Genomic DNA, 129,589 nt, shown 5'->3' on the forward strand with positions numbered 1-129,589 from the left:
AGCTAACGGTTCGCACAGATGGCTCGATCACTGCTTAGTTACACAATCGGCCTCCTTATCTATTAATCATGTTTCTGTAAAATACGATGTGTTTTGGTCGGATCACTATCCTTTGATTGTGGAGTGTAAATTAGATGTAATAGTTCCTAAAGCGTGTAATAATAATAATATTTTAAACTTTGACTGTAAGAATAAAGTAATTTGGGGAAATAGATCACAAGAGCAAATTGAAAAATACAATTTATTATGTAATGATAGGCTAAAGCAAATTGACTTTCCTTCTGAATTTATGTGTTGTGCTTCTCGTTTTTGTAATTGTTTAGAACACAGGTTGGCTATTGATAAATTATATAATGATATCATTGAAATTTTGCTGGATGCCGCGCGTCAGAGCTATATTAATAATAATAGAAACGGCAATAAGAAAAGATATGTGACAGGCTGGAACAGACACGTCGGTGACGCACACAGGACGGCTAGGCTTTTGTTTAGGGAGTGGCTATGGTGCGGTAAACCTACTTCCGGTACTGTATATGAAAACATGTGTAACAGTAGGAGGGTTTTTAAGTCACGTTTGAGGTGGTGCCAGCAACATGAAGAGCAGATACGGATGGATATCATCGCTACTCAGCATGCTCGTGGAGATTTTCGCAGTTTCTGGAAATCAACCAACAGGATGACGGCGAGGCCGGGGCCACCTGCTTGTGTAGACGGGGTCAGTGGTCACTGACCCCGTCCACACAAGCAGGTACCAGGGTATTGCTGAGCTGTTTAAAAAACAATTCACGGTGGTGTCGCCGCTGGGCCCGTCGCAGCCCTCCTCTGATGCTGAAGGCCGGTGTGACTCGGAATTAGATATTATTTTTCGTGCAAAAGACATTAGAGATGTCATAAAGGGCATGAAAAGAGGGAAATCCCCGGGTCACGACGGGCTCAGTATTGAGCACTTCCTATACGCGGGTTCCCACCTGCCCAGGGTGCTGGCCATGTTGTACACGCTCTGCCTTGGCCACTCTTATCTGCCAGTGGACCTTATGAAAACGGTGGTAGTCCCTATCGTTAAAAATAAAACTGGTCTTGTGTCCGACACGAATAACTACCGCCCGATATCGTTGGCTACAATAACAGCTAAAGTGTTTGACAGTCTGCTAAATACACAACTTAACAAGTACGTGAAAATCCATGATAATCAATTTGGTTTCAGGCCGGGATTATCCACGGAAAGTGCTATATTGTGTTTGAAGCAGACTGTTAGCTACTACACTGAAAGAAAGACTGGTGCTTCCTGGATTTATCAAAAGCGTTTGATTTAGTCAGTTATGATATCCTATGGGAAAAGCTGCGTAAAGAGAAAGTACCTACCGCACTAATTTCTGTCTTCCAATATTGGTACGGAAAGCAGTCAAATGTGGTGAAGTGGATGAACACTTTTTCGAGACCGTACAGGATGGAGTGCGGGGTGAGGCAAGGGGGGCTCAGTTCGCCCTCCTTGTTTAACCTTTACATAAACGCCCTTATTGAGGAGCTCAGTGGGTGTCGTGTCGGTTGTCACATCGACGGGGTTTGCGTCAACAATATTAGTTACGCGAACGACATGGCTCTGCTGAGTGCCTCGCCGGGCGGCCTCGCACATCTCCTGGGTATCTGCGAGAAATACGCAGCTTCCCATGGGCTGTTATATAATACGACGAAGAGCGAATGCATGGTCTTCGGGGCTGGTTGTGGCTATGCGAATAATATACCACCTTTTAAACTGAATGGTTCCGTCTTGAAACGAGTCCATCAGTTTAAATACCTCGGTCACATAATCACATCTGGCCTGGGGGACGATGCCGATATTGAAAGGGAGCGGCGTGCGCTGGCAGTCCGAGCCAACATGATCGCGCGGCGGTTCGCGCGCTGCACCCGCCAGGTGAAGATCACGCTGTTCAGGGCGTACTGCACGTCCCTGTACACGTGCGCGCTGTGGGCGAGCTACACGCAGCGCCGGTACAGCGCGCTGCGGGTGCAGTACAACGACGCGCTGCGAGCGCTGCTGGGGCGGCCCCGCTGGTGCAGCGCGTCCGGCATGTTCGCGGAGGCGCGGGTAGACTGTTTCCACGCCACCATGCGCAAGAGAGCCTCCTCGTTGTTGTGCCGAGTGCGCGGCAGCACCAACACCGTCCTGAGCATGATCGCGAGTAGGCTGGACTTCCTGTACGTGCGACACTGTTCCAGCCTGCACGCTCCAATGTTAAGAATTGAATGATGCTCTGACGTGATTGTGATATTTAACTTAATTTATTTTTAATTTTATAATGTATGATTTTGGTATTTTATATTTTTGTATTTTTAATTATGATATTTTTAATGAAATTTTATTTTAATTTTAATTTAATGTAAATGTAATGTTATTATTTATGATTTTATTGCATGTGTTTTAATGATTTTTTGTAATTAATTATGGACCTTGTTGTTTGAAATAAAATGATTATTATTATTATTATTATTATTACCAAACGTCTTAAATCTAATCTAATTCTAGTACCTTATTATACCTATTCTAACTTATAATAAATCAAATCAAAATATATTGTGACTTTTGTGACACATGGGTTTAGGAAGTTATTAACAAAGTCCTCTTAATTTTATTGCTACTATGGCCTGCCCTTGGGCATACAAAGTTATATAATTATAAAATACCTAAATCATGAAATCTAATTAATAATGTTTATGTCCTAAAATAAACTATAGTGCCACAATCTTATCTGTTCCGGTGGTCAAAATGTGTACTAACGAGACGTCATTGTCAAACGTCCTTTCATACTCTGTGCGTTATTTGAGTTGTCAATTTCTGCGAAGAGGCTGACGCTACGTTATTTAATTTGTTTTGTGATTTTCTGGGTGTAATAATGCCAAAAGCGGTGAAAAGTGATGCAAGAAAAGTAATACTAGATATATTGGCTTTTATGCAGGAAGAATAACGTATTCAGGCGCCTTTAATTCCGTTAGAAAAATTGGAAGAACGAGTTGCAGCGGCTACAGGTTAGTGTTGCCAAATATGACGAATAATTTTACCCATATACTTACATGTAATTTTATTAATATTTTCCCGAGAGACCCGTACCCCAGCAGTGGGGACGGGATGGGTCGTGATGAAAGTATATATAATCTTTATTTTTCTTTGATTACAGGTGTGAGTGAAGCTGCGTACCTATACCTTAGGCAGTATACCAAGAAGAATTTCTCGCACCTGCAGCGATTTTAGACGAAATAATGATGATTAATGACATCTTCTTCTTCCACTACGAGTATCAAGAGTTGGCTGGAAGAAATGGATTTTTGGCAATAAGCTTTTGTACATTGTCTGAATTTGTTTGAATTTTATGCTCTTGTTTCTTGTTACTTAAGAAAATGAAAAAAATAAAGTGTTCATAAATAAATAAATAATAATTAAGTACAATAGTTTTCTATCTCGTTATTCCCACGACCCACAGATATTACATACCTATATCATTGTAAAATCTAGATTTAATGTCTTATATCAGAACATGATCAGAACTAATTTTGTTTCTGTTTGCCGTGGACAATTTTTTTATACAACAAATGTCGTTTGATATTTTTTATATCCTCTTTCATTTACTATCGACCCTATATTTTGATTTATCTATACTTATGAATGTACCTAATTATAAAAATAGGTAATAGCAGAAATGAGTTGTCGTTTAAACCAGAAATAGGCAAAATTTAATCGATGGCATCACTGGATTCAATGACAGCGACGTCGCCACCTGAACAGATAAGATTGTGGCACTATATATGTCCAGAAACAATTACAAAATACCTACACTTAAAATCTAATTTGGCAACTCGGTTGAGACACAGACAATCTAAATTAACAGTTATAATTCTAAGTTACATTTATTTTTGTTTATGTCCATGAAAAATTCGTGTACCGAATAATAATTATGTCCTCGAGACAAGGAATCACTTCAAGGTTTTTTAAAATATATATATATCTATCCAGACCGTTTTCGGTCACAGCGACTGTAGGTTCTGACTAGCGAGAGCTTCGTTCATGGGCTCTCATGTGACTGACGTAGCCAATTTTTGCAGTGCATGTACGACCACATACTCTGCACGTCAGCACCCCTCCGACGTAATTATAATTAATGGCCGCAGCTGGTCGGGCCTTGAGCTCGTCTCGCTTAGCGTCGAGCTCCTCCCGCCGCCTCCTCTCGAACTCAAATACCTTAGTGCGCACTGTATGCCTCCACGCGGGCCGATCTGCAGCCATCGACTCCCACCGAGACGAGTCTAGGTGACAACGCTTCATGTGGCGCTTAAGCACATCTTTATATCGCAGAATTTGGCCACCTTGTTTCCGCTTACCTTCCTGCAATTCTGAGTAGAAGATGCGCTTAGCCACTCTGTTGTCAGACATTCGGGAGATATGGCCAGCCCACCGCAGCTGCCGTCGCATTAGATAGGCCTCTATTCCACCGACATTGGCACGTCGCAGAACTTCCGTGTTTCGAACACGATCCGACCAATGAATGTTCATAATGTCGCGTAGGCATTTCAGATGGAATCTATCTAATGTCCGGATGTGCTTGCGGTACAGGGTCCATGTTTCAGAGGCATACAGGAGATTGGGCAGAACGATCGCCATGTACACTGATATTTTCGTAGGGAGCTTAACGTCATGTGACCGAAACACCTTGGTACGAAGTTTGCCGAAGGCTGCAGCAGCTGCTCCGATTCTGCTGTTGACTTCGCTGTCAAGTTGGCACCTAGATGTAATGGTGCTGCCCAGATATTTGAATTGGTCTACGATCTTAAGCGAGTCGTCACCGAGTTTTATGTCGACCGGGACACTATTCAGCGTATCAGATACCATCACTTCTGTCTTCTTTACGCTGATTTTAAGCCCAAATCTTCGACACGACTCATCAAGACTCGACATAAGTCTTTGTAGACCATCTGGGGATTCTGCCACAAAACATAAATCATCCGCATACATAATCTCAGTTATATTCATATGAGACACTTTGGTGTGAGCTCTAAGTCTAGCCAGGTTGAAGACACCACCGCCATCTGCACGAAAACGAATACGGATACCATCAGGCAAGGTTTGTAAGGTTTCCCGAACTACAACTGCAAAGTACAGAGCAAACAGAGTTGGAGCGAGAACGCAGCCTTGCTTTACGCCGCAACTCACTGAGAAGAACTCTGAATCATCGCCCTGCACACTGACACAGCAACGCATGTCATCGTGCAAGAGACGGAGCAGTCTCACAAACTTATCCGTGCAGCCTAGTTTCGTCAGTACCACCCACAGGGCTTCTCGAGGCACGCTATCGAAAGCTTTCTCGAGGTCAACAAAACACAGGTACAACGGTTGACCCTGCTCTCGACTTTTCTCTTGTAGCTGGCGAACAGAGAAAATTGCCTCGCATGTGCCTCGATTCGGTCGGAAACCAAATTGGGTTTCAGGCAGTATGTCCTCAGACAAGGGTAGCAAGCGGTTTAATAAAATCCAAGCAAAGACTTTTCCCGGAGAAGTCAGCAGAGAGATGCCCCTATAGGAATTGCAGTCAGATCTGTTTCCTTTGTTTTTATACAAGGGGCAAACACGCGAGACTCGAAAGTTATCAGGTACTCGCTCCTCGTCCCACATTCGAACGAACAACTTCCAAATCACTTCGTGCAATTCACCACCCCCATACTTTATTAGTTCTCCGGGTATGTTGCCAATACCGACCGCTTTCTTGTTCTGCTGTTGTTGAACGGCAATAACGACCTCTCGCAGAGACAATGGCTCGTCTAGCTTGTCCATCGTGGGGAATGATGTCATCGAGCTGATGTGCGACATGTCCGCAGCACGGTCAATATTGAGCAGAGTGTTAAAATGCTCGCCCCATCTATTGAGCACGTCTTTCCTATTGGTAAGCAATTTTGTGCCATCGAGCGTCCTCAGGGGCACTCTAGTACGAATGACATTACCAACAAGTTTACGAACTTCTTCATAAAATGCACCCAGCTGTTTAGTATCAGCGAGCCACTGCATGCGCTTAGCCTTGTCCTGCCACCACTTGTCTTTTATTTCCCGTACATATCTCCGCAGCTCGGAACCACTACGCTTAACTTGTTCCACCTGTTGATCGTCACGGTGCCGACGTAAGAGGGACCGATGTTTCTGAATAGCCCTGGTCAAAATTTCGTCATTATCATCGAACCAGTCCTCGTGCCTACTTGTTTGTATACCTAATGTTTGCGAGGCCGCGACGACTAAATTGGTCGAAAGCGTTTGCCAGTTAGCCACAGTATCACCGGTTTCTATGTCTAATGTCGAAATCGCACCACTTACTGTGTGAGCGTAGGCCTGGCGTCCATCTAGACGTTTTAATTTGTCTATATCGAGGCGCCTAGGCTTCACTCCTTCCGATCTGCGAGGAGGATGCAATCGCAGTCTTAGTTTAGTGACGACAAGCCGGTGATCCGTAGAACAGATCGCGTTAGCGTCACGCATCACGCGGGTGACATGTACTTGGGAAATATCTCTTTGACGTACAATTACATAGTCAATCAGGTGCCAGTGTTTTGACTTCGGAATAAACTTCGGATGCATCCATGTGGTCTTATATTTTGCCGGGAGCCTAAACATGGTGTTGGTAACTGCCAGATCAAATTGAGCACACAGGGATAGTAGGAGTTCTCCGTTACTATTCATATTCCCAACACCATGTCTTCCCAAGACCTTAGGCCAAGCTTCAAAGTCACGCCCACGCCCAACTCTCGCATTAAAGTCACCCATCAACAGCACCTGCTCTCTGGGGAGAATCCTAGAGAGGGCTTGCGTGACTTCTTCGTAAAACTTGGCCTTGAGGTGATCATCCTTATCCATGGTTGGCGCATATACACTGACGACATTCAAATAATTGTCATTGGCCAGGTGTAAACGCAGCGTAGTTACGCGATCCGAGATGTGAACAGGAAGCTCCTCCAATTTAGAAGCTATATGGTTTTTGATCGCAAAACCTACACCAGATCTCCTAGGCTCTGAAGACGGGGTTCCTTTCCAAAAGAAAGTGTATCCGCCCAGGCGCTCCACCCTCTCCCCCTCCTCAGCCAGATGTGTCTCACTGATAGCAGCAACATCCACATCATAACGTCGGAGTTCTCGGGAAACGAGGGCAGTTCTGCGAGGAGGACCCAAATTGCTCTCGCGATCAAGGAGGGTACGCACGTTCCACGCCGCGAAGGTCATATTATTTGTTTTGACGGTTTTTATATATTTTTTATGACTCTTTCGACCACGTCTTGACTGATGCAGAGATAGCCGTGGTTACTACCTCCTGTAATTTAGGGTTAAACCTTTTTTGGGACACCTTTTCTAGCCCCCTCCCCAGATTGGGGAAAGCAGGGCCCCTCTAAATAGAGCTGCTTTGTCACTCAGGTAGCTGCCGAGTCACACTGTTAACCCAGTGCAGTGCAAAGCGACCATCTTACCTGAGCCGCCTACGTGCAGACATCAGACGAAGCCCAGTTAGCATCACAACCAGACCTCTCTACCTCTGTCCATCGCCGCAGGACTTTCGGAGTCCGTTGTCAGAAACCAAGTCATTTGCGCAGGAAATATTAAAGTGCACAGAACATTTTTGAAAATGACAGTGTGCGCGCGAACACAGGTGCACTCTTATCCCTACCTCTCTTAATCCAATGGAACGGGGAGCCGCTACGATCGGCAAGAGGTAGAAACGTCCCTATGCGTCAGCGAGGCCCCTGACGAAGACCGATATTGATAACTATATGGTCAGCCTCTGTCATTAGTCGCCTTTTACGACACCCCGAGTGTGGAGGGGTGGTGCTATTCTACTCCACCGGCACCACACGGCGAATTTTTTAAATATATTTATTTCGTCAATTGTTCGAATCTGTTCTGGAAGGCTATTATAGATTTTTGGTGCCATTCCTAATATACTTTTATTGTAAAGAGCCGACTTTCTATGCTCTGCTGCCACACGGTTCTGACATCGGCGACTCTTAAACGACTGGGTGAATTCGTCCAAACATCACGTTACACGAGAATAACTATACCGGAATTAAAATTATACGCGAGTAAATATCTAGGATAAGTACATTTGCATTCTACCAAGTTATACCATGATTAAATTGAATGAACGAGGAACGAAACTGTAATGCAACTAAAATAAAAATAGCTGCGTTTCAAAGCATGCAATAGAAATGACATGCCAACTTAGTTTGAATGGATTATAAAAGTATGAAATGGGAGGTAACGCGTGTGAATTTGCCGCTAGGGGCGCTGGTGTCGACTGAGGTCAAGTGACATTTACTTTTCACTAGTTTTCAGTGGTATAATTTGGCGGGCTTCGTAACAAATTATATTTTTGTTCATTTCCCTGATGAAAAGTGATCTTATTTCGCGAAATTAATCGCAAATATGGATTATTTGTCGATGAATGTGCACACTTTTAAAGCTGAATTAAGGAAAAGAGGCCCGAAAATATGTGTCCTCCCTTTCTTTCCGAATATAGTCACCCGCTTTTTGCTGTACATTTGTACTCACGTGATAGGTCGCGAGCAGTATCGCCGTTTTTGAATGAGTAAAATGCACTGAAGTTGTCGGGGTGGGCAACCCAACTGTCAGATGTTTTCAAGCTGCCCGAGGCCTCAGAGCCTGAAGACAAAAGACTTCAACCAGTGCGTCCTGCCAGTGATGACGTATGGTGCAGAGACGTGGACACTGACGGTAGGACTGGTCCACCTTTTTAAAGTCGCTCAGCGTGCTATGAAGAGAGCTATGCTTGGGGTTTCTCTGATGGATCGTATTAGAAATCAGGTTATTCGTCAGAGGACTAAGGTTACCGACATAGCTATCAAAATATGCAAGCTGAAGTGGCAGTGGGCTGGTCATATCTGCCGAAGAACCGATAACCGTTGGGGTAGACGGGTTCTCGAGTGGAGACCACGAACAGGCAAACGCCCTCCTGCCCGCTGGACTGACGACCTTAGGCGGGTAGCCGGTAGTGGTTGGATGAGGAAGGCCGAGGACCGAGTGTTGTGGCGCTCCTTATTGGGAGAGGCCTATGTCCAGCAGTGGATGATTATTGGCTGATGATGATGATGATGAAGGCCTCTGACTAGGCTTAACGACAACTGCCGAAGCAGCAATCGGGACCCACGGCTTAACGTGCCGCCCGAAGCACGGAAGCGTCCAGAAAAGAGCCACTTGAAATCGGTCACCCATCCAACGGCATACCGTACCAGTTGTTGCTTAACCACAGTGATCAGCTACGATCACTGAAGCCAGCTCGAGGACGCTTCTAAGCTTATGAGATTCAAGATTTTATAATATAAAAAGTATAAGTAATAGATAAAGTCGCCTTTGATAAGTTTGACAGCTAGACCTCTTGACCTCAGTCGACAGTGGCGCCAACTGGTGAGCAAAAAAACGGTAGTCCCCATTGTTTATGTTTTAATATTTTATTCGCTGTTGTTATTCTGAGACTTTGCCTTTTAACGTACTTTTGTTTATGTTTTGACAGATGTGTTTATATGTCATTATGACGGTTTTCTAATCAGCTGATGTGCTGCCGCCATTACAAAATTACTCTCGGATAAGCTCGTTACACGGTCAATTTTGGCGGTATAACTATGATAAGCTAGTTATCTTGGTTTCAGGTTTGGTAGAATGCAAAATCTGCTTACTCGCGAGTAACTGGTACTTTACTCGTGCGTAAAAAGTTACTCGACGTTGGTCGAATCCGCCCTTAAACTGTTGTCTATTAAGTTTAACATACAACGCTACCTCATAGATATAAAGACACGGTAATGTTAGAATTTTTAACTCTGCAAAGTGTTTTTTACAACTGTCTCTTGATTGAAGACGCTTCATAGCCCGTATACATTTTTTTGTGATTTAAATGCCAGTTCATTATCAGTTGAGTTTCCCCAAAATATAACACCGTACCTTAAAGTGGATTCAACATAACCATAATAGGCATTCACTACAGTGTCTTCATTTGAAACTTTCCTTTACAAGTATAGAGCATATGAATATATTTTTTTTTACATAAAATGTCGATTTGAAATTTAATTTATTGTCTATATGTAGTCCTAAAAATTTTATTATGTCAGTTTCTGCTATTTTATTATTATTATATTGTATATTAAGAGAATCAGGTACAGTTCTTTGCCTGAAATTCATTATGTATGTTTTTTCAAGATTAATAATAAGATTATTTGATGTCAGCCAATTAATTATATTTGATAGTGATTGATTTATTTCATATTCTTTCGTTCCTATATTATCTTCCATGAATACCGCCGTACTGTCAACAGCGAAAAGTACAATGGAGTGGTTAATTGATTTTGGAATGTCATTTATATACGCTAAGAATAAAAGGGGTCCCAAAACACTACCTTGTGGGACACCGAATACAATTTGGCGTTCTTCTGACTCGTAAATTATTTCCGTATTCGTATCTAAACATATTCTACTGACTCGCGTCACCTGCGATCGGTCACTGAGGTATGATTTTATTAGGTAAGATACATTCCCTCGAACTCCATATCCCTCTAATTTATCAATAAGTATGTCATGATCTACGAAGTCGAAGGCTTTCTTCATATCCATGAATAGTGCAGTTATCGGCTTGGTTTGGTCCATACGTGTTATAACTTTGTTGATGAAGTCAAAAATTGCCATATTTATGGTTTTACCTACTCTAAACCCATTTTTCTCATCTGGTAGGATGTTATTAGATAGATAGAAAGAAAGCATATACATATTTATAAATAATCTTTTCAAATATTGTATAATATTATCCTTTTTGAACATGGGTTTTATGATTGTAGTTTTGAGCCCCATTGGAAATTTTCCCTCTACAATACATAAATTTATAATGTGACATAGCAAGTGGCATATTAGGTCTACTACATACTATACTACTTTAGTATTGATATTGTCATAACCCGTACTCGATGTGTTTTTTAGAGACTTAATTATGTTATATTATATTTCCAACGGACTTGTTGGTTTCATATACATTGAATTAATATTTTTATTGGAGAGTGTTACTTTGTTTTTACTAGTATTTTCGTGTCGATTGATCGTACCAACATAGTGATTATTAAATGATTGTGCAATGTCTCTGGGTTGATTGATTACTTTATTATGTGTTTATTTATCTTGACTTTTGAGGTCGGTGTTTTTAAACTAAATACTCCCGCTCTGAAACCTTATTATTATGTTGTGTCTTTACCATCACGGGACCATGAGGTCCCGGGCATTTGGAAGGCGTGCATGGGGCCGAAGCCAACATGTAGAGGCCCGTGTGACAACATTAATCTATATGAAATGTGACACCAACCGACGATTTTCCCTGTGTAAACTATAGAGTAAACCCAAGGAAAATCCCCAGTTAGTGCAGAACTATTGTAGGATATGGACAAAACTAATACAGGGTTATGGAAAGGGGTGCTAAATGGACTGGGTAACTGGGACTATGGAAGGACTATGGCCCCTGCCTGACCTATATGTTTCACACACGGATAAAAAGGCAGGGGGTGACTCGCACACACAGTAAATGGGCCCCCCAAAACAGTTGCTAGCACATAACAGTGACGTAGCAACAAGGGAGCAACATGGCATGAGGTGCTAAGGATGGAGAGGTATTCCACGGCTCTCAGGACAATCGCGTTATCGGTCAAGATCCCTACAAGCACCTTAAAGGGTAATACATCCTTCCTCGAGCATTGCTGCTCTAGCGGTACACCACTCAAGCCAGCCAATGAAGGCAAGCAAGAGGTGGGAGATCCTGTTCCTCGTCAGTGTTCACTCTGGACAACCAATAAAGGCAAGCCAGAGATGAGGAACAGGGGTTCTCCCCGGCATCGGGTGGGTGGGGTCGCTAATGCCCAACAGCTCGCCACAAGCTGCCCTGCCGCCTTATTATTATTATTATTACTATTATTATTTTGTTTTTCTTTATTATTTACCACTATTTGTTTAATTGATTCTTTCGAAAATATTGGTTTAGCGTTTTTTATTACTTTCCAGGTTGCTTTTGATTTATTTTTTGATGATTGTATAAAATTAAAATTAAAAATTAAAATTAACCATTATACCTATCTAATTTTCAGTATTTGTATGTATGTAGTGTGTGTGTGTGTGTGAGTGTGAGTGTGAGTGTGAGTGTGAGTGTGTGTGTGAGTGTGAGTGTGAGTGTGAGTGTGAGTGTGAGTGTGAGTGTGAGTGTGAGTGTGAGTGTGAGTGTGAGTGTGAGTGTGAGTGTGAGTGTGAGTGTGAGTGATGTTTTGCACAATGTTTCGAGGGTTAAGTATTGTATTCCAATATTTTTTCTGTTTCGTTATAATTTATTGTTTTTATCCAGATAGTTAACGTTTTTTTAATTTCGTACAAAGTCTTTGGGTATAAGAATAGAATTTTGTTAATCTGATTATATAGATGAGCTGACTGGTTATTTAGTTGCTTTTGAGCAAATAGTGTGTTGCAAGAGCGTGTGCCTGCGACTGCATGATGTCTTCTTCTGGTTAGGATAGTGGGATCATATGTTAAGCTTTTATGTAATCTCAAAATAGTATATAGGACATATAGTTTTCTTACTGTTATTAAATTGCTTATTTCATATAGTTTCTCAGTGGGGAACCTGTATGGTTTGAAAAACATTACTTTAATGAGATGACGCTGTGCTCTTTCTAATTCTATAAATTTTGTCTTATATGCCCCACCCCATATTGGAATGCAATATGTAATTACAGCCTGAGCCAGGGCAACATATACTCTAGTCAAGAGGTTAACAGAAGCCACATGTCTTAGGTTTTTAAATATCCAAGTAAGTTTCCTAATCCTATTACCTACCAAGTCGATGTGAGCGTACCATGACAGGCGCTGGTCAATCATGACTCCAAGATATTTTGTACTAGTTACCTTGTCAATGCTAATACAAGTGCAGTCATCATTCATATGATTTCCACAAGTGTGTACTTTAATGTCGAAATCTGTGACCGGCTGTGAATTGTTATATAGGTATCGAGAAACATATGTATTTTGTCTTTGAGATGCTTAACGATAGAAGATTTCTCTGAAGCCAGTTTGCCACCCTGACTAGCCCTTTTTCAGTTGCTAATTGAACATCCTTCCAGGATGGGCCAGAGAATACTAGGGCAGTGTCATCAGCATATGAAAAGACTCGTCCACTTTCAACTTTTAAATTGCAAAGATCGTTAATATAGACCAGATACAAAGTGGGCCCCAGGACACTGCCTTGTGGTACGCCATATAGAACATTTGCAGTATCACTGATGCTTTGTCCTATTTTAACCTTTTGCTTTCTATCTGTAAGGTAATCTTTAAGAAGAGCGAGAGGAGTACCTCGGATGCCAATGCATTCAAGCTTTTGTACAAGAATGGGGACAGAGACGGTGTCGAACGCCTTTTTTAGGTCAATAAATACTGCCAAGCATTTATGTTTACTGTCTAATTGACCAACGATGTGTGAGCTCAGTGCTGCTACAGCATCCTCTGTTGAGCGGCCATGTCTAAATCCAAATTGTGAATCCGAAATAATTTTAAATTTTTCTAGATATTTATGTAGTCTGTAATTTATAAGTTTTTCTAAAATCTTGGATATTACTGGCAGCACTGATATCGGTCTATAATTATTGACATCGTCTCTGTCACCACTCTTGTGTACTAGTGTGATAATAGCTTGCTTTAAGGCAGCCGGAAAAACACCCTTGGAAAAGCAGACATTGGCTAAGTGACATATGATAGGGACTACTTCTTTTCTGGCGTATTTCAGAAATCCAGTGGAGATATTGTCCCATCCTGGAGCACTGTCAGATTTTAGGCTCATGAGGACATAATTAACCTCACCTGGAGTCGTATCTAGCAGGACAAAAGACGAGTCCAGAGCGGGAGGCAAGTTTGATTTACTGAATACTTGTGGTGAATCCTTCATAGCAATAACTTCTTCAGCCAGATTCTTCCTTATATTTGCAAAGTAACCATTAACAAAATTGACGGATTCGTCCGCAGAATGCTTTATTTTGAGTAGTTTAGTATTGTCGGTCTTATTTGAAGTTAGATTTGTTACAGCTTTAATTTTCTTCCAAAGGCTTTTTGTGTTATTCGTAGACTTAGATAATTGATCTCTATCATATTTACGTTTAAGTTTTTGTATTAGATTATTGCAGAAATTACGATATCTTTTATATGTGACTTCTTTAATTATATCATGTGGATCTGCTTTTAATTTTTTTTGCATTTTGTTTCTGTTTGAGATGCATCTAAGAATGCCTGGTATAATCCAAGGCTTGATATTACGTCTATTTTTTGGGATTTTTATAATTTTAGTGTTATCTGCAATTGTTTCTGTTATTTTTATGTTTATTCTGTTCATGTTAAAATTTCATTACATTATCAACTCAAGAATGTTTTCTAATAATACCCTACTATGTTTTTGGAACTAATTTATAAGTAACACCAATGTAATCTGATGTGCAGATAAACTTTTACTAGGTTTAAGTCACATTATTTAATAGAACAATAATGTAAACTATTAAATAAATAAATAAATAAAATAAAAAAAAAAGGTATTAAATTTATATTAATATCTCCAGTAATAATTATATTTTTATAACTTTTTATTGTGATTAAATGACTACGAAGTGAATCAATAAATAAGTCTGCGTTCCTGTTCGAGGGTGACCGATAAATACCTAAAACTATATTGATTTCTATTTCAATCTGTATACATGACGCCTGTGTTAAATTGATTTCTTCAATGTTAGCTGAGATAGAGGGTTTAATGTAAGTTACTACACTATCATTTTTATTTAAATGGTTGGTGGTTTGAAATGATGTGTAGTAGTCCAGGCAAGGAATGGGTTTGTTTGAAGATAACCAACACTCGGTGAGTATCAACAAATCTGGGGTAAAATTTAGATAAGTAAGATTTAACTGTAAGTCTTCTATATTGCTATATATACTGCAGATATTTTGTGATATTATAGTAAGGTCCTGTTCTTTAATTTGAATATGGTGCGCTAAGTCCACTATATCGCATTGAATAGAAAAAGCTGTATTTGATTTGTCTATTTCTTGTATACTCGTTAAGAGGCTGTCCATTATATTAGTGAATATAAACAGACTGGCAGTAACAATGCAAAGGTATTATTACTTTGATTACTTAATCGATTTACCCTAGTCAAAACATGTACTAAATAGTGTATGATTGGTGACTGTGTGTGCTGTATGTACTTTGTATTTGAGAGTGAGGTGGTGGTGTGTGATGTATGTGTGTGTGTGTATGTGATTTAAACAACTTAATACTAAACATGTAGTTACAATATAATACAATTTTTAATCCTAATAGAAACACAAGATGCAAGAGTATACCGACATACGTGATAGTTTGACCAGTACAACTAGGAAACTTGATATATATTATGTATGTTTCCAAAATAAACAAGCATAAGCATAATAAGTTGATTGTATGTAGTAATTGTTTTGTGATCTTTGTGTAAGTTTAATTATATTTCTTAGTCGTTTTGAGTATGTTTTCAGTTCATGTCTATTTTTATTGTTAGGTGATTTTCTGTATTTTCATAATAATTGTCTCTTTCGTTGGCAGCACTTTTTTATACCTCGTGATAGCCACTTTACCTTTGGGGTGCTTGAAATTTTAATTCTAATAACCGGGAAACACAGTTCGTAAATAAATCTAAACCACTCTATGAAATTATTATACGATTACTGTTATATACATCAGCGAAGGGTAATTGGCTAATATCTTTTCTAAATATCTTTAAGTTATCCTCGCTTATGTCCCTTCTATTTATGAACCTAAAAATTCTTTCTAAAAAGAAAAACCTAAAACCTTATTTTAATAAACCTAATAAATGAACATACTTTAATTAAGTGATCTAGTTCTATTAAGATAAGTGATATTAAGTCTCCATATGTAAAGTATTCGGACCCATTTACTAATATAGTGTCACATAACCATAAATGTCTGCATTCATTAAATAACAACAGATGCAACTGTCCCTTTATCGAAATAGTAAACGCTCAAAAATACCTTGGTATCATTATAGATAGCAAATTTAACTGGAGAAATCATATCGAGCATGTGTGTAATAAGTTAAGACACTTTTTAGCAACAATAATAATTTTAAAAAACAGAATTCCCTACAAAATTAAACTAATGCTGTATCATTCCTTGGCAGATTCGTACATTGAATACGGAATCAGCAGCTACGGGCGCACATATAATACATATCTTAATCAAATTTACAATTTACAAATCAAAATACTAAAAAACATAGTAACAAATAACATACAACACCAATTTTATAATAACGACAAGGGTCTTTTTAGTCACTGTAAAATATTGCCAGTCCACACAAAAGCACAACTAGCAATACTTAAGGAACACTTCTTCAACGATGAATTAAAACGCAAAATTGATCACCCTGTAAATACACGTGCAATGGCCAGAAACAGGTTACAAACAACAAGCGCAAAAAATACGTACGGCGAGCGGACCGCTGAGTACATTGTGCCCCGACTGATAAATAAATTGCCAATCGAGTTGATAAACAAGATCACGCCTATGAACTATAAAACTAAACTAAAATCATACTTCATTGAGAACATGCATGCTTAGCGGTGCCTTTCCCGTATTCATATGCCTACTAGGTATATTATACCTACATAGATACTCGTATTGGATTTTTTTTTTTTTTTTTTTAAATTAAGATTAAAACTAGTATAAATAAAATTGTAATACTTACTTATGTATCTACGAGTATTTACCAAAAGTCATACCTATACCTAAAAATATTATTATTACGTTTGTACCTATATGTAGTAATACTAGTACCTATAACGCATTAACCTCTCTGTGTATTTTTCTAAATTGTTAACGACTGTGTAGCATTAATACTAACCTTAGTGGTTAAAATATGCTAGTTAAATGTATTATAAAACTAAGATTTGTTATGATAAATAAAAAAAAAAAAAAAAAAAAAAGATATTTAATGTTTATGTTTAACATGATATTAGGTAGGTACTTACCATAACAAAATAAGAGCCACTTCATTGTTATAAAAATGAATCCTTTTTCACTTGTTAGTTTCCTAGTGCTAGTGCGGAATGACATGGTCCGTGACCTTCGCGATAGTTTGATTCATGCATGGAAGTAATAAGTACTTAGTTTTCATCATCATCATCATCAGCCAATAATCATCCACTGCTGGACATCTCCCAAGGAGCGCCACAGCACTCGGTCCTCGGCCTTCCTCATCTAACCACTACCGGCTACCCGCCTAAGGTCGTCAGTCCAGCGGGCAGAAGGGCGTCCCACGCTGCGTTTACCTGTTCGTGGTCTCCACTCGAGAACTCGTCTACTGTCATGACCGTTTCTTGTATTCTCTGTGAGGGTGTCAGTACCTGCACCTGGCTCTCTCGAATGGAACCTTTGTGCATATCCCCAAGGTCTAAACTGCCTTCCTAAGCTTGAACCATTTCCCACCACGCTGGTCCACTGCGGGGTGGGTTCACTTATCTAGATGTGCTAAATCTAGATATGCAGGATTCCTCACGATGTTTTCCTTCACCGTAAGAGCGATGGTATATATCAAACTCATTGGTACATGTCAGCGCCGAGAGTTTCGAGATCGGGACACACGAATTCCGACTTTTTGACTCACGCAAACAGTCTATAATCGTGTGTTTATCTCCGATTTATAAACCTACAATAAATCCTTTGTATGCTCTATGTAGGTAATGTAGGTACAGTGAAACTATTAATTCATGACATTAATGTTTGAGGAACTAAAATTTTCTGGAGCCTGGCACCATTAGAAAAGAAACATAAAAGTCATAACAATTGTTTATGTCAATAGGCGGTTGGCTGTTTTTTTGAATTTTCTTATTAATTATAAGGATAATCTAGATAAAAGCAACAATTTACGCTTGGTTGCAATTAGGAAGATGAAGAAAAATATTCGTAGTCAAGCTAGGGAAGTTATTTATCGAGTTTTTATACAATGTTTAGCGGAACATCAAGCTGGATACATTTTGACGAATTTGGAGGATGTTTACGCTCGTACAGCGTCTACGACGGGTATGTAGCATTGTACAAATTGTAATAATTCATTTTTTATTAGTACCAACGCTACATTTATCGATAAACCTAGGTTTAGAGCCCAAGTCGATCATTGTTTACATATCACTGATTCTATGTTTCATCTGGTTTCAGTTGAGTCAAACTTTAACATTTTGATACTTAAAGATATATTTTTTGTTTACTTACTAAATTCACATTGTGTGAATTTGGGGGCATTGTGTAACTCAAAAAGATTTTTTTATTTTATTTTATAGTTGTATCGGACCAGCGTGCCATAGAGGGCAAAATATGGAATATTTCTAACTCCTGGAAGAAACAGAATTGGCTGTCCAAAAAGAGAAATTGATGTCTTTGCTATGTGTGCCCTTCGTCAACAGATCCAGTTTTTTTATACATTTGTAATAACGTTATCTAAATAAATATTTATTGGTTTCACTATTAGCCTTCATAGCCTTCACACCTTCTAGCTGTATAAGAGCTTTTTTGTGGATGGTAAGTTGTTTTTAAAATACATAAATAGGTAGAAAGTTCACAGGCAATATTTCAAGTATCAAAGTCAGTTATGTTTCGCTATATAGGGTTGCTACATGAAAGATAGCAGTGCCCTCATTTAATTTCAGGACTTTATAGTTTCACTGTATATGGGGGTAGTTCTTTTGTCTGTACCTAACAATATACGAACAAGATGGAGTGTCAGTTCCCACTTCCACCACTAAGCTCTTATTTTGAATTTGTTCGATTAGAGGATTTGTGTATTTATTCATTGGTACAATGATTGTAATTGGGTTGAACTTAAAAAAATCGTTTTACATAAAGAAAATGCGGTCACTTTTTGCTTTGATTTTGTAAACACACCATCTCTTGTTCGTATATAATAATTGTATGTAAAATGAAAATGAAATGAAAAAAAATATGAAATGAAATATTTATATTAACTAAAACTTATGAAATGAAATATCCAAAAAAATATTGTTTGCAGTGTTTGGTATTGTTAATCTAAGTTCTGTACAATTAAATATTGGTAAAGTAATTTTGTTTCATTTTTATAATAATATTAAGAATGCCTATATATATTTATTTATTTAACTCTTTATTGTACAAATATTACAATATATTGTGTGGACTTAATATAAATAACAATGTTTTAACAAAACCTCCTTGGAAATTTAAGGTAAACGCAGCTATTAACGGCCCTCTCAACCCCTACCTTTGCAAGTGAACTCTAGGGCACAACAAATATAATTATATAAAACGTTTTTAAAATTTTGAGAGTGATCAAAAAAGATCGGCGCGTACTTTAAAATAAAAATTAATCAGTTTTTGGAATATATTATCCATATTGAGGCGAGTAGCATCAGACTGGAGTTGGCGTCGGCCGCCGCGGCGGAGTTGTGGACCTGGTTTTGGCGTACCTGGAAATTTTAAAATTATATTAACATAGCCCGCGACCCACGTCCACTTTACCTATAAAAATGTTGTCTATTTAATATGTAAATCCAGGTTATCAGGTTCCTACTTAACAGCCTAATTTTATAAAATTTGCTTACAGCATGGTAGTGTAACAAACATCACGTTTTAATATTAGGTACATAATAATATTTATGATAACAAAAATATTTTTTTCTTTGTCTCATTGAAGAATTAATAGAACTCTTTACGGGGTACCGGCCCAAGACTGTATCTTTCTATATTTAATTATTTTACTCACAGTGTTGTTGATCCAGACGGTGTAGCTAGAGACGCGTGTAAACACGTGAGGATAGAAGGAATCGCCGCATGTCACCCCAAATGAGGTCACCCCCACCACCACCCCGTTGTACACCAGGGGACCACCGGAGTCACCCATGCAAGTACCGGCTCCTGTAGGGGACAAACTCTTATTGTTAGCCAAGATAGGTATGACGACTTGAATAGTCTGGAAAATACCCAACGTGTGTGTACGGACACAGACTTTCTCACAAACACTCATGAATCCTGTGATTTCGAAGCGGGTCGCTTTTTCATCAAAACTCAAACGCACTCAATAGAACTCGTCAAACGTCTCCATAAGTCGGTCCAACCTGTCGACTTCATAAGTCACATAAGCGAGCTTACCTCCAACACCAAGCAGCCCCGCGCAGAGCATGTTGTTGTATGAGAATAATCTCTGAAAACGCGCGGCGCAGGTGTCTCGGTCCACCTTGCGCAGCCCCACGTGCCGCAGGCCGAGGGGGCTTGAGTTGTTGCAGTTCATCTACGGGGTATTACAGTAGTGGTATCGGAAGCCGTCAGAAATGACTCAGGGGCTCATTGGGGTATCATGCCAAAGATGGGGTTTATATCCATTTAATATCAAATAAGATCCGCAAGGTGAAGTGTTAGATACTCACATCAGTCTGTCCCCACCCGACAGCTACCACAGACGCGTTGTCCGGGACCACATACCCCCCCGGAGGGATGACGGCTGGCTGCACCGAGCTGCTCCGGTAGTTGCTCATACTGGTCGGCAGCACCAACACTGCCACGTCGTTGTCGAAACTCATCGAATGTTTGTAGTCCTCGTGGACCACGGTCTTGGACGTCACATGCTCTGAGCCTCCGCGGTCATTGTAGGTGGATCCGACGCGAATGACAACTTCAGATGCCCTCAAGATAGTAGTGCCAGTAACAGCTGTAGTGTCATTGATTTTTCTGGAAAGATTTTTTAGGTATGGTGTACCTAGATCATTCACTGTATGACTTTGATGCGTGTTTTGAAACTATACAAGGCCAGAACGCAGAGGTTGGGACTGCTCGCGTATATTTTTTAATTAAAATGGAGCCATGATTTACTTCAAAGTATACAAGGCCATTACGCACTAATCGCGTATATTTTCAAGTAAGTTGGGCCAAAATTGCGCCAAGCGGCAATGCGAGCACTTGAAACTATACGTGATTAGTTACCAGGTAGCCATTTTGAATTGTTGTTTCTCTTTCTTTCATGCGAAATATTAATAAGTATTTTTGTTTCTAAACATTGCATCATCATTCCGCACTTGGCATTGTTTTCGTAACGTGTTTTTTGTTTACATCGTACAGTTAAAAAGTTAATTTTAAAGTGTAGAACTGTTGTAAATAGTAAAAATGATCTCAGAAGAGGGTGTAGAACAATTCATAAAAGACAATTACGGTATTTAATAGATCTATACTACCTGCTACACTCACGAGTAATGAATAAGTCCAAGTAGCAACAAGTCAACACCAAATGACCCCAATATTTAAAAAAAATAATTTAGAATTTGATCAAAGTTTACGTTTCTAGTTAGTTTTATGTACCTACTTTAATATTGCCGACGGCGTCATTAAGCTTGTCTTTTCCGTTCAGGAGCTACCGTCACTGGAGCTTTTTCATTGCTCGTGAGTGTAGTAGGTATATATTACTCATAATTCATTTAAAAATAATAAGATATTAATATTCTTACTTGCAAGTATGATTGCTATAAATATCAATCAAATAAGAGCTTGTTCATCTTTATTAACATTCTATAGGTATGACATGACAGGCAGAACAAGTAAATTGTAGTCATGTACATTTAACCGAAATATTTAAGTAAATCAGAATCAGCATGTAGGTATAAATTATACGCGACAAGTACGCCAATCAAGCAATGTGCGTAATAGCAATGTATATTTTCAAGAACGATTCAGCAAATTCCAACTTGAAAGTATACGCGATTAGTACGCACAAATCGTGTATATTTTCAAGTAAAATATATATATTTTTCACTTGAAACTATACAGTGCTAGTACACTATGGGTGCGTTCTAGCCTTGTACAGTTTCAAAACATGCGACTTTGATACTGCAGTGGCAAAGGGTTCACACCCATAACACAATTCACATTGCTTCTCTTTTAATATATATGCGCTACACGGTGGCTTAGGCTGCTTGTCCACCACAGCCGTCACCATCCTTGACGCTCCGTCAGCGAGAACGACATGAAGAATGACGGTGCTCGGACACTTCATGGCCATGTTAAATGATATCACAAAATTGGCGACGTCATCACCTTCCGGTTACGGCGGTGGTGGAGGAATAGCCTTAGAGCCGGGACAACTTCCTTAAGACCGCTTCCACGACGCCAGCGAGCGGAGAATTACGTACAGTAAGTAAGCCTCCACCATGAAATAAATAATACTAACTATTATAGCTCCATCTTCGTCGCCAATTTTAGTACCTACCTCCTAATCCCTTGTACTTGGAAACTAGAAGTTAATCTAACAATCGCTAACGACGGCCGTTTATTTATTCTACCATCCAGGCATCAGGGATTAGGAGGTATGTACATAGGTTCTAAAAATTGGAATAAGCATGACGGGGGGGATGGCCTTGGCAGTTTTTGGAATAACGCTTTCAAACGGAAGTTACGATTTTTATCCACTGGCGGTGCTAGTTCTGCGTATAATAGCGCCTTGAAGGCGCAGCGAAGCGTGTTTTGAAACTATACAAGGCCAGAACGCACCCATAGTGTACTAGCACTGTATGTATAGTTTCAAGTGAAAATAAATAATATTTTACTTGAAAATATACACGATTTGTGCGTACTAATCGCGTATACTTTCAAGTTGGGATTTACTGAATCGTTCTTGAAAATATACATTGCTATTACGCACATTGCTTGATTGGCGTACTTGTCGCATATAATTTATACCTACATGCTGATTCTGATTTACTTAACTATTTCAGTAAATGTACATGACTACAATTTACTTGTTCTGCCTGTCATACCTATAGAATGTTAATAAATAAAGATGAACAAGCTCTAATTTGATTGAGAAAATGATATTTATAGCAATCATACTTGCAAGTAAGAATACTAATATCATATTATAATATCATATCATATTTATGAATTAAAAGTAATACCTACTACACTCACGAGCAATGAAAAAGTTCCAGTGACGATAGCTCCGGAACGGAAAAGACTAGCTTAATAACGCCGTCGGCAATATTAAAGTAACAGCGCATCAAAATATTATTTTAACCAACTTTGATGTTAAGGACCATTTTGTACATAATTTTAAGATCAGTGTAAAACTTACATAGTTGGAATAAACATATTACATATTACATCAAATTCTAAATTAAATGTTTTAAAAAATTGGGGTCATTTGGTTTGGTGTTGACTTTTTGCTACTTGGACTTATTCATTGCTCGTGAGTGTAGTAGGTATTATCCTATAGACCTATAACAGACATAGTTTTCATCAAGTTTTGAATTCACCGTAATTGTCTTTTTTATGAATTGATCTGCACCCTCTTCTGAGATCATTTTTACTATTTACAACAGTTCTACAGTTTCATTTAAATCAATTAACTTTTTAACTGTACGATGTAAACAAAAAACACGTTACGAAAACAATGCTAAGTGCGGAATGATGATGCAATGTTTAGAAAGCAATAGACTTATTACTATTTCGCATGAAAGAAAGAGAGAGCAACAATTCAAAATAACTACCTGGTAACTAATCACGTATAGTTTCAAGTGCTCGCATTGCCGCTTGGCACTTGAAAATATACACGATTAGTACGCAGTGGTAACTGCTGCAATATATTTTCAAGCCATAATTTTGGCCCAACTTACTTAAAAATATACGCGATTAGTGCGTAATGGCCTTGTATACATTGAAGTAAATCATGGCTTCATTTTAATTTGAAAATATACGCGAGCAGTCCCAACCTCTGCGTTCTGGCCTTGTATAGTTTCAAAACACGCCGCAACGAAGCTATTGGGGGCAGCTTGTAAATTAATGAAAGGGAAATATAGTGAGAGTAGTGAGACGTTCATGATAATTTGGAGAATGGCCTACCGCTAAATCGTAACTAAGTTCTTACAACATTTAGGAATTTATTACTGAAATAAGCAGTGCGCAGCGGTGAGCACGTGGTGCTGTGTGAGTATCACGCCCCCACAGAAACCCCCCAGCAGCTTCTGACCACGCACCTGCAAATACAGTGATAAAGTACGTTACAATGAGGGCTATATAATAACTCACCGCAAATTTAAAATAACCTTAAAATAAAATAAGGCTACCTACGTCAAACAGAAAGCATTACTAGCACTATGACGCCAAGATGTGTTGTACTACTATGGTAAACAGAGCGCCAGCCAGTTGCGTATGACGCGCGCTAGTAACGCGTCCTGGTTTGACAAAAAGAAAGGTAACTTCATAATTTTAATTTTTAGGACCTATGTACCTCTTAATTTAACCAGAGATTTAGGGCCTTACAATCGAAACAGAAATACATGGTAAAAGTTGGCTGTCAAATAAATTATTAATGATTATTTTTTAATTTAAAACTTATAAAAATGTACAATGTAGTGTTTTGTAATAATTTTACAAAGAAATAAAATAAAACATGTTTTTTATTATTATTCCGTGGAAGTTTAAATCCCTGAAAACTGACGTAAGTAGGGTGTAATTGGGGATTCTAAATCACAGACGGCTCGCTGCGCTCGCCGTCCGTGATTTAGACCTCCCCAATCACACCCCGAGTTGCGATCCGGTGGAAACCTGCGTCGTGCAACTGATAATCGGTACTTGTCGATCAGGATATCTATCTTGTACAAATTACGTATTACGATCAGAACATAACTTCATACTCTAACATATGCATTTTTAAATCGTAGTGTATCTAACTGCCATGTGCCAAATATATCCACCTCATCTCGAGCAGGCACAAAGTAATACTTGATATTATCGCTGACTGTAACATATTTTTCTGTATGCTTTCATTTTATTTTTAATGTTAATTAGGTTATTCTTTGATTACTTATGTCAGTTGTTTCTGAATAAAAATACCTACATATTTTTTATAAAACTTTATTATCCAAACACCATTTTCTTAAACAAGTTACATTCCTAAGAGCACATATAGTTGGATGATAAATACAACTTGATACATCGGTCGAATGTTTATATTTTTCGTACAAACTTAGTAACTTAGGGCATTGCATATCTTCTAAGTTGTAAACTTCAGCACGTTGTAACATATTTTTAATCCAGACCATTTTTTCCGTACCCTTGCAGAAAATTATTTTATCGATCAATATTTCATTAATATACATCGAATAATTTGAATAGGGTATAAAACCATCATTCCAATATATTTTTCTATTTTTTTCTATCCATTTAACTTGTTTCTTTTCAGTCACTGACAATTTATGAAATGGAAAGGGGGGCTGGATTAACAATAGATGTATCTGATCGTTGTGTAAGATACAAATTTCTTTCAAAATGAACTGATTATGATCGATTTTAAATCCTTGTACATCTACTATCACTTTCATGTTATTTTTCTAACTATATTACTCAGAGGTTTATACTCAAAAAGTCGATCGTTGATTATCAAACAGTAAGCACTTGTATTTTCAGGAATATCTTGAGATGTTTCAATTTCTAAGCGTACATCAACCGGTCCAGTCTTTAGATTATCGTTTTGCCTTGAGCAGTCAATAACAAATAGAGGTACCTTTTTCTTAAAGGTTTCCAGATCAAGCAGGGGATCAATTGGAAGGTTGTAAAATGACTGTTGAAATTTAATATACATTTCGTATAATATACTATATTTGTTTTCATCAAATTTCAAATTAAGTGAATCATAAGGAAAATACTGAGAATTTAGAAATAGCGTAACATTGGTTATATTACAGTGATCAAAATTGGAACTGTCTTTAATTTTGTTGTTTTTCCTTTCTGTCTGTAAACCAATTATAACAAATCGCGGTTTTTCCAACTGCGATGCTGTTTTAACAGACCAAGAATGCTTTGTAGTTTTTGGTAATAATGGATACTCATACAAATCCCAGTTTCTGAATGCTATTTGTATAGGATTATCTTTTTCTAAATATTTCAATAATGTTAATCTTTGACGATCTGCAACTTTTATATGTGGCATACGCCATTGAATTCTGTGTATATTTATAGATACAATATCATCTTTCTCAGCTATAATACTGTTTAAACAAGAGCTTCTTCTGTTAAGTATAAGTTCATGTTTACAATTAATAATGATTTTTTTATAATCCTCAGCAAAGCCCATTAGTTTATTCAATGGAATAAGAACATTAAACGCGCCATTTTGTTTTTTTAGCCCGTCTACATCCCAACCCCAAACTGCAGCGGCTTTATTCTCACCACTATTTAATGACACATAAGATTTAATTGTTGATGTGATGCCAGTATTTTTCACACGATCGATTTCTACACCATTTATTTCATACCTGATATCTTGAAAAAGAAATGATATAGCGTTATTAGTGAAGTCAACATTTTTTTTTTGTAACTTTCCCGTCAGGTCTTTACTGCTGACAACTGCATTTCCTTCAATGTAAATAGAACTAGCTGATGGTAATACATATATATCTTGCTGATGGATTGGTATACGTATTTCATCATTTTCATTAAAACTGTTGTTATATGGATTATAGGTATGCACTTCATAGCTCTCAATTGAGTTATCGAATTTCGGTAAGTCGTTAATACTTAGTATACTCATACTTTAAACCCTAGAGCACGAAGGAAATCTTTATTATTTGGACTAACGTTTTTCAAATATTTAACACGTCTAGAACCCTTGATACATCGTTTAACAGTGGATTGTTTTATATGGTTTGTAGGAATTTTATAGTTAACACTGTTATTGAATATAATCATTTTGATTCCCGTAGATGGAGACACAACTGAATGTTTTCGTTCTGAAAATTAATTAGATTTCCTTCCGAATCAACAATTTTAATAGAAACTGATGTTATTATTTTCTTCCTCAGAGGGAAATATATAACGTTTCTTGGTACTTCAATAAATTGGTAACCAGGAGCAACGTTTGGTACAAATTCATAGATTATATGTGAAGGCGATCCGTTTATGTATGATCCTTGCACCAAATCACATTCAATTCGTATCACAGTCAGGGGAAGAATGCTTACAGGGTTCATCGACTCATGCCATTTATTTGCTTCTAGTTTTACTAGGGGAAATCCTAATAAAGGTGCTATGCTGTTTTTTACTTCAAAATTAATACACTGAGAACAAAATATAGAACACTTTAAAGTGTTATTATTTGCTTTTATTTGGATGTCGCAATCCTGGACTCTAGTTTTGACATAGTCATTTATATCTTGCAAATCGTATAAGCCGCAGGGTATTATAATTTGTTTTCCTTCATTTCCATACATGAAAACATTATTTTCGTTATTTATATTTGGCACGGAATTTAGTGCAGAAAAATACAATAAACCACACTCATATTTTTTGTTTAATGTTAAAGGAGGAAAGTAATTTGTGTTCAGCTCAGACTTATTTCCGTTGATACTAAGCGTGAAAGACATAATGACCGACGGAACCTCATTTTAAATACTGAAACTACCTATTTATCTGAAATTATTACTTCGCCAAAAATTTTTTAAAAAATTTATACAAAGATGACCACAGTTAAAAGGATGATTCCCTTGATAATTGATATAATTATAATTAATATCTAAATTTGAACCCATATATTTAAGAAATTCTTTTGGCGGTTTTAAATTACCGTAACTGTCAAAGTATTCTACAAAATTATCTAACTTCACGTAGGCTACCCAATGAGTACCATGGTTTTGAGAACTGTCTAAATTAATAACACCACTCTCATTTTTAAATGGATGTGGTGGTAATTCATCCCTCATAAATACTCCTCTGAAATAGGGAATCTTTTTTCATAGTACATAATATCAATGTTAGTAAGAGCTCGATTAGGTAGCCTCTGATTTAGTTTTTTGACTTTATTGGATATATTCCTAATCCATTTTTATATGGTTTGAGTTGTAGCCCTCTTCCGATACAAAGCGCCTCCATTTCATGGTTATGCCTTTTAAGTTCTTGCAAACGTTCTTTAGCAGACTTTATTGCTTTGATTGCTTTAGCTATACCCGCAGCTCCTCCTGCTAAACTGCCAGCAGCGGACAATCCAGCAAATATGGGTATTAATGGTAAAATACCACCAGTTTTTGGAACTGGTATTACACGCGGTATATTTATAGGTAGGTCTGATGTGAACTCCTTAGCTGCTGCAAAAGCTAGGTCGATAGCAGCCTTTTTACACTTTGGTTTTAATTTATGCATATGTTTCTTCGTTTGAGAGATGATATTCCTAAAAGTCTTTCGAATTCCATTACCTGAGTTCTTAGATTTAATTTTACTAGGAACAATATTTTTCTGGAGTTCATTTAGATCTTTGTTTTGCTGCGATCGTTTTTTTGTCATTTGGATGAATCAGTTTTTAGTAGGTTATTATAACAAAACACTGTTACCAATCATGCACGGAGTAAGACTGATGACTTTCTTGTGTGTAATTTGTTTATAAAATGTTTGTTTTATCAATCCAACAATTTTCTCTTGAAGACAATCCTAGCCACTTAACAAAGAGCTTGTTTTTTTTTCTTTTTATAACTTTTTCAACAAGATAATTATTAGGATATTTGGTTTTTTGTAGTTCTTGAGAATAGAACGATCCTAAGATAGGTTGATGGTTAGCATCTTCTAAAAGGTAAGTTACAGGATTGGTTTCCTGCACTTTAACTATCTTAAATATTTCAGTTGACCAATTCGGAGTATATCCTTTTTCAAATGTTCCTTTGTATTTACTTATCCGAACAAATTCACCAAGTTTAAACATCCTGCATTTTTTTAAACGTAAAGTTTGTATTTTTTTGTATCTTTCCTGTAGTAATTTCTTATTATTTTTATTGACTTCAGCGGGTGCTAAGCCAATCGTTCTATGAGTTTTGGTATTATACGATTTTATTGAATTATCCAGTAGACCAACAAGCCAGTTATAACTTCCTTGCAAATGAAATTGTTTATAAATTTTACTTTTTAAAGTTCTTATGAATCTTTCCACTATAGATGCTTTTTTTGTGGAATATGTGGAATAATGGTTAATTCCATACTTATTAACCAGCGATTTAAATGACTTATTATAAAACTCAGTGCCAAAATCAGTTTGCAGATTTTTAGGAATGCGTCCTGCTTCGAGTAATTTCTTAAACGCTTGAATTATATTTTCTTTTTTCTTTAGTTTTAAGGGATATGCCCAAGCATACTTTGAAAAAGTATCAATCACTGCTAAAATATACTTATAGTTTTTATTATCTTTGTAAACAGATTGCATATCAATTAAGTCAGCTTGCCATAAATCATCTATATCTTTCATAACAACATGCCTCCGTGGAAAATTTTTTCTCGCGTTTCTATGTATTTCATTTACAATGTTTTCTTTACTCATTTTTTTTTAATTTTGTGACTCAATAATTCAACATTTTTACTAAGACTTGTGATATCAGTATTCATTTGCTGTACTGTTTGATTTAGTGTGTTTATTTTTTTTGTATTTATTTCAATTTGTTTATCAATATATCCTTTTGTAGCGCAATCAGTTTGATCAATGGGTGTTGCTATATGTTTAATGACTTTATATTGAGCATTGAAATTGTTATTGTCATCAACTGATGTCCTCTTCGTCGTATCCGACAACAGCGACTCTTGCTACACTCTGTTATGTGCTCTTATGTGGCTGGCAAGTCCGAACTTCGTCTTGAACACCCTTGTCATCAACTAATAAGTTAGCAGTAGTTGATCTTGTTGATATGTTTTCCATTATTTGTATCTTATTTATATGGTGACCAAACTTATCAACATTCATGTTGAGTAGCTATGAGAATACTGATAAATGTATTGATCTTCATCCAGTTTTATTCCTTTATGATGCCGCCTTCTTTTAATTCCTCAATAATAGATATTATCTCATTGTCATGATTGGTATTTCCAGCATCTTTTGAAGCTATTAAAATTTTTAACCTATCGATCAATTCATTAGGATCATCCCAATAAATGAAATCAATATTTGAATTATACTTTTTTAAGGTCGGTAACTTACAGCCTTCTCCTTCTTTAACATTATTTAATTCATGTTTTGAAAATAATGGTTTTACAATATTTTTGTATTTATTGCTTTTATCACCTTTAATTTGACCCAAAGGTTCATAATCTCTTCTGTGCGCGTTTGTTTGGCATAAAATGTCTTTATAGTTTAGTTTATCTTCCATAGATATGACCTTGTTGTCCGGTTTACTATGAAACAATAATTCCATCAGACCTTGAGTGGCTTCGTAAGATTTATTACCTATTATAGCCATTGATTTGTTGCCTACTGAATCGAAGGTTATAGGAGTGTTACCTATCATAAGTTTATTATTTTTATTACGAACTCCAAATGGTACCTGCAGGTTTTTATAATCATCTTTTAATATCGTTTGGATCGGTGTACTAAAAGGTGAACTTATAGGTTTTAAATTGGTCGGTGTAGAAGATTCGGATTCTGTATTAGATTCAAAATCTGCACTTTCAATGTTATCATCACATGGTTCACTAGTAGTAATAAAAGAATTTTTATCTGAAGAGTTTTCAACTTGCGGCACAAGAGCACAACTCTTCGTAGATGCTAATTCTTCCAAGGGATTGATTATTGATTTGAATATTTTTCGTGATTTTAATTCCAAATCCTCATCTATTTCTTGCATTCTTTTCACTTTATTTTTTATACATTTTACAGAATTTATTATTTGTTCTTTTACATGGGGATCCATTATTATTACTGGATGATTTTATTGAATCTATGAAACGAGCAGATAGATAACTAGCAAAAAGTTATGTGACTAGTTTTACTCTCACGCCTGCATATATATATTCATATCTACTGAATTCAATCAAATTTCACAAACACATCGAATGATTTTCTATACCGTCCATTATTTAAGGCACAATCTTTGTTAATGATCAAACAAGTGAAAGGGTCTTTCCATATATCTGAACACATTTTTTTAAATATTACCCAACTTATATCAGAATTTACATGTTCATCATAAATATGTTTTAAATTTATATCGTCTTGTTTGAAAATTATTAAAAAGTTAACATTATCTCTTATTAACTGCTTAGGTATTTTAGAATAAGTTTGGGATAAATAAAAACAATCTATTTGCTTATGTCTCCCCATAGAAAAGTAATTTCTTATATTTACTTGATTTTCACAAGTAACATCATCAAAAATAAAGATCGATTTATTTAAGGCATTATCAGGTGGAATTACATCATTATTATTCTTAAACATGAATAAATTAATACTGGGAATTCTACTCAAAACTTCTTTTAGAAAACGGTATTTCGGTTGAAATATAGTCTTCGAATAAAGGTATATATTTTCAAATTTAAGACCATTTTCATGCAGTAATTTATGTAACTAACTTTTTATGGACTTACAGTCTGCAATAAATGATTTAATAATAATAATAATAAACTTATCATTGTATTTGTTTTACCGCAATTTGAGGGCCCGCATATTATACAACGGATTGAATTAGGCAATAATTTGCTATGCCTGATGACATTGGAAGAATGATCAACCTTTATATTTTTAATTTCTAATGAGAGAAGTTGCTTCACTAACTTCATTTTGTCTTCTAACAAAATTGGAGTAAATTATTACTTTTATAGATGCCTCGTCGTTGGCATTGTGAAAAGAAACAACTTAGCCTTTTTTGGTGTTATTAGCATTATAGTGCATACACGCGTGATGTGATTCATACTTATTAAATACCTGCCTGAAATAAGATCCTCTTGTTTTCATTACATCATCAACTTTCAAGTTGACTAGACACGTAAATTTCTGTTGTAAGTAATCAAAATATTTACTAATGATTTTATAACAAGTTTTTATTTTTTTAGATTGTAATACTGTATACTGTATTCTATGTATTTATTATATTTGTTGCAGATAATGGCGAAGATTAACCCTCTGTTTTCGCAAGATACATGTCTAGAAATGAGCCCGCCTATTGGTAATATCAGACAAGATAGCCCATTTCCCGCTTATGTTCAAGGATGGGATGAATGTGGATGGCTAGATAAAGTTGAAAAAAAGCAACCAGAAAAAGAAAAGAAGTTATCAAAATGCGGAAAAACAAAAAATGCAAATGTATTAATCAATCTTCTACGTTCATATTAAAACACGATCAGCGCAAGGGACGATTTTTGATAAAAATTGATATTGAAGCTTTCGATAACAGTGACAATGAACATGCAGTGAGTGCCCAATATATTATGACTGATCAGTATGATGAAGTGATGGACGCTGCTCAATGTGTGGTACGCAAAATTTTTAAAAAAATGTATGAGCAATAAAATGTATTTTAATGGAAATAGATTATCATCGTCTTCAGCCTATAATAGTCCGCTGCTGGATTAATGCAAACGATAGGTATATCCTTAATAAAAAAAAAGATAATAAATTTATATTCAATAAAAAATATGTTTTTTATTTTACTCATACTTACAGGCACATTTTGGAAGATAGGTCAGCGGTAAATAAAAAAAAAAAAATATTTTAATGCATGAACTGTTTTATTCATAGTAACTGGGTATACATTTATCACTAAGAATTTACAAATACAATTTAACATGCGAGCATGACCTGTTTTATGCATAGTAGGTACAATTATCACTAAAGGTACTAATCCATGCATCGCGGCTTACGACTATGGCGCGCGGCCAATGCCAGTATTTTTCATCGACATCAGCGTGACAGTTAAAAAGCCGCGATGCGCGGAATAGTACCTTACATATCTTAAAAATTATTACCTTCTTACAAAACACAATGACACATACTTATGCGAGCATAACTTGTTTTATTCATAGTAGATAATACATTTATCACTGTGTATCTAAAAAGAATTACATAATACAATTTAAGAAGTAGCATTAAAGAGAAGTATTACAATGACCCCAAGGTAGAGTTGTTATTTTATCTTCTAAAATTTGTCTTTTATTGTCAGATCTACATAGTATTAATTTATTAACTCTTTGTGTAAATATTTGATGATTTTTTGAACGAATTAAAAACATATCATCCCTAAAGCTTTCGTTTTTAAATAGTGACTTTTTGTATTGATTTAATTAAAGTTTTTTTGTTACAGATTTTTTAATTCCTTTTGCTTTTTTAATACTGTTTTTACATGTGTCTATAAAATATAACTTAGCTCTTAAGCCAACGAATTCCGAAATTATTTCTCCACCCAATTCATCCTTAAAATACCCAGGTATTTTCATATTTTTGGGAGGTATTTTGTAAATATTATTTTGCTCGAAGTTACTGGTATCAAAGTATTGTATATTATCTTTCATATCTTCATAAAAGTCATTCGTATATATCAAGTAAAGAAAGCTATCTGTGTCTGTATAGCATAATTGTATACGTTTGTCATAAAAAGGTTTCATAAAGGAATAGTGAAATCTATACAAATGAGTTTTGGCTAATTCGAGAACAGAAAAACCGATGTATATTGGTCTGTCTAAAATAACATGTGTTCGCTGTAAATGAATGGCCACCAGGTTCTCAGATATAATCGCTAAATTTTTAAAATTCGGAGCGCTTATATATTTTTCTGCACCGCAAAGTTTATTTGTATTGTTGCAAACATCTTTCCACACTGTAACTAATTTAACATCGACTTGTTTCCGTTTATTTTCTATTGTTTTTCCGAATATTGAATTGTTTTGTTTTTTAAAGAAGTCTTTTTCAAAATCCGAGGTGGCCTTTTGACGAAGGGATGTATTTAGCGAAATATAGGGTTCTAAAAATACTTTCTGATCAAACGCTAGTATTTTATGTATCTTTAATAATTTTAATCCATGTTTCAGGCATTCTTTTAGGTGAACATAATGAATAATATAATGATGTTTATCATATAAATTAGCAATAAGTTTGCTAGTTGTACCGCCGGCGGGAACTAACTTTTCAGGCGCAAATGGCAAATCAGAGTGCTCTTTATGGATATTAGCTGGGTAGCTGAGATCCACCTCTAGTATAAATCCTTGATTATCATCAGCACTATGATTTAAAATATTAAATTTCTGTATTTCAAAATCATTTAAAAAATGAAAATTACTTGTTGGAAGCTTTTTCATCATCGCAAATCCGTATAAATTTACGCAATCCAAGTAAATTAGAAATGAGTTTGGTTCATTTTTATCATAATGTGGTAAGTATTTGTTATTAGCCTTTGCATATCTTAGGGAACACTGCGCCAAGCCACCTCGTATTCCATTTTCAATCATTTGATACATTTCTAAATCCGATATTAAATCTAATTCAACTTTTGTGAATTTTAACATCGCATCCCAACTTAATGATGGAGATGAGATATAGTAGCATGGATCCAATTGATAATATTTTAAACTCATACTACGAAATTTTTCAAAAATATCGCATAACAATAGCACATCACATTTTAAATAAAGATCCGTATACTCTCCAATATTTTTAATATTAAAGGATTGCCACACATTCAACGCATGCTTATAATCTTCTTCGGACACATCTTCAGAATTAAGTTTACTAAAGAAGTGTTTTCGCTCGGGAAGCTGGTTCTCACTATAACGGTCCCATGAATTGACATAATCATAGCAATAAATTCCTTTGCGACGAACCAAATCGAACAAATATTGATCTTTGAAATATTTACGTAGGTTTATAAAGTCACTAGAACTTAGTGTTTTGGCTAGTTTATCTAAACCAGAGCTCAAAAAATTAAAAGAATCTATGAATTTTAGCTGAGCCACATTTTTTGCGTCAATAGGTATAAACTTAGTAAAGGAAATGAATTTTTCTTTATTTTTAGGAATGAGATTAACACGTCCTATTATACTTGACAGTTCATTAATGAATAAATGGCAATCATAACCCGATAAATTATGAAATATTATGGGAATGAAAGGACAAACTTTAGCTTTTAAGTTACACGACTTGTGGCTAGGACCTCGATATTTACCAGTGAAATGATCATGGTCTGCTACTTTAATTTCATCGCGCGAAAAGTTTTTTTCACAGAAATAGCACGTATTTGCGTTATCAAAGGATGTTTTTTCCTCTTGGCTTAAAGGCAACATAGGTTGCGCGACTGACAATATCTGATACAATCTTTTAACATCATTTGAAATAGTTTCCACAAATTTTTTAGCACAGCGGGCCCCGCGATATGAAACATACTCATTTAATGCCGGGTTAGATTTACAGCAGATGTAATATGCAAAACAAGTAGCTTCATGTTTTTGAATGTTTTCTACATGTTCAGATTTGTTCTTGTCATTGTACTCATGAAGTAAACTTTCAAAGTCCCCGTAAATAACTATTGGAATTCGTTGCGTCTTATCTACGTTTGAAAATGATATCTTACTGCCTTCCGGGGGCAATGTAGTTTTTACTCTTGCACAGTTATGATCACAAAGCTTTTTTTCTGAATTAAAATAAATAAAACATTCATCGCATAAAAATATTTTACATTTATGCTGCGTAAGTTGGTTACGAACAAGTCTATCAAAGTTTTTGATCAGACAATAATGTCCTTTTCCACCGTTATCAATATATAGCAAATTTACGTGAGTAAGTTTACGTGATGAAGTTTTAAATAGTGGTCCAACGACATCACTGTTCGTTTCTAGGCCGTAAACATTAATACTTATGTCAGGATTTAATTTCTCAAATAATTTAATGTCCTCAAAACTTGGTGGGAAAGTCATTCCCGCAGTGTTTAACACTTTGGAATAATGGGGATACATTCTTACTCTAACTGGGTTATTTTTCGCGGGATATAAATGAGCCATTATACTCCACAAGAAACAATGTTCGTCCTTATTTTGAATATTTAAACAAGCTTTAGTTCTGCTTATTTTCGCCGGTAGTTTAACGAAAGATCCAGCTCTCAAGGGATTGTATTTATTTATGTTTACCTCTAAATGGCTTATAGAATCAATCGTCCAACCAGACTCTGAAAGTTCAAACTCGGAACATTTGGTAACAAGTTTTTCTGCTGAGTTGCAATAAACAGATGAAATATCTGAATTTTCAAAAAGAGCCTCATAACTTGTGTTGAAAGATTTTATTGACGTTTCCTCGTTTTTCGGCAAAGTATAAGAGACATAAAGCTCAAAGTTAATTTTTATTGCTCTATGTGCTACCAAAGATTTTTTGATAAGATTACAGACAGTATCTTTTATATTTAACAAAAATAGTTCTGGCGATAAGCACGATGTTGATGGATTGACTCTATAGCTCAAAATTCGATTTTTAAAAGCCGTGGCTATTATTAACACATTATCGAATTCGGATCTGATTAAACTGTTGGATTTATGAATGTTAGATTTTTTATGCGCTGCATAACTTGGTACGACCACATTACAAGTTGTGCAAAACATTTTATTTATTAATATTAAATGAAGAAACCTTATTTATTTTTACTGGATTGTCATAAATTTTTAACTAGTAGGTATATTAAAGTATAACGTACCTACCTTGTATATTTACCGAGTTTCTCAATTATTACAAGTATTAAGTCACTACTACAACATCAATAATCGAAAGCGAATAGACAGATATGTGTTTAAATCCAAAAAAGTTATTTTACGAATCATTAGCTAATAAGTAATTCAAAGGTTAGAGTAAAATGTAAATAATTCTATAATTGTTTGATTATATATTTAAAATAACAAAAGTACATATTAATTTTTATATATGCCAATAGGTTGGGTACCTAGGTATAACCGTAACCATACAGTTGAAAAACGTAGGCCTCTAATATGAATAGCAGTTGGGGTAAATGATGGGCTGAATATGAGCAAAATCTTCCCGAGTCGCTTGAACTAGACGACTCGTCGCGCGCCACACGCTACTGTTAGTATCCGCGCCTACTTTTATAGCAAGGATTGGATGACGCCACTTCTCATCCTGGAGTTTCTCCGCTTCCGCTGTGTTATAAACGCGCAGCTCAATAAAATATTCGCCTCGCTTGAGGGGATCTCGCTGAGTGCTGTACCCAGAAGCAGTCCTCTGCGTAAAGAAGCTGCGTAGTTGTGTTGCAGGCACCGCCGCGCGACTGCATTTGCCTGGAACAACGTTTGTTGCTTCGTCCTGAAAGTAAATAAAAAGTAGGGGAGACCGGGGACAAAAGTAACAGCGGGTAGAAAGTAACAAAGACTCTGTGGACTTCCCCAATAGCCTAAACGTCCCAAGCGACAGCTGGTAGTCAGCATGCGATGCCCCCCGCGCATGATATAATTTTCCGCGCCCGTGGCGCGGTGCAAGGTTGTTTTAGTGAGCATTTCGTGAATTTACACACCAAAAGTAAGTTTTTTGGTGTTTATTCATTTAGTGTTTACGTAGAATTAAGATGCCAGGAACCATATGACTATTGTGAATATATTATTTATTGAGTCCACACAGTTTATATTAAGAAGTTTTTTTAGTTTTGTCAATAAGTCATAAGTTTTTTTTAGTTTTGATAGTTTTTTAAAAAGTTTTCTTAACTAAATAATTTGACTGTTTTTTTTGTTCTTTCTTTTGAATCGTATTTATAACATTGGGCTGAATTTATGGGTTGTTACATTCGACCCATGCCTTGTTACTTTCGTCCTGACCATGGGGTCGAAAGTAACGATTTCCCTTTTTTTTTTGAGGCTCTAGAAATGCTAAAATTCGTGATGTATTAAGTAAAGTAATAATGGATATTTGTAGACTATATACGAAAGTTTTATGTGACTATATTTATTTTATCGTAAATGTTATTAATAACGAGAAATCAGACAGAAACTACAAACTGTTACTTTTGTCCCCGGTCTCCCCTAATTAGAAATCAGCCCTTACTCATACACAATCGCCTGAAAATCGAATGAATTAAAAAAATAACGAACGGGTTGAGGATTGCACTCCCTGGTTTCAAAAACTTTACTGTATGCTGAATTTAAAGGGGAATTGATAATGCACACGCATACACACGCACACACATGTGCACACTTAACAGTCCACTGCTAGACATGGGCTTCTTTCGAATACGATCTGAATTTATTTTCTTTACACCAAATGCCTGTCCAATAAACATTAATTCGTCGAACTGCAGTTAAAGAGCCCCAGTACTTATAAATGGCTGAACCGATTTTGATGAAACTTAGCCAAAGTTTTATAAAAAGCTTCATACCAAATAAAAAATATGAATGTTTTATTAATTACCTCGGAATCAGGAAAAACAGCACGCTTGCGTTTAACGGCCGAGGGCTGCGTTGCCGGGATGGGCTCCTCGGGCTCGGTGTCGGAGCCGCAGGCGAACAGGTCTCGCGGGGCGACGCTCGCAGCGGGCGGCGGCGCTGAGCTCTTGGAACTAGCTTTACCGCGTTTTGCTGGTTCTTTCTTCTTTTCTTTTTTCTGGTTCGAGGCAGGATTGGTAGAGCTGGATGCGAAGATATCCTCGTCTGCCCAAAACGGATTTTGCGACCAGTGAGCCCTAAAAGTAAACATACATAAACTTCGTAAAAAAACTGTTGAATAGAAACGCAGTTACGTTAAATTTCTTTCAAATTTATGAAAAGTATAATAGATGATAAATTTGGGCATAGGTAGGAACTATTTGCTCTTACATCGTCACATTATATACCTAACTCTTCTATCCTTTTTTTTAAGTGCTCTTACTGGGAAGGGAATATATGTATAGTTAAAAAAACTAAGTTTCTAAGGGTGCTGAAATATATCTTAAAAGTTTCAGTCAAATGGAATAAATCAGAGTGCGATAAAGTAATAAAATAGACACGTACATACTTATGAAGATCTGCTGAGGAGCTACAGGAACACCAGCACTTATAATCACAACACTGAACCACTGAACGATGCAGTATAATGTCACTCTCGCAGTCTCGCGTATGAAAAAGGTCCTCTGAGGCGGAGCGAATAGTTTTGTTCAGCAAATTATAAGGCGCTATTCATAATGCAAAACCAACATAAATATATATTTTTGTTAATACATGTTTAAAGTATAATAAACCTTATGTCCCGAATCCTTAAGAACTAATTACTCAACTTAATAAGTCATAGTGATTCTTTAGTATAAACTCATCCTTACATACCTTAAGCGGATCATACATTTGATTATGTTTACCGAATTCAGAAATAAGATACTATAATTTTATAAGGCAATGGCTTCCAATAAGGCATTACATGAAATAGTTGCTAGAGATCTTTAATAACATACTAGGACGTTACTATTTAGTAGCATATCCAAGTTATATTAAGCTACGGAGACATTTTCCGTGTTTTCAAAGCTTTTCACCTCAAATCAAACCTACCTACATCTTCCGCTTTCTGTTTCCAAAAGGCCAATAAAAGTTAATCATCGATTGAATCATGTATTGGAAACTAGCTGTAAGTATGTTTTAACTGCACTAGCTCGCATTGTAAATAAATCTTAAGTGGATAAGTGATCAGAAGAAGGTCTTTCAAATGGAAAGTCAGATTCATTTCCTTAAAAAATTCTATGATATATATAATATAATTTTATTCTTTAATTGCCAACTTAGCCAATGGCTCTCGACCAAGAGGTCGCGGGTTCGAATCCGCGGGGCAACACGCGCTGTGAAGATAGGTATTTTGAGTTGTACTCATATTTGTTAGGCCGTTAAGACATTGCATTGCAGGCTGAATCACCTGATTATCAGAAAAGCAAGATAAATCTGTACTTCGAAACGCAAGTTACGCCCATGGTGCTCATGCGCATTACCATATAAAATCTGGCGAAACACGCGCTGAGGGTTCCGTAACATCATGTATAAACAGGGTGTTGCAAAATTGGTATACTAAGCCGAAACCTACATGTGCAGCATGGTATATCTAAGCCTGAAACTGAAATCAGAATTTGGAAATTTGTGAAAAAAATACCTTTTAACCACGATCACGATATACATCAAGTACCAATAAATATAATAATGGATATTAAAATATATATATTTATATTTCAATGTGATTAAATGAAAAAATATATTGAAAACAAAAATTGCATTCCAAGTACGTACCTAGCAGGTGAAATAACTAACATTCACTTGTCATGCATGTAAATCAGTACCTACTTGTTGAAGTATTTATAAACAATTTCTTCATTGAGGCAGATATCATGTGGCATAAAACGAGACGTGACGTATTAGAACCATGTATTAGTTTACATTTAACATGCATCAAATTAGTACATAGTAGACTGAAATAAAGGCTACATTGAATGAAACATAAGTTTGTATTCCTACATCGCGCTGTCAAAGTTTTTACGATCCTTCGCTATATATACAAAAAACAAATTTATTAACTTGACTGGTCTTGTATGATATGCATTGCATGAGTAGGATACGCCCAATCCGAAATTGCAAGTATCCTTGTACCTAGTCACCCATGCTACACCATAAACGTTAGTAAGATGTGGGCAGTCTGAACACGTTAATGGTAGACGCATGAAATGAAATACTATTGAATGGGAAATTATTGAATGAGAAATTATTGAATGGGAAAATGACCCGAGCAAGCGGTGTACCGTAAAAACATTACTGACTGAACATTATTGATTACCAGACGGTACACCGCATGCGAAGGTTTTGCTGTTTTTTACAATAATTTGGTAAACACTTGCAATTAAACCTTTAGATAAATAATAGTTGTTAGACATGACGCTCTAAAACATTTGCTATTTTTCTACATTGCTGTATTAAAAATGATACTGAGACCGCCCGCATATTTAATGGTAGACTGTGAGTAAAAGCTCGATCAGGATTATGTATCTGGTACTGATTTGTACAAGATAAATATCCTGATGGACCAGTACCGATTATCAGTTGCGCGACGCAGGTTTCCACCGGATCGCAACTCGGGGTGTGATTGGGGAGGTCTAAATCACGGACGGCGAGCGCAGCGAGCCGTCTGTGATTTAGAATCCCCAATTACACCCTACTATGGTGGTAAAAACCCGAACTATAATAAGAAGCTTCCTCTACTCGACAATAGATGGCGTTGTAAGCAACTTGGGGTCGTGAGTCTGCGTTTAAAGGAGCGTAAGATCAGTGACAGTTCGAAACTCGCTGCTATTGGCTGATGAGATGACAGTCGCTGTCACTTTCACATCTGACTTTGACGTTTGATGTTGATGTCTCGCTCTTTTCACAGCCGTTATAAAGTCTCTTTCGCACACTGTATTCGACACTCACTTTAAACTGGTTATTTTCCACTTTTACAGATTGTTTGTTTTTGTTCTTCTCTTTACAGATAGGAATAGACAAGCTCGAGAGGTCGAGTCCAGGTCGTAAAAAACTAGAAGATGACGCCGCCGCCGTGTCAAAATTATCTGCCGGGAAACCTATTAAGAAATCAGAGCAACCTGGCCCGGATAAAACTCAGCCATCCGCTACTTCAACAACAGAATCACCAGCACAATCACAAGTAGCAATAGATAAACCGACCCAACAATCTAGCGTTCATCAATCTTTTTCACAAGCGTTGGCCAAGCCTACGAGCCACAGCAAAGTACCCCGACAATCTAGACATAGACATAGACATAGACACATCGTTTATTCACTCACAAAATACACAATCTGTACTTTCAAATGAAAAAGATGAAGTATCGTATGATAATACTGACGATTCGGGATGGACAATAGTACAGAAAAAGAAACAGCCAGCTAAACCGCGCACGGATCGTACTATAGTGAGAGGCACAGGAACCAGCGATACTCAGATAAAAGCGGTGGAACGCACAATCCATATACAGGCGTGGCGCTTTGCACCTGATACCACTGAGGAAGCTCTGAAAAACTACTTAGGAAAAATTCACCCTTCAGATAAGTACTTCGTCTCAAGACGAGTCATAAAGACTGACCGGCATGCATCATTCATCATTGGTATACCGGAATCAATATATCCCGTGTTCAACTCACCTTCAGCGTGGCCGAACGGAGTGATGTTTGCTGAGTGGTTTCTCCGACGCCCCCGCGCCGTCCAACAACCGCGGGGGAGCGACTCAGGCAGGCAGGACTCAGGGGTCAGAACATCGACAGGTGAGAAGCAAATATAATAAACACTATGAGGAAAACGAGATCACTGTATACTACCAAAACGTGCGCGGTCTCCGAACAAAATTAGACGTTTTTCAGCAAGGTCTTGCAGCATCAGAAAGTGATATCTTTGCCATAACAGAAACGGGCTGCAACGAGACTATCAACGATTCTGAATTGTTTATCAAGGGATTTACAGTGTACAGGTGTGATAGGACAGATGGGCGCAAGCAGGGGGGGGTTATGATTGCAGCGTGTCCTAATTACGAACTTAAACAAATACCTATTACTGTTGACTTGAATAACTCATTATTCGAAATTGTATGTGCCTCTGTATACCTGAAACATAGGCATTTATTTGTTTGTTGTGTTTTGTATATCCCGCCAGCTGCACCAGATATTGAATATTTAAAAATGTTTAATTTATGCAAAAACTGCTTATATGACCATAAAGGCAACACATGTTTTTCGTCGTCGCGATGTCGCAACTGCAACGGAAACCACAACACACTTTTGCATTTACAGGAATTTAAAGCAAAGTCAATGACATCAAATGCAATCCAGACTGAACAAAATTATGAAAACACGTCATCATTGAAGAGCAATTTATCAATCAAGGAAAATAATGAAATCCTTTTAGCAACAGCCTTGGTTAAGGTTAAGTCAGTAGATGGATCAGATCATACCTTGAGGGCTCTGGTGGATCAGGGCTCCCAAATATCACTTATAACTGAAAGAGCAGCTCAGCAACTGGGCATAAAGAGGCAGAAATGTCAAGGAATCATTGTCGGTGTGGGAGATAAACATAATAGTTCTAAGGGTACCATCGGCATCAAATGTACGTCCTTGAACAGTGAGTTCTCCTTCACTACCGGTGTATATATCATGAATCATCTAATCAATCATTTACCAAGCAAGTCGTTCCCGAAGCCATCATGGTCGCATATCAATCACATAAAATTAGCGGACCCTGAATTTTATCAAAGTCGAGAGGTGGACTTATTGCTGGGAGCAGACATATATTCGATGATAATGTTGGATGGAATAATTAAGGGTGAGGTCCAGTCGCAGCCCATAGCACAGCAAACACACCTGGGTTGGATCTTATTTGGGACTGTTAGTAAGTTTCATTGCAACGTCGTAATTAACAACCTTGACGACATCAAGCGGTTCTGGGAGATGGAAGACATCACCGAACAGAGCACATTATCAAAAGATGATCAATTCTGCGTTGAATTATATCAGGAAACAACGACAAGGCAGTCGGATGGCCGTTACGTAGTGAAGTTGCCACTAGTACCAGATTTTCAAGAAAAACTTGGTACATCTAAGCCGCAAGCAGCTTGAGATTCGAATTACTCGTTCGCAATTCCTGTATGACCTTTTCTTTAGTTTTAACAGAATTATTCAACTTATTTATAGTATCCGACATAGTATTAATGGTCAGGTTCATAGTTGGAATCATATTAAGTATTGTTCCGAACTGTGTATTTTGTTGATGTAGTTTTTGAATTTGTTCACTCATTTCTTTCATAGATCTGAGTATATCCTTCAATGAACACGTATCGCCATTCGGGGGAGCTGGTATGCTGCTTTCATCGAGTGTCCCACTTCCACGATACATATTTATATAGTTATAGTCAGTGGGATAGTTGTCAGTGCCCAGAGTAATGCTGTCGTTTGCACTCAAATTATTATTTGAATAGGTAGAGTTGAGCATAACGCTTCGTACTGGCGTGTTGATATTACCACCTTTGCGTTGTGTAGATATACATTCTGGGCAGATCCATTTCGTTATATATTCTTGCGAAAATTTGTTAAAGTCGCTATGTTGTATTGCCAAGCAGTCTATATCGTACATCCCCTTACATTTTATGCACTCCATATAGTCAAGTGACATGATTTTTTTGTTACATGCCTTGCAAGTTGTGTTGGTAGACATGTTAATCAATCATATAGACCTACTCTCTTCCATCCAAAGGTTGTCTGGTAGAGATTGCTATAAGCAATAAGGCCGCCTTTTTGTACTGTTTTATTTTTAAGTTTTGTTTTTTGTAATTTTTATTCTTGGTGCAAATAAAGTGTTTTGTATTGTATTGTATTGTATTGTTAATCTTGTGTCACTAGAGGCTCCGTTATCTTTGGTGGTGAAAAGTTGAACTAAAGGCAGCGCTATTCAGTTATGGTGGTAAAAACCCGAACTATAATAAGAAGCTTCCTCTACTCGACAATAGATGGCGTTGTAAGCAACTTGGGGTCGTGAGTCTGCGTTTAAAGGAGCGTAAGATCAGTGACAGTTCGAAACTCGCTGCTATTGGCTGATGAGATGACAGTCGCTGTCACTTTCACATCTGACTTTGACGTTTGATGTTGATGTCTCGCTCTTTTCACAGCCGTTATAAAGTCTCTTTCGCACACTGTATTCGACACTCACTTTAAACTGGTTATTTTCCACTTTTACAGATTGTTTGTTTTTGTTCTTCTCTTTACAGATAGGAATAGCTGTAACAATACACAAGCTGTTTTGACGATTTGTAAACGCTTCACACGACGATTTCCGGTTGAAAATGATTTAAAACACGGTTAGATTTTCGTTGTAATGTTTACACTTCGGTGTTGCGTTCCGTTCCCCGTATTATTCCAATTAGAGCAATACTGGAGCGAATTCCAGAATAATCACTTTCAGTTATGTCAGTATGATAGGGATCACTCTTATTTTACTACTTCGCAATTTGATAAAACAAAGCAAGTTTATGAGAATATCAAAGCAACCATAAAAAATCAGTACGAGGCACTTTTATCGCGTCCGATAAGTCCAAACCCAGCTGCTCGTGAGCAGCAGGTGGAGCAGGCGCCCGCCGCCGCCCTGGCCGGCGCTCAGCAGCCGGACAAACGTAGTCCTGGCGTCCGGGACTATGCGTCATCTAGCAAGTCGGAGGACATGCTTCGCAGGCAAGCAGCCAATTTCAAGGCATTTTTGAGAACCGTCGGAAACATCGACTTAGAAGAAATTACGGAGAAATGGGAATTAGAGAGCACTATTAAAACCTTGCAAATGAGATGGATGGCAATTGACTCTCTTCATTGGGAGATTGAATCAGAGCTGAATGGAGAAAATGAGGCCTATGATAATACATTTAGCAAGCACGAAGCAACGTTTAATCAGTTAAACAAGCAAATAAACAAGAAATTATGGTCTGTTTCGCATAGAAGTTCCCGAGTTTCATGGCAGCTACAGCGAGTGGGTGTCATTTAAAGATCTGTTTACGGAAGCTATCCACAATAATTAGAATAGAATAGAATAGAATACTACTTTATTGACTTAAAAATAATTTACATAAATAACAATTTACAATATAACGCAATAGGCGGCCTTATCGCTAAAAGCGATCTCTTCCAGGCAACCTTTGGGTGGAGGAGAGACTTAAACTATAAATGAGGAAGGTGTACAAAGTGTAGTAAACATTCATGTTTAATAATAAATACTTAAATACATACATACATAATGTAATCAAAGTTATATAGATTTATATAATATAGGTAGGTACTATTGCAAGATGGAGGAAAGATAATGTTCTTTTACCTGTTTTTTGAAACCTATAGCTGTCTTCGCAAAACGGATATTTACAGGTAATGCATTCCACAGACTTATAGCTGTCACAGTAAATGAGTTACTGTAAAACTCAGTAGTATGCGATGGGAAATCTAATAAACGCATTAAATAATTCATCTATATCAAGTGCGCAGAAAATGCAATTTTTGAAGAACAAGGTCAAAGGAGAAGCTGAACGATTGATACAACATCTACCTATCAGTTCGGATAATTACGCTGTTTGTTGGGACATTCTCAACCATCGGTTTAACAACAAAAACGCCATATTTAATTCGCAAATCAGCACTCTCCTAACAAGAGTCGAGGTCGTCTCGAGTCTCTCGAATTGGAAATTGATATCATCGGGATCTTCTGATAATTGACACAACGGTCTTGAATTGAGGCATGCTTCTATTTGTGCTAGTAGTGTTGATAGCTCCTCGTATGTTAACTTCTGATTTCCGATGACCCGCTTGAAGTGATACTTGAAGCTCTTCACGGCTGATTCCCAGAGGCCTCCAGCGTTCGGCCACGATGGGGCGATGAAATGCCATTCTATTTCCATCTGATTTATTTCGTCGAAGAATTCCTCATTGAATACTTCTTTCAGTTCTGATAGCTCCTGCTTGATTACCCTGCTGCTCCCTACAAAATTTGTCCCATTATCGCTGTAGATGTGGGAGGGGGCACCTCTTTTGGCAGCTAGACGACGCATTGCTGCTATCATGGAGGATGTTGATAGGTCCGACACGAGTTCAAGGTGGACCGCCTTAGTCACCATGCATATAAAGACGGCCACATAACCTTTGCTTGATTTGATCCCACGACCTTTGTTTGATTTAACATCAATGAATCCAGTAAAGTCTACTCCCGTATGCTCAAATGGTCTTGATGGTGTGATCCGTTCTTCAGGAAGTTCTCCCATTATTTGAATCTGTTTGCTTGGCGTGTTTCTTCTGCAGATTACGCACCTTCTTAAACACTTTTTGACGGCTCTGTTGCCACCGATTATCCAATAATGTCGCCTGTTTTTACCTGTGTTTAACCTTGGCTACCCTAGCCAAGGTTAAACGGGGCCCTCCGTGAAGTGACAAGGTATGCGCATTGTCGATTAACAGCTCGGTCAGTTTACCATTATGAGGTATGATGATGGGATGCTTCTGGTCTTCAGTGATATTTGCATGCTTTAACCTGCCTCCTACTCTTAAAAGCCCATCTTTGTCTAAGAATGGCGTTAACTGTAACAGTTTGCTATCGGCACTAATTTTTTTACCTTTTCTTAGTCTGGTGATCTCTTCCGAAAATTCTACTTCCTGTACATACTTGATGATGATGATTCTTGCTTGTTTTATTTCTGATAAAGTGATATAAGGTTCTTTTTTGACTGATTTTGTCTTTGTGAAACGGAGCAGCCAAGCTATGACTCGTATTACTCGCACCAATTTGCTGTGCTTGCTAAACAGAGTGCCTATTATGTTATCGTCGGTGGTAATGACGTTTGTTTGTTTACACCGTCTCGTTTCTAAATCTGTGATAAATACCGTTTGTTGTGACGGTTCATCTGATTTATATGATTTTAGCCATTCCGGCCCGTCCCACCACAACCTGTTTTCACCAAGCTGTGAGGCTGATTGGCCGCGACTGGCGCAATCTGCTGAATTTTCACTGGATTTTACGTAATTCCAGTTTTCGGGGGGCATGATCTCTCTTATTTGTTGCACTCTATTCGCAACATAAGGCGTCCACCTGCCAATGTCCCCTTGAATCCATCCAAGCACGGCTGTTGAGTCCGTCCAACCTATTGTTTTGATAAGATGATTTGATAGACAAGAACGTATTTTACTCATTAGCTTTGTCAGTAACACTGCGCCGTTGAGTTCCAGTCTGGGCAGCGATATATTCTTATTCACGGGCACCAGTCTAGCCTTTCCTGCTATGAGTGTTACGGTTGATTCACCGTCCTTGCTGACGCGGCAATATACAACACATGCATATGCCTTTATAGACGAGTTGCAGAAACCGTGTAACTCGACATTGTCTTGATTTTTCGTATTTAGCCATCTAGGCACTTTGATTTGATTGATACTTTGCAGATCGTTTCTGAATGATAACCATTCCTTGATTAGGTTTTCTGGTAGTTTGTCATCCCAGTCTAAAGATGTCAGCCACACCTTTTGGAAGAGTAATTTTAATTTAGTAGTTAACGGTGAGGGCGGTGAGCGGTCAGGGCGTGCTCTGGACGCGCCTCACGCAATACAAACATATTTGGAAGAGAATGGGGGAGGCCTTTGCCCAACAATGGGATCACCTGTAGATTTTAGTTAATAATAATAAGTAATGAAATAATAATAATAATAATGAAGATTAATGTTAATACTTACCAATTATTAGTAGTTAGGAATATTTAAATTTATTTTAATATTTAATTATGATTGAAATACTATTTAATCGAAAATGAAATTAAATAATGAATAGCACAATTAATTAATTATATAATGATTTAATCGCATGTCTATTTAAGTAATGTAGCTAATGTTATTTATCTTTTTATTATTGTAATTTGCATGTTATACCTACCTAAACTACCTATATTGTTTTATAAGTTACTACAGGCAGGCTTAAATAAATAATAAATAAATAAATAGTTAACGGTGACAGCCATCCCAGCGGGTCAAATAACTTTGAAATGTCTGATAATAAGGCCCTTTTCGTTAACTTTGATAATTCTTCAACTTTCAGTTGGAACACAAATATGTCTGACTCGGGTTTCCACCTCAGGCCGAGCATTTTTGTTGTTTCAGCCTGTTTAAAATCAAATGAAAATTGAGTCGCTTCACCTTGGACTTGTTCTAATATTTGCTTTTCGTTAGAAGCCCATTTTCTGAGGTTAAAGCCGGCTGATTTTAACAATTTAATAAGCTGTTCCTGCAGCTCTAATGCTGATTCGATTGAGTGGCTCCCGTGGACCAAATCGTCCATGTAAAAGCTCTCTTCGAGAACTCTTGCTACTTCGCTTTCACTCTGATTGACTTCTTTTCCAAGCTGTCTGAGCGTCATCATGGCTAAAAAGCTAGCCGGTTTCATCCCATAAGTAAGGGTTGATAACTGATATTCTTGTAATGGCTGTTGATTAGAATCTCTCCAAATGATCTTCTGCAGTTGCCTTTCTTCTGGATGTACGAGAATCTGCCGATACATCTTCTCGATGTCTGCTGTGTAAGCATATTGATACTGTCTCCATTTGATTATTAATGATTGCAGGTCCTGCTGTAGGTTTGGTCCCCTGTGCATAAGGTCGTTCAAGCTGAAGCCGGTACTAGTACGGCAGCTGGCATTAAATACCACACGGAGAGCCGAAGTCGCTGACTCATCGCGCAATATACAATGGTGCGGTAGATAGCACTGCGGGGCGGCGCTGCTTGAACTAGCGGGTTCCATGTGACCTAGGAAGCGGTATTCGTTGATAAATTCCTTGTAGGCTGTTGCTATTTTTTCATTTTGATAAAACTTCTTTTCCAGGTTCCTGAACTGCGCTATTGCTTGCGGCTTAGATGTACCAAGTTTTTCTTGAAAATCTGGTACTAGTGGCAACTTCACTACGTAACGGCCATCCGACTGCCTTGTCGTTGTTTCCTGATATAATTCAACGCAGAATTGATCATCTTTTGATAATGTGCTCTGTTCGGTGATGTCTTCCATCTCCCAGAACCGCTTGATGTCGTCAAGGTTGTTAATTACGACGTTGCAATGAAACTTACTAACAGTCCCAAATAAGATCCAACCCAGGTGTGTTTGCTGTGCTATGGGCTGCGACTGGACCTCACCCTTAATTATTCCATCCAACATTATCATCGAATATAATTATGTCTGCTCCCAGCAATAAGTCCACCTCTCGACTTTGATAAAATTCAGGGTCCGCTAATTTTATGTGATTGATATGCGACCATGATGGCTTCGGGAACGACTTGCTTGGTAAATGATTGATTAGATGATTCATGATATATACACCGGTAGTGAAGGAGAACTCACTGTTCAAGGACGTACATTTGATGCCGATGGTACCCTTAGAACTATTATGTTTATCTCCCACACCGACAATGATTCCTTGACATTTCTGCCTCTTTATGCCCAGTTGCTGAGCTGCTCTTTCAGTTATAAGTGATATTTGGGAGCCCTGATCCACCAGAGCCCTCAAGGTATGATCTGATCCATCTACTGACTTAACCTTAACCAAGGCTGTTGCTAAAAGGATTTCATTATTTTCCTTGATTGATAAATTGCTCTTCAATGATGACGTGTTTTCATAATTTTGTTCAGTCTGGATTGCATTTGATGTCATTGACTTTGCTTTAAATTCCTGTAAATGCAAAAGTGTGTTGTGGTTTCCGTTGCAGTTGCGACATCGCGACGACGAAAAACATGTGTTGCCTTTATGGTCATATAAGCAGTTTTTGCATAAATTAAATTTCTGTGCTGTTTTTATTCTTGCCTCCGTTGGCATGTTCAGGAATGTGTTGCAACGAAAAATCATGTGTTGTTTGTTGCAAAGCTGGCAGTTTGCTGAGTTCGCACTTGAAACGTGTAAAGTTTTATGGCCATAATTATTTGATGAATGATATTTGTTTGATTCGTAACGAGCTTGATATTTAGGTTGAGATTTGCTTGATGAAATTTGCGGTTGCGTCGCTTGTGACTTTTTGATGCCCTCTTTCCTCTGCGATGATTCGAGAATGTTAAATTTTATTTCTAAAAATTTTAAGAAGTCCTCCAACACGGGAAGCTCTCGGGAATTATTTCTTGATTCAATGTAGTCATTGTATGATTGATTATCTAATTTGTTTGATAACAGGTAGACCAACAGTGGATCCCAAGACGAGATATCCACTCCGAGATTCTTGATTGCATTAAGACATTCATTTGATAAGTCATGAAGCTTCTTAATTTGCCCCAGCGACTGCTGCTGCATAGTTTGAAAGATTAGGAGAGTGCTGATGTGCGAATTAAATATGGCGTTTTTGTTGTTAAACCGATGGTTGAGAATGTCCCAACAAACAGCGTAATTATCCGAACTGATAGGTAGATGTTGTATCAATCGTTCAGCTTCTCCTTTGACGTTGTTCTTCAAAAATTGCATTTTCTGCGCACTTGATATAGATGAATTATTGTGGATAGCTTCCGTAAACAGATCTTTAAATGACACCCACTCGCTGTAGCTGCCATGAAACTCGGGAACTTCTATGCGAAACAGACCATAATTTCTTGTTTATTTGCTTGTTTAACTGATTAAACGTTGCTTCGTGCTTGCTAAATGTATTATCATAGGCCTCATTTTCTCCATTCAGCTCTGATTCAATCTCCCAATGAAGAGAGTCAATTGCCATCCATCTCATTTGCAAGGTTTTAATAGTGCTCTCTAATTCCCATTTCTCCGTAATTTCTTCTAAGTCGATGTTTCCGACGGTTCTCAAAAATGCCTTGAAATTGGCTGCTTGCCTGCGAAGCATGTCCTCCGACTTGCTAGATGACGCATAGTCCCGGACGCCAGGACTACGTTTGTCCGGCTGCTGAGCGCCGGCCAGGGCGGCGGCGGGCGCCTGCTCCACCTGCTGCTCACGAGCAGCTGGGTTTGGACTTATCGGACGCGATAAAAGTGCCTCGTACTGATTTTTTATGGTTGCTTTGATATTCTCATAAACTTGCTTTGTTTTATCAAATTGCGAAGTAGTAAAATAAGAGTGATCCCTATCATACTGACATAACTGAAAGTGATTATTCTGGAATTCGCTCCAGTATTGCTCTAATTGGAATAATACGGGGAACGGAACGCAACACCGAAGTGTAAACATTACAACGAAAATCTAACCGTGTTTTAAATCATTTTCAACCGGAAATCGTCGTGTGAAGCGTTTACAAATCGTCAAAACAGCTTGTGTATTGTTAGGAATTCCTCGACAAGCTTGAGATTCGAAATTGTATGTGCCTCTGTATACCTGAAACATAGGCATTTATTTGTTTGTTGTGTTTTGTATATCCCGCCAGCTGCACCAGATATTGAATATTTAAAAATGTTTAATTTATGCAAAAACTGCTTATATGACCATAAAGGCAACACATGTTTTTCGTCGTCGCGATGTCGCAACTGCAACGGAAACCATAACACACTTTTGCATTTACAGGAATTTAAAGCAAAGTCAATGACATCAAATGCAATCCAGACTGAACAAAATTATGAAAACACGTCATCATTGAAGAGCAATTTATCAATCAAGGAAAATAATGAAATCCTTTTAGCAACAGCCTTGGTTAAGGTTAAGTCAGTAGATGGATCAGATCATACCTTGAGGGCTCTGGTGGATCAGGGCTCCCAAATATCACTTATAACTGAAAGAGCAGCTCAGCAACTGGGCATAAAGAGGCAGAAATGTCAAGGAATCATTGTCGGTGTGGGAGATAAACATAATAGTTCTAAGGGTACCATCGGCATCAAATGTACGTCCTTGAACAGTGAGTTCTCCTTCACTACCGGTGTATATATCATGAATCATCTAATCAATCATTTACCAAGCAAGTCGTTCCCGAAGCCATCATGGTCGCATATCAATCACATAAAATTAGCGGACCCTGAATTTTATCAAAGTCGAGAGGTGGACTTATTGCTGGGAGCAGACATAATTATATTCGATGATAATGTTGGATGGAATAATTAAGGGTGAGGTCCAGTCGCAGCCCATAGCACAGCAAACACACCTGGGTTGGATCTTATTTGGGACTGTTAGTAAGTTTCATTGCAACGTCGTAATTAACAACCTTGACGACATCAAGCGGTTCTGGGAGATGGAAGACATCACCGAACAGAGCACATTATCAAAAGATGATCAATTCTGCGTTGAATTATATCAGGAAACAACGACAAGGCAGTCGGATGGCCGTTACGTAGTGAAGTTGCCACTAGTACCAGATTTTCAAGAAAAACTTGGTACATCTAAGCCGCAAGCAATAGCGCAGTTCAGGAACCTGGAAAAGAAGTTTTATCAAAATGAAAAAATAGCAACAGCCTACAAGGAATTTATCAACGAATACCGCTTCCTAGGTCACATGGAACCCGCTAGTTCAAGCAGCGCCGCCCCGCAGTGCTATCTACCGCACCATTGTATATTGCGCGATGAGTCAGCGACTTCGGCTCTCCGTGTGGTATTTAATGCCAGCTGCCGTACTAGTACCGGCTTCAGCTTGAACGACCTTATGCACAGGGGACCAAACCTACAGCAGGACCTGCAATCATTAATAATCAAATGGAGACAGTATCAATATGCTTACACAGCAGACATCGAGAAGATGTATCGGCAGATTCTCGTACATCCAGAAGAAAGGCAACTGCAGAAGATCATTTGGAGAGATTCTAATCAACAGCCATTACAAGAATATCAGTTATCAACCCTTACTTATGGGATGAAACCGGCTAGCTTTTTAGCCATGATGACGCTCAGACAGCTTGGAAAAGAAGTCAATCAGAGTGAAAGCGAAGTAGCAAGAGTTCTCGAAGAGAGCTTTTACATGGACGATTTGGTCCACGGGAGCCACTCAATCGAATCAGCATTAGAGCTGCAGGAACAGCTTATTAAATTGTTAAAATCAGCCGGCTTTAACCTCAGAAAATGGGCTTCTAACGAAAAGCAAATATTAGAACAAGTCCAAGGTGAAGCGACTCAATTTTCATTTGATTTTAAACAGGCTGAAACAACAAAAATGCTCGGCCTGAGGTGGAAACCCGAGTCAGACATATTTGTGTTCCAACTGAAAGTTGAAGAATTATCAAAGTTAACGAAAAGGGCCTTATTATCAGACATTTCAAAGTTATTTGACCCGCTGGGATGGCTGTCACCGTTAACTACTAAATTAAAATTACTCTTCCAAAAGGTGTGGCTGACATCTTTAGACTGGGATGACAAACTACCAGAAAACCTAATCAAGGAATGGTTATCATTCAGAAACGATCTGCAAAGTATCAATCAAATCAAAGTGCCTAGATGGCTAAATACGAAAAATCAAGACAATGTCGAGTTACACGGTTTCTGCAACTCGTCTATAAAGGCATATGCATGTGTTGTATATTGCCGCGTCAGCAAGGACGGTGAATCAACCGTAACACTCATAGCAGGAAAGGCTAGACTGGTGCCCGTGAATAAGAATATATCGCTGCCCAGACTGGAACTCAACGGCGCAGTGTTACTGACAAAGCTAATGAGTAAAATACGTTCTTGTCTATCAAATCATCTTATCAAAACAATAGGTTGGACGGACTCAACAGCCGTGCTTGGATGGATTCAAGGGGACATTGGCAGGTGGACGCCTTATGTTGCGAATAGAGTGCAACAAATAAGAGAGATCATGCCCCCCGAAAACTGGAATTACGTAAAATCCAGTGAAAATTCAGCAGATTGCGCCAGTCGCGGCCAATCAGCCTCACAGCTTGGTGAAAACAGGTTGTGGTGGGACGGGCCGGAATGGCTAAAATCATATAAATCAGATGAACCGTCACAACAAACGGTATTTATCACAGATTTAGAAACGAGACGGTGTAAACAAACAAACGTCATTACCACCGACGATAACATAATAGGCACTCTGTTAAGCAAGCACAGCAAATTGGTGCGAGTAATACGAGTCATAGCTTGGCTGCTCCGTTTCACAAAGACAAAATCAGTCAAAAAAGAACCTTATATCACTTTATCAGAAATAAAACAAGCAAGAATCATCATCATCAAGTATGTACAGGAAGTAGAATTTTCGGAAGAGATCACCAGACTAAGAAAAGGTCAAAAAATCAGTGCCGATAGCAAACTGTTACAGTTAACGCCATTCTTAGACAAAGATGGGCTTTTAAGAGTAGGAGGCAGGTTAAAGCATGCAAATATCACTGAAGACCAGAAGCATCCCATCATCATACCTCATAATGGTAAACTGACCGAGCTGTTAATCGACAATGCGCATACCTTGTCACTTCACGGAGGGCCCCGTTTAACCTTGGCTAGGGTAGCCAAGGTTAAACACAGGTAAAAACAGGCGACATTATTGGATAATCGGTGGCAACAGAGCCGTCAAAAAGTGTTTAAGAAGGTGCGTAATCTGTAGAAGAAACACTCCAAGCAAACAGATTCAAATAATGGGAGAACTTCCTGAAGAACGGATCACACCATCAAGACCATTTGAGCATACGGGAGTAGACTTTACTGGATTCATTGATGTTAAATCAAACAAAGGTCGTGGGATCAAATCAAGCAAAGGTTATGTGGCCGTCTTTATATGCATGGTGACTAAGGCGGTCCACCTTGAACTCGTGTCGGACCTATCAACATCCTCCATGATAGCAGCAATGCGTCGTCTAGCTGCCAAAAGAGGTGCCCCCTCCCACATCTACAGCGATAATGGGACAAATTTTGTAGGGAGCAGCAGGGTAATCAAGCAGGAGCTATCAGAACTGAAAGAAGTATTCAATGAGGAATTCTTCGACGAAATAAATCAGATGGAAATAGAATGGCATTTCATCGCCCCATCGTGGCCGAACGCTGGAGGCCTCTGGGAATCAGCCGTGAAGAGCTTCAAGTATCACTTCAAGCGGGTCATCGGAAATCAGAAGTTAACATACGAGGAGCTATCAACACTACTAGCACAAATAGAAGCATGCCTCAATTCAAGACCGTTGTGTCAATTATCAGAAGATCCCGATGATATCAATTTCCTGACGCCGGCACACTTCTTATCAGGTGGTCCAAATCTTACACTTGTCGAAACAGAGAGAGATGAGCGTACGCGATGGTGCTTATCACAGAAGCTATTCCAAGATAATTATCTGGAAGCGGTGGAGAGACGAGTACTTAGTACAATTATCAAGCAGAAGCAAGTGGAGGCAATCAAAGGAAAATGTCAGAATAGATGACGTTGTAATCATCAGTGATGCAAACCTACCACCTGGCAAGTGGGCAATGGGAAAAGTTGTAGAAGTACATCCGGGTAGCGACGGATACGTCAGAGTCGTGACGTTAAAAACCAAGAACGGATACTTGAAAAGACCCGTAAACAGATTATCACTGTTACCCGTTCGTAACTACGACGAGATTTTCAATCAACCACCATCAGAAAAGCAACATCAGCCCTCGGAAAAACCAGCAAGAAAACGTTCTCTAAGAACAAACGCAATCAGCTTTATATCATTGGCCCTATCATTCCTATTTTCTACTAACTACTAACTAACTGTCGGCCAATGCAACACAAATATCAGCTATAAGTCGTCGAATAAAGGAATTTATTTTGACAGACTATCAGGTATGCAGCTAGTGATGGACGAGTGGAAACTCGTGGTTTTCTACGATATGAACCCCTACTGGCAAGCAACAAAAACACTTAACAAATATAATAAATTACTACAAAGAAGTTGCAACTCAACAGAAGGTACAGCATTGTGTGACATAATTCTGCTACAATTACAGCACGGGTTCGCAGAAATAGAGTACAATGACCGAATACTACTGAATCAGCAAGGCTCCGAACCCGGTAGACAGCGTCGTGGCCTTATCAATGGTGTCGGTTACGTCGCGAATAGCCTCTTCGGATTGCTTGACGACAACTTTGCGCAACTATATCAAAAGGACATCAGTGAGATAAAATATAATGAGAAGCATATACTAACATTAATGAAAAATCAAACTTCAGTGGTAGAGGCGGAGTATAACTTTTTAAGAAGAATGGCCGAATCTATCGACAAACAGCATAAACACATCAATCAGCAATTATTAACAATGAATCATGCCATAAACACTATCAATTCCGATATACAGATCCTTCATAATGAAAATGAATTTGCCCTTTTATCAATTTTAAGCAGTAATCTACTCTCCAGTTTAAAAAGTGTTCAGGAAACCTTGTTGGATATGATTACACATATTTATCATGGTAAATTCAACCTAAACTTAATATCACCAAGTCAACTGAAAACAGAGTTAAACAAGATATCCGGACATCTCTCGGCAGACCTAAGCTTACCAATCAGTAGCGTGCAAACAGACCTCAAGTACATCTATCAGCTTCTTGTTGTGAAGGCAGCCGTCACAAAATCATCCGTGATATTCGAGATCAAGGTCCCATTAGTCAGCAGAGACCACTTTGATACGTATAGGACTTTACCAATACCTAAAATACGAGGCGACATGATGTTATCAGTGCAACCCATATCAGAATATATAGCGATGAACCTAAAAAGAGATACTTACATACCTATCACGAATGAAGAGTTAGGAAAATGTATACATAATTATGAATCAGTCTTGATTTGCAAGCTAGACAAACCCATTTATCAATTAAACTCGGACCAGAATCTCTGCAAAAAGGATCATAGAACAAATCAATGCAAAGTAGAAGAACAAAAATGTTACAGTAAATGGATGAAATTGAATAAAATCAACACATATATTTTTATTTGCTGCACCGAACAATGCACTTTGAAAATCATATGTGAGAATCAAATTACAATGAAGCAAGTAACGAGTGGGGGACTTATTTCTATTGAAAATGGTTGTGTCATCAAAACAGAGGACTTCACAGTTTATTCGCATAAGGAGAGATCATCTGACATTAGAATAACACCTAACGTTAATATACCAGAAATTGCTCAAATTAATCATATAATAAATATATCAATATCAGATAATTATACAATACAAGGGGATGAGTCATCTATGGATCTACGAAACTTAAAGGAATCCATCGAAAAGTTGAAGTCGAGTGACAATGTTGAGTTATCATATCACGACATTCATCACTACACGTTATCATATGTGCTGGTGACCATGATGACGTCAGCAGCAGTAGCAGGAGTGGTGTGGCGCTACCGCCGCCGCCGACGCGCGGCCGCAGCCGCCGCCGCCGCCGCCCGGGCCAGGAGGCCTAGGTTACCCAGGCCACCAGTGGCACCCGCCGCTGGGGTCAGTGAAGATCCGTGTAGTAGTGGACATAATGTGTTTGTGTCTAAATTCGTGAGTGAATCTATGGGCAATTTGAGTGAAAACGCGAGTGGCTCTATGAGCAATTTTCGTTTAAATGAAAAAGTGAATAGGGCATCATCACCTATCATTTCTAAAATAGTTTTCACGGAAGATACGAATCTTTAGAAGCTTAATTATCATACTAACATAGGTTAACTATTGTAATTATCATCCTTGTTATTAGCATAGCTCATCATCATTTTAGTTTAGTCAGATACTAACAGTAGGTAAATAGTTAGGTAATAACTAAATTTTTTTTATCAATCAATTGTTGTAGTTTCTATCTTTATTCAGCTGTATCTGTAATGTTAATTAATACAATCAGTCTTTTTTTTCTGTCCCCCGGGAATATGTACGGCACTGCCCTACATTTTATTGCTGCGTTAGCAGTTTACGCGCGCCCGGCCGCGCGTGCATCAGTTCACAATCAATCGCCGCCGTGTACTCATTATCATTTACTTTAAGCATTAATATCAGTACAGTATAGATCTTTAAACGTATTCAACTCTCGTCATTTCGCTCCTATTTTAGAGTACGATCCCTAGACCGTACATCTTAATGGTCAACTGGTAAACTGTTTTCTTGAAATTTGATATAAATTGATTAAATACTCCAACAAGTTCTGCTTGATTTGCCAAGAGGGTTTCCATTGTTGCTGACATGATGATGATGATATAATTGCTTGATTGATTGATGTGATATAAAACGGAAAGATCTTACTTGATGGTTGCCGCACTGCTTGATGGCTGCTAGAATCGACTCCTGTCGATCCAAACTCACGCGCTCACTCCTTGATATGATAACAGTTCTCAACGAGACCTGTTGTTGCTGCTGATGATGGGTAAGATACACTCACTCACTGATAAGTTTTTATGATAGTATGATTGATTGATTGCTCTGAATCCACAGTTCCAGTTCACGAACTCACACAACGATTGATATACCGACGCGCGAGGTCCGTTTTGCTCGAAGGACCATTAAGATGTACGGTCTAGGGATCGTACTCTAAAATAGGAGCGAATTCCAGAATAATCACGTTCCGTTTATGTATAACAAGTTAAGATAATTTGGACAATTATACGAAATTTGCATATTATTTTATCAGATTTAATTAAACAGATAAGAATAAATAAAATTTAATTATAATAGCTCATGTTTTATTACATAAAGTACTTTTTTCTAATTGACGGTGACCCTAGTAAAATTTAAGTATTGAGTGGATTGAAACGTTGTTTCTTTTGGTCTGTGAATTTAAGTTAGTCTTGACTTGGTCCTGGCTTATCTCTGGTACTAACTGGTCTTGGGTTTGTTCATGTTTTATAATAGGAATCCAATTTAAGCCTGTACTAACTTTAGACCAGGTTTAAACCAAGACTTTCTGGTCCTGGTTTAAACCTGGTTTAAGTTAAGTTTTTATAATAAGACTGAAAGAGTTGTAGATTTTCACCTTTTCTATAATTATTTACCACTATTGCAACACCTTGTACTTTTATATGTCCGTCCTCATTGCTTCGCCGTAGACAAGTAAAAAAGCTACAATAAATAAAATTGCGATGGCCATGGCTTGGCCATCGCAATTTTTACTTACTTTTTGACAGGTAATAAACAGGAAAGTGATGGTTTTCAGTATGAAGTTACTAATTATGACTGTGCTATTTTTCTATGGTAAGCTTTATTATTTACGGTAGTTAAGTATGGTAGAGTACAATTGGGTAAATATCTACATAATATCTATGTGTATATGTGGTACTTTATACGAAGCATCTTCAATTTTCTAAGGCAAAAGAATGTTACTTTATCAATGTCTATTTAAAAAGTAGAAGAATTGCTTTTTCTTTGTAGTCAACCCCCAGTAAAAGAGTGAGATTTTTTTTCAACATTATAAGTATGTATTGTCTATCTTACCTGCCTTAAGAATATCAATTTTATCCTTATGCGATCCATACATTTTATGCGATCAGGAATTTCTCATAAAAATATGGACTACGTGTAGGTAGGTATATAATTATGTTTTCAGGGAGCTGTGAGGTCAAGGTGACTGTGAGGGAGCCCCCCGCGCTCCCCGCGACCCCCGCCAACAGGATCGTCGGGGGACAACCCACCACCGTCAGGAGATACCCTTACATGGCGTATTTACGATCATTTTATATGGTACTGCTGCTTTGCCAGACCCACCGACATAGTTATGGAAGCTGTCAACGCGAGCAATGAAAAGTTTAAATTTTCATAATACCGACACCAAACAGGGACGTAGGTAGGTAGGGTCAGTGCGCCTCAGTATGTCCGAGAAATACTTCTCAAATGTTCTAGAAATTCAAATCATGAAGGTATTCAATATCCATAATGAAAGTTATTTGTTGGGAGTTCTGATGTAAGTTATCAGATCATTTCAAAATTATGTGACATTACTTACTAATGATTTGATTAAGTATAACTAATTAAGTAGATACGTCAGCAGTTTTCAGGGATTTAAACTTCCACGGAATAATAATAAAAAACATGTTTTATTTTATTAAGTTGTACAAATATTACAAAACACTACATTGTACATTTTTATAAGTTTTAAATTAACAAATTATCATTAATAATTTTTTTGACAGACAACTTTTACCATGTATTTCTGTTTCGATAAGGCCCCAAAACTCTGGTTAAATTAGGAGGTACATAGGTCCTAAAAATTAAAATTATGAAGTTATACCTTTCTTTTTGTCAAACCAGGACGCGTTACTAGCGCGCGTCATACGCAACTGGCTGGCGCTCTGTTTACCATAGTAGTACAACACATCTTGGCGTCATAGTGCTAGTAATGCTTTCTGTTTGACGTAGGTAGCCTTATTTTATTTTAAGGTTATTTTAAATTTGCGGTGATTTATTATATAGCCCTCATTGTAACGTACTTTATCACTGTATTTGCAGGTGCGTGGTCAGAAGCTGCTGGGGGGTACCTGTGGGGGCGTGATACTCACACAGCACCACGTGCTCACCGCTGCGCACTGCTTATTTCAGTAATAAATTCCTAAATGTTTTAAGAACTTAGTTACGATTTAAAGGTAGGCCATTCTCCAAATTATCATGAACGTCTCACTATATTTCCCTTTCGTTAATTTACGAGCTGCCCCCAAGAGCTTCGCTGCGCCTTCAAGGCGCTATTATACGCAGAACTAGCACCGCCAGTGGATAAAAATCGTAACTTCCGTTTGAAAACGTTATTCCAAAAACTGCCAAGGCCATCCCCCCCGTCATGCTTATTTCAATTTTTAGAACCTATGTACATACCTCCTAATCCCTGATGCCTGGATGGTAGAATAAATAAACGGCCGTCGTTAGCGATTGTTAGATTAACTTCTAGTTTCCAAGTACAAGGGATTAGGAGGTAGGTACTAAAATTGGCGACGAAGATGGAGCTATAATAGTAAGTATTATTTATTTCATGGTGGAGGCTTACTTACTGTACGTAATTCCCCGCTCGCTGGCGTCGTGGAAGCGGTCTTTTTTTTTTTCCCGAATTTCCTAATTCTGATTTCAGTTTCGGGCTTAGATATACCATGCTGCACATGTAGGTTTCGGCTTAGTATACCAATTTTGCAACATCCTGTATAATATATATTTTACTTGAAAATATACACGATTTGTGCGGTTCTACCTTTTTTGGCCTAAGATTTATTTGCCTAATCTCGTATTGCATAGTAACGTTTGGTCAAAGTCTCGTTTCGTCGAAAATCGTATGGCATAAATCTCGTTTAGTAAAAACTTATTTCGCATAAATTTGTTTAGCCTAATAATGGTATGGCCAAATCTCAAATAGCCTAACAATACTATGGCCAGGCCTGTGTCACTCCGCGCATGGGCGGCGGGCGCAGGCGCCAGCCTGGCGCCTGCCCCATCGATGGGGCAAATCTAGTCGGCTGCCGCAAGCGGAAGACGATACACGCGCGCGCTATTTGTTCCTATTTTGTACTAGTTTATAAATGTCGTATTTAGGTATTTATTAAAAATTATGAATAGAAAAATGGACATAAAAAGAAAAAAAGCAGCAAAAAAATACTGTGCCGTATTTAATTGCTTAAATACGGATCGTGATCCAAATTTAATTTTTTTTAGATTACCAAAAGATGCTGACAGGTAAAACTAATCTAAGGGCGTCTTGCACAACAAAGTTAAATAAAATTAAATAGTTTGTCTCTTGCTCTGACAGTATAATGTCAGAGCAAGAGGTCATAGATTTAATTTTATTTAACTTTGTTGTGCAAGACGTCCTAAGTATTTTATTGATTTCTTCTACGTTCCTTATTTGAAATGAAATTAATCCGAACTACAAACACTTTTTTTTCTCCACGTTGAACAAAGTCTATTCCAATTTTGTTTTCGTTAAAGTATTAAATTTACAGACACAACTACCTTCAAAATGCATTAATGAATCGATTATAAAATGTGCGCTGAGTGGGATTAGTGCTTAACGAAACTAACACGTTCTGTATCATAATATAAATTATATCCATAATATAAATTATAACGAAAAAAAACATGTTTTCACAAAATTAAATGTTTTAGGTATTCATACACATTTTATGTACTTACTTCAAAATATCTTAACTATGAAATTGTTATTGTTTTTACTGGTTATTTCCAATAGAAAAAAAGTTTGGAATAGCTTTGTATTCTAAATTCAAATTAATTTTGTTTTAAAACATGACATTCTTTTTACAAAGTCAGTCCGTTGCTTAGTAAACGTTGTAGTCTGTGGTGCTGAGGCAACCCTAAGGTGGCTTCTTTTTCAATGCGTATAACCACGTATAACTTATTATGCACCGTAGTCCAGTGAAATAAGGCGCATATTCCCTCAAAAATTAATTGGTAGGTAAGTAAATATGTGCGGCCGGAACGCGATCTAAATTAGATCTTATTGCTTATGGGATGGAGTCATATTTCTTTGCAGGCCATTGCGAAGATGGGCTTCTGTACCTGGTACTAGTTATTATTCTGTGCTATGGCATAGCTATATGGATAACGCTCTGCTCCGCTTCGCTGCGCTCCGCTTTGCTTTCGACGAACATGTGCACCTAACATGCTCCTCCTCGCTTTGCTCGTCGTCGCACCTATCTTTAGGTTTCGATCCCATGGGGTTTAATGGCGTTTGTAATCATTATAATGGCCATTTACTTTTGATATTTTGATCATTCAATATCGTATTTTCGGGATGTAGGAGAAAAATACCACAATTTGTACATTTAAACCATACTTAATATAGTATTTATTAAGATAATATTAGGAGAAACAAGATTATATACCAATACGAACAATTTGAGCAAACGAGACTTAGGTGTTTCAAGTTTGTGCCAAAAGTGTTTTAGACGAAACGAGTCTTATGCCACATAAGTCTTGGCGAAGTGATGATTCTACCAAAAAAGTTTAGACCTTACGAGTTATGCGAAACGAGTTTAGGGCAATAAAGATTAGGCGAGATGAGGGGAACCCGATTTGTGCGTACTAATCGCGTATACTTTCAAGTTGGGATTTGCTGAATCGTTCTTGAAAATATACATTGCTATTACGCACATTGCTTGATTGGCGTACTTGTCGCATATAATTTATACCTACATGCTGATTCTGATTTACTTAAATATTTCGGTTAAATGTACATGACTACAATTTACTTGTTCTGCCTGACATACCTATAGAATGTTAATAAAGATGAACAAGCTCTAATTTGATTGATATTTATAGCAATCATACTTGCAAGTAATTATATTAATATCTTATTATTTTTAAATGAATTAAGAGTAATACCTATATACCTACTACACTCACGAGCAATGAAAAAGCTCCAGTGACGGTAGCTCCTGAACGGAAAAGACAAGCTTAATGACGCCGTCGGCAATATTAAAGTAGGTACATTTAATAGCCCATCAAAATATTATTATAACTAACTAAAAACGAAAACTTTGATCAAATTCTAAATTAAATGTTTTAAAATATTGGGGTCATTTGGTGTTGACTTGTTGCTACTTGGACTTATTCATTACTCGAGAGTGTAGAAGGTAGTACCCTATAGATCTATAAAATCCCGTAATTGTCTTTTATGAATTGTTCTACACCCTCTTCTGAGATCATTTTTACTATTTACAACAGTTCTACAGTTTAAAATTAACTTTTTAACTGTACGATGTAAACAAAAACACGTTACGAAAACAATGCCAAGTGCGGAATGATGATGCAATGTTTAGAAACAAAAAGACTTATTAATATTTCGCATGAAAGAAAGAGAAAGCAACAATTCAAAAGGGCTACCTGATAACTAATCACGTATAGTTTCAAGTGCTCGCATTGCCGCTTGGCACTTGAAAATATACACGATTAGTACGCAGTGGTAACTGCTGCAATATATTTTCAAGCCATCATTTTGGCCCAACTTACTTAAAAATATACGCGATTAGTGCGTAATGGCCTTGTATACTTTGAAGTAAATCATGGCTTCATTTTCCTTCAGTCCCAACCTCTGCGTTCTGGCCTTGTATAGTTTCAAAACACGCATCAAAGTCATACAGTGAATGATCTAGGTACACCATACCTAAAAAATCTTTCCAGAAAAATCAATGACACTACAGCTGTTACTGGCACTACTATCTTGAGGGCATCTGAAGTTGTCATTCGCGTCGGATCCACCTACAATGACCGCGGAGGCTCAGAGCATGCGACGTCCAAGACCGTGGTCCACGAGGACTACAAATATTATTCGAAGAGTAAAGACAACGACGTGGCAGTGTTGGTGCTGCCGACCAGTGTGAGCAACTACCGGAGCAGCTCGGTGCAGCCAGCCGCCATCCCCCCGGGGGGGTATGTGGTCCCGGACAACGCGTCTGTGGTAGCTGTCGGGTGGGGACTGACTGATGTGAGTATCAAACACTTCACCTTGTTGATTTTATCGGCATTTATATGTAGGTAAGTAATGACCTAATTTCTTATTTAATAATAAACGGATATATACCTACCCCATGTTTGGCATGATGCCGCAATGAGCCCTTGAATCATTTCTGTCGGCTTCCTATACCACAACTGTAATACTCCGTAGGAGAACTGCAACAACTCAAGCCCCCTCGGCCTGCGGCGCGTGGGGCTGCGCACGGTGGACCGAGACACCTGCGCCGCGCGGTGGAGGCAGGAGGTCCCAGAACTCCCCGACTCCATGCTCTGCGCGGGGCTGCTTGGTGTTGGAGGTAAGCTCGTATATCCGACTCGTCGACAGGCTGAACCGACTTATGCAGATGATTGACGAGTATTATCGAGTGCGTTTGATGAAAAACCGACCCGCTTCGAAGTCATAGGATTCATGAGTGTTTGTGAGAAAGTATGACTGTATATATATATATATATATATATATATATATATATATATCATATCTAGCTCGGCTAACAATTGTTTATTATAAAACATAAGTAAATGAGAAGTCTTGGGTTCTTCTTGTATAATAGCGTAGTTTAATTAACTTTACACATTTTAGTATCGTTTTACATTTTAGTTGCAAACAATCATTAACAATCGAACAATAGTATTAAGCATAGAGAAGAAAAGATATAGTTTTTTATGGACACAGATTACACTAGTTTCACAGATTAACAGTTTGCACTTATGGCGCGTTTACACGCGTGAACATAGTCCCCCCGGTTGAAGGGATCTTCAATCACTATGCACATCGATTGCACGTCGGCCATTCGTGACTTTGCGTCGGCTCCAGGCATTGCTATCGGAGGTGCTCGCTTGCTGCGTAGCACGGAGGCATTCTTGATTCTTCTTTCTTCGGAGACGGCAGCGACATTAACGGCCGGCCAATTAGAAAATGTCCAAGAGAAAGAAACTTATGGTCTTAAGGACAAAACGATAGGACGATAGGGGACATAGACGGCGACTAATAAAAATATTAGTGAAAAAATAAGTATCCTCAAACGTGAGGTTTGTGTAGCCCATGACCCTTTTAAAGTGGTACTTTGCGGATTAAATTCCAGCGTCTCACAAGTCAACGAAATAAGGAGCGTGAGATAGATAGATAGTATAAAATTGAAGTTGATGGAATCAATTGCCGCAACATTAGATGCTTAGATAATGCTTAAAAAATTTAAAATTTACCTTGTAGAACCAATAATTTGACAGCTCAATCACTGCCTCGAGATGTACACATTTGTATCTTTGACATACAAAATAGTTTAGTTTAAGTTAAGCATAAACAATTGGTCTTTGAAATTTGAATTATTAAAACCTACTTAGAATGGAGAAAGGACCAGCCATATGCATATTTATTTTAGATGGGAGTTCACATAAACAGTGAAGCTCTATGCATGTTGGGTCGTCACAAAAGGCTCGCCTGGGAACATAAAATGTTTAGAATATGGGCTAAATAAGCTTATAAAAATTCCCAGTGTTTTAATAATAATATCATTAATAATTAGGTACAGTTACGTCCCAATAAAGCTTATGTAACTATAGGTAGTTGATAGCATTTTGAATTGGACTGCACTAGAAGTTATAAAAAATATAAGTACATTAGAAAATATAGAAATATAGAAAGTATTATCTTTTTAGTGATTTCACTGGGCTGACTTTATTTGAAATTAAATAGAAATACCTTAGCTTGTCAGTGGTTGCATCTCAACCTAAACCCAAAGTATTGGTGGAATCACTGAAAGTCTCGTTTACATTTAAATTATGATTAGAATTTTTGAAAAACGATGGCAAGTTAGGCCTGAAATTTCTTAAATGTAAGCATGCTGAACTCAAAGTATCTGTAAGACACTCTAATATGTTTAGGAGCTCAGCTTCGGTGTCATCACACCCAAAATAGTTGACAGGTTCAGGGTTAAGAACAGCTGATTCAGAACAATGTTCCTGAATAAATGTAGAATAGGCTGTCTTAAGTTCAAGCTGCTTCCTGAAAAGATTATCTAGAGCGAGTAATCGCTTTTTAGCATTAATATAGGATTCACCAAGACACTCGGGTGAATCAGGCAGTTTATCACTAAACTGACCATTATCTAGGCGAGTAGTGTTTGTAAGTAAATATTTCTCACAAGCTATCTCGCTGTCACTCAGTAAAGGCTTAGACTGGGGAAGCACTTCGGGCCCCCAGCAGCGGGCAAACTGGTTGTTCAGAGTGACATCCTCCTGCATGTTATGGAGAGAGAGGGAAAAGTTACTTCGCGAATTATAGATAGGTTCACAATTATCAATACACATAGGGCCGGACACGATCCAACCTAATTGTGAACTGCGCAAGTATGGCTTGCCTTTTCCTAATGATTGCTGTTTGTCGCCGACAACATCCCAAAATATATCGGCACCGATGAGAACATCTATTGGCGCTGGGGTGTTAAAACTTGGGTCAGCTAACATTATTTTAGGTGGAAATTTAAATTCTTTTAAATCCACATGGACCTTGGGAAGGTCACCTGTTATTTCCCTTAGGACAGAACATGATAGGGTGACCTTAAAATCCGAATTTGTTGACTGAAATTGGACAATACTGCGTTCACTAACGGAACTGCTGTTGGTATTGCCTATGCCGATTACCTTAATGTTTGTAGGTAAGGCATCCAAACCTAGTGTTTGTTTTAGGGACTCGGTTATAAAACTAGACTGGCTACCTGAGTCCAATAGTGCTCTCACAACGCATTCTTTATTAGTTTTTGGATTTATGACCCGTAGCAGTGCTGTTGACAGAAAAACTAGATTAGTCGGCTGGACGCTGATGTTGACCGCCGTGTCCGCTTGTGCAACAGAAGAGGCGCTCGTTGCTGGCTGTGGAGAAGGTAAAACCTTATGCAGCAGGCTGTTGTGGCGTTTTCTGCATTCCCGGCATGGACCCATGGGGCAGCGGGAGCTATGGTGACCCAAGCGGAGGCAATTAAAACATAATCCCAATTTAGCAGCTTCAGCAATTCGTTGTTCAACAGGCAACGCTAAAAAATTAGGGCAATCATAAATTCTATGAGTTGCCTTGCAAAACACACATGCAAATGTCGGGTTAGTGTTGTGTGAGAGTTGTGCCGTGCAAGTATAAGTTTTCGCTTGTGATTTGTGAGGCGTTTGTGGCTTAGATTGGTCAAACTTGTTGTTGCTACATGATTCTAGTACATCGGCTCTATCCTTCAGGAACTTGTTAAAAATTGCAAGTGTGGGAGAGTCACTTAAAGTGTTACGATGCTCTTCCCATTTTAGATTGGTTGGAGAATCCAGTTTTGATGTTATCATATGGATAATCAAAGTGTCCCAACTGTCTGTCGGTTCACCGAGGCTGGCAAGTGCACGCAGGTTCTTGTTAACATTGTCAATCAGCGTACGCAGTGATCTGTCTGACTCACGGTTTAATTTTTCAGTGTTGAAGAGTGAATTTAAATGGTAACTTATCAATTGCCTCTTGTTGTTAAACCGATCACATAGTAAAGACCATGCTTTGTCATAGTTAGACACTGACATCTCTAAGTTTGATGTGACACGGGCAGCCTCTCCTTCTAGGTAGGAATTAAGGTAGTGGAACTTATGAACGGGCTGTATACTCGGATTCTCATGTATCAGTGATACAAACATGTCCCTAAACTCGAGCCAGTGGTGAAGTGAGCCATCAAACTTTGATATTTGAATTTGTGGAAGTTTAAACGATGGACCTCCAGAAGGCATGCTATTGGATGCATTAGATTTAGGCTTCTCATTGCTTAGGATAAGCTGGGCTTTGGATATAAATTTATAGAAATCTTGCTCAATAAGTTCCCGCTCATCAAGCTCTGAATCTAATGCATCAGAGTTTAAAATCTCGATCTGACATTGTAAATCATCAAATGTTTTGGCCAATGACTCAATCTTTGCCAATCTTAGCGCAAGCTCATTAAGCTGCTCTGCACTTGGTTCAGTTTTTGATAGTATAGTGTCAAGATAGTTATGAAACTTTGTTAAGCGGCCCTTTACGGAGCTACGCTTGGCAAAAAGTGCCTTTAGCTCTGTCATGCTTGTTTGTTACGATAGCAATAGATTTAAAATAGCAGTGCAGTGCAACTGAATGTACAAAAATAGATAGGTGGTGTCTCACGCTCCTCCTCGGTGACTTGTTACCGCTGACCGCGAAGACTTGACCACAGGATCTGGGGCACTGCTCAACGTAGGCTGACTCTGGGCGGAGGACACTCGTTGTGACGTGCACGAACCTCGCAGGATAGCGGCCCAGCTGAAATTGGTCGGCAGAGCAATGCTGATCACTTGTTGCAAACAAAGAATGCAAAAAAACTTGGGGGAAAATTGAAAACTAGTGAGACTTATAAAAACTAGGTAAGTTTCTGAAGTAGGAATAGTTACCTACTTTCTTGAAAATAGCAGAAACTTACAGCCTCTAGATAATTCTAAAAGAATTTAGGTATAGCAAACTAGAGAGACTTTAAAACAATAGGTAAGTTTTCTGAAGTATGAATACTTGAAATTAATAGCAGAAAACTTACAAAGTCTCCAGCTAGCTCTGTAAGAACTAGACTGAATATTGAAAACTAGGGAGACTTTAAAACACTAGGTAAGTCGCTGAAATAGGAATTGGTACCTACTTACTTGGAAATAGCAGCCACACTTACAAAGTCTCCAGCTAGCTCTATGAGAACTAGACTGAAATGAAAACTAGTGAGACTTAAGAAAAATAGGTAAGCATCTGAAGTAGGAATCCTACTTGAAAGTAATAGCAGAATACTTACAAGTCTCTAGCTAGTTTTATAAAAAATAGACTACATTATCATCTTATTAGGAAGATGACATTGTTTGCAGTAGTAGAAAATAGCAGAGAAAGTTGTTAGGAACTAGAAAGAAGCATTTGTTAACTTGAAGATAGATAGAATGCTTGAAATTAGAGATTTGGACACTTAACTAATAGGCCAAGCCGATCTGGTGGAGATAGCCACTGCCGCTGCCGTTTGTAGAACTCGAAGATGGTGTGGAGGTCTGCCGCGTAGAATATTCCGGAGTCTCAGACGGCTGCTGCACAGGTGACGCTGCAGTTTTGATGTGTCGGATCGACGTCCTCAATAATCTTGTAGATACCCTGACGTGAAATCTGGACGATACCCTGATGATTGCTCGTTCGTCGGTCGTCGTGATAGCAGGCTGGGTCTTGATCATGATCATTTATAGCGGGAACAATTTGTTTGGCTTCCTTCGAGTTGGGCAAAATGGCGGGATCTTGAGCTTGGCTGCGAATGCGCCGCGTTGTTAATCGGTCATTGCAGAAGTTCTCGTCTTACGGTCGCCAAATTATGTTTATTATAAAACATAAGTAAATGAGAAGTCTTGGGTTCTTCTTGTATAATAGCGTAGTTTAATTAACTTTACACATTTTAGTATCGTTTTACATTTTAGTTGCAAACAATCATTAACAATCGAACAATAGTATTAAGCATAGAGAAGAAAAGATATAGTTTTTTATGGACACAGATTACACTAGTTTCACAGATTAACAGTTTGCACTTATGGCGCGTTTACACGCGTGAACAACAATAAGAGTTTTTCCCTAGGAGCCGGTGCTTGCAGGGGTGACTCCGGTGGTCCCTGGTGTACAACGGGGTGGTGGTGGGGGTGACCTCATTTGCGATGAGATGCGACGATTCCTTCTACCCTCATGTGTTCATGCGCGTCTCTAGCTACACCGACTGGATCAACAACACTGTAAGTAGTATAATGAAATATAAAATAATATATTGTTGGATCCTACTACCCTACGTAGGAGCAAGGGCCGGGCGTTCCCTATAAAAGCGCAGCGAACGGTGGCGCAGGCCTCTTTTCTCGGCTGGACTCGGTGGCGTGCGGAAGCTCTGCTCGTGGTGTAATCTGCTGTTCGGTATTTGTGTCTTTCTTTGATTTCTATTGTTGATTTGTATAATTGGTAATAATTCTGTTCCTCTGTTAGTTTGTTAAGTTTGGTTATAATTTTTGTAAATACATGTGATTAGTTTTTAGGTTAATAAATAATTCTTTTTTTTTAATTGCAATTTCACTTCTGTCCTTACATCAGAAGTGGGATTCCAATCCAACACCCACATTTGCGTTTCTTGAGCAATTTTTGATTCAAAAACAGAGGAACTTTATCATTGCCCACTTGTGTGTTTTTCACTATTTTTTCTGTACAAAACAATCATGCCTAACACGCATAGTTCGCGGAGTAGATCGCGCAGCAGGTCGCATCGACGAGAACGAAGGCGCGATCGGTCGCGAAAACATTCACGTAGATCACGTCATCGTTATGAACGTACACCCCCCAGGGTTCGATCTCCTGTGACGTCGCCACCTGCGTCATACGTTAGTGCGACACCTAATCCTGTTCCCGTAGAATCGCGAACACTCGATACGATTTTGTCTCGGCTCGAAATGATAGAAAGTAAATTCACTTCTACCCCCATCTCACAACCAGACCCATCGGCCTCGTCGGTTACTCAAGCGATTGTTGACGCGTTTCAATTTGTAAACCCGGGACGTTCACATTACTATGTGTCAAACTTTGACCCGTCAATTCATGACGTGGACTCTTGGTGTGATGAAGTGGACCGCGCGCAACTAGCTAATCGCTGGGATGACAAAGAATGCTTATCACGTGTAGCAGGGTGTTTAAAAGGTGACGCTAGAACTTGGCTAAACGAATGGGTATCGACCGATAGATCGTGGAGCAGCTTCAAGCGGGAATTTAAGCCGCTTTGTTCTCGCAAACTTGACTACGCGACGATACTATTCGAGACAATGTGCACGACTTCTAGTAAGTTTAGTTCATACGCGGAATACGCGCGTCGTACTTTGTTACGCCTACATATAATTAAAGGACTTCCCGACGAGTTAGTAACACAGATTGTTATCCGTGGAATAGAAGATGCACAGGTGCGAGCAGCGGCAGCGAACGCCGAACTTTCTTCGGAAAAACTTGTGTCTTTTCTGTCTATTTATGTAAAACCAGAGCAAAACAAGGCTATTTTCATTAAAACAAAGACGGACCATCCATCACGAAAACGTGGTACAGAACATGCGGATCAGAGCCAACGTAAAATCTGTTTTAACTGCAAGGGGCATGGCCACCTCTCTCATAACTGTCCCAAGAGGTTTAAGCCGTCAGAATCGACCTTCAAAGCACGGCCTGGTGCTCCGACCTGCACGTTTTGTAAAAAGATAGGGCACACGGAGAGTGTTTGTTTTGCGAAAGAAAGATCGACTGGCCCTCAAGGTCAGCATAACAATCGAAATGTAAATTTTTGTCAGGATTCCACGGAAAAACAAACGACATAACTACCGCTGTAATTCAAGGCGTACCGGTCGACGTATTAATAGACAGTGGGGCACTTAATGTTTCTCTCGTATCATCTGACGTAATAAAACATCTGAACCCTACATTAAAGCCTACTAGGTGCGTGTTAAGGGGCATTAGTAACCATGAAATTGTAGCCACGTCATGCACAACTCTTACGGTCCAATTCGCCAACATTGCGATAGAAGCTGATTTTATAGTGGTGCCAGCCACGTTTATGAAAACACCCTTAATCATCGGAACCGACATTTTAAATAGGGATGGTATTACCTACGTTAGAACTAAAGACTGCCAATATCTAACTCGTACGCCTGTCAGTGATAAAAATGCCCACGTTTTCACCGTGACAAAAGAAACGGAAGCACTTATAACTACCCCGCTAAAAGGTACCGAGCGTGATTCTCTCATGAGGGTAATTGATGATTTTGCGGATTTCTTTATAACAGGCACAGCAACCACTACTGTGACCACGGGCGAAATGCATATCAATGTAACTAGTGATGTACCCGTCACCTATCGGCCTTACAAATTATCGATCGCTGAAAAACTCAAAGTTCGCGAAATCATCAATGACCTTCTACAAAAGAATATTATCAGGGAATCGCAGTCAGAATACTCTAGTCCTATAATCCTAGTGAAGAAGAAGGACGGGTCGGACCGTCTCTGCGTCGACTTCCGCGCTTTAAATAGGGTGACTGTCAAAGAGCGATATCCGTTACCGTTGATCGACGATCACATCGACCGCCTAGGTGATAAAAATATAACGCCATACTCCTCACTTGATATGGCTTCGGGTTTTCACCAAAAAAGGATCAGTGATGAATCAATACATCGGACAGCATTCGTCACACCCGAGGGGCACTACGAATATTTAAAAATGCCCTATGGACTCTCAAATTCGCCAATCGTGTACCAAAGGATTATTAATAAAACATTGCGCAAATTTATAGACGCGGGACAAGTCCTGGTTTACATCGATGACGTGCTGCTGATGAGTACCACAATAGACGAGGGGATAGAGTTGCTGAGGAAAGTACTCGCCACCTTAACCGAGGCAGGGTTTTCGATAAATTTACGAAAATGTGTCTTTCTAACCACTGAAGTCGAATATCTTGGGCGAATAATAAGTCAAGGTCAGGTTAGGCCGAGTCCTCATAAGATTCAAGCACTGGTAAATTCACCCGCTCCGGAGAACGTAAAACAGGTCAGGCAGTTTTTAGGGCTAGCTGGTTATTTCCGGAAGTATATCGAGGGATATGCGACTAAAACGTTTCCCATCTCCCAACTAACCAAAAAGGGCGCACAGTTTAAGTGGGGTACCGAACAGGAGAAAGTGCGACAGGAAATTATTACAATTTTAACTAACGAGCCTGTCTTAGCTATCTTTGATCCAAAATTACCTACGGAGGTGCATACTGATGCGAGTAGCGTTGGGTACGGCGCGGTTCTCTTGCAAACCCACCCGGACGGTAACAAAAGAGTTGTAGCCTACTTCAGCCGGACCACTCAAGGCGCAGAGAGTAGGTATCACTCATATGAATTAGAGACGTTGGCTGTTGTGAAAGCATTGCAGAACTTTCGACACTATTTGATTGGGCTTCAATTTAAACTTATTACAGACTGCAATGCTCTCAAATCAACCGAACGTAAAAAGGACCTGCTTCCGAGAGTGGCCCGCTGGTGGATCTATCTCCAGGACTTTACTTTTGATATGGAATACCGAAAGGGAACGATGATGTCACATGCCGATTACCTGAGTAGGAACCCCGTTCGCGAAGTACTGAATGTGACTCAACATCGCAATTGGGCCCAAATAGCACAAGCTGCAGATAATGAAACGCGAGACCTCCTCGAGAAACTTAGAGAGGGTGGCCTGGACCCCAATCGCTATGTTGAGAAAAATGATCTTCTGTATTACAAGTACTCGCCAGTAGGCGAACAGTCGCGACTCCTTTGTTATATTCCTCGCGGTCATAGACTTAGCTTACTTCGCGTGTTTCACGATGAGCACAATCACATTGGCTACGACAAAACCCTGGATTTAGTATTAAGACACTTTTGGTTCCCAGGCCTAAGACAGTTTGTTAAAAAATACATTGAGCACTGTTTGATTTGTATTTCGAAGAAACGTGTACCTAGGTCTCAACAGCAAAATATAACTTCATGGGAAAAACCTGATCAGCCCTTTTCAGTGCTGCATTCAGATGTACTGGGTCCCCTTCCCGAATCGAATGGTTTTAAGTTCGTACTACTTATTGTGGATGCATTTACTAAGTACACGTTGCTTTACCCAATTTATAGGCAGGATGTTGAGGAACTTTTACGTGTGTTTACAAATGCAGTTTCATTGTTTGGTGCACCAAAACTCATTGTAACAGATAGAGGTAGAATGTATCAGTCTGCTAGGTTTCTAGACTTTGTAAAAGAGATAGGGTCAGAGATACACCTGATAACGGCAGAGATGCACCAATCAAATGGGCAAGTTGAGAGGTATGCCCGCACAGTTCTCAACCTACTCCGCATCGAGACCAACCACAAAGGGGCGGCCTGGTCTGAGACGCTGTGGAGGCTGCAGCTGACCATAAACGTGACCAAGCAGAAGACGACCCAGGCCTCGCCACTAAACCTATTGGTGGGTGCAGACGCAGCGACCCCTGTCATCAGGTCACTAGTCCGTGACATTTCATTCGAAGGCGAACAACCAAATCGGGAAGCTCAAAGGGAGTTACGCCGAGCCCGAGCGAGTGATCTGTTGAGACAAAACCAATCTCGACAGGACCAGTATGTGAACCGTAACAGATGCCCTCCAAGGGTGTTTAATGTGAACGATTTGGTCTTTGTTATTAAGTTTTCGCAGGCTACTGGGAAGATGGATCACGGCATGCGCGGCCCGTACAGAGTCACACGCGCTCTGCCAAGTGGGCGGTATGAGCTGCGGTTGTTGGCAAGTTCCTATGGGAAGATGACGCAAGCTGCTGCTCAATATATGGTGCCATGGAAAGGGGAGTGGTGCCCTGAGACTTGCGCTGCATTCTTTGAGCGTGAGTACATATGTTTGTGCACTTTAAGGGGTCTGCATTGCTATAGAGAGCCGTGTAGATCTCCATGTGATGAGGCGGTAGGCGGACTGCGAGACGCCTACGTCAGGTAAACTGCGAGGTACCTGACAAGTCTCTCACGGGTACAAGTACATGTAGAGGACGGACTGCGAGACGATCCTTTTGGCGATTTGGTAATTGCCCTACATGATGGGTCATATGGAGGACGGACTGCGAGACGATCCTTTTGGCTATAAAATGCCCCATATGACAGCGTATGAACATGGATCCATGTGTGTGTATTGTGCGATGTACGGCTGATGATGACATGAGTTGTAATGTTAATGTGTGATGAATGGAACTTTATGAAGTACTAAGATACAGTCCTAGTACTGCATAAACTTATGTAGCTAGTTGGTACGTGTGTTTGATGACTGAAAAGGGCCTTGTATGATGAAACGAATGGCTGTGAAGAGTAGGCCAGACGCCAGTGTGCTATGCTAGCACTGGTTATAATGTTTTGTTCGTTTCGCAGAAGGCGACCTGTCCGAGGACACCACCACCCCCGCTCACCAGGACCCAGAGCCAGTCGCTGGTCCTTCCCGTCCTGCCAGCGAGACCCGCGAGGCACCCGCGCAGCACTTGCCGGACATATCAGATGCTGTCGAGGACGACGCATGATCAGGATGGCCGTGTTGGATCCTACTACCCTACGTAGGAGCAAGGGCCGGGCGTTCCCTATAAAAGCGCAGCGAACGGTGGCGCAGGCCTCTTTTCTCGGCTGGACTCGGTGGCGTGCGGAAGCTCTGCTCGTGGTGTAATCTGCTGTTCGGTATTTGTGTCTTTCTTTGATTTCTATTGTTGATTTGTATAATTGGTAATAATTCTGTTCCTCTGTTAGTTTGTTAAGTTTGGTTATAATTTTTGTAAATACATGTGATTAGTTTTTAGGTTAATAAATAATTCTTTTTTTTTTAATTGCAATTTCACTTCTGTCCTTACAATATATAATAGAACCTTGGGCCGGTGCCTTGCTGTACTGCTCCCTTGCACCCCACGGCTGAGAAGGCCCCCCCTTAAATAGTTTCTTCTCTTAACATTTCTTTAAGACAAACAAGACCTCAGTATGGTGAGCAAATTTGATGAAATTAGGTAGGTAAGTACAGTAGGAAGATGATACCCTCGATTTACATTATAATTTTAAACTTTCCAGGTAAGTCAAAACCAGGTTGTGGCTGTGCACAAGAACAGTCACAACACCGCCGTGGCAGCTGACGTCACCAGTCTGATGCTACTCGCCTTCGCAACGTCAATTTGGATATTGTTTTCCGAAATCTGATTATTTTTTTTAAGTAAGATGATAGTTTTAGTGTTAAAAAGAGGATGGGCGTTTTGGGACCTACGTCCAATAAAGATGAGTTACACATCGTTGGATAGCTCTTTTCAAGTTAGCAAAAAAATATTATGACGTCTAATCCGTATTTATAAGTTGTCCATTTTGAAATAAATTCGTCGGAAGCAAGTATTTTTCATAGACATTGCACTCTCTCTCCTGATGACAGTTAGGGCGTAATACACGTGAACACGTATTTTTAAAATGGGAGATATTACTTTCAACAGGTTTTGTTTACTGATATAATAAAATATAATAATATTAAAATGAATGATGATCATTGGTAATAAAAATTAAAAAAATGAATGTCAAAAAATAACAAAAACATGAAAATTACAGAAATAAAATATAAACACTTTCAAGGTATGATTATTCTAATTGGACAGTAAATCAGGAGTCCCTTCTCTTTATTCATATTCTGCAAAAAAAAAACCTTTTCAACGACGTATATATGTCGCAGGCAACTGGTTTAATCTCCTGTTTGATTGAACCACTAGCCCGTTCATTGGATGGCGGTATTCAGTTGTATGACTAAAGGACAACTCGTCAAGTCGTTGATTGTAACGTTCGACGTCTTGACTGAACGTCATTCAGCGAAGTCGTTGAATGGGATATAGTATAGCAACTTTGTAATGTCTGGTTAGGGTGAACATCACCAGACAAGAGTCAACAAAAAGACTATGTTACAAAGCTCTTATCTCACAAATTAACTAAACAATAACAATAAACGTACCTTCATATTGTTGTTCATAATTATCCAGTTTCGCCACTTTTTTTCTTTGAAACTATCCGCCCGCGGCGTAATAATAGGTAAATCCATGTTGTCACACTATTTTAACACAAATAACGCACTTTAAAGCTAATTTATTTGCAAAAAAACTAACAATATATGTGCTTTTTGTGTCAGCTGTTAGCGGTTAGACGCCATATTTGTTTTATTCACCACCTGACTGATTTTAAGTCAGCTAACTAGTTGGACGTTTTGTGACGCTTGTACAATCAACGTTCGGCCTAGTCATACAACTGAACAGCGCCATCCAATGAACGGGCTAGTGGTTCAATCAAACAGGGGATTAAACCAGATGCCTGCGACATATACATTTCTATTGGTGCTGGTCCCAGCTTCCATAGATTTGTGTCCATCCTCTTGAAAACAGTTTTATTAAATAATTGAAAGTTTTGTAATTTAACATAATTTTTATAAATTTATATTTAAAAAAGTGGCATTGTAGGTACTTACGAAAGTTTTTCATTTCCGTTTATATGGTTTTTTTCCTATTATACATATAGGATGTTGCCGGAGTGGTATATGTAGATTATGTAGTTACCTGAAGAGGGGTGACTCAGACTGATTCCGTTTAACTTTTGTTAGGTAGTTTAACTTAATGATGTTGATGACTTCGAAATTTTGTCTTTTATTGAAATTAAATGTATTTTTAACAACTTATGATTTTTTATATCTTTCCTTGGCCCCATTTGGTACATTAAAACTATGTAGGTACGTATAAAGTTTATTAACAAGACGTATGTAGAAATATACGAAACGTTTTACACATTTGTTGTGCCCTAGAGTTCTCTTGCAAAACTAAAGGTACCTAGCGTAAAATTTATAGCTACGTTTACCTTAAAAAAAATTACACGGCGGTGTTGTAAAAAAAACATTGTTCAGTAACTAGGTACTTAACTATATTATAATATAAAATACATACCTTAGATTAACAATATAAGAACAAGATGGAGTGTCACTTTACTGGCGCATTCGACGCTGTATCTATGTCAGGTCAGTATGTACAATACATAGGAACTTACGTAGCGTATGACATGCAATGCAGTGTGTTAAAAAGGATAGACAAGACACAAAGAGTTGTAGATTTTCACCTTTACTATAATTATTTACCACTATTGCAACACCTTGTACTTTTATATGTCCGTCCTCATTGCTTCGCCTTAGACAAGTAAAAAAGCTACAATAAATAAAATTGCGATGGCCATGGCTTGGCCATCGCAATTTTTACTTACTTTTTGACGGGTAATAAACAGGAAAGTGATGGTTTTCAGTATGAAGTTACTAATTATGACTGTGCTATTTTACTATGGTAAGCTTTATTATTTACGGTAGTTAAGTATGGTAGAGTACAATTGGGTAGATATCTACATAATATCTATGTGTATATGTGGTACTTTATACGAAGCTCCTTCAATTTTCTATGGCAAAAGAATGTTACTTAATCAATGTCTATTTAAAAAGTAGAAGAATTTCTATTTCTTTGTAGTCAATCCCCAGTAAAAGAGTGAGATTTTTTTTTTCAACATTATACGTATGTATTATCTACCTTAGGTACCTGCCTTAAGAATAACAATTTTATCCTTATGCGATCCATACATTTTATGCGATCAGGAATTTCTCATAAAAAATATGGACTACGTGTAGGTAGGTATTGTAAGCAAATCTCGCGCTTGATTGATGAAGGTGCATCGGGCGACACTAGGTGGCGCTACTGGTCTGAAATGGGCGAGTTCGCGCATGCGTACTAGAGGTCAAGGACCCGCTCGCTTCCGCTGCGCAGGACGCCACGGCTGCCATCTTGTTAGCGATGCGCGATTATCACTTATATCAATAATCGAATACACCACTACCGCTACTCTCCATAATCGAATATCAAAGTAGCGATATACTTATTGCAATAATCGAATAAGCACCACTACTTCGATTATCGATTCTAACTTGACCGCTACTTGTATTCGTAAATGCAAAAGTAGCGGTGGATGACCGATTCGATTATTTGCAACAATGTAATGATGAGTAAGACGTATGAAAGGGGCGCGGGCGCGGCGAGTTGAACACAGACGCGCCGGCGACGGTCAGCTATGGCGCCATCTACCAGGGCGCCGCTAAGACGGGGTGTCTAACGGACACTACTAGGGGTGGGAATATCGAATAACAACTAGTTTGGTTTTTAAACCATTATAAATCTGTGAAAGTACCTAGGTACCTAAGGGATGTTTTTAGCAGTGTTATATATTAATTACCTAGTTTTTGTCTTTATAAATATAATATACCTATGTAAGTACCTACTTATAATATAATAAAATAAAATTAATAGGTAGTTTCAATTGATTTAGTTTTTTTAATCGGACTATTTACAAAATGTCAAAATAAGCAGGGTTTATACGACGTAGCGACGAATAAGTAGCGATACAAAAGTAGTGGTAAATGATTAGTAAATGCAAAAGTAGCGATGAATAAGTAGTAAATGAAAAAGTAGCGACGAATAAGTAGCGATACAAAAGTAGTGGTAAATGATTAGTAAATGCAAAAGTAGCGATGAATAAATAGTAAATGAAAAAGTAGCGACGAATAAGTAGCGATACAAAAGTAGTGGTAAATGATTAGTAATACTCTAAAATGATAATCGAATAATCGAATGATTGTAATAATCGAATAATTAATGTAGTATCATTTATAATCGCGCATCGCTACATCTTGTTGTTCGACACGGGAAAGACGCAAGACAACGTTTAATATTTAAAATCGTCGCGAGTGCCATTACGTGTTAAATTCATGTTAAATCTTTTAAAAAGTAATAAATAACTTTACTACTAAGTTGCTGTGTGTGTGATTTACATTCTTGTATAACTCAGAAGTGGGATAACCCATGTGATGTGATGTGTTAAAAAGTATCAGTGAATGCGTGGTAAAAATGGGATCTAGATCCGATAAAAAAGAACGCAAGTTGCGTAAAAAACTAATAGCCGATGCAGAAGCACGGAAGTTGGAAAAACGCATCGCTTCTCTCGAAACTTTGTTAAGATCAAGTGCTAACGTGGTGCATCCAGTGGAAGTACGCCCATATCCAGAAAATAGCGATGGCGCCATGACGCCGCCATTACCGGTTGCAATTACTGACGCTACTACGCCTGCAGAGGAGTCGACCGGCGTGTTGGGCACAGGGCGCGGGCGGTCGTTGAGCTTCGGGCGTCACGACCCGCCGCCGACGCCGCTGCAGTCGCCGCCGCTGCCGTCGCCACTGGCGGCCGGTGCAGCGGTATCGCCATGTGTCGAGCACACGCCGTCGTCGGTCACACAGGCGGCGCCACCACCACAGGGCCACGCAGGCCCGTTGCAGTCGATACCGCCGCCCGGCTTGAGGGCCGCGCCACCACCGCAGAGCGCCTGCTCGTGCGCCGCGTGTGCCGGCGCCGGGCCCGGACCCGCGGGCGCGCCGCCAGCGCCCCATCTCCCGCCATCATCAACGACTTCCCGCGCATGCGCCGCCGTGACCTGCTTGGGTATGTCGTTGCCGGCGGCTGCTGCAGCTGATGTCTCCGACTGCACTACGAAGTATGTAGAACATTCTAATTTACGCTATGTTGGTCGCAGTGACCCTATACCGGACTACGATCCGAAATTGTCTCTAATTACTATGGAAATGTGGATACGTAAGGTTGAAGGTCTCGCTAAAATGTATTGTTGGGATGATAGGACATTAGTGTATAACTGTTCATCTAAATTGCGAGGATATACTAGACGCTGGTATGACCAATTACAAGAGATAGACTTAACATGGCCCGAGTTCAAGGCCAAGTTACTTATAGGGTTTCCGTCCCGTAAGAGTAACCTCAACATGCTGCGTGATTTGGTTAACGTAATAAGGCGCCCTGAAACTGATTATTTGCAGTTTTATTATGATAAATTGGCGTTAGGCAACGCGTGTGGTATTTCACCGTCACTAATTACAGAGGCTATAATAGGCACAATCGGTAGTGAACTGGTCGAAATAGGTGCAATATCTGCGGGTTGCCGCGATCCCAATTACGTTACTAAACTATTTATCGTCGCTACAATGTAATGTCTCAACGTCTACGGTGGGCCCACATCGTCGCAGTGATGCGGCGGCGGGGTTAAATTTTGCTAAAAAATATGATAGCAGTAAACTAAAGTGTCACATTTGTAAAAAACGGGGCCATACTGCCGGGCGTTGTACGTATAAAATACGTGATAAAAGTGAAAATTCTCCTGTGATTTGTGAATTTTGTAATAAAAAGGGGCATGATGTAAACAGCTGTTATCTAAAATTACGAAAATGTACCTATTGTGGCAAAACGGGTCATTTGAAGGAGACATGCCTAAAGTTTAAAAGTCGTCATGCAAGCAGTACGCAGTCGAATACACAAACTGTCCGATTAATTCAGAACGCAGGTGATTGTGGAGCTAAATATTATATGAATGTTAAGGTAAATGAGTGAAATATGGACGCATTTATCGATTTCGGTAGTTCTTGTATCACAATTACTGAGTCCGCAGCTAAACAGCTTAACTTGGACACTCATAAAATGACTAGCACAAGCGTTATTAAGGGTTTTGGAGGGTCACAGATAGCACCCCTTGCTGAAACGCTAGTGGACATCACAGCTGACGAGGCCACTTGTAAATACCTAAAGGCGTACGTTGTACCAGACGGCGTTCAAGATGTAGGTATTATTATAGGCCAGCCTTTTACGGATTATCCGGACGTGTATGTCATAAAAACTCCTACAACTTTAAAAATGTATAACGCCTATTTATTGAGCGAATTACCCGCAGTTTGCGAAGATTCTGACCGTGTTAATATTTTTTCGAATGAGCGGATTACCTTACAGCCGGGTGTAAATAAAATAGTTGTATCTTGCAGTGAATTAATATCGGGTCCTATGCTAGTGCATCGCACAGAATACAATACTCCGAAATCTGAATGTTATATTCCACAACGTGAGGCTGAGGTAATTGACGGGAAAACTGTTTTGACGATAACCAATATTAGTAATGGTGAAGTTGTTTTACCGGAAGGACAGTGCGTAGCGCGAGCTACTATTACGGATGGTGCTAAACAGTATAGTATTGGTGAAAATTTAGAGCCATGTGTCGTAAGTGAACTTGAGACAATTTTACACGACTACTCGGATTGTTTCTCTGGTGACGAAAACAAAATAGGTAAATGTTCAGTAAAAATGCACATTGAATTGACAGATAAAAAACCTATTTATTATCGTCCTTACCGGATGTCAATAAAAGATCGTGAAAAAACCCGCGATATCGTTACGGACTTATCAAACAAGGGTATAGTCGAGGAATCTAACTCTCCTTACGCCAGTCCAGTGATTTTAGTTCCGAAAAAAACTGGTGATACCCGACTTGTCGTTGATTATCGTGCACTGAATAAAATTACGAAAAAAGAGAGGTATCCTTTACCATTGATTCAGGATCAGTTAGACCGGTTAAGCAAGCAGCGGGTCTTCACTTGCCTAGATATTTTATCTGCCTATCACTGTATTCAGATCGATGATGAGAGTAAACAATATACAGCTTTCATTACGCCGGACGGACACTTCCAATATACTAGAATGAGCATGGGATTAGTCAATGCGCCTTCTGTGTTCCAACGGGCGATGGATGATGTTTTAGGCTCACTTCGATTTAAATTTGCTACTGCCTACTTGGATGATGTCTTGATTTATGCTGAGAATAATGAAGACGCGCTTGACAGGTTAAAGGCGATTTTGAGCAAGATAAGAGAGGCTAACATGACATTACGACTTGATGAATGTTCATTTTTAGTATCAAAAATTGATTATTTAGGACATGAAGTGTGTAACGGTGAGGTCAGGCCATCGCAACATAAACTGTCGGCGGTCCGGGATTTTCCAGTTCCCGAGTCTGTACATCAGGTTCGACAGTTCATGGGGCTTGCGAACTACTTCAGAAAGTATGTACCTAACTTTGCTTCGCTCGCCAGACCTATAACAACCTTAACCAAGAAAAATGAACCTTGGGTTTGGGGTACCGAGCAGACTGAGGCTTTCGAACAAATAAAGACCATACTAGTCAATAGACCTGTCTTAGCATTGTTCAATAGTGATTACGAAACTCAGATTCATACTGATGCCTCTAAAGTAGGGCTTGCTGGTATACTGCTACAAAAGCAACCTGACGGTACATGGAAACCGGTTGCCTATGCCAGCAGGCAGACTACTTCAGCTGAACAAAAGTACCACAGCTATGAACTGGAGACCTTAGCTGTCGTTATGAGCCTACTGAAATTTAAGGTTTACGTTTCCGGTTTGAAATTTGTAATTGTAACCGACTGTAACGCTTTGCGCTGGACATGGACAAAACGTGATTTGTCGCCACGTATAGCCCGTTGGTGGCTTGAGGTACAAGGATATGATTTTGATGTAGAGTATCGTGCTGGAAAATCAATGGCTCACGTAGATGCATTAAGTCGCAATCCTGTTGGCACAGTTATGCGTCGTGTTGAAGTAGACTTAATAGAGAGTTTGCAGCAGGATGACGAGTCTATATGCTCTATTGTTACGAGTTAAACGACCAGATAGATAGTGGAAATTTAAAAGGGTTAGCCGTAGATTACACTATCGAAAACTCGGTACTATTAAGGAAAGTTAATGGCGACAATAAAGTTGTAGTGCCTAAGCAATCACGTTGGTCACTAGTACAGTCTTTTCACGATAATAATGGACATGTGAACTTCAATAAAACATATGAGGCTGTGAGAACAAAATACTGGTTTGCAAACATGCGGCGTTTTATTCAAAAGTATGTTCGTGCCTGTATTTCATGTCAGTATGCTAAGAAACCTACAGGTAGATTAGTTGGGCTATTACATCCGATAGAAAAAGTAATGGTACCATTTCACACTGTTCATATTGACCATCTCGGTCCGTTCTGCAAAAGCCCTTCAGGTAAAATGTATATATTTGCTATCATAGACGCCTTCACAAAATTTATTTGGATTGAGGCTGTACGAGATACTAGCTGTACAAACTCGCTTAAGGCGCTGGACCAATTCATGAAGGTCTTTGGACTACCTAGCAGAATTATCAGTGACCGAGGCAAAGCGTTTGACTGTCATGAAAAATACTGTGCTGACCGACAAATTAAACACGTAATGAATGCCGTAGCAAGTCCTAGGGCAAACGGTCAGATTGAAAGGTATAATCGAACAATACTTGATGCTCTTGTCTCCTATGTTGGTGATGATCAAAACAACTGGGAAATATATTTACCTAAGGTTCAACTAGGTCTGAAATCCAATACTAACAGTACCACGGGATCCAGTCCGTTAGAATTAGTATATGGATTCCGGCCCCGATTATCCGGCGATTTGGTTGCTCCTACGAGATCAGGTACTTTCGACAGTATGCGTGAATCAGCTGCATTGAGAACAAGAGCTGCAGCTAAGAGATCGAAACTTATGTTCGATAAAAAAAGACGCACCGAAGCTCCTTTTAAGGTGGGACAGTTAGTGTTAGTCCAGCGAAAACTTTTTAAGAAAGGTTTAAGAAGTGGCAAGTTAGTGCCACGTTATGATGGACCATATGTCGTAGTTAAGGCTCTCCCACATGACCGTTATGTTATAAAAGGAAAAAGTAATTGTGGTCGGAAATATGAAAATGTTTTAGCCCGAGATAAACTCAAACTTTTTCATAACACTGTTGATTCTGATTCGGATTAAGAACTGAATTTTATAAATATTACTAACTCTAATGTGACTGATTCTGATTACCTTATTTTGAGTACTTATATACTTAGAAGATATGTATTTCGTTAAGTTTATTATTTTATGTTAATTTACTTTATGTTTTAAGAGATGCCTTATTTTACAGTCGAGCTAATTGTTATGATTGATGATTTATAACGAATTGAAAGGCAATTGTAACCTGTGACTATGGTTAAAATACAAAAAAAAAAAAAACTTGTTATGTATTATTTGGTAAAAAATAATAATTATTACTTACCAGAGACTGATGATTGTGATGGTATATGTAAACCAATATATTAATTTGTAAGAACATGTTCCAAATACATGTTTTTCTTAATATTTGATCGATCTTTTCTATTTAATTAAGCCAAAATAATAAAAAAAAAACTAACTTCGTGGTTCCCATAAAGTGTTGCAGGCCTTAAGAGGCGGTCCAACCAAAATTATAAAATTAGTGTTGAAGGCCTTAAGAGGGCGGTCCAACCAAATTTATTCTATTAGTGTTGCAGGCCTTAAGAGGGCGGTCCAACCAAATTTATACTGTTAGTGTTGCAGGCCTTAAGAGGCGGTCCAACCAAAATTATAATATTAGTGTTGAAGGCCTTAAGAGGCGGTCCAACCAAAATTATACTATTAGTGTTGAAGGCCTTAAGAGGGCGGTCCAACCAAACTTATACTATTGGTGTTGCAGGCCTTAAGAGGCGGTCCAACCAAATTTATGCTAATAGTGTTGCAGGCTTTAAGAGGCGGTCCAACCATGTGACTCTTGCAGGTTATGAAGAACCCAAATGAAGAAACTGTACGGGGCGTACAGTGACTTCAGAATGGCCGACTGTAAGCAAATCTCGCGCTTGATTGATGAAGGTGCATCGGGCGACACTAGGTGGCGCTACTGGTCTGAAATGGGCGAGTTCGCGCATGCGTATTAGAGGTCAAGGACCCGCTCGCTTCCGCCGCGCAGGACGCCACGGCTGCCATCTTGTTGTTCGACAAGGGAAAGACGCAAGACAACGTTTAATATTTAAAATCGTCGCGAGTGCCATTACGTGTTAAATTCATGTTAAATCTTTTAAAAAGTAATAAATACTTTACTACTAAGTTGCTGTGTGTGTGATTTACATTCTTGTATAGTATATAATTATGTTTTCAGGGAGCTGTGAGGACAAGGTGACTGTGAGGGAGCCCCCCGCGCTCCCCGCACCCCCCGCCAACAGGATCGTCGGGGGACAACCCACCACCGTCAGGAGATACCCTTACATGGCGTATTTTCGATCATTTTATACGGTACTGCTGCTTTACCAGAACCACCGACATATTTATGGAAGCTGTCAACGCGAGCAATGAAAAGTTTAAATTTTCATAATACCTACAGACACCAAACAGGGAAGTGTTGTTGATGTGACTGTGACCGTAGGTACACAGTTGTACGGGTAGGGTCAGTGCGTCTCAGTATGTCCGAGAAATACTTCTCAAATGTTCTAGAAATTCAAATGATGAAGGTATTCAATATCCATAATGAAAGTTATTTGTTGGGAGTTCTGATGTAAGTTATCAGATCATTTCAAAATTATGTGACTTTACTTACTAATGATTTGATTATAAAATAATAATAGCCTACTTATTTTCCCACTGCTGGGCAAAGGCCTCCCCTTTCATCTTCCACACCTTTCGATCCTGTGCACCCTCAGCCCAGTTTTTATCGAATTTGTCCAGGTAGTCCCGCCATCTCCGTCTCGGCCTGCCTCTCCGCCGGCGCCCGTCGCCCGGCACCCACTCGGTCGCTATCTTGGCCCACCGGTCCGGGTGCATGCAGCAGACGTGGCCGGCCCAGTTCCACTTGAGCTTTGCGGTCTCGACACCAACATCGACTATGCGAGTTTGGGAGCGTAGTATGGTGTTCCTGACACGGTCCGTCAATTATACACCGAGAAGACTACGCTCCATCGCTCTTTGGCAAACCTTCAGTCTGGTCTTTGATGTTCGGTCAGTGACCATGTCTGTGCGCCGTAGGTTAGGACGGGCAAGATACACATGTCAACGAGTTTGCGCTTGAGTGACAGTGGAAGGTTGCCCTTCATCAGCTGCTTCATAGACCAGTAGCTCTTCCAGGCGTTTTCGATACGTCTATCGATTTCTTTATCTTGCCTGTTTTCGAATGAGACTAGCTGGCCTAAGTAAATGTACTCGTTGACATATTGTATATCCTGACCGTCAACCGTGACCCTGCGTTTCGCACTATTGGACATGATCTTGGTTTTGGACCGGTTCATCGACAATCCGACTTGAAGGCTTGCCGTGCTGAGATCTTGCAGCATGTGTTCGAGTGTTGATGCCGACGGGGCAAAGAGTACAATGTCGTCGGCGAAGCGAGGGTTGGTTAATCTTCTGCCGCCGACGTCAATACCTTTGTCTTCCCATGGGACCGCAAGCTTTCTGAAAACTTCTTCGAGAGTGCAAGTAAATAGTTTTGGAGATAGCGGGTCGCCCTGTTTTACGCCTTTCTCTATATTGAACAAGGGTCCTGCTGATTGCAATTTAATATTGGCTGCACTGTTTTCGTAGATTATTTTTATTAGGTCTATGTATGTTTCCTGGACATTTTGGTCTATGAGGGCTTGAAATATTGCGGGATGTGAAAGACTGTCAAATGCCTTGGCATAGTCTACAAAAGCCAAATAGCTTATTATATTCGGTAGACTTTTCGATGATCTGGTTGAGGGTGTGGAGGTGATCTGAGGTGGAGAAACCTGGGCGGAATCCAGCTTGTTCGGGCGGTTGGTTGGAATCAAGAATGCCAGCAATCCGGTTCTCTATGATTTGATTAAGTATAACTAATGAGGCGTTTGTTAAAAAAAAAAAAAAGTTCCTTTTTGGAGAAATAGATGGCATTGTCTAGGGTTGTTCCAACTGTCAAACCCTCAGAACACACTCAGATCACATGTTATTCTGTGACGCTAACGAAATGTGAAAGTGACGTAGGTAGGTAGTATTGTAGTATTATTTTCTCTATGATGATAATATATCATGTTATGTAACAATGGTTAATTTACATTACCGCGAATGATTTAACTTACTTACGTGAATGAAAATCATTTGGTATGAAATGATCCGAACACAACCATGATTCTTTTCGCAGTTTCCAATCAATTTTTCGCACATTTATCCGAGTCGCCTTAATCCATTGTTGCGCCTGGCTTTCATCATTTGGAAATTTATGATGTCCTTTATTTTTACAAGTTGCGACGGCACACATTCTCATCTTGTCTTGTAAGTATTTCTTTGGGATCTTATTTAGGATCATACAATGAATAAAAATAGAAAATCAGTTCTCGCACGCAGCACCCGTTCAAACGGCGCGGGTAGAACTATTCACAGAATACTTAGCACTATCCCAAGCCACATGCAGTCTGAGCCTCGGAAGGATGGCTCGCGCTACCACCCGACATTTAATCACAACTAGTCAGTTCTTATTCTGAGTTTAGTACTCTTTGCTCTCTATGTAATTTTTGACAGTTGGTACACTGCGTTTTCACGCCATCTATCGGCATACCCAAAAGCTCAACTGACAGCTGTCAAGGAAAACGGCTCATTAAGTAAATACGTCAGTTTTCAGGGTTTTAAACTTCCACGGAATAATAATAAAAAACATGTTTTATTTTTTTTCGTTGTACAAATATTACAAAACACTACATTGTACATTTTTATAAGTTTAAAATTAAAAAATAATCATTTATAATTTATTTGACAGCCAACTTTTACCATGTATTTCTGTTTCGATGGTAAGGCCCAAAACTCTGGTTAAATAAGGAGGTACCTACATAGGTCCTAAAAATTAAAATTATGAAGTTACCTTTCTTTTTGTCAAACCAGGACGCGTTACTAGCGCGCGTCATACGCAACGCGACGCTAGCGCTGGCGCTCTGTTTACCATAGTAGTACAACACATCTTGGCGTCATAGCGCGGTGTCAAGTTAGCGCTCAGAAGCGCGCTAGTATAGTGCCACAATCTTATCTGTTCCGGTGGTCAAAATGTGTACTAACGAGACGTCATTGTCAAACGTCCTTTCATACTCTGTGCGTTATTTGAGTTGTCAATTTCTGCGAAGAGGCTGACGCTACGTTATTTAATTTGTTTTGTGATTTTCTGGGTGTAATAATGCCAAAAGCGCTGAAAAGTGATGCAAGAAAAGTAATACTAGATATATTGGCTTTTATGCAGGAAGAATAACGTATTCAGGCGCCTTTAATTCCGTTAGAAAAATTGGAAGGACGAGTTGCAGCGGCTACAGGTTAGTGTTGCCAAATATGACGAATAATTTTACCCATATACTTACATGTAATTTTATTAATATTTTCCCGAGAGACCCGTACCCCAGCAGTGGGGACGGGATGGGTCGTGATGAAAGTATATAATCTTTATTTTTCTTTGATTACAGGTGTGAGTGAAGCTGCGTACCTATACCTTAGGCAGTATACCAAGAAGAATTTCTCGCACCTGCAGCGATTTTAGACGAAATAATGATGATTAATGACATCTTCTTCTTCCACTACGAGTATCAAGGGTTGGCTGGAAGAAATGGATTTTTGGAAATTAGCCTTTGTACATTGTCTGAATTTCTTTGAATTTTATGCTCTTGTTTCTTGTTACTTAAGAAAATGAAAAAAATAAAGTGTTCATAAATAAATAAATAATAATTAAGTACAATAGTTTTCTATCTCGTTATTCCCACGACCCACAGATATTACATACCTATATCATTGTAAAATCTAGATTAAATGTCTTATATCAGAACATAATCAGAACTAATTTTGTTTCTGTTTGCCGTGGACAATTTTTTTATACAACAAATGTCGTTTGATATATTATATCCTCTTTAATTTACTTTCGACCCTATATTTTGATTTATCTATACTTATGAATGTACCTAATTATAAAAATAGGTAATAGCAGAAATGAGTTGTCGTTTAAACCAGAAATAGGCAAAATTTAATCGATGGCATCACTGGATTCAATGACAGCGACGTCGCCACCGGAACAGATAAGATTGTGGCACTATAATGCTTTCTGTTTGACGTAGCCTTCCTTATGTTATTTTAAGCTTGTTTTAAATTTGCGGTTAGTTATTATATAGCCCTCATTGTAACGTACTTTATCACTGTATTTGCAGATGCATGGTCAGAGGCAGCTGGGGGGTTTCTGTGGGGGCGTGATACTCACACAGCACCACGTGCTCACCGCTGCGCACTGCTTATTTCGGTAATAAATTCCAAAAAGTTGTGAGTACTTAGTTACGATTTAGCGGTCGGCCATTCTCCAAATTATCATGAACGTCTCACTATATTTTCCTTTCACTAATTTACAAGCTGCCTCCAAGAGCTTCGCTGCGCCTTGAAGGCGCTATTATACGCAGAACTAGCGCCGCCAGTGGATAAAAAATCATAACTTGCGTTTGAAAGCGTTTTCAAAAACTGCCAAGGCCACCCCCCTCGTTATCATGATAATTCCAATTTTTAGGACCGACTTCCTAATCCCTGGTGGCTGAAATATAGAAATTGCCGAAGATACCGCCAGAAACGGACGTCATTAGCCATTTTTAGATTAATTTCTAGATTCAAAGCCGACGAGAATTGTGTTAAAGGTGTGAACCCTTCGCCACTGCAGTTCATGATAATTCATACAGTTAATGATCTAGGTACACCATACCTATAAAATCTTTCCAGAAAAATCAATGACACTACAGCTGTTACTGGCACTACCATCTTGAGGGCATCTGAAGTTGTCATTCGCGTCGGATCTACCTACAATGACCGCGGAGGCTCAGAGCATGCGACGTCCAAGATCGTGGTCCACGAGGACTACAAATATTCGGAGCTTCGAAGATTCGAAAAAGACAACGACGTGGCAGTGTTGGTGCTGCCGACCAGTATAAGCAACTACCGGAGCAGCTCGGTGCAGCCAGCCGCCATCCCCCCGAGGGGGTATGTGGTCCCGGACAACGCGTCTGTGGTAGCTGTCGGGTGGGGACAGACTGATGTGAGTATCTAACACTTCACCTTGCGGATCTTATTTGATAATAAATGGATGTTATAAACCCCATGTTTGACATGATACCCCAATGAGCCCCTGAGTCATTTCTGTCGACTTCCTATACCACTACTGTAATACCCCGTAGATGAAATGCAACAAGTCAACCCCCCTCGGCCTGCGGCACGTGGGGCTGCGCACGGTGGACCGAGACACCTGCGCCGCGCGGTGGGGGGCTCCGGCCGTAGACTCCATGCTCTGCGCGGCGCTGCTTGATGTTGGAGGTACGTTTGACGAGTTTTATCGAGTGCGTTTGAAGTTTCATGAAAAACCGACCCGCTTCGAAGTCACAGGATTCATGAGTGTTTGTGAGAAAGTTTGTGTCCACACATGTTGGGTATTTTCCAGACTCGTCAAGCCGCCATAGCTCCTCTAACAATAAGAGTTTGTCCCTTCACAGGAGCTGGTGTTTGTATGGGTGACTCAGGTGGTCCCCTGGTGTACAACGGGGTGGTGGTGGGGGTGGCCGCGTTTATTATGACATGCGACGATTCCTTCTACCCTCATGTGTTCATGCGCGTCTCTAGCTATATCGACTGGATCAACAACACTGTAAGTAGTATAATGAAATATAGAAATAGAATAAAACCTTGGGCCGGTGCCTTGCTGTACTGCTCCCTTGCACCCCACGGCTGAGAATGCCCCCCTTAAATAGTTTCTTCTCTTAACATTTCTTTATGACGAACAAGACCTCAGTATGGTGAGCAAATTTGATGAAATTAGGTAGGTAAGTACAGTAGGAAGATGATACCCTCGATTTACATTATAATTTTAAACTTTCCAGGTAAGTCAAAACCAGGTTGTGGCTGTGCACAAGAACAGTCACAACACCGCCGTGGCAGCTGACGTCACCAGTCTGATGCTACTCGCCTTCGCAACGTCAATTTGGATATTGTTTTCCGAAATCTGATTATTTTTTTAAGTAAGATGATAGTTTTAGTGTTAAAAAGAGGATGGGCGTTTTGGGACCTACGTCCAATAAAGATGAGTCACACATCGAACACGTATTTTAAAAATGGGAGATATTACTTTCAACAGGTTTTATTTATTGATATAATAAAATATAATAATATTAAAATGAATGATGATCATTTGTAATAATAAAAATTAAAAAATGAATGTCAAAAAATAACAAAAACATGAAAATTACAGAAATAAAATATAAACACTTTCAAGGTATGATTATTCTAATTGGAGTAAATCAGGAGTCGCTTCTCTTAGGCAGCGTTCCCACTACGCCGGACCGGCAGATCTGCCGCGCCGGTAAATCTGCCGGAAGAGCTAGTGGCTGTACAATTTATATGAAGCTATTCACATTATCCCGGGTCCGGCATTTTTGCCGAGCCCGGCATTTCTACCGAACGTTTTGTCACTACGAATTGCCGGTAGAACGACCGGGCCCGGAGTAATGTGAACGAGTTTGTGCCGGTATCTGTCCCCCGCTCGCCCCGCTCGTGCTCCCCTCGCCCCTGGATGTAAAGAATGGAAAATCTTTCCCGTAAAATAGGATGTACCCAATGTTTTCTTTTATTTTGCCTTCTATTAAGATACCACCACAACACAACAATTTCGTCGTCCATTGTGCTCGCAGGTCCAAATTCAACTGAGGACTGTCTGAATTTCTTCCGGGATCCGATGTAATGTGAACACTCTGTCCGGTGTCCGGTTTTCGGCAGATCTGCCGGTCCGGCGTAGTGGGAACGCTGCCTTATTCATTTTCTGCAAAAAAAAATACCTTTTCAACGACGTATCACTCATTTCTATTGGTGCTGGTCCCAGCTTCCATAGATTTGTGTCCATCCTCTTGAAAACAGTTTAATTAAATAATTTAAAGTTTTGTAATTTAACATAATTTTTATAAATTTATATTTAAAAAAGTGGCATTGTAGGTTCTTACGAAAGTTTTTCATTTCCGTTTATATGGTTTTTTTCCTATTATACATATAGGATGTTGCCGGAGTGGTATATGTAGATTATGTAGTTACCTGAAGAGGGGTGACTCAGACTCATTCCGTGTAACTTTTGTTAGGTAGTTTAACTTAATGATGATGATGACTTCGAAATTTTGTCTTTTATTGAAATGAAATGTATTTTTAACAACTTATGATTTTTTATATCTTTCCTTGGCCCCATTTGGTACATTAAAACTATGTGGGTACGTATAAAGTTTATTAAAAAGACGTATGTAGAAATATACGAAACGTTTTACACATTTGTTGTGCCCTAGAGTTCTCTTGCAAAACTAAATGTACCTAGCGTAAAATTAATAGCTACATTTACCTTAAAAAAATTACACGGCGGTGTTGTAAAAAACATTGTTCAGTAACTAGGTACTTAACTATATTATAATATAAAATACATACCTTAGATTAACAATATAAGAACAAGATGGAGTGTCACTTCACTGGCGCATTCGACGCTGAATCTATGTCAGGTCAGTATGTACAATACATAGGAACTTACGTAGCGTATGACATGCAATGCAGTGTGTTAAAAAGGATAGACCAGACATAAACAGCCTTATTATAAAAAGATGGTACCAGGTTTAAACCCGGGTTTAGACCAAGACCAGAAAAATCGTTATTATAAAAAGCACTTAAACCTTTGGTCTAGACTAAGTCCGGGACCAACTACGGTTTAAAGATAAACCACACAGACCCCTAGTTTATCTTTGGTACTAACCTCAAAATAGAGTGTCATTGTCAAATTGACATTCTTTCGTTGTTTATTTGAGCGCGCAAGTTTTTTCAATTTTACAGTTTTTTGTGATTTTCGGCAAGAATGGACATGGATTTGATAGATTTAGTCGATTTGGAAGATGTAGACATCTTGGAGGATCAACGGGAGCCTCGGCGTGGTGGTGAAAATCGACTGCGGCTCAACCCGTTCTTGCTAGACGATGAGCAATTTCGGTACAAATACAGGTTCACAAAACGTTTTGGCCAGAAAATTGTGGACTTGCTGCGTGAACAACTTGTGCAGGACCCTCGAGGGTGTCCCTTGAGTCCTGAGCTACAAGTGGTTTGTGCTCTACGCAATTGGGCTCGTCACGAAGTAAGTAAAGTGTACAAGAAAGTTATAAGTACCTAAGTATAAATTAACATGTTTGTAAGTATTAGTATTACTATTGTCCGTTTATTTACAGATTCAAGATGACACAGCAGACTTGCATGGTGTCTCTCAGCCCACAATAAGCACAACATGCAAAAAAGTAGCCTCGATATTAGCGCACATGTCTAATCAATTCATAAAAATGCCTGCAACCTTAGACGAGCAAGAAGAGACCATGAGAAAGTTTCGAAGGATTGCCAACTTCCCCACAGTCATTGGAGCCATAGACTGTACTCACATCAGAGTAAAAAAAAACAATGCTGATGGAGGTCAACTATATATAAACAGAAAAGGATATCCGTCCATAAATGTGCAGGTATTTATATGTATCCTTAATTAATTTGTGTTAGTTAAGTTCCTACATATACGATTATTATATAAACAGTATAATAGTAGTTCAATCATAAAGGTGAACTTTTGTAGTGGCCAAGTCCATTCATGATTAGTAGTTTTAAATTCATTTATCTTTTCAGGTTGTTTGTGATGCTGACCTTAAAATAAGGGACATAGTTACAAGATGGCATGGCAGTGTCCACGACTCACGCATTTATAGGGAATGCCGGCTTAAGCAGAGGTTTGAGGCAGGAGCATTCCGAGGAGTATTACTAGGAGATGGTGGATACCCATGTACATCACACTTGTTTACTCCAGTATTGCATCCTGCAACACCGTCAGAGGAGCAATACAACAGATGCCACATAAAGACTAGGAATGCCGTCGAAAGATGTTTTGGCCTATGGAAGCAACGCTTCCGGTGCTTACTCAGAGGCTTGTACGGAAACATTGAAACTGCACGTATGGCAATTGTGGCATGTGCAGTGCTCCACAACATCGCAATAGACATGAGGGAGGACCTCTTTCCTGGCGAGGAGGCTCCGGCTGCTGGCGAGGTATTGTAACATTTTATTTTACAGATGCAATATAGTATGTCATAATATACATAGGTAGTTGTAACAGGAGGACTAGTCTTGCTTAACAATACAAAGTTTCACAGAGCTGTCATTCAATCTGTATGTTTATTGCTACATTATATATGTAGAGTTGTAGCAGCACTAGCACTCTGATACTTGTATTCCATCAAACAAGAGTAACAAAAGAACCTGAGCTGATGCTTTAATCAGTATACTAAATACTCCATCTCTTCTATTTCATGAAACTGCATCTAATTTCTTGTAACCTAATTATTTACTACTAAGCCATTGTTTTATAAATTATATATTTTCTTTTAAAGGTACCACCATTGCGACCCTATCCTCCAACGGTGAGAGGGAATGTGAGGAGAAGACAGTTTATTGAAACTCATTTTCAATAAAAAACAAATTTATAATCATATAAAAAATAAAAGGTTATAACAATAACAAACATATGTTTTTTTTTACAATCTTACATATAACTTAAATTAGTAAGTGGCCTTCTCATGGCAAAGATGTGGTTTCGAATCCTGGCGCTGACCAATGAGTTCTTGGATTGATATGCACAAAGGTTCCACTTGAGAGTTGAGACAGAGAATATAATTAGCTTCTTCGTTCCTGAAACATAATTAATTATTTAAAAAAACAAATAGTTTTTATATAACTATAACTATACTCTTAGATTTAATCTGTACAATTTGGTGTTAAAATGTATATAACTCACAGTACACTATGTTCTCTTCCCTTCCAGTAAACTTAATTCCAATTGAATTTTTTTAATTTTCAATTTTAATAAAGTTTTTTTTAATTCGTGCTCCTCTTCCATCATCTCCATTTGCCTTTTTTTCATTATAGCATTGCTGTCCAGAATGGCCTGTTGGACACTGATATTTCTGGAACAAAACATCAAATAAATGTTGATAAGCCATGGCCCATGGCCTATACAAACCAAATTATTAATGTAAATAGGAATTTCAACTTACTTTTTTTTTAAATTTATTTTCTTGGCCCTGCTTTCAGATACCCCAGGTGCCACATAGTTAGGTTCTTCTGAAAATTATAAGATTATTTAGATGTAGATTAATTATATTAATAGTAAATACCTATGATGAATAGTGACTAGGAATATCATATTTTTACCTGGCTCCTCTACAATTAATATTTGAGTATCTAGTTCTGAACTAGTGCCAGGTGTTGGCACTGGCACTGGTGAAGGTCGTACTGGTGAAGGTTGCCCTGGCACTGATGGAACTTGCTCTGGCACTGGTGGAATCTAAAATTAAAGCAAACTTGAATACCAGGTAGTGACCATCTGACCTTGCAAAAAAATGTAGTAGGAAAGATAAGTTGGCAGGTGTGTCTATTAACAATTATGGGCTTCAGTTAAACCGGGGATGCCCCAATTTCTCCATAGTCGGTTATCTAACCGACCAGGGATTGGTTCATCAATTATAAGTCATCTCCATATAAAATTATTGATAGATGTGTCAAAATTCAACCACTAATGCCTGGTTATGCTCTAACCGACTATGGAGAAATTGGCACTTAGTATTTAATTAAAGAAGAGTTATTTATACCATGGCATCACTGTCATAATCATTATAAGTGATTATAAAATCTTGAGGAGCGATGGCCATCACCTCCAGGTCCTCTGCGGAAGGTGAAGGTGGCTTCTCACCTCCTCCCGTTGCTGTTTGTGCCCGCTTGTGTGCAGACACGTTGGCCTTGGCCGCCAGCTTCATCCTCTTCCAGGCTAATTTTATTTCTGATTCTCCCCTTCCCTTTCCCGTTAGTTCATTTAATCTGAAAGAACAATAGCAAGTAGCTTAGTATATCTCTTATTTACTGTACATATAAGTAATATACCTGGGTATTGTATTTACAAACTTTTACTTACTTTCTAGTTATATTTTTCCACTCCTTGGTTTTCGCCATATTTATGGATGTATGATTTGATTTATTTTCAATGATATGTGCCGCTTGGGCAATTATATCTCTAAATACCTCCTACAATTCAAGAAAGAAATAAGTAATTAAATAAGTTAGGTACATAATGCAAGTAGAGTTGTAGAAGTAGGTACACTTGTTTGATTCTATAATGACAAAAATAATGGGAACACAAGAATTACTAGGTAACACTTACTTTTTCTTCGGGACTCCAGTTTTCCGCCCTTTTTTTCTTATGAGCATCCATAATATAAGATACGTACGTCAATATAAATAATTTATAAAACCACACCAAAATTTTCTTGCTGTCCCAACCACAAGTGCCCAAGACTCAAGACTTCGCGCCTTCGCGGTTCGCGCCTAAAATAAGTCCGTTTCGTTTCACTCTCTTTCTTTATGTATAACAAGTTAAGATAATTTGGACAATTATACGAAATTTGCATATTATTTTATCAGATTTAATTAAACAGATAAGAATAAATAAAATTTAATTATAATAGCTCATGTTTTATTACATAAAGTACTTTTTTCTAATTGACGGTGACCCTAGTAAAATTTAAGTATTGAGTGGATTGAAACGTTGTTTCTTTTGGTCTGTGAATTTAAGTTAGTCTTGACTTGGTCCTGGCTTATCTCTGGTACTAACTGGTCTTGGGTTTGTTCATGTTTTATAATAGGAATCCAATTTAAGCCTGTACTAACTTTAGACCAGGTTTAAATCAAGACTTTCTGGTCCTGGTTTAAACCTGGTTTAAGTTAAGTTTTTATAATAAGACTGAAAGAGTTGTAGATTTTCACCTTTACTATAATTATTTACCACTATTGCAACACCTTGTACTTTTATATGTCCGTCCTCATTGCTTCGCCGTAGACAAGTAAAAAAGCTACAATAAATAAAATTGCGATGGCCATGGCTTGGCCATCGCAATTTTTACTTACTTTTTGACAGGTAATAAACAGGAAAGTGATGGTTTTCAGTATGAAGTTACTAATTATGACTGTGCTATTTTTCTATGGTAAGCTTTATTATTTACGGTAGTTAAGTATGGTAGAGTACAATTGGGTAAATATCTACATAATATCTATGTGTATATGTGGTACTTTATACGAAGCATCTTCAATTTTCTAAGGCAAAAGAATGTTACTTTATCAATGTCTATTTAAAAAGTAGAAGAATTGCTTTTTCTTTGAAGTCAACCCCCAGTAAAAGAGTGAGATTTTTTTTCAACATTATAAGTATGTATTGTCTATTCTGTATTGTCTTACCTGCCTTAAGAATATCAATTTTATACTTATGCGATCCATACATTTTATGCGATCAGGAATTTCTCATAAAAAATATGGACTACGTGTAGGTAGGTATATAATTATGTTTTCAGGGAGCTGTGAGGACAAGGTGACTGTGAGGGAGCCCCCCGCGCTCCCCGCACCCCCCGCCAACAGGATCGTCGGGGGACAACCCACCACCGTCAGGAGATACCCTTACATGGCGTATTTACGATCATTTTATATGGTACTGCTGCTTTACCAGACCCACCGACATAGTTATGGAAGCTGTCAACGCGAGCAATGAAAAGTTTAAATTTTCATAATACCGACACCAAACAGGGACGTAGGTAAGTAGGGTCAGTGCGTCTCAGTATGTCCGAGAAATACTTCTCAAATGTTCTAGAAATTCAAATCATGAAGGTATTCAATATCCATAATGAAAGTTATTTGTTGGGAGTTCTGATGTAAGTTATCAGATCATTTCAAAATTATGTGACATTACTTACTAATGATTTGATTAAGTATAACTAATTAAGTAGATACGTCAGTTTTCAGGGATTTAAACTTCCACGGAATAATAATAAAAAACATGTTTTATTTTATTAAGTTGTACAAATATTACAAAACACTACATTGTACATTTTTATAAGTTTTAAATTAAAAAATTATCATTAATAATTTTTTTGACAGCCAACTTTTACCATGTATTTCTGTTTCGATAAGGCCCCAAAACTCTGGTTAAATTAGGAGGTACATAGGTCCTAAAAATTAAAATTATGAAGTTATACCTTTCTTTTTGTCAAACCAGGACGCGTTACTAGCGCGCGTCATACGCAACTGGCTGGCGCTCTGTTTACTATAGATTCAAAGTTACAGTGGGGACCTCACATTGAAAAATTGGCTGGAAGGTTGAGCTCCGCAGCTTTTGCTGTACGGAAAATTAGACAACTGACCGACGTTGAAACCGCCAGATTAGTTTACTTTAGTTATTTCCACAGCTTATTGTCGTATGGCATTTTGCTTTGGGGTAGAGCCGCTGATATTGAAACTATATTTGTATTACAGAGAAGAGCCATCCGCTCTATATACAAACTAGGTTCCAGGGATTCATTGAGAGAACTATTTAAAGAAATTAACATCCTTACAGTTCCATGTCAGTTCATTTTTTCCAATTTAATGTATGTACGAAAGAATATTTCAACTTTTGATACAATTGGCAGTAATCATGACATTAATACTAGGAACAAGCATAAGCTGGCTTTTCCAGCGATGCGTCTGGCGAAAGTTAATAAATCGTTTTTAGGGTACTGTATTAGATTTTATAATAAGCTTCCAACAGAAGTTGCTCAAATGCCAGAGAATAAGTTTAAGTGTTACATTAAAGAGAAACTCTGTAAAAAAGCTTATTATAAAATTGATGATTACTTAGAGGACGTTAATGCATGGCTGTGATAAGTAGTTAGCTCTGCTCATATTATTATAATAATCATTATTAAGCTTATAAGTACCTATTGTATACCAACTAGTTTTAAGTCTTTTTTTTGAAAAGATGGCTCAGGAGTTTCTTGCCTCCGTTCTTCTCCTTAGACAGAAAGAGCCCCCCCTTATCCGAACGGAGAGTAATTTGTAAAAATTGACGTTCATCAGAAAATTTTATAAGTATTTGTACGATGAATAAAAAATTTTGACTTTGACTTTGACTTTGACTTTAGTACAACACATCTTGGCGTCATAGTGCTAGTAATGCTTTCTGTTTGACGTAGGTAGCCTTATTTTATTTTAAGGTTATTTTAAATTTGCGGTGATTTATTATATAGCCCTCATTGTAACGTACTTTATCACTGTATTTGCAGGTGCGTGGTCAGAAGCTGCTGGGGGGTACCTGTGGGGGCGTGATACTCACACAGCACCACGTGCTCACCGCTGCGCACTGCTTATTTGAGTAATAAATTCCTAAATGTTTTAAGAACTTAGTTACGATTTAAAGGTAGGCCATTCTCCAAATTATCATGAACGTCTCACTATATTTCCCTTTCGTTAATTTACAAGCTGCCCCCAAGAGCTTCGCTGCGCCTTCAAGGCGCTATTATACGCAGAACTAGCACCGCCAGTGGATAAAAATCGTAACTTCCGTTTGAAAACGTTATTCCAAAAACTGCCAAGGCCATCCCCCCCGTCATGCTTATTCCAATTTTTAGAACCTATGTACATACCTCCTAATCCCTGATGCCTGGATGGTAGAATAAATAAACGGCCGTCGTTAGCGATTGTTAGATTAACTTCTAGTTTCCAAGTACAAGGGATTAGGAGGTAGGTACTAAAATTGGCGACGAAGATGGAGCTATAATAGTAAGTATTATTTATTTCATGGTGGAGGCTTACTTACTGTACGTAATTCCCCGCTCGCTGGCGTCGTGGAAGCGGTCTTTTTTTTTTTCGCGAATTTCCTAATTCTGATTTCAGTTTCGGGCTTAGATATACCATGCTGCACATGTAGGTTTCGGCTTAGTATACCAATTTTGCAACACCCTGTATAATATATATTTTACTTGAAAATATACACGATTTGTGCGGACCTTTTTTGGCCTAAGATTTATTTGCCTAATCTCGTATTGCATAGTAACGTTTGGTCAAAGTCTCGTTTCGTCGAAAATCGTATGGCATAAATCTCGTTTAGTAAAAACTTATTTCGCATAAATTTGTTTAGCCTAATAATGGTATGGCCAAATCTCAAATAGCCTAACAATACTATGGCCAGGCCTGTGTCACTCCGCGCATGGGCGGCGGGCGCAGGCGCCAGCCTGGCGCCTGCCCCATCGATGGGGCAAATCTAGTCGGCTGCCGCAAGCGGAAGACGGTTCCTATTTTGTACTAGTTTATAAATGTCGTATTTAGGTATTTATTAAAAATTATGAATAGAAAAATGGACATAAAAAGAAAAAAAGCAGCAAAAAAATACTGTGCCGTATTTAATTGCTTAAATACGGATCGTGATCCAAATTTAATTTTTTTTTGATTACCAAAAGATGCTGACAGGTAAAACTAATCTAAGGGCGTCTTGCACAACAAAGTTAAATAAAATTAAATAGTTTGTCTCTTGCTCTGACAGTATAATGTCAGAGCAAGAGGTCATAGACTTAATTTTATTTAACTTTGTTGTGCAAGACGTCCTAAGTATTTTATTGATTTCTTCTACGTTCCTTATTTGAAATGAAATTAATCCGAACTACAAACCCTTTTTTTTCTCCACGTTGAACAAAGTCTATTCCAATTTTGTTTTCGTTAAAGTATTAAATTTACAGACACAACTACCTTCAAAATGCATTAATGAATCGATTATAAAATGTGCGCTGAGTGGGATTAGTGCTTAACGAAACTAACACGTTCTGTATCATAATATAAATTATATCCATAATATAAATTATAACGAAAAAAAACATGTTTTCACAAAATTAAATGTTTTAGGTATTCATACACATTTTATGTACTTACTTCAAAATATCTTAACTATGAAATTGTTATTGTTTTTACTGGTTATTTCCAATAGAAAAAAAGTTTGGAATAGCTTTGTATTCTAAATTCAAATTAATTTTGTTTTAAAACATGACATTCTTTTTACAAAGTCAGTCCGTTGCTTAGTAAACGTTGTAGTCTGTGGTACTGAGGCAACCCTAAGGTGGCTTCTTTTTCAATGCGTATAACCACGTATAACTTATTATGGAATTTTTCCCTGAACGTCGCTTCCCATAATGTCGCTCCTCAACAGACGTCTTACCTGCATTCCCATTACATCGCTGTTCATCTTACTGTTAGTCCCAGAATGTCGCGCTAACTTATGGTACAGTCATGGTTAGTCTTTTTCAAACAATATTTTAAGATTGCTCTCATATTTGAGCTCTCATTTTTCTCATATTGCTCTAAAATTGTTCTTATATAGGTTGTTGCAAAAAAGGTATACACGTACTACAAAATTCGTGAAAAAAAATGTTCATTTTCCATAGAAACTTAGTTGATCACGTGACTTATTACTATGGAGAATGATTTTTTTTCGCGAATTTTGAAATTCTGATTTCAGATTCGGGCTTAGATATAACATGCTGCACATGTAGGTTTCGGCTTAGTATACCCTTTTTGCTACACCCTGTATAATATGTATACAATAATTAAAATATAAAAATAAGAAATCAATTGCGTTATTTATTTGTTTTGTATTTCTAATTATTATAATCTTTATGAAAATTCTGACTCTGACAGTACTGATTCTAACCATAAATGTGGCGCGGTGTGCCGGGAACCACTGTGAAGTGAGGAGCGAGGTATTGGGAATTGAGGTAAAACGCAAAGCGACATTATGGGAAGCGACGTTAAGGGAAAAATTATTATGCACCGTAGTCCAGTGAAATAAGGCGCATATTCCCTCAAAAATTAATTGGTAGGTAAGTAAATAAAAACGTGTGCGGCCGGAACGCGATCTAAATTAGATCTTATTGCTTATGGGATGGAGTCATATTTCTTTGCAGGCCATTGCGAAGATGGGCTTCTGTACCTGGTACTAGTTATTATTCCGTGCTATGGCATAGCTATATGGATAACGCTCTGCTCCGCTTCGCTGCGCTCCGCTTTGCTTTCGACGAACATGTGCACCTAACATGCTCCTCCTCGCTTTGCTCGTCGTCGCACCTATCTTTAGGTTTCGATCCCATGGGGTTTAATGGCGTTTGTAATCATTATAATGGCCATTTACTTTTGATATTTTGATCATTCAATATCGTATTTTCGGGATGTAGGAGAAAAATACCACAATTTGTACATTTAAACCATACTTAATATAGTATTTATTAAGATAATATTAGGAGAAACAAGATTATATACCAATACGAACAATTTGAGCAAACGAGACTTAGGTGTTTCAAGTTTGTGCCAAAAGTGTTTTAGACGAAACGAGTCTTATGCCACATAAGTCTTGGCGAAGTGATGATTCTACCAAAAAAGTTTAGACCTTACGAGTTATGCGAAACGAGTTTAGGGCAATAAAGATTAGGCGAGATGAGGGGAACCCGATTTGTGCGTACTAATCGCGTATACTTTCAAGTTGGGATTTGCTGAATCGTTCTTGAAAATATACATTGCTATTACGCACATTGCTTGATTGGCGTACTTGTCGCATATAATTTATACCTACATGCTGATTCTGATTTACTTAAATATTTCGGTTAAATGTACATGACTACAATTTACTTGTTCTGCCTGACATACCTATAGAATGTTAATAAAGATGAACAAGCTCTAATTTGATTGATATTTATAGCAATCATACTTGCAAGTATCTTATTATTTTTAAATGAATTAAGAGTAATACCTATATACCTACTACACTCACGAGCAATGAAAAAGCTCCAGTGACGGTAGCTCCTGAACGGAAGAGACAAGCTTAATGACGCCGTCGGCAATATTAAAGTAGGTACATTTTAATAGCCCATCAAAATATTATTATAACTAACTAAAAACGTAAACTTTGATCAAATTATAAATTAAATGTTTTAAAATATTGGGGTCACTTGGTGTTGACTTGTTGCTACTTGGACTTATTCATTACTCGAGAGTGTAAAAGGTACCTAGTACCCTATAGATCTATTAAATACCGTAATTGTCTTTTATGAATTGTTCTACACCCTCTTCTGAGATCATTTTTACTATTTACAACAGTTCTACACTTTAAAATTAACTTTTTAACTGTACGATGTAAACAAAAAACACGTTACGAAAACAATGCCAAGTGCGGAATGATGATGCAATGTTTAGAAACAAAAAGACTTATTAATATTTCGCATGAAAGAAAGAGAAAGCAACAATTCAAAAGGGCTACCTGATAACTAATCACGTATAGTTTCAAGTGCTCGCATTGCCGCTTGGCACTTGAAAATATACACGATTAGTACGCAGTGGTAACTGCTGCAATATATTTTCAAGCCATCATTTTGGCCCAACTTACTTGAAAATATACGCGATTAGTGCGTAATGGCCTTGTATACTTTGAAGTAAATCATGGCTTCATTTTAATTTGAAAATATACGCGAGTAGTCCCAACCTCTGCGTTCTGGCCTTGTATAGTTTCAAAACACGCATCAAAGTCATACAGTGAATGATCTAGGTACACCATACCTAAAAAATCTTTCCAGAAAAATCAATGACACTAAATCTGTTACTGGCACTACTATCTTGAGGGCATCTGAAGTTGTCATTCGCGTCGGATCCACCTACAATGACCGCGGAGGCTCAGAGCATGCGACGTCCAAGACCGTGGTCCACGAGGACTACAAATATTATTCGAAGAGTAAAGACAACGACGTGGCAGTGTTGGTGCTGCCGACCAGTGTGAGCAACTACCGGAGCAGCTCGGTGCAGCCAGCCGTCATCCCCCCGGGGGGGTATGTGGTCCCGGACAACGCGTCTGTGGTAGCTGTCGGGTGGGGACGGACTGATGTGAGTATCAAACACTTCACCTTGCGGATTTTATCGGCATCTATAGGTAATAATAATAATAATAAATCATTTATTTCAGACCAAAATACATAGTCCATAGCGTGTTAGTAACAATTTATCTTATTCTATGTAGTGTTAGTAAAACAAATAAATAATAATTATACGTGCTTAACTTAATACCAATCCTATGCATAACTGGTGTGACGTAACACCCAATGACGCAGCATTGGGGAGTCCCACCGGTCTGCGAACACAGTCAGGATAGTGTTGGTGGTGCCGCGGAGGCGAGACATCATCGAGGCGCACCGTTTCCTCATAATCGCGTGAAAATCATCCGTGTGCGCCTCAGCAAACATTTGTGACGCACTACACCGCCACGGCAACCCCAACAAAACCCTGAATGCATTGTTATATTGGACTCGCAGGTCGCTGTATGCTCGCTGCGTGTAGCTAACCCAAAGGCTGCAGGTGTAAAATGATTGACAGTATGCTTTGAAAAGCGTTATTTTGACTGCTCTTGAACACCGTGCAAACCTTCGGGCCAGCATGTTACAGCGAACAGCCAGCGACCTGCGTTCCCTCTCGATATCATCATTATCCCTTAAGTCCTCGGTGACCCAGTGGCCCAAGTATTTAAACTTACTCACTCTACCCAGTGGAGTGCCGCAAAGTGAGACTTCTGGGAGCGTTGAGTAAGTTTTAGTCCCCGCCTTAAAAACCATGTACTCACTTTTTTTGGCATTATACTTGAGCCCATGGGCCGCCGCATATGTCTCACACAAAGCCAGGAGCTTCTTCAGCGCGCTGATCGATGGGCTCAGCAGCACCATGTCATCGGCATAGCTGAGATTGTTCATACATACTCCATCAATATGGCATCCGACTCCGGTGCTGCTGAGCTCAGCAATCAGCCTGTTCATATACAGATTGAAGAGTCGCGGGGAGCTCAGCCCCCCCTGCCGCACCCCGCACTCCAACCTATATACGTCTGAGTCCGCACCTGCCCACCGAACGCTGTTACTTTGGTTCTCATACCAGTATTCAAAGATTGACCCAATTTCTGGCGGCAGCGTCGTGTCTTCACGGAGCTTCCGCCAGAGTATATCATAGGAAACTAGATCGAATGCCTTTGACAGGTCCAAAAAACATGTGATATGACCTAATTTCTTATCTGATAATAAACGGATATATACCCCATGTTTGGCATGCTGCCGCAATGAGCCCCTGAATCATTTCTGTCGGCTTCCTATACCACTACTGTAATACCCCGTAGATGAACTGCAGCAAGTCAACCCCCCTCGGCCTGCGGCGCGTGGGGCTGCGCACGGTGGACCGAGACACCTGCGCCGCGCGGTTTGGGCAGGAGGTCCCAGAACTCCCAGACTCCATGCTCTGCGCGGGGCTGCTTGGTGTTGGAGGTAAGCTCGTATATCCGACTCGTCGACGGGCTGGACCGACTTATGCAGACAATTGACGAGTAATATCAAGTGCGTTTGAGGTTTGAAAAACCGACCCCGCAACAAAGCCACAACAAATCGAGTTATTTGAGAGATTTGCTTAAGTTTGTGTCAATTGTGTCCACACACGTTGGGTAGGTATTTCCCAGACTCGTGAAGTCGTCATATCTCGGCTAACAATAAGAGTTTGTCCCCTACAGGAGCCGGTATCTGTATGGGTGACTCCGGTGGTCCCCTGGTGTACAACGGGGTGGTGGTGGGGGTGACCTCGTTTCTTAAGACATGCGACGATTCCTTCTACCCTCAAGTATTCATGCGCGTCTCTAGCTACACCGACTGGATCAACACCACTGTGAGTAGTTTAATGAAATATAGAAAGATACACTGTATTGCCATCAAAACTTGAAACACGACAACGCCCCCATATAAATAGTTTTATCCCTTAATACTTCTTTATGAACCATAATACTTCTTTATGAAGAATAAAATATCTACACATTTTTTTAAAGTAAAATCGCGAAAGTTTTTTTAACTATGGATCGATCTTTTTCATTTTTCCATCGTAAGCAAATTTCATAAAACTACGTTGGTAAGTAGGAAAATGATACGCTTGATTTACATTATAATTTGAAACTTTCCAGATTAGTCAAAACCAGGTTGTGGTTGTGCACAAGAACAGTCACAACACCGCCGTGGCAGCTGACGTCACCAGGTTGATGCTACTAGCTTTCGCAACGTCAATTTGGATAATGTTTTCCAAAATCTCATTTTTTTTTTAGTAAGTACCTAACCGATCATAGTTTTAGTGTCTAAATTTAATCAGTTTCATTAACATATTTTGTATTAATGTAAGTATTTTGAGAAAGTGGCTTTTTAGGTTCTTACATAAGTTTTGCATTTCCGTTTATAATGGTTTTTGTCTTATTATACAAATGATGATGATGTCCTCTTCGTCGTATCCGACAACAGCGACTCTTGCTACACTCTGTTATGTGCTCTTATGTGGCTGGCAAGTCCGAACTTCGTCTTGAACACCCTGTCACACTGAGCACAGTAGAGCTGTCCCATCCTGTTGTATGTATAGTTGTAGGAGGGCTTAGGGCGTGTCTTCCGAGAGTGGCGTTTCACGTCAAGGGCTTGAAGTCGAGACTTTTCAAAATTTTCTAAGCCTTTGTGGACAGAGTTACGCCACTCTGGCCTCATCTCAGCTAGTTCCTCCCAACTGTCCGGTGATATGCCACAAGCAACGAGGTGACGCTTGAGCACGTCTTTGTAGCGCAGGTACTGCCCGCCACGGTTCCGTTTCCCGCGACTGAGCTCTGAGTAGAGCACGGCTTTAGGTAGTCTGCAGTCTTCCATACGCCTGACGTGTCCACACCATCTGAGCTGGCTCTTCATCAACATGGCCTCCATGCCAGGCATGTTAGTACGACGAAGAATGTCGGTATTCGGGATCTTGTCTTGCCACTTGATGCGCAGAATACAGCGCAGACATCTCATATAGAATGTATCCAGTTTTCTAATGTCTGGTTTGTAGAGGCACCAGGTTTCTGCAGCGTACAGTAAGATGGGAAGAATAAGCGCTTTGTACACTAAAAGTTTCGTCTGCAGTTTAAGGTCAGATTCGTCGATTTGGAAAAAGCATTCGACCGTGTGCCGCGCAATGCTCTCTGGACCGTACTAAGGAAAGCTGGCTGTCCTGAGAAATTCATTAATATAATCAGACAGTTCCATTATACAAATAGGATGTTGCCGGAGTGCTATATGTAGATAATGTAGTTACCTGAAAAGGGGTGACGGGTGATGATGTTGATGACTTCGAAATATTGTCTTTTATTGAAATTAAATGTATTTTTAACAACTTATAAACGATTTTTTATATCTTTCTTTGGGCCGTCTTTGGTATATTAATAGTATGTAGGTAGGGTAAAACTGCCAGTTATTAGCCATCGTTAGTTACTGGAGTTACTGGCCACTATAAATTTAAAAATCATAAAATAAGGAATGAGGCATCACCTGCCATCTGTGTTTTTTAATAGAACTTTGTTATCTAACTGACTTTGATTTTAGTGCAATTTTTTGCCACTATGAAAAAAAGCGCCATACTATGCCGCCTTTTTCTGACAGTTGGCGGTCGGACTTCCTCGTGTACGCTTCAGAGTAACGTATTTCTTAACGAAACACATTTTTTCAAAATTGACATTATTGGTGACTGAACGGAATTTAAGTGATTTCTTTAGCATATTTATATGGTGTTAATGGTAAGTTTTATTAATATATTATAGTTTCATGCAATTACCTTTGGGAAGGTGAGTTTATGGAGGTGGCCAATAATTGAATCAATATATTGTAAATTTTCTGTTACTGGCCGCCTATGCCAATAACTAAATAAAAATGCAAGTACTCAATTTAGATGAAAATCGACTGTTTTCACAATATTTATAAGTTGTAGTATCGTGTGGCAAAATATCACGCAATTTTATCAATTAAATTCAGTTACTGGCATAGGTGGCCAGTATTTAGTGGTGAAATGGCCAATATCCGACCGATGTATTTTGTTACAGTGCGCAAACCATCTGCAACGGGATGCCACCTAAACGAAGACAGATTTCTTCAGATGACTTAAATAAAGCCTTCAAATTCATAAAAGACAAGACAATAAGACAATAGAAAATAGTTTTCAGAAATTCAACAATATTTTATAGAAGGATATCGATCGATGAACCGTCTTGCCCAAAAGCTCGACGAGTTTCAGCCCCCAGAGCAAGCTGGGTTTCGAAAAGACTTTAGTACAATAGATCTACACAGTAAGGCAGATTATACAGAAGACCGAAGAGTATAATCAGCCTCTGTGTCTAGCCTTTGAGGACTATGACTAGGATATAGGACTATGAAAGCCTTCGTCTCCATCGAGACGGGCAGTTTTGGACTCCTTGGAGAAATGCTAAATCGACTGTCGCTATATCGGGGTGTTGAGGTGTCTATACAATGCTGCTACTATAACTGTCCAAGTACAGGACCACAAGAAAAGACCTATCCAACTGCAACGAGGAGTGAGACAGGGAGATGTAATATCTCTCCCCCGCGGATCGCTGCACAGTTCAGTCGTGTCACAACTACCGCTAATATTTTATTTTTCTAAAAAATCACGTATCTACTTACACTGGACATTCAACCACTGCTGCCGAATTACCGTGCCTGACCAATATAATCTGACCGTCGTGTCGTTCGTTATTCACTACGGGTCTTCATAAACTGGACGGAAAGAAGTTTTGTACGAAACAGTCGATCGGTGCCAATATAGTGTGACCTGTTGATGGAATTCCGCTACTGCGTTCTAAGTGTACAGTGACATTGCGAAATAACAAATACATTTAAATTAAAGTGTTACTTACGTAATTCTACCTGTAACGTGATTCTTGAAGAAGCAAAATGGACAAGTCTATGTCGGAATCGAACTTGTCTGAAGTCCAGGAGTCCACTCCTCCGAACTTCGTATCTGTGCACCGTAATAAAAGAAGAAGGGAAGAAATGTCAAACATACCTATAGAATTAGAAAATTTCAAGGAAGAGATAAAACATATGATGACATCTATGCTATCAGCTCAAGTGACTGAACTCCAAAAGATTTCCGCCTCCCAACTGGAAATGCAGAAAACTAACCTCAACATTGAGAGTTCGATGGCGTTTCTCACTGCCCAGAATGAGGAATTCAGAAAGAAGATTGGTCAAATGGAGCTAAAGATAGAATCAGATGGAAAATATATAGCTGTACTTGAGGACAGAATTGAGGACTTACAGAGAGGAAACAGAAAGAGTAACTTTGAGATGAAAAATGTACCAAAACTAAAAGGAGAAGATAAAGATAACCTGATTGACATGGTGCTTAAACTCTCAGGGAACATTGGATGTCAATTAGCCAAATCCGACATAAAGGATATCTACAGAGTGAGAGGAAGGAAGGAGAAAACTCAGAACACACCGATCATTGTTGAACTGATATCAACTTTGACAAAAAGTGAGATGCTTAGAATGTGTAAGTCTTTTAATATAAAGCACAAAACCAAAATATGTGCTAAGCACCTGGGAATAGGAGTGGATGGAGACACTCCAGTGTACATATCGGAGCAGCTGACTGCCAAGGGTTCCCGTCTGCACTTCCTCGCCCGTGACCTTGCAAAATCGAAATCATATAAGTACTGCTGGACTGCTTATGGAAAAGTATACGTACGGCAAGAGGACACTACCCCGATAATCACTATAAACAATGAGGCCCAGGTACAACAACTTATGCAAAAATGACTAGTTGTAAATAATAAGTTACATCTGTTTATAATGTTATTAAGTATCAATCTCCTACTTACACGATATGGTCAGCATGTATCATTTGTACTAGTCTTTCTGCACTCAGTGTCTCTTGTAATAAATGAATTGTATTGTTATTGCATGATTATTAGTGCTATGTCTAAACATAACTTCTATTCATACCTTATTCTCTATATAACACACACACACCACTCATACACTTGTATCAAAAAATGTCAAATACCTACTATACTAAAGATGTTTTCACATATTATACTACCATGTATTAAACATACTCAATCACAGTACCACACAAAATCACACAACACCACTACACAACTACACACAAAATACCTACACGTTAAAGCGCTCACATTCTCAAACATGCACACCTCTGTACCTATTCAAACAAATTATACAAAAAAATACCAGTCCATTTTAATAAATATAAACGAACATGCATTATATTACCATGTGGTTCTTATTAACTCTTATTATGGATAGTCTCTTAACAAATATACAGGAAATAGACAATTCGGAGATAGCACAGTCTCTTCAATGTGATATAGGTGACTTATCTAAATATATTAATTTTAAAGAACAAGACCTAACGATATTATCTCAGAATATTTGTAGTATCTACTGCAATATAGATGACTTATGTTAGCGAATGCATCCCAGCAGTAGCTACGTCACTACCGGATGTACATTCCAATATTAGTAGGGATTTGAATTATTGTTTATATGTTGATCAAATTATTGTTAAGGTTTATAGAATATGATTTATATCTGAAATTATAAATATACAGTTATAAATAGCTTTATAATATTACATTATTTTCGCACTAGCGACAGTTGCGCCATTATACTACCGGAACAGTTAAATTAAGTATCAAGTTTTGTTATATAATTAAAAGAACCATTTTAAAAATATTATTAATATGTAGTAATTATAATCTAAATAATTAATGATTTTACGAGTTGTTTTGGATTATATAATTTTAATATTTAGAATATCCAGATACTGTAAGCGTTTCCATTTCCGTTTAGATTACGATACTTTTCAAATTGTTGGGAGTTCTTATAAAACTAGATGTAAGGGCCGAGAGAGCCTCACTTTTTACTGCACCGTCACCTAGACACCTAGTTAAGGGGAACCTCTGCCCGAAAATAAAATAAAGTGAAAGTGCCAGCCATCTTTATTTTTCGCCATCCTTCGCCACCTGTTATACCTCAGAAGTGGGATCAGCCCAAGATGTCCGGCCCATATGCTGCTGGTTTGGGCATGAGGAAGAGGACAATCAGCCACGTGTCCACCACCGACGACGAAGAAAACGAAGAAAATTTTTTTTCTTCCAACGACGCCATGCCTGCTCCGACGAAAAGACGGCGAGTCACACATGCCGACGCTGAAGTAGTCCCAAAATTTCGACCAGAAGACAGCAACAGCAGCGTCAGTAGCTGGCTACACAAGATCGACCAGCTGGGAGACGTCTACGGATGGGACGCGACCGAGAAGCAGTTCGTGATGCAACTCCGCCTGCGAGGTTCAGCTCGACGTTGGTATGACGAGCTAGAAAACTACAATCTACGCTGGGAAGATTGGAAAAGTGCACTACGAACTGCATTTCCACGATCAACTGACTACGTGGATCGTCTTGAGGCCATGTTGTCCAGAACAAAAAAGGACACGGAAACCATGACAAACTATTTCCACGACAAAGTTTCACTCCTCAAAAAGTGTGAAATAGAAGGTGAAAGTGCAATCTCATGCATTATTCGTGGTCTGCCTGTGGAACTGCGCGCTAATGCTAAAGCGTATCAATGCGAAACACCTGAGCTTCTCTATTACGGCTACCTGTCGTCACTAGAAAACTACCGAAAAGTCGAAGCGGCTGCATCAACCAAGCGGTCAACATGGAGAAGAGGCGCGACTGACGTATATGTCGCAACATCACAGCCGTCTGGAGTGAAGCGGTGCTACGCGTGCCGACGAGTGGGACATGACGCGCGGGACTGCCGGACTCAACAACGCTGCGACACCTGCCAGCGGGCCGGCCACACCTCTACCACCTGCTGGTTTGCATCCGCCCCAAGTTCATCTCGGGCACCGGTGCAGCAGGCGCCATCACGGGTGAGTCGTATTATGTTTACAACTATTAGTACCTGTCAGGACATCTATAAACGACTAGTTTACATTGGTGCGATTGTCCTATTAGCATTCATTGATACTGGCAGTAAATTGAATATACTTACATCAAAGCGGGCCAAAATGCTAGATCTTAATGTCGTTCCATCGGATATAGTAACGAGAGGATTTGGGGGTGCTCATATTAAATCGTTAGGCAGAACGCGCATAGATGTATCAATAGATGATATTTGCTTAAGTGGAGAAGTTGAAATTACTGATTACGATTTATCAGATATAGATCTAATCATAGGACAGTCTATGATCAATCAACCTGGTATTAGTCTAGTCACTACCACAAATACTGTAGAGTTCGTACAAACTAAGGAGGTAGAAAACTGTCTTATGAATTGTAAACTAGAGGACAATGATTTCAACTCAAAGTATTGTGTGTATCTCAAGTGTGATGTTAAAATACCAGCTCAAAGCGCCTGTTACATTAACGTATTTGTAGATATTGAAAGTAATGACAATAGTTGTTGTTTCCTGACTAATTCGATATATGTTCATAACGGTCAGATGTGCTATGCTATACCCGGGCGAGTTATCTGCATCGAGGGATATTTGAAATTCATTAACTTAAGTGATGAGGTCATATCTTTACCAGCCCATAAATTAGTGGCCCGAGCCGAGCTTGTTTCGCTGGTTCCTGATAATTTTCGCGACGTCATGGCTGTTGAATTACATACAAAGTCCACACGTAACGTGCCATTATTAGATCCTAACGAAATTGACATAGGTGAACTTTCAGGAGAAGATAATGATAAATTATTGACCTTGCTTAGTAAATATAGTCATATGTTTGCCAAAGATACGAAAGACTTAGGCTGCACAGATCTAATTAAGATGAAAATTCAGACAACGACTGACAAACCAGTTCATTTTAAGCCATACCGATTGTCACATAAAGAAAACGAAATAGTTAATGAAAAGGTGCAGGATTTAATCGATTCGGAAATTGTTCGTGAGTCGATGTCTGAATATGCAAGTCCCGTTATACTTGTAAAAAAGAAAGATGGAGATTACCGGCTCTGCATTGATTATAGAGCACTAAATTCTCAAACTATTAAAGATCGCTATCCGTTACCAAATATTGATGACCAAGTTACGAAATTAGCGGGAAAATGCTACTTTTCGACCTTGGACCTCGCCCAAGGTTATTACCAGGTCAAAATATCAGAGGAGTCAGTACCTAAAACTGCGTTTGTTACACCGTCGGGACAGTACGAATTCCTCAAAATGCCGTTTGGTCTAGCTAATGCTCCTGCAGTTTTCTCTAGATTAATACGTCTAGCTCTACATGACGTCAGAAATGACGTAGCAACGTATCTTGATGACGTCATGCTACCAACCGTTACTGTAGAGTCAGGACTAGAATTATTAGAACGTGTCTTGAAACTTCTCGAAAGAGCCAATTTAAAATTGAACCTAAAAAAGTGTTCGTTTTTAAAAACTAGTGTCAACTATTTAGGTCACGAAATTACTGAAGGTACTATACGACCAGGTCAAAACAAAATTAATTGTGTTTCCGAGTATCGTCAACCTCGAAATGTCCACGAGATCAGACAATTTATTGGATTAACCTCGTACTTTCGCAAATTTGTCCGCGGATTCGCTGAAATTGCTCTACCCTTAACGCGTTTGACAAAAAAAGACGTAGAGTGGCAGTGGGGTCCAGAACAGGAAAACGCATTTCAAACTCTAAAACAACGGCTGATAGAAAGACCGGTACTAGGCATCTACGATAGTAAATCCGAGACCCAACTGCATACCGATGCCAGCAAACTAGGATTAGGTGGTATACTTATGCAGGTACAGCCTGATGGATCCTTAAAACCAATTGCGTATTTTAGCAGGGTTACTACTAGAGAGGAGCAGTTCTATCATAGCTATGAGTTAGAAACTTTAGCGGTTGTAGAGTCGTTAAAACGTTTTCGAATTTATTTAACGGGAATACCAGTAAAAGTTGTTACCGACTGCGCAGCTTTACGTTCTACACTGGTTAAAAAGGACTTAATACCACGCATTGCCCGTTGGTGGCTTACTATACAGGATTTTGACTTGCAAATAGAGTACCGTCCGGGGGAACGAATGAAACACGTAGACGCGCTTAGTAGGAACCCTGTCACTGAAAACGTGTACCAAATAGATGAGTCTGATTGGCTTGTGACCCTTCAGTTACAGGATGATAATTTACAAAATATTATTACCCAATTACGAGAAAATACAACCAACCCAGATATAACCAACAATTATATTCTGAAAGAAAATCTTTTGTACCGAAAAACATTGCACGGAGAACGCTTTGTAATACCAAAATTAGCAAAATATGGCCTTTTACAGAAGTACCATGATCAAATAGGACATCCGGGGTTTGATAGGTGCGAGAAAACTATTAAGGAACAATTTTGGTTTCCGGGTATGACACGGTTTATCAGAAAATACTTGAATTCCTGTCTACAGTGCGCATATGGCAAGTCAGAGTATGGTAGAGCGCAGGGTGAGCTATACCCAATCGAAAAACAACCGATCCCCATGCATACTTTGCATGCAGATCACTTAGGGTGCTTTTCCACCAGAGATGTGCTATGCTACGATGCTATGGATGCGTTTGATATCCACCAATCATATTTATTGGTGCACATAGCTTAGCACTGGTGGAAACGGATTCAACTAAGATATGTTTTTTGTATGGAATGATGCGTGCTATGGATGTGTGCTATGGATGCGTGCTATGGATATGTGCTATGGACCATCGCGAGTGGTGTAGCTATGGCGCCGCCGCCCCCGTCGTTTCCATACTATCGATACATAGCATAGCTCGAGATGCGCATCTTTCTCGCACAGCTACTTTGCGGCGGCGCATCTTCGTAGCGCATCTTCCTCGCACAGCTACCTAGCGTAGTATTGGTGGAAACGGTCACATATTTTCGTAGCGTAGATATCACATCTTCGCAGCATAGCTGCATAGCACATCTCTGGTGGAAAAGCACCCTTAGGCCCCTTTACAAAAACTCGAAAAGGAAATACATACATCTTGGTGGTAATAGACTCTTTCACAAAGTTCGTGTTTGCAAGACCTGTCAGAAACTGCAGCTCTATAGAAACAGTAAAACACATGAAAGAAATTATTACAATGTTTGGAAATCCAAATAGAGTCATTACAGATCGAGGAAAGGCCTTTACGAGTCGTTATTTTAAGCAGTTCGCGGAAGAAACCCAATTTAAACACATTCTCAATGCTATAGCTAGTCCGAGGTCGAATGGCCAAGTTGAGCGTGCCAACCGCACTATCATAGATGGTCTCAATACAATGTCTGAGAGCGAGAGTACTTGGGACGATAAACTTGCTGATATTGTGTGGGGAATCAACAATACGCCTAATGCTACTACCTCATTCCCCCCATTCAAACTTATGTTCGGACACGAAAACTCCCGTTTGCCGGCCTACCCTACTAATAGGCCTACTTCTCAAGAGGAAGCTTTAAAAGATAGGAGAGAGAACGCAAAGTTACGTATTGATAGGAATATGACACTAATGAAAAGTCGATTCGATCGTTCCCGTAAGAAGTGCAAAAAATACACAGTAGGTCAATTAGTTTTGTGGAAAGGCGGCGCTAGTAGAGTAACGACAGCAAAAGTTTCACAAAAACTGAAAAGTCCGTACAGCGGGCCGTACAGGGTATGCAAGGCAGAACCAAACATAGATCGTTATACAATATGTAGTGTAAAAGGGATGAAAGGATATAAGAAATTCAGTGCAGTTGTTCGGGGTGAAGTATTAAGACCATATAAATCATGTGTTTCCGATGCAGATAGCTGTTCATCTAGTGATAAAGATGTCGATAGAGATGATTTAATAGACTTGCTAGAGAGTTAATGATGTATAAAATAAGTAGAAGTTAATCCTGTAAATAGACTGTTCATAATCAAAATAGAGCTTTGCAAAATAATGTCGAATAATTATGATGTTATAGGCTTGATTCACTAACTATTCACTTATATCTTGTGTACGAGTATGAAATTAAAAGCAGGCCAAATAGTATGTTTAATAGAAATAATGATTTACAGAGTCTTGGTATTTTGAATATATGGTAAACAGTACAAATAATATTATGGATATAAGTAGGTACATTATCTGGCTGAATACTTGCAACTCCACGAAGATCTTCTTATGCGGTAAACTCGGTAAACTGCAATTAAAAACATATATAGCATTATTGATAACCGTTACCTAACCTAAGTCTATGTGGCAAAACTAGTCTGTGTGACGTCATGGCGCCTTGCGAATTTTAAACATACTTAGCTCTTAAGGTCTATGTGACACGTAGAAGCAAGCACATGGTGTGTGATGATGTGTATAACATTTAGCTCTTAAGGTCTATGTGACACGTAGAAGCAAGCACATGGTGTGTGATGATGTGTATAACATTTAGCTCTTAAGGTCTATGTGACACGTAGAAGCAAGCATATGGTGTGTGATGATGTGTATAACATTTAGCTCTTAAGGTCTATGTGACACGTAGAAGCAAGCACATGGTGTGTGATGATGTGTATAACATAATAATGGGTCTATGTGACAATTCTAGGTGCAACAAAGTCTGTGTGACAATGCTAGGTGTTATTTAAAGTCTGTGTGACAGCCAATAAGTCCATGAGATCAAAAATGTCTGTGCGACATGTTTTAACAATGAGGGGTACTTACTAATAAAAAATAAGTCTGTGTGACTTGAACAAAATGTAGACATGAAAGCAATTGAATATACATATTATACTTTACTAACTTACCATTCACTTGAGGAACGAGATGTTGCTTCACTTTCAATAATATAAGTATACTTCATCACTCCACTTTATATTTTATTCGACGACCAATTTTCTGCCTGAATTTATTATTTTTCAGATACAAAACGGAGGCAGCGGCAGCGGTGGAGACTCCAGGGTGCAACCCGAGCGACGTGGGACACGCGCTTTCCAGGATGGCCGAGTGTTAGCGAATGCATCCCAGCAGTAGCTACGTCACTACCGGATGTACATTCCAATATTAGTAGGGATTTGAATTATTGTTTATATGTTGATCAAATTATTGTTAAGGTTTATAGAATATGATTTATATCTGAAATTATAAATATACAGTTATAAATAGCTTTATAATATTACATTATTTTCGCACTAGCGACAGTGGCGCCATTATACTACCGGAACAGTTAAATTAAGTATCAAGTTTTGTTATATAATTAAAAGAACCATTTTAAAAATATTATTAATATGTAGTAATTATAATCTAAATAATTAATGATTTTACGAGTTGTTTTGGATTATATAATTTTAATATTTAGAATATCCAGATACTGTAAGCGTTTCCATTTCCGTTTAGATTACGATACTTTTCAAATTGTTGGGAGTTCTTATAAAACTAGATGTAAGGGCCGAGAGAGCCTCACTCTTTACTGCACCGTCACCTAGACACCTAGTTAAGGGGAACCTCTGCCCGAAAATAAAATAAAGTGAAAGTGCCAGCCATCTTTATTTTTCGCCATCCTTCGCCACCTGTTATACTTACAAGTAAATCTTACTCATCTTAATTGTATCCCAGATTTGTTGATACTTACTGAATGTTGGCTATCCTCACATAAACCTATACCCTGCCTCGACTTATATAAATCCTTTCAGACCACTAACCATTTGAACCAAAATGATGGAGTTGTAACTTATATTAAACAATCACTCCCAGTAAACATTGAAGAGGTAATATTAACACATGCGTCTTGCTTACAAATACAAATAAATAATTATACTACAGTCTTAGGTATTTACCGGTCACCCTCCAACAACAACGCCGATTTATTTATTAATTCACTTAGCACCCATCTCATGACAATAAAGAATAGTAAAAATATAATTATAACTGGTGACATTAATATAAACTTAATACCTAAACCATTTGAGCAATCATACGAACGTAACAATAGAAATAATTTCTTAAATATGTTAGCCTCGCATGGGATACTTCCAGGCCATATATTACCAACCAGAAAAGGCAGCTGTTTAGATCATTTCAATTTAAAACTGGACAGGGAACGAGTCTCTGCACATATAGCCATTTTAAATACAACGATAAATGATCATTCGATGACAATCATACAGATTAAGAACATTATCAGAACAAAACTAAATATAAAAACTAAAAATGTTACGAATTTTAATAATGCCTTGCTTAGTTTAGCTGAAAAAAACCTAGATTTACTCCTTTTTATAGACAATCCAGAAACCTTAACTAATGAATTAATAATAAAAATCACAAAGTCAATCGAAGAGAATACAAAGGTCACAAAAATTCCCAAAAATAAACGTAATATTAAGCCTTGGATATCACCAGGCATTCTTAGATGCATTTCCAATAGAAATAAATTGCAAAAAAAACTAAGGGCAGATCCATATAATAAAATTAAAGAAATCACTTATAAAAGATATAGAAATTTTTGTAATAATTTAATTAAAAAACTAAAACGACAATATGAAAGAGAAGAACTATCGAGTTCTTCAAATAACAACAAAACTCTTTGGAAAAAAATTAAGGCTATAACTAACCTAAGGAACAACAAGACAGACAATACTAAATTACTCAATACGAAACATTCAAGTGATGAATCTGTAAATTTTGTGAATGACTACTTTTCTAACATAGGGAAGACTATAGCTGAAGAGGTTATTGCGGTGAATGACTCACCACGGGAATTAAGTACATCAAATTTGCCCACCTCTGTCGCCTCATCCTTTGTCCTCTTAGAAACTACTCACGAAGAGGTTAACACTATCCTCATGAGCCTAAAATCTGATAGTGCACCAGGTTGGGACAATATATCTACTAGCTTCCTTAAGTTTGCCAGGAATGAATTGGTCCCAATCATTTGTCATTTAGCTAATCTTTGTTTTTCTAAAGGAGTCTTTCCGTCTGCATTGAAACAAGCTATTATTACACCAGTGCACAAGAGTGGTGACAGATGCGATGTCAACAATTACAGGCCAATATCAGTACTGCCAGCTATATCAAAGATTATAGAAAAATTAATTAACAACAGGCTCCATAAATACCTAGAAAAATTTCAAATTCTCTCAGATTCACAATTTGGCTTTAGACATGGTAGTTCAACAGAAGATGCTGTGGCTGCGCTGAGCTCACTGATTGTAGATCAATTAGATGAGAAAAATAAGTCTTTGGCAGTATTCATAGATCTAAAAAAGGCGTTCGACACCGTATCTGTCCCCATTCTTGTGCAGAAACTTGAACGGATCGGCATCCGAGGTATACCTCTCGAACTTCTAAAGGACTATCTCAAAGACAGAAGGCAACAGGTTAAGATAGGACAAAGTGTTAGTCTTTCTGCCGATGTTCTGTATGGCGTACCGCAGGGCAGTGTTTTGGGACCTACATTATTTTTGGTCTACATAAATGACCTTTGCAACATGAATATAGATAATGGAAGAGTATTTTCCTATGCCGATGACACCGCCCTAGTATTTTCGGGTCCTTCATGGAAAGAGGTTCAGGTGGCAGCTGAGCTAGGACTAGGTAGGGTAGCTAAATGGCTTGAAAATAATCTTCTTTCATTAAACACATCAAAAACCCAATATATATATGTTTCTCGATTTATAATAACTCTCAGCCAGAGAGAGACTTTAACATTAAAATACATGTTTGTGGCAATCGTGAGAATGACCATTGCACATGTCTTAGCATTGAGAAAGTCCCTAGCACAAAATACCTTGGTGTCATTATAGACCAGCGCTTGTCATGGTCTGCTCACATCGATCTGGTAGGTAACAGGATCAGAAAGCTTACTTGGATCTTCAAAACGCTGAGGCACGTAGCTTCTGTTAGTCTTCTGACTAGAATATATGTTACTCTGGCTCAATCTATCATAACATATTGCATTCCAATATGGGGCGGAGCATTTAAGACGAAATTTATAGATATAGAAAGATCCCAGAGACACTTAATCAAAGTAATGTTTTTTAAACCATACAGATTCCCGACTGATAAATTATATAAAATGAGTAACCTACTAACGGTTAGAAAATTGTATATTTTGTTTACCATTTTGCGATTGCACAAAAGGCTAAGATATGATACTGCTATTTTAGAAAAAAGAAGACAGCATAAGGTTGCACCTGTCCGTCTTAACTTTACAACTTTTGCCAAGCAACAGTACGGTAATCAATCAGCTCATCTATATAATCAACTCAACAAACAGCTATGCATATATTCAAAGACCTTCTATGAAACAAAAAAAATAATTACCACTTGGATCAAAACAATAAACTATGAAGAAACAGAAAAGTTATTGGACTATACTAAGTAATATTACATTCTACACGCAGATTTTACCCATAGGTACTTTCACAAACACACCCCAGCATACACACACACAGACAGACACACACACACACACACAAACACACACACACACACAAACACACACACACACACACACACACACACACTTAATTAAGTTTATTTATTTCTGAAACTGAAAATTTTTAATGTTAATTTTGATATGGAGAGCGAGATCTCCTGGCACAGGTATTTTATACTTAAAAGGAGGTCTTTATCTTGTATTAGTTATAAGTTAACAGTTTTTGAAATAAACTATTATTTTTTTTTTTTTTTTTTTAATAATTTTTTAATATCTCAGAAACTGAAGACCGATGCAATAGACGATGTCTTTAAGACGTTGGACTGGAACGGACACATGTCACACCTCCGCTGCGCAGACGACATCGTCAATATGGCAGAATGTCTGCCGGAACTCAGCTGGATGCTAAGTGGCCTAAATGCTGCTTCCCAACCTGTAGGCATCCCTCAAAGCCTGAAGACAAAAGTCTAGTCAACCACTGCATCCTGCACAGTGATGACGTATGGTGCAGACTGGTGCACCGATTTAAAGTGCACATGCTATGGAGAGAGCTATATGCTTAGGGTTGCTCTGATAGATCGTATCAGAAATAGGGTTATCTGTCAAAGAACTAAGCTTACCGACATATAGCTGTCAAAATGTGCTTAGATAAAATGGCAGTCATATCTCCCGATTGTGCCGAAGAACCGATAACCGTTGGGTTAGACGAGCTCTCGTATAGAGACCACGAACAGGCAAAAGCAACGTGGGACGCCCTTCTGCCCGCTGGACCGACGATCTTAGGCGGGTAGCTGGTAGTGGCTGGATGAGGAAGGCCGAGGACGAGGACCGAGTGCTATGTTTGGGAGAGGCCTATGTCCAGCAGTGGATGAGTATTGGCTGATGATGATTCTTTGACGATGAATAAAATACGCACGTACAGCGTCGGTAGATCTTGCTTTGCTTGATTGGTTGTACGAGTATGTAAAGTACGCAGGAACGGTGTTTATTAAGTAATTATATAATATACAAAAAAACATGTAATTGTAAATGCTATATTCCTAGTATTTTATTCTTAGAAAGTTGATTGTTTTTTTTTGTTTTTGAAGTTTAGCCGTGGTTAATATTATTCTGCAACTGATTTTAATGAAGTTTTTATTAAAGGAGACAACATTAATTTCAATTTTTTAGAGGTTTAAAGCTTTTTTATAAAATTATTTCCTGTGGCCAATAACCAGCCTATGGATGGCCGGTAAGTGATTTTTTTGGCCAATAACTGCAATTTTACACAGGTTTGCAATAACATATATTTTTTTATCGGTTATAGTTTTTTAAGTAAATTATTGATTTACTGCGAGGCAAAAGTAGCTTTTCTAGATTACATTCATACACCATCTGTCAATTTTGGTTTAATCTGTATGAAATATTTCAGCTTTGAAGTGGCCAATCCGCTTAGTTGGCCAATAACTGGCAGTTTTACCCTACGTATCGAAATTATATATTAAAAAGACTTTGAGTAGAAATATGTGAAACGTTTTGCATATTTGTTGTGCCCTAGAGTTCACTTGCAAAACTAAGGGTAGGGGTAGGGGTCCATTAACAGAGCTACGCTTACCTTAAATAAAATTTACACGGGGGTGTTGTAAAAAAACATAGTTAAGGACCTAACTACTTAATTTCATTTATTAACATTATGATAGAATTTATTTAAGCATATACATAATAATAGACGCATTTTTCCTGAAATAAAAATGACATATTATGTATCTAGCCTATCTGAAACCTAGTTAAACATTGTGGGAGATATGGCGTTTCGACTTTCTTCGTGTTCGGCATCATAAGGGTCACAGTGACAGTTAAATAAAGTCCATTTTTCTCTCCACCTTTAGTTTGCAAGGTGCGGGTGCCTATATAAATAGAGTGAGTCGCCCGCGCGCCTCAGTTGTAATATCACCATGCAGAAATGACTAGGTTTCAGATAGGCTAGATACATAATATGTCATTTTTATTTCAGGAAAAATGCGTCTATTATGTAGTCTGAGCCTATCTGAAACCTAGTTAAACATTGTGAGATGTGTTTATTATCGCATGGTGGAGAGAAAACCAACTGTGACCCATAAGCTACTGATGAGTATATCAGTAGATAAATATTTGAATCTATAAATTTATAATGCATAGATTTCTAGGTAGTAGATATACTAAAAAGAAAGGTATAAGTATACATAAGACTTAAGTACTTCCTTATTATTCCTGACTTGTCAGAAAGTTATGGAAGGTATGTACCTATTCATATAGGTAGGTATTATACATATGGATACACACAGTGCCTCTTCGAAAGCAATACTTATAAGTAATTATTAATCAAAATCTTGTTATTGTCAAGGCAATATTTTTAACATAGTTACACTAGCCGAATGGATGGAACCAGTGAAATACTTTGCAACAATATTTAAAAGCTGTAAAATGTAGAATATCGATCCAGCCCGCTGGGGCTCAGGCCAGCACATGCTGACTAGGGTATGTAATTCTGGACTGACCTCAGAAATGCAGCCGCCGACCCTGGAGCCTCGTGGACCTGCTCAGTCAGCCCCGTACGACGACACGGCCTGCAACACCTGGCGTGGCATCTAGTCCTTGGAACGAGGAGTGGTGCTTGAAGGGAAGATAATTTTACTAAATATCTCAGCCTCATCAGCTACTGGAAAAGATTAGATGAAGGCTGTGACACTGGCGGATAACTAAGTATGCAGTTTTTCAAAACATGATGCAGGGCACCATATTCATATTCTAGATTGACAAGTAACACACAGTCTAATTTTGTATTCTAACTAACTCGGCGGTTAACGAGTTCCTGTGCAGTCCTACTAGGAAGGAAAGTTATTTTATAAGCCTTTGCACCGATTTTGTGGGCTACTATCATTCTGTATCATCATGGTGTGAATATTATGAGCTCTGGCAGCATTCCTTGGTAGATGACATCAATTAATAACGATTGATTAACACAACAATAACAATTATAATAGTTGATAAATGAAACCCGGCTAACATGTCTTAACTGGGTAAGTAAATGATCAGTCTTGCCACCAGGATAAGTAAAATGTTCAGTACTTCATATGAAAAACATTAACAAGGTCACCTTTAGGTATGTTCGTCAACACTAAGGGTAGGTCCCGGCCAAAACCTTAATTTAGGCTTCGCCTTGTTGCAGCTTCAAAGGTACGTAGGTAGGTACACTAGGTACCAACTTACATTGTTGTAGGTTCGATTTTAAAACCATTAAGTCAACCAAGACAAAACAAAATAAAATAGCTCGATTAAATAAAGATGGTACGTAAAGATGTTAGTTGTAGATCAGAGTATCAGACCTGATGCAACGACGGCCAACATAGACTCTCTAATCTGTGGAAGCAACAATAATGGTGGCGGGAACATGGACAGTTGGACGAGCCACCTCGAGCCTGACTTATCAATCAGAACTGACAGTTCGCCAACAGCAGATAGCTTGCGGCTATCTATAGGTAAACTTAGGTAGTTAGCTATACCAAAGAAAAAGTCCTTGGACATCGATATGACAGTGGAACGGTGAATAACTATGACATTCTTCAAAACAAAAAGGCTTGTTGTTGTTGTCCAGCTAAGGAAGGTTACCTACTTCAGCGACCTGATATTGCATTCTGAAAGAACTGCGAAGAGTTATGACTAATAATTATTACTTATTTAGAAAGTTTTCAGCAAACTCTAATAAATCAAGCAGCTACCACGACGCCACGTCACCACTGCCCGGTTATAACTCTGTACTAGCTTAGTAGATATAAGGGCCCGCAGACTAAAGCACATAAGTCATTTTTCCCTATATTTTTTGTTAATCGCCAGGGGCATTATTTTGGCTCAACTCATAGCTGGACTAAAACACACATGTCAAATCACTATTATAAGTAGCTAAGTCTCAAATTGTTCCTTATGAACATTTTGAAAGCTACCAATTTGTAATCAGGCTAAACAACATAAGTGAACTTATGTGAAAAGGAACAAACACTCCACAGTCACGTTGTGCCGATAAGGAACGACTTATGTTATAAGGTACCTAATAATTTTAACACCGTTTCTCAAGTGTCTTACTACCCACTAAATAAAAAATATATCTTCAAAGAATTTTGTTGAACAGCAGTCAACTACGGGTGGTCTACAAGTGGTTAGGTACCTACACAATATTTTTTATTACAATCCTGTGGGATATAAGTGTTATTTTGCTTAAGTCTTAACTTTGATTCCATTTTAAACAGTACGTTTAATCGTTCATATTGTGTGAAGTGAATTATTGTTAAAAATGAAATTTTAGGAAGAAGAAAAGCTAGTGGATCTGGCGCAGCTCAGCTAGCTCAGCTAGGATTAAAGTCCCACAGCAAGTAAGTGTTTAACTGAAAGAAAGAAAGAAAGAAACATTGTACTGCAATATGTATAAAGTAAAACTCATGCATATTTTCATAAATACTTATTAATTGAAATTGATTATGCTTAGTTTGTCTTATATTTTATACACGGTAAAAATCAAAAGGAAAACGAAGGCACCATAAGTGTGGTGATGACTTCTCAAGCAATGGGATCAACCAATGACCCATACATGGAGCCAGTACCATACACATCAAACACATTCAGAGGAGTTGAGATCAGGTACGAAGATTCAGATGATTCTATAGCTGACCCGACTTTTTATTTGTCAACGAACCGGTCTAGTCGAAAACATAGAACTGAAAATGTTACAAATGATAGCTCTGCCGTTGCTGGATTAAGCTTGCGTGTGTTAAAACAAAAGAAAAAAATGCGTAGTACAGGCCAAAGTTACAAAACATTAAAATGCAAAGATATTCCTGAAAGAAGGCTGCAGGCTCAGACAGCATGTAGAATGAAATGTAAGAAAAGAAAATGAAACAGCAGACAAGACGTAATTTCCCCGAAGCTGTTCAGCAATGCTTTGGTCGATGTCTTTAAAACGCTGGACTTGAAAGGACAAGGCATAAACATCAACGGCGAAAACATCTTGCACCTTCGATTTGCCGACGACATCGTCAATAATGACGGCTATAAAGCCGAATCTGCAGGAACTTCAACAAATGCTGAACAGCCTATTCAAAGCTTCACGCCAGGTTGGCCTCGAGATGAACCTGGATAAAACTAAGGTTATGTATAATAACCACGTTTTACCGTGTCCAATAACCGTTGATGGCATGGCCCTAGAAGTTGTTCAACAATATGCAGCTGGGTAGAAACAACTTCCAATCAGAGGTCAATAGAAGAATACAGTTGGGCTGGGCAGCATTTGGCAAACTTCGTCAAGTCTTCTCGTCGCCCATACCACAAAGTCTCAAGACGAAAACGTCTTTGATTAGTGTGTCATACCGGTTATGACCTATGGGGCTGAAACGTGGACACTTACAGTGGAACTGGTTCACAAACTGAAGGTCACTCAGCGAGCTATGGAAAAACCTAATGCGAGAGAGAGAGATGCTTGGTGTCTCTCTGAAAGATTGCATCCGGAACGTAAGTAATCCGACAGAGAACTAAAGTCACCGACTTAGCACACCGAGTTAGTAAGCTTAAGTGGCAGTGGGCTGGTCGCATCTGTCGAAGAACCGATGACTGATGGGGTAAACGTGTTCTGGACTGGAGGCCGCGACAAGGCAAACGTAGTGTGGGACGTCTACCGGCTAGATGGGGTGACGACTTCGCATCCAGTGGCGTGCTTTGGGAGAGGCCTACGTCCAGCAGTGGACTGCTACAGGCTGATGATGATTATTTTGTTCAAGAATACCTTAGACCGAGTGATTTCCAGACTATGAATCTGAAGAGAAGATAGTGCCCGATGCTACACCATTGATGTCCAACAAACCTATATTCAAAGAGAAAAAAGATGATATTTCTTAGTTTTACAATAATTTTCCTTCTTGTGAAACAGCTCGGAACACACTCCCAGATGTTTTCAGTAAGGAAGAAGAGTTCAATAATTAGATAATTATTAATCATATACACACACATCTCTTCTGTGAGTGTATGATTAATATTATTATCTGAAATAAAAGCAACACTTCACTAGGCCTAATCACTTAAGTCATATCTAAGGTGTACTTTGTAAATAATACTTATCACATAAGTCACTCAAAGTCCGCTTTTGACTTATTTTTTATAGTTTTTTATGTTCATCTAATGTATTTCATGTTTAACAATGAAAGTGTAATAAATAAATTATTAAATTCCAAATACATTGATTTTTATTATGTTTTTTGTTGTTCCTGTAAAAACTAAAGTGAAAATGAATTATGACTTATGTACTTTAGTCTGCCGACCCTCCAATATATACCAGAGAGCTCCAATCAGATGCGAGTACAAACATGACACAAGTTTTTTTTTTTTTTTTTGCTTGGTAACTAGTTACGTAACTAACTGAAAGATCCATAAAAAAGTTGAGGATTACTCAAAATGGAATTGTGAAAACGGCACGTCTGCACCAGTCAGTCTAAGAAGTTTCAGCAGATACAGTGGTGAAAAATAGTTATGAAACGTTTGCGCCAGAATCGAATTAAAAATACATTTTCACTGAGAAGCCGTTTAGGCATGAATAGGTACTTTCATCCTTTGAATTGTGCTCCAAATGATGAATTCATAGAAATTTTATGACGACTGCTATTGTTTATTATCTAGCCCAGTAATTTGAGTAAGGCTGCGGCTACACGTGATGTGATACACAGTACACAGTAGGTATATGCATGTTCCCAGAATAGTGGAAGTTATAATTTTACCAAAAGGTAGTCGTCTCGTGCAAGAGCACCGTTACTCGATTTATTCGATACACAACTATATAGTAGACAGCTGCTGCGTAGGAGGTTCACGCATTTTTCAACAAAGAGCTCGGATACACACTCACAATCCACTGGGACATAAGGAAGACAGCTAATATGGTGCCACTCAGAAACCGCGATGACACTCTGATCATGATCACCCGACAGTAGGATCATAATAAATTCGGTAACTTGTGAAGCGGTATGGTATAGCAACAGCGACTTTCACGAAATCAGGAATTAGCTCTGTGCTTTTAGGTTGAACACTCGCCGGTGGGATTCACTTTGCTCACAGCCGAGAAAAGAAAAGACTCAAAGCTGGAATCTGCCGATGTGTCATGACACTTAAAGATAGTGTCTGGGGGGTTACTTTATATGACGAAAAACGAACTTTCAGTGCACTGCGGCGCGAGCCGCTCTATCTGTTTGTATGTATTAAACGTGCCGATTGAACGACAGCTCTCGTTCGTTCGTTTCTCATCAGTATAGAGTAACGCTCCTGTACTTACCGTGCGTCACCATTCCCATGAGCAGTCCAATGATCTTTAGGCAGTTTAGAACAAAAGCTGCATTAGACAGTTTCTTCAGCAGAGACATCGAAATAAAAAATTGATTGCACAACTATCCCCAGGAGCAGTCTACAGGTCACTTTGGGCAGTTCAGAAGAAAGCTGCTTTAACAGGATACCTCAGCGGAGGCATCAAATTGAAGTGCTATAACACTTCTAGAAGCGGTGCACGTTACCCGATTTGTCGTCATCCATGCCGATGCGGCTACGGCGACTGCAGGTGGTTACTCAGGCTTCGTTGGTGTGCCCTTGTATGGCTAACATGACCAACCTTGGCAGTAAACGTTCGTCCGCATATACCAAAATCACTGATGAATATAATTATATATTCATAACTTATATATAGTTACGTATTTTATATTATATTTGGTAATTATTATTAAGTGACTTGTTTTTAATTTTGTAGTAATAGTGTTGTTTTCTTTTTGCACACCTTATAATAAAATTTTCTTGCACCTCCTGTGGGTTGACTGGTAGAAAATGCTTGTAGCATTAAGTCCACCCTTTGTACACTTATTTTTATATTTGTGCAATAAAGGATTAAATAAATAAATAAATAAATGAATAGCGCACGTTACCCGATACGTTCTAAAGAAGTCACTAACAATGATGGCTGATGATGATGATGATGATGATGATGATGACCGTGCTAGCAATAGTGCAGGCGGTTCCGCTGGGCATAAAATCTCTTCCCAGACAGGGGTCGTTTGGCTCTGGCAACCAGAACAGGAGTGCCAGGTGTGCGCAGCGATGCAGGTCGGACAACACAGCCGCCAGGGCAGGAGTGCATGGCTGGGTCTATGCAGCGGTGCAGGCAGTACAAACCGGTGGCCAGGGCCAGGACCGGGTGTACGCTGCGATGCAGGTGGCAAAAGACGGCGGCCAGCGCAGGAGCACAGGGCCGGGTGTATGCTGCGATGCAGGTGGCACAAACCGGTGGCCAGGGCAGGAGCGCAGGGCCGGGTGCAGGTTACACGAAACTTCAATTTCATCGAATCGGCCTGCCTACCCACCAGCGG

At 38.7% G+C, this 129,589-nt stretch overlaps 10 protein-coding genes and 2 long non-coding RNA genes across 14 annotated transcripts; 8 read left to right on the forward strand and 4 right to left on the reverse strand.

Moving 5' to 3' along the window:
- Positions 1–2,959: 2,959 nt before the first annotated feature.
- On the forward strand, positions 2,960–3,281 carry LOC125490761. The gene is made up of 2 exons (XR_007267894.1): positions 2,960–3,024; positions 3,174–3,281. It is a non-coding gene; the product is annotated as an uncharacterized LOC125490761 (long non-coding RNA).
- A 15,987-nt stretch (positions 3,282–19,268) lies between these two features.
- On the reverse strand, positions 19,269–24,279 carry LOC125490757 (trypsin-like). The gene is made up of 6 exons (XM_048631029.1): positions 24,235–24,279; positions 24,033–24,121; positions 20,531–20,831; positions 20,256–20,394; positions 19,870–20,021; positions 19,269–19,573 (listed from the first exon to the last, which is right to left on the reverse strand). The coding sequence occupies exons 3-6, from the start codon at positions 20,681–20,683 to the stop codon at positions 19,475–19,477; spliced, it is 543 nt and encodes a 180-aa protein (XP_048486986.1). The 5' UTR covers positions 20,684–20,831; positions 24,033–24,121; positions 24,235–24,279; the 3' UTR covers positions 19,269–19,474.
- Positions 24,280–32,602: 8,323 nt separating this feature from the next.
- Positions 32,603–41,020, reverse strand: LOC105385439. 3 transcript variants are annotated; one of them, XM_038116700.2, is made up of 3 exons: positions 38,854–41,020; positions 38,272–38,542; positions 32,603–37,176 (listed from the first exon to the last, which is right to left on the reverse strand). In XM_038116700.2, the coding sequence occupies exon 3, from the start codon at positions 36,462–36,464 to the stop codon at positions 33,168–33,170; it is 3,297 nt and encodes a 1,098-aa protein (XP_037972628.2). In that variant the 5' UTR covers positions 36,465–37,176; positions 38,272–38,542; positions 38,854–41,020; the 3' UTR covers positions 32,603–33,167. The 3 variants fall into 3 exon arrangements, with proteins under 3 accessions (XP_037972628.2, XP_037972627.2, XP_037972630.2); XM_038116699.2 differs by having other exon boundaries at positions 38,850–41,020; XM_038116702.2 differs by having other exon boundaries at positions 36,722–37,176; positions 38,850–41,020.
- Positions 41,021–45,940: 4,920 nt separating this feature from the next.
- LOC119694469 lies at positions 45,941–46,633 on the reverse strand. The gene has a single exon (XM_048631108.1). It carries the CDS (start codon positions 46,631–46,633, stop codon positions 45,941–45,943), a length of 693 nt encoding a protein of 230 aa, XP_048487065.1.
- Positions 46,634–54,871: 8,238 nt separating this feature from the next.
- LOC125490790 lies at positions 54,872–55,645 on the forward strand. The gene has a single exon (XM_048631109.1). The coding sequence runs from the start codon at positions 54,872–54,874 to the stop codon at positions 55,643–55,645; it is 774 nt and encodes a 257-aa protein (XP_048487066.1).
- Positions 55,646–59,305: 3,660 nt separating this feature from the next.
- On the forward strand, positions 59,306–92,101 carry LOC105392566 (trypsin, alkaline B). The gene is made up of 7 exons (XM_048631005.1): positions 59,306–59,411; positions 59,764–59,897; positions 60,663–60,751; positions 64,332–64,635; positions 91,191–91,326; positions 91,503–91,654; positions 91,887–92,101. Exons 1-7 carry the CDS (start codon positions 59,363–59,365, stop codon positions 92,010–92,012), a joined length of 990 nt encoding a protein of 329 aa, XP_048486962.1. The 5' UTR covers positions 59,306–59,362; the 3' UTR covers positions 92,013–92,101.
- LOC125490764 lies at positions 89,242–89,561 on the forward strand. The gene is made up of 2 exons (XR_007267898.1): positions 89,242–89,306; positions 89,454–89,561. It is a non-coding gene; the product is annotated as an uncharacterized LOC125490764 (long non-coding RNA).
- Positions 92,102–93,616: 1,515 nt separating the features above from the next.
- LOC119693550 (putative nuclease HARBI1) lies at positions 93,617–95,575 on the forward strand. Its single transcript, XM_038117357.2, has 4 exons — positions 93,617–94,156; positions 94,248–94,529; positions 94,687–95,103; positions 95,445–95,575. The coding sequence occupies exons 1-4, from the start codon at positions 93,884–93,886 to the stop codon at positions 95,523–95,525; spliced, it is 1,053 nt and encodes a 350-aa protein (XP_037973285.2). The 5' UTR covers positions 93,617–93,883; the 3' UTR covers positions 95,526–95,575.
- A 31-nt stretch (positions 95,576–95,606) lies between these two features.
- LOC119691821 lies at positions 95,607–97,373 on the reverse strand. The gene is made up of 7 exons (XM_048631021.1): positions 97,268–97,373; positions 97,022–97,131; positions 96,702–96,927; positions 96,265–96,397; positions 96,108–96,174; positions 95,849–96,017; positions 95,607–95,742 (listed from the first exon to the last, which is right to left on the reverse strand). The coding sequence occupies exons 1-6, from the start codon at positions 97,316–97,318 to the stop codon at positions 95,855–95,857; spliced, it is 750 nt and encodes a 249-aa protein (XP_048486978.1). The 5' UTR covers positions 97,319–97,373; the 3' UTR covers positions 95,607–95,742; positions 95,849–95,854.
- A 508-nt stretch (positions 97,374–97,881) lies between these two features.
- LOC105390678 (achelase-2) lies at positions 97,882–107,202 on the forward strand. The gene is made up of 7 exons (XM_048630996.1): positions 97,882–98,087; positions 98,451–98,584; positions 100,194–100,282; positions 104,520–104,823; positions 106,097–106,241; positions 106,481–106,632; positions 106,922–107,202. The coding sequence occupies exons 1-7, from the start codon at positions 98,039–98,041 to the stop codon at positions 107,057–107,059; spliced, it is 1,011 nt and encodes a 336-aa protein (XP_048486953.1). The 5' UTR covers positions 97,882–98,038; the 3' UTR covers positions 107,060–107,202.
- A 2,510-nt stretch (positions 107,203–109,712) lies between these two features.
- On the forward strand, positions 109,713–110,582 carry LOC125490791. The gene has a single exon (XM_048631110.1). It carries the CDS (start codon positions 109,713–109,715, stop codon positions 110,580–110,582), a length of 870 nt encoding a protein of 289 aa, XP_048487067.1.
- Positions 110,583–111,449: 867 nt separating this feature from the next.
- On the forward strand, positions 111,450–114,355 carry LOC125490792. The gene is made up of 2 exons (XM_048631111.1): positions 111,450–112,890; positions 114,245–114,355. Exons 1-2 carry the CDS (start codon positions 111,841–111,843, stop codon positions 114,353–114,355), a joined length of 1,161 nt encoding a protein of 386 aa, XP_048487068.1. The 5' UTR covers positions 111,450–111,840.
- Positions 114,356–129,589: the final 15,234 nt, after the last annotated feature.

Source organism: Plutella xylostella, chromosome 27 (assembly GCF_932276165.1).
Source record: "Plutella xylostella chromosome 27, ilPluXylo3.1, whole genome shotgun sequence".
NCBI classification, from domain to species: domain Eukaryota; kingdom Metazoa; phylum Arthropoda; class Insecta; order Lepidoptera; family Plutellidae; genus Plutella; species Plutella xylostella.

Coding starts and splice junctions, on each gene's coding strand:
- LOC119691821 (XM_048631021.1), bottom strand. CDS start 97,318: ATGGATGCTCATAAGAAAAAAAGGGCGGAAAACTGGAGTCCCGAAGAA. Junction 97,132..97,267: donor ACTGGAGTCCCGAAGAAAAA/GTAAGTGTTACC, acceptor CTTGAATTGTAG/GAGGTATTTAGAGATATAAT. Junction 96,928..97,021: donor TGGAAAAATATAACTAGAAA/GTAAGTAAAAGT, acceptor TTGTTCTTTCAG/ATTAAATGAACTAACGGGAA.
- LOC119694469 (XM_048631108.1), bottom strand. CDS start 46,633: ATGGGAGAACTTCCTGAAGAACGGATCACACCATCAAGACCATTTGAG.
- LOC119693550 (XM_038117357.2), top strand. CDS start 93,884: ATGGACATGGATTTGATAGATTTAGTCGATTTGGAAGATGTAGACATC. Junction 94,530..94,686: donor ATCCGTCCATAAATGTGCAG/GTATTTATATGT, acceptor TTATCTTTTCAG/GTTGTTTGTGATGCTGACCT. Junction 95,104..95,444: donor AGGCTCCGGCTGCTGGCGAG/GTATTGTAACAT, acceptor TTTCTTTTAAAG/GTACCACCATTGCGACCCTA.
- LOC125490757 (XM_048631029.1), bottom strand. CDS start 20,683: ATGAGTTTCGACAACGACGTGGCAGTGTTGGTGCTGCCGACCAGTATG. Junction 20,022..20,255: donor GGGGCTGCTTGGTGTTGGAG/GTAAGCTCGCTT, acceptor TGTCCCCTACAG/GAGCCGGTACTTGCATGGGT. Junction 19,574..19,869: donor CCGTCTGGATCAACAACACT/GTGAGTAAAATA, acceptor TAAAATTTCCAG/GTACGCCAAAACCAGGTCCA.
- LOC105392566 (XM_048631005.1), top strand. CDS start 59,363: ATGGTTTTCAGTATGAAGTTACTAATTATGACTGTGCTATTTTTCTAT. Junction 59,412..59,763: donor GACTGTGCTATTTTTCTATG/GTAAGCTTTATT, acceptor TTATGTTTTCAG/GGAGCTGTGAGGTCAAGGTG. Junction 60,752..64,331: donor GCTGCGCACTGCTTATTTCA/GTAATAAATTCC, acceptor AAATCTTTCCAG/AAAAATCAATGACACTACAG.
- LOC125490791 (XM_048631110.1), top strand. CDS start 109,713: ATGGACAAGTCTATGTCGGAATCGAACTTGTCTGAAGTCCAGGAGTCC.
- LOC105385439 (XM_038116700.2), bottom strand. CDS start 36,464: ATGTTTTGCACAACTTGTAATGTGGTCGTACCAAGTTATGCAGCGCAT.
- LOC125490790 (XM_048631109.1), top strand. CDS start 54,872: ATGGGAGAACTTCCTGAAGAACGGATCACACCATCAAGACCATTTGAG.
- LOC105390678 (XM_048630996.1), top strand. CDS start 98,039: ATGGTTTTCAGTATGAAGTTACTAATTATGACTGTGCTATTTTTCTAT. Junction 100,283..104,519: donor GCTGCGCACTGCTTATTTGA/GTAATAAATTCC, acceptor AAATCTTTCCAG/AAAAATCAATGACACTAAAT. Junction 106,242..106,480: donor GGGGCTGCTTGGTGTTGGAG/GTAAGCTCGTAT, acceptor TGTCCCCTACAG/GAGCCGGTATCTGTATGGGT.
- LOC125490792 (XM_048631111.1), top strand. CDS start 111,841: ATGTCCGGCCCATATGCTGCTGGTTTGGGCATGAGGAAGAGGACAATC. Junction 112,891..114,244: donor ATGTCGTTCCATCGGATATA/GTAACGAGAGGA, acceptor TCAACTATTTAG/GTCACGAAATTACTGAAGGT.